General features: G+C 44.0%; 3 protein-coding genes and 1 pseudogene across 5 annotated transcripts; 2 read left to right on the top strand and 2 right to left on the bottom strand.

Annotated features, from left to right (window-relative positions):
- Positions 1–487: 487 nt before the first annotated feature.
- On the bottom strand, positions 488–10,783 carry BLOC1S2 (biogenesis of lysosomal organelles complex 1 subunit 2). Of its 3 annotated transcripts, none has more exons than XM_073793705.1 (5): positions 10,660–10,783; positions 6,870–6,986; positions 3,402–3,521; positions 2,622–2,726; positions 488–1,314 (listed from the first exon to the last, which is right to left on the bottom strand). In XM_073793705.1, exons 2-5 carry the CDS (start codon positions 6,910–6,912, stop codon positions 1,283–1,285), a joined length of 300 nt encoding a protein of 99 aa, XP_073649806.1. In that variant the 5' UTR covers positions 6,913–6,986; positions 10,660–10,783; the 3' UTR covers positions 488–1,282. The 3 variants fall into 3 exon arrangements, with proteins under 3 accessions (XP_073649806.1, XP_073649807.1, XP_004321005.2); XM_073793706.1 differs by lacking the exon at positions 10,660–10,783 and adding an exon at positions 7,524–7,546; XM_004320957.4 differs by lacking the exon at positions 10,660–10,783 and adding an exon at positions 7,351–7,502.
- On the bottom strand, positions 7,725–65,125 carry PKD2L1 (polycystin 2 like 1, transient receptor potential cation channel). The gene is given in 19 exon segments (XM_073793744.1): positions 7,725–9,988; positions 10,660–10,783; positions 11,037–11,155; positions 11,929–12,055; positions 13,208–13,329; positions 13,539–13,637; positions 14,494–14,614; positions 14,912–15,093; positions 15,276–15,443; positions 16,122–16,350; positions 16,519–16,739; positions 17,735–17,968; positions 18,430–18,557; positions 43,186–43,299; positions 43,712–49,824; positions 51,133–51,291; positions 52,285–52,388; positions 63,427–63,502; positions 64,384–65,125. Coding segments are annotated over 15 exon segments (2,367 nt in total). The 5' UTR covers positions 43,947–49,824; positions 51,133–51,291; positions 52,285–52,388; positions 63,427–63,502; positions 64,384–65,125; the 3' UTR covers positions 7,725–9,844.
- Positions 33,757–34,717, top strand: LOC101315502 (ras-related protein R-Ras2 pseudogene; annotated as a pseudogene).
- Positions 65,126–65,363: 238 nt separating the features above from the next.
- On the top strand, positions 65,364–80,634 carry SCD (stearoyl-CoA desaturase). The gene is made up of 6 exons (XM_004320958.4): positions 65,364–65,676; positions 66,200–66,482; positions 70,325–70,455; positions 71,428–71,633; positions 73,096–73,328; positions 76,662–80,634. Exons 1-6 carry the CDS (start codon positions 65,650–65,652, stop codon positions 76,859–76,861), a joined length of 1,080 nt encoding a protein of 359 aa, XP_004321006.1. The 5' UTR covers positions 65,364–65,649; the 3' UTR covers positions 76,862–80,634.
- The last annotated feature ends 41,262 nt before the right edge of the window (positions 80,635–121,896 follow it).

The following is a 121,896-nucleotide window of genomic DNA, read 5'->3' as shown; positions in this document are numbered from 1 at the left end:
AAGAGAATTACATTAGACTAGTTCACCCTCAGAAATACAAAATACGAAATACTTATTAAAAGTTTGGTTTCTAAGTTTAAAAAGTCTGGCTTTTTCAAAGAGGCCAGGAGAAGTCATGAAAGAAATCTAAGCAGGAGAAATGTGGCCAGTTTACATTTTAGAAAGATTGGTCTGCCAGCAGCCTGGACTGCAGGTTGGAGGGATATGTAAGGTAAGACCACAGCAATAGTCCAGAGAAGAAGGGGATAAATGATGGTGGACTAGAACTTAAATGGTGGGAAATGACAAAAACAGAATTAAGAACTCTTTTGGAGATGGAATTGGGGACCTCAGGCACCTTCCTAACCACTAACACCCAACTCTGGATTTGGTTGACTGTCTTCCAAACTAGACTGGTCAGTCAGTATCCTCCATCCACTGATGTCTTTAGTCTGAAAGGAAAACAGGTCCCTGCGAGCCCCCACTGACCCTGCAGACACAGTAGGAAGATATTTTATAAAAATGCTTTATTTAATGAGTAGCAGCCCGAGTGGCAGCCCTACCTCCCCACCTAACACGTACACACACGTACACATCCTGTCCTTATATTTCCAAAAGGGAGCACATGCCAAGATGATATCCATCCCCAGCCATCTGACTCATACACAGAACAGACAGGAGGGGCCCATCACATACACCAAACTATTGCAACAACACTCCTTTCACTGTTTCTCTTCAGTCTAGAAGACTTGGCCTGAAATTGTTTTAAGATTTTCTGTTATTTGCAATGTTATGGAAATGTAAATTACTGACATTCACAAGGTGACAAACTGTCAAGAACAAGACTGTTTTGTTTTCCTTTTTAAATTTAGAATCTTGTTAGCAATACATTACATCCTTAATAGAAAAAAACAACCAGTTACGCAGTAACTCAAAAACCAACCATTTGAGAAAATAATGTAGTAATCAACTGCTACCAGGGAAAACAGGCCTGCTCATTTGATTCTACTGGCAAGTCCAGGTTTATGCAAATTTGAGAGAGTCTCTGTCCTGAATGGATGATGAAGCATTCAAGTAAAAGGTAAGGAGTTATAAGCGTGAGTTTTTGAGGGATTCTGACTCAGAAGAAGTTCTTCCAGGAGTAGCCACAGTCCTTCAGTTTACTCCAATGTTGTGAAGTTTCTGGGACAACCAGCATAGCTGCCTTTTGAGGAGTTTTGACAATTCATCAGCCTCAAGATTCAGGTCTTATAAAACATTCTTCCCACATTAAAAAAGACTTTGTCCCACAGGAATAAGTTTTTCATCGCTTCTCCAGCTTCTTGTATTTGGCTTCTGTAGGGGGAAGAGGGAGAAGAAGTTATACCTTTTAAAATTGGCTCTTACAAAGATACTTTTCAGTTAGCATTTCTAGGTAAATTCAAAAACGTCTATTACATTAAAAAATATCTATTAACTCCAGTCCTCTTAGCTGTCCAAACTGTATCCAAATTATAGGCATACCTATATGGCAACTCTCATATTAGCTAAGGACAGATATTTGGATATCTGTCCAAATATAATCAATGTGCACAACTTAAGGAGTCAAATATACACACACAGAACTGAGCACCTAACATGAGTTCCCTAAGCTCTAACCCTATCAACAGTACCTGGTCAGATGCTCCACCAGGGTTAAGCAGACCTACTGGCACTTGAGCCACCAGAAGCCCTACAAAGCACAGGAAATGGCCTCTCCAGGCTCTGTCCCAGGCACCCTCTGAGAGCCAGACTGGGACTTTCAAGAAGTATGTTTCACCTTTTATTTTCTTATCCCTACCCCTCACTCTAGGAAAACAATTTTGAAAGATACAGAAATTTAAAAGACCATCAAATAAACCTCAATGTTATGGATTCCCTTTTTCTTTAAAACCTTGAAAGCATCTGGCACAAGGCCTTCTAAAGTTCACAGTCACCATTTAGTAAATTTAATTGTGGACAATGAAACTGCTAACCGCCACGCATGTCTCAGTCTGCTACAAACCAATCTTTTGAAGTAGTCAACTACTGTCAATGATAAAAATAAAATAATCTGTAAATTATATCTAGGCTAAAAACAACTGCATTATTTTTAATCATGGATATAAGAGCCAGAGTCAATTAACAAGGCATCAGTACTAGTGCCAGTTTCCTCCTTAAAGGAAAAGTAACCCTTCAAGAAAGCCTTGATTGACTACTCTGTTTCTTAAGACATGTATCTACGTTATTAAAGATGCTTCAGCCTTGAGCTTTGTAATCAATCAGACCTAGTTTGAAATACAGCTCTTCTATATACTAGCTTTGTGTCCTTAAGCAAGTTATAACCCCTTCAACCACAGTTTCCTCTTCAATAGAATGGGGATAAAAATCATGTACTTACCTCAGAGACTGAAGGATAAAAAACATAACAGACGCAAAATATTAAGAACAGTGCCTGATATATCATTAAGTACTCAGGAAATGTTATTTTATTATTGTCACTAATAAAACGTTACTTTCAAGAGGTTTTGTGAAGATTAAAATAGATCACGGTAGGCACACCATAAATGTTAACCATCTTATTATATAAGGTCATACTGGCAGGAGGGTACTCATCAAATCAAAACAGAAATAAAAATGGTTACCCAGTTTTTTTGAATACGCATCCAACTTGTAGGCTGCCTGCTCAAGAGCTGCTACCTGCTCCTCAATTACATTGATCTGATCCAGATAAGGCTGTAGCCCAGCATCTTTAAAAACAAAGACAGACCACAGGTTTATACAACATCAACAAGGAGTGCAGAAAAAAGTGGAAAGTAAGCATGCTAGTGTCTCTCCAGCTCTGCCTAAGACAGAGTGGGTGGAGTGACATGATTCTGATCACTAGCAGGCAGACGCCGTAGAAGACAGTAGCTAGCTGATCAGGTATGACGGTGACCTAAACAAAGTTAAGTCTCTCTCATCTACTGGTTTTCCTCTCTTAAATTCCTTGCTCCTCAAGCAATCTTTACGTTACTGATTCGGTTTCTTGGGTACTCCCAGACCAAGAAGGAGAGCCCTAAAGACAGGGAACACAAGTATAAGTCAATGGGGAAATATATTCTACCAGTCTAAAGTAGCATTTTCCAATTATAGATGTTCTGGTTTTCTGTTTATAAAGTAGTCCTTTATAGGTTTCACTGTTAAATTAATTCACTGTTTTTCCAGGAATAAACAGATCAAATCAAGATTCAGAAGCAGAAATAACCATACCACCAAAGCATGCTAATCCTCACAATGGAAGAAATTCACCTTAATTTTCTAATTCACTTTTAGAAAATGAGCTCCCTGAGGACAGGGGCCATGTTCCCTTCCCTTCTCCACTGCCCCAAGCACAAAAGAACATTAAATACAAACACGTTTAATTGTAAAAAATTATTACTTACACTTCTGGTTTAAGTCCTTTAAGTTTCTACTAATGTTTATAGCAATATCTTTCATTTCAAGATACTTCAGGCTGGTTAGTTTATTCATATTTTCCAGAAGCTTATAGTCTTCACTGGTGGCTTTAAAACAAACAGAAGAAAAAAAAAACAAAACAGAAGATGTGATGCCTTTAAGATCTTTTTAGATAACTAGAATGTGGAATTAACTACCAAATGGTAGTTCAAGGCAGGACCTAGGGATTGTCAAAGAAGCAGGCCACTTTTGATCTATGACATTTATACTCAGCCTATGTACTCTAAATGTCTAAGCAGAAATTCAGGCAACAATCAGCAAACTATTTAAACCAAATAAAATCCAGAAGCTTCAGGATCTTAGTTAGAAAGGAAAATGATAAACTCATGTACCAAGAAAAGGGAGGTGAAACAGTCTTGGTACTTCTACAACATGAAAACATATAATTTGGCAGACTGCAGCATAAATACATATATATATCAAAATATATATAAAGTCAACTAGGACCTCAACACTTCTTAGCAACTCATTTATTACTTGTGATTCTGTACTCCATTTTATACACTGGCTTCCAAACCATTTGCCTGCTTCTCACATCCTCAATTCCCTTCCCCATCCCTACTCAAAGCAAATGGCCTTTACTCCAACTTTCCCAAAAGCCAAGCCCACTTACATAAACTGCCTCAATCTTTCTGCCTCACTTCCAAACTTCTCTGTACCCCAGTGTCTTCTCAAGAGGCGGAAGCGTTCCTGTTCTCGCCACGACAGCTCCTCCTCCTGTGCGCCGATCCCAACCCTTCTACCTCTTCAGGGCCTCTCTTCAGTATCTCCTTTCCCTTGCCCTTCCAAACTCTCTCTCCATCCTGGCACCTTCCTCTCTATCTAGAAATATATTCCGGTTTCCTCCAGCCCAAAAGCACTCCCTCTATTGTACACCTACATCATTTGCTCAGTAAAGCAAAGGAGCTTCACTGCTAACCCTTCTGAAAGAGTAGCTTACACTCACTGCTTCCTACTCCTCACCATTCACTCATGTAAACCCTTCCAGTCTGGTCTCTGTCCCCACCACCCAGAAAAATGACAAGCTCCAAGGTCATCAGTGCTCTCTGAACCACCAAATCCATGGCCTTTTCTCAGTTATTATACTCCTGGGCCTCTCCATAACATCTGACACTACTGATCTCTCTCTCTTCATGAAACACTCATTTCCCTCGGCTGCTATAGCATTTTCTAACTGCTCTTTTTGAGTTTCTATACCAGATCTCTTCTCATCTAACCCCCTTAACTATCAGTTCTCAACTTTCCCTCAGCTGTGACACATGGCTGATGTTTACATGGGTGGCACATTTCCATGGGCATTCCCAGGGTTATGCTAGCTTCCTTTCAAACTCAAAAAAGTATCTGTATAGGTAAGAATGACAATCATAGGGAAATTACAATCCACTTAAAATTCATTTTGTAATAAATCATTTGGAAACTTAGGGACTTTAAGTACTGTTAATAAAAACAAATTAATTGCCCAGTACAGGCATTCCCTGAGATTTTAGTCCAGGTCCTCTTACCTACCTCTATGGTCTTCCCTGGCAGTCTCATTCTGCACAGCCTCAACTCACTCTGCTATGCAGGTGACTTCCAAATCTGTTTCTCCTGCTCTGACCACTGTCTGAGCTCTGGATTCACATGTTGAAGTCACCTGGATGTCTTGATAACAGTCACCTGAGTGTCCCAGTAATAACTAAAATCAGCCAAGTCAAAACTGAAAATATTATTTTCACACTAAACATGGTTCCTCTTTCCAACCTGCCTATTTTGGCTGATGACACCACCCAGGCTTAAAACTGCAGACACATCTTAAGCTGCTCCCATCCCTTAACACCCACTTCGACAAGTCCTATAAATTCCACTTCTATAATGTTCTTGCATCCATGCTCCCCTCCCCATTCCTTTTACCATCACTCTGTCAAAGACGGTTACTTTTCATCTGAAATATTGCTCTTCTGTGTCTCCTCCATATCCATACTCTCACTGCTATCAAATGAGTCTCTCTCAAACAAGGGTCACACACTCAAATACCCAGGAGCCAACAATATTATGTAAATGAGTGAAGCAAGCCAGGTGTTTGCATTTTAAATGCAAGATTACTCACTTCTACAAAGAAATACACTCTCCCACTTCTTGGAACCTATGATCCTCTTAGTCTTAGTCTATCATTTACTTTACCAATTTTGATAGACATTGGTACAGAAAACCATTTCTGTACCACTACTAAAAAAACAACAGTAAGAACAGTAATAAATGGCAACTGACACCAGGTCTCAGTTAAAGGGAGAAAACAGGGAGTAGTTGGGGACAAACTGCACAGCGCTGGTCCATTTAAAGGAGACAATGCCCAACTCTAGCCAATTAGAGCCTTGCAAGAATGGGGGACTACTACTGCCAAATCTTTGGAATTTTTAAAGAAAAGCCAAAAAAAAAAAAATCTAGATTTTGTTGCTTGGTTTCTTTTGCTCAGAAATAAACAAACAAATAAATAAATAGGCTGTTGGAGACTCAACCCCTCCTGTTCTGCACCAAGCATTTTCCCATACATTCTGGTTCATACATTTAGCTCACAGCAACTTCCTGGGGAAGTGAAACAACATAACAGCCTTTATGAAAAGCCACACTGGACCAGACTTCATTTTTTAGATCCTCCTCCACACATGGGTCATGTGTTCACCTGGAAATACACACTGGACCAAAAAATTAATCATGTCCCAAAGGGTGGGAGAGACGAACCTAATAGATCCTTAAATCTGCAGGTCACTCCCCATTTCCCGGTAACCTCGTAAATACACCTGCTTAGCCAACAAACTGCTTGCTTATACCACCTCACTCACCAGTCATTTCCCACTTTTTGGCCAATCAATCGCTTTACAGCCCTGTTCAAAATGCACCTCCCCCAAAGGAGCACTTCTTGATGAACTCTTTTTTGTTTTCTCAGCCTCAGTCTACACTACGGAGGCCTGCAGGGCTGTATTAAGTATTCTTATGTGTTTCTGTACCGAATTTTTTTAATTCAAGTACTGTTGATTTACAGTGTTGTGTTAATCACTGCTGTACAGCAAAGTGATTCAGCTATACGTATATATACATTCTTTTTTCTTTACATTCCTTTCCATTATGGTTTATCATAGGCTATTGAATATAGTTCTCTGTGCTATGCAGTAGGACCTCGTTGTTTATCCTGTGTTGCTGAAAGTAATTCGTGAATTTCTCCAGGGAACGGATGGACTTCTTTCCTACTCATTCTTGACCTCCTCAAACTTCCACCAGGCATGTTTCGAGGTGTGTGGGGTTAGGGAGGGAGCCGCAAACTGAGGCTGCTAAAGCACCTCACAGGCCTACCAGGGCCAAACCCCAGCTCCAGCGAGTGGCGCCTGGAACTAGCGGAATCAACCCGGACCCCGCCTCACCCGTCAGTTCCCCAGTCAGGTAAGTTGCCATCTTGGAGAACATGTCCCGGCAGAGTTCAGTGATGTCAGCCTCAGCGGGCTCCCTTGCTTCCTCAGCGGTCTCCACGGCGGCATCATCTGGATCAAAAGAGAACGAGTAAGTGTCCCGCCCTGCCCTGGTCCTAATCCAGCCACAGGCGCCTCTCCCGACATCCCTCCACCTGGCCTCATTGCATCAAATCGGCTCCATTCTCCATGTGCCGTAATTTCGAGTCCCTCACTTCGTCCCTGCCCCACCTGACACGCCAACTCTGCTCCCTTGCACCGGCCTCAGCTCACACTCTACCCCGCGGCCAAAGCTTCTCAGTCGCCCTGACAGGACAAACACGCGTACACACAGGCGCGCCCCTCCGACCTGCCCGCTCCCGCCAGGCACCTCGGGCCCGTAACCCAGAGCCCCAGGCCTCCCACTGGACACTTCGTCCCCATCCACTCCGCATACCCCGAACGGGCTCCTCGCGGTGGGTCTCTGGGACACCCTCGGCCGCCGCCGCCATGCCCGGCCCCGTGCTGCTTCTGGTTCTGGGATGCCTGCGCATGCGCGCCGGGCGTGCCCCGCCCTCCCCGCCCGGAGTTCATTGCCCTGTGATTCTGCGCTTCTGGGCTAAGCCATACCGCAAGGAATGAGTGATAGCCAAGCGTAGGCACCAAGCCGAATTTGAAGCTAAAATAAGCTTCGTGAGTCGATCAGATGCCAAGAGTCCGATGTCTGGAACAAAGGATGCGCTCAATTCTGCGGCCACTCCCTGGCGGAATCACTAGCCTAGTAAGACCTCTCTGGGATGGGTCGAGCCCAGTGCGGCCTGCTGACTAAAATGACCAGAGACAAGTTAGCCCCTCCCCAGAGAATCCTCACCCTGGCTGCTATTAGTCACTGAAAGACTGCTCAAGGAATCCTTGCTTTTGAAGATAGTCTCATCTAGGCTCTGGGAAACCTTCGGGCATTATCCCTGAGCCGAAATACTCTCCCTTCCTATGTCCTAGGTTAATATCGGCTCATTGGACCTTTTTTCCCAAACTTCAGTCTGGCACCTACATCTCTTGGGTTGATACAGCGTTTCTTTGTTTATTTACTTTTGGCTGTGTTGGGTCCTTGTTGCTGCGCATGGGCCTTTTCTAGTTGCAGCGAGTGGGGGCTACTCATCATTATGGTGCATGGGCTTCTCATGGCTGTGGCTTCTCTCCTTGCGGAGCATGAGCTCTAGGCTTGTGGGCTTCAGTAGTTGTGGCTCGCAGGCTCTAGAGTACAGGCTCGGTAGTTGTGGCGCACGGGCTTAGTTACTCCGTAGCATGTGGGATCTTCCAGACCAGGGCTCGAACCCGTGTCCCCTGCACTGGCAGGCGGATTCTTAACCACTGCTCCACCAGGGAAGTCCCGAAACAGCCTTTCTTGAAGAAAGCTTAGATCATAATTTTTTAGGACTGAGGATACACTCTGGTTATCTTAATTGCATTCAGCTGTTTCACAAGACTTCTGGGTGTATAGATTGTATTTGATGGGATGGGAGAATGCAGGTGGGCGAAGGGAATGGATGAAAAAAGAAACTGGAGAGCAATGGAAGGTGCAGAATGAGGGAGGGATAAAGGTCACAGGGGCAGAGAGAGGGGATAGATATCAGGTCTCAGGATGCAGGCCTATACATCCGGAATCTTGGTGTAGGAGTTGTTTGTCTTATTCCTACTTATCCTCCATCTGCACTCTCACTGCCCACACCCAACAGCGCACACATGCACACACAAACACACACACCATAATCTCTTCACTCTAAGGACCAGGCCTCCCTAGGTCACTGTCTCCACTCCCTCCAATGGTAGTGTCCACTATTTCAAACTATTCCTATGAGTCAGAAATTTTTCTTTCAGAACTCCTGGGGCAGCCAGCTTCTTCACATTGTCACTGCCTCAACTCTACACCTCCCAGCAGGGATGAGCTTTCTCCAGCCCAGGTACAAGGATGGTTCACAGTTCCGGACTCTCTTCTTTCCCCTGCAGTCCCCGAAGCAAGTGCAAAGTCCTGGTTTTCCTAAGGATTTTTATTGATAATCACCAGGCAAACCCACATTGTCCTATGGAAGAGAGTCAGAGTCCCCCACATTTTATCCAAATATCTCGGAATCCTGAGGTCATTTCTTTGCCAGCTTCTCCTCAGGCTCCATCTCTGTCCTGGTTTACAGCCCCCTCAGTGTTCAGTGACATGTCTGGAGGTAGGCTCTTCCACTGAGTCTTCCTGGACTTTTTTTTTTTTTTTTTTGCAGTACGCGGGCCTCTCACTGCTGTGGCCTCTCCCGTTGCGGAGCACAGGCTCCGGATGCGCAGGCTCAGCGGCCATGGCTCACGGGCCTAGCCGCTCCGCGGCATGTGGGATCTTCCCAGACTGGGGCACGAACCCATGTCCCCTGCATCGGCAGGCGGACTCTCAACCACTGCGCCACCAGGGAAGCCCATTTTCCTGGACTTTGCTGGGGAAGGCTAGGGGAGGTCACCACTCCAACTCCTCTGCAACATTGTACTCTCCCCACAAGAGAAAGTGTCCTCTCTGGCTTCCCCTTCTCTTTCACAGGGAAACCCTATAGGGAAGACATGAACCCCATGGGTACTGGCAGTAGATCTCTAGATGCACAGAGGAAAAGGTTCACTGGCAAGTAGGAAGACATCTAGATATTGCTGTTCTCTCAGCTTCTACTTTTTTCACAAATCATGGCTATCCAGATGCTTAGGAAAGTTATTACCCTCCTTTCCTTTATTATTTTTTATTGACTTTAAAAAAAGTCATCACAGCAGAGTTCAGAGCACAGGGAGTGAGAGGCCCAGCGGGAGGTATTTCACAGAGTTACACACAGAAACGTTGGCTCAGAAGGCCAGGCACAGGGCGGGACTCAGCAGCAGCAGTGGTGGGACCTGCTGCCCTAGAAGTGGAGGGCGTGTGCTGAGGGGGCTTATGGGGAGGTGGTGACAGAGCAGCCTGCTGTCTGATGCTTTAGGACCCCTCCCCCACCACTCTCCTGCCCGCCCTGGAGTCCCCAGGGGGCTGGAGTCACAGCTGGGGCTGCCTGCAGGTGCTCCCAAATGCCTTGTTCCCGCTGTTGGAAGAAAAAATGACAGGTCATTTGGAGGAGGAGTTTGTGTCCCACTTTTCCTTTTACCTGGATCTGTTTCTCCAACCCCAGACACTCTCCTAGAGGCTAAGGCTGCCCTCAAGGCCAGAGCAACCAACTTCAGGTCTTCCCTCCAACCCCCACCTCCATGATTCACTGACTACTAGGAACATGTTGCCCCAGGAGCCTGAAACATTGGTCTTTCAAAAATGTTTTGCCTCGGGCTTCCCTGGTGGCACAGTGGTTAAAAATCTGCCTGCCAATGCAGGGGACACCGGTTCGAGCCCTGGTCCGGGAAGATCTCACATGCCTTGAAGCAACTAAGCCCGTGCACCACAACTACTGAGCCTGTGCTCTAGAGCCTGCGAGCCACAACTACTGAGCCCACGTGTCACAACTACTGAAGCCTGTGCGCCTAGAGCCCGTGCTCCGCAACAAGAGAAGCCACTGCAATGAGAAACCCGTGCACCGGAACAAATAGTAGCCCCCGCTCGCCGCAACTAGAGAAAGCCCGCACACAGCAATGAAGACCCAACGCAGCCAAAAACAAATAAATGTATTTTTTTAAAAAAATGTTTTGCCTCTACCCACTGAGTGGAAAAGCTGGTAGAATTCAACTGTGGGAGCCGAGAGGATCCAGGTGAGAGATCACTCACCATGCTTGGAAAGGGAGCCAGCTGCCCTTTCTTCTCCAGCGTCAGCAGCTTTGAGCCCATGGCATCAATCTGGGTCATGACTCCTTCCAGGACAGTCTCCAGCTGCACAACTCTCCTTGTGAGCCTGTGCAAGATTTGAGAGAGACCAAGGGAGCAGAAATATGTGTGTGGAGGGCTGGGTGATTCCAGGCATAGGGGGTACAGAAGAGCGTGTGTCTGGATGGGAGCAAGGAAGGTAAGGCCCAGCCTTGTCAGGAGAATTAAAGGGGGAGAGGGGTTTTCCCTGGGGTAGTACAGGGAATTGGAAGGTTGTGGAAAGAAGCTCAAGGTAGGATGACATAAACACAGTCAGCCCCGGGCCCCCAGGCTGCACGTACATGTAGAATTCTTCTCCTGAAACCCAGCCACCTGCTTTGGCAGCCTCTGGACTCGACTCGCCTGGTGGGCTACTCACACTGGACCGGTGCAGGTTCTCAGTCTCAGCAGTGAGGGCCACCTGATCAGGAGGTCAGAGAGCAGGGAGAAGACGACTGGGAAGCCATCAGGTCCTGCTCCATCACCTGCTCTACCAGGCTCGCGGGACCGGGCTTCGGGCTCCAGTGCTTGCTATTCCCCTTCCCTCTCAGACTCTGGAGACAACAGAATCAGAATGGTCATGCTGAACACAAAGCTGGCCTAACCTCTGGGAGAGAATCACCTCCACAAGAAACGAAACACAAGCTCCTTGAAGCATTGATGAATGAGGCGCTCACTAGAAGCCAACTCCGTTTGGGAGAGCAGGGACAGTGTCCTGGCACTGTTCCTTTTACCCTTGGCTTTTTGGTCTATACTGGATAGGGATGAAGCAGGCATAGCAGGGGCAGCTAAGGATCAGAGTTGGAGAACCCCAAGGAGGAGGCAGCTGCTCAGAAGGAATTGTCAGGGATTCTCAGACAATTGGTCCTTTTCTCCCTAAGACGACGTTTTAGAGCAATGGTGATCAACCTTGGCTATGCACTGCAGTCACCTGGGGGGTTGTAAAAAGGACTGATGGCTGGGCCTCCCAACTCCCCCAGAGATTCTGGTCTAGGGTGTGTGGCCTGAGCATGAGGATTTTTTTAAAGCTCTCCAGGGCGTTCTAATATGCAGCAGTTTGAGAACCACTATTCTAGAGAGCTCTTTCCTGCCCATCTGTCAGAGGACTTCCAGTTTGGGCTTGTGTTCCAGGTGTGCTGGCAGGGAGGGTAGGGTGAGCAGTTTCCTTGTAGCCTGTCCACCAGCCAGGCTCACCCTTTCCTCCTCCAGGTCCTGCCGCATTTCTTCCTGCTCTTTCTCATCCAGGATGTGATTCCCATCTTAGTCAAACCTGGTGAAGGCAGCCGTGAGCTCAGTGATCTCATGCTCTATGTGCCCCAGCCTGAGGAGAACATGGTGGTGAAATGACTTCTGACCTGCCGTGGCTGGGAGCTTTCCGTTATGGACTCCCCACTCTTTTTTGCTAGACTCTGGCAAGAGCCTTGCTCTCTAGGGAAGAAGGCGGCCACACGAGAAAGCCAGGATATCCAAGATGTAGCGATTTGACCCCCCAAGAAATCACTTGACTCTATTTCTTCCTTCCCTGACTCCTGATGACTAGGTTCAGGCCCTCATGATCTCCTAAAGGAATTACTGCGAAATCTCTTTGCCTCCAGATAACCTGCCCTCTCCCCCACACCCCCTGCCCTATGGTCTTCCCTTCCCCTGAAATCCATCCTTCATAATGAAATTAGAGTAATTAACCTTTCTAAAGTACAAGACTAAATATACCCCTTCCCTGCTTAAAATCCCTCCTGGGCACCCTATTCTTTGAATAGAGTAGTGGTGTTCAAGGCTTTTCCCAGTGTGACCTTAGCCCATTTCTCTGGCCTCATCTGCTCTGCCCGACCTTTCATCTGATACCTTGCAATGCTCAGCTACTTATTACTCCTGTATATGTTGCTCAATTTCATACCTCTTTGCCTTTGTATATGCTTTTATTACCCCATGCTCCCTCTCTTCTAGTTACTTCTATTGTGGAACTTGTTCAGTGATTCTGTTTATTTGCTTACAGACTCTATGAACTCCTGGAGGACAAAGACTTTGTCTCATTCAACTGTGTGCCTGGCTCACAGCTGGTGCTCACAATATATTTGTTCAATGCTTGTTAATATGTTTAACTGGGAAGCAGGGAGAGGATGGCTAAGGAAATAGACCTGTGTTTGTGGGGGAGCATAGAAGTAAGATCAGAGTTTTATGCTGATCTTAGTTGGGAATGAGGGACGTATATGATGATTAGGGTATCATTATTACACTAGTCCTAAGAGTTGTTCAACAAGGTCCAGAATATCATAGAACATTGTCAGAGTCCTTTAAACCAAGGGCACAGTTCTGAAGGTCAGGATCAGAGACCTATAAACCAAGGTCAAAGGCCTGTAAGCCAAGGTCAAAGGCCCACTGTCCAAGGTCAGAGGCTTATAGGCAAAGGATGTATGCTTGAGGGTCAAGGACTTACAGACCAATGTCAGGGAAGGTTGGATCTCTGGGTGCTCACTCCTTCAAGGTGTTGGTGAAATCCTCAAACTGGATCTTCTGCTCCCCACCCTGCAGGACCTTCTGCACGTCTGAAACCTGCTCCTTCCTCAGATGCAGCCTCAGGAGGGCCTTGTTGTAGCCCTGGAAGGGGAAAGGAAACAGGCACCAGTTCCCACAGCCTCCTCTTCATCTCTTACTCCCACGCCCACCCACAGGGTGACAGGATCCCAGGGATAAGCTGAAGGCACACATGGGCACAGGCCCCTAACCAGTCAGGCACAGACCAGGACACAGAGCCTCGGACCTGGGCCCTGATGCACATGTGTGGCTCAAGGAGACCAAGTAGTCACCTGTTTCAGGAGGTCCGAAAGCTGTAGCTCATCCTTCTGTCCAGCCAACTCCTCTTTGACCTCTGAGTATGTGTCATTGATGATGGCCAGAAACATATTCTGGAGGATAAAACAGGGACTGGGGTCCTTACTCCCAGACCCATTAACAGCATCGAGCCCATTGACCCTATTAATGTCCCAGACACATGTTCTAAAAGGGCCAGTGCTTTCAGCCCAGCTCTGCAGCCCACTAATCCCCACATCTCTGGGTCCCCAGAGCCCAGCCTTTCAGCACAATTCTGTTACAGATGGGTCATGCTCCCTCATCAACCGGTGTCCTCACTCAACTGCTGCAGTAACGACCACAAAGATACCCCAACATATGCCACAGACCCCCTCCATGTAAGAGTCCACCAGTCACTGAAGCCAGAAACTTTCCACAGTGAGAGTAAAATTGTGCTCTCTTTACCATCCATCCCCAATCCATGTCTGTATCCCCATCCACTGATCAAATAAAGAAACACACTGGCTTTCCTGATAAAAATCAAACCCAGATCTTTCATGGTTGGCAGGGAGAGAGAGCAAATACAAAACAGTGGTAGTAGAAAAAGCCAGAGATCCCCAGAGGAAGGGGAGTCTTAGAGAATAGGCGGAGAAGCTTCTAGAGGCAGTCTCTTCTCCTCATGAGGCACTTTTCCTTCTCCTTCCATCCTTGGAGGATAGGGGTTTGATTTTAGTGAGGGAGCCTGCAGATTTCCTTATACTGTGCAAACTGCCTAACTGTGCTGACCACACATTAGCCAGCTCTCAGAAGATCCGGAAGCTCTTCCCTCCCCCACCTCTCCACCCTTGATTTGAGAAACCCATCATAATCATTAGTGCAGAACATGGAGGGGGGTCAAACCCCCACCCTGCAGGCCATCCACGTCTCCACCCCTCAGGTTCCCAAATCCCCACCCCTCAGAGGGACCCTCACGAGGAGCACAAAGAAGACGAAGAAGACATAGGTGAAAAAGTAGGCTGGTCCCAGGATGCGGTTGGCGTTGTTGATAGCATTGTAGTCAAAATCCCCAAGGATGATCCGGAACTGAGTGAAACTTAGAGACCGGGGTCTGGGACTCACCCAGAGCCTGACCACAACGCTGACCCCATCCCAATTTCCTTCCTACCGCTCTTCAGTGAACTCAGACCCGTCCCTGCACCTCCACCCAATCTGATGGAGACAGAACAGGGTGCAGAGACACTGAGCACACACACCAGGGCTTCTAGGAACTCACACAGATGCTTAAGCACAGACACGCCCACGTCCACATACCCAGCTGCCCCAAGGATACACACATCCACAGAGCTGGAGGGTGAGGGGCCAGGGAGGAGTGAAGGGGCAGAACACACACATGCACTTGATGAAAGTGTTGAAGCTTTCCACTTGGGTCCCAAAAAGCAGGTAGCCCAGCTGGGCGTAGGCAAAAAACACGATGAAGAACATGACGGCGAAGCCCAGGATGTCCTTGGCACAGCGGGCCAGCGTGGAGGAGAGCTGGGTCATGGTCTTACTGAAGCTGATGTACTTGAATATCTGGAAGGGCCACGTTGAACCAAGCAATTAGGGAAGAAAACAGAAAAGCCTGGAACGGTCCATCCCAGGGGCCTAAGGGGGCCACAGGAGTTGCCACACCAGACAAGGAAAATGAGACAAGTCCTGAGGAAGGGAGAACGCGTGCCCTGAGGTGTTGCTGGGGGTGAGGAATCCCAGGGTACCTTGATCCAGGCAAAGAAGAGGTTGACAGCGTTCATGTTGTATTGTGTCTGCCAGAAGGCGAGGAACTCAAAGTCAGCATACGTGTTTGGCTGCTGCAGAAGCTTCCCCATCAGCCGATTCACCGCGAGGGTTCGGAATATGTGGAAGCCCACATCCACGATGGAGAGCTGTTACAACAGGACCCGGGGGGTGTCAGAGAGTCAAGAGGATCTCAAGGGAAGTTCAACAGTGAGGTCCCAGGGGTGAGCTACGGTGCGTAAGACAGGTGGGGAGAAAAACCACATCCTTCCCTGCTGAGTTGTTGACTATCTCAGGTTCAAAAGGAACAGGATAGGATGATTGGGGAACGTCTTAAAGCCCAAGAGAAGGCTTTAGGGCCAGTGGTAAATATGTAGGTTGTAAAGGACCATGGAGAAATGGAGCCAAGCAATTTTATTTCCCCCACCACTTCCCAGCCTTGGTCAGAAATTAATGTGTCCTGTTAATAGGAAGGTGACGAAGATGAAGAGGCAGAAAATTTTAATAGGGGTGAAGAGAAAAGGCGGGGGGTGTCAAGGGAACAGGTCATGAAGGCAAGAGACAGAAGAGGAACTTAATATCAAGTACAAAAATAAAAGAGCAGGGCCTGGATCATAAGCCAGAGGGAGAGGGGATATAGAGACAGGATTTTTCCAGGGCTGAGCCAGGGGAACATCAGCCTTTGGTTTAGGGAGCTGTTACTCAGTGATTTGACCAGAAGTCACAAGGAGGACTTGGGACTCCAAAAGGAAGAACTTGGAGCCCCTATCAGGGTAGATTCCTTCCACCACCCCATATGTCCCAAGTCTAAGATATCTGTCTCTCACCAAGATGACCACCAGGTCCAGAATGTTCCAGATGCTGCTGAGGTAACGAAGCCAGTGGATGTGGAGCTCCAGGCTCTCCTCCACCACGTAGTAGAAGATGAAGATGCAGAAGATGATCTCACAGCCAATGATAAAGAAGTCCCACTTGCCGACACAGCGGATCAGCTTAACTGTGCAGATTTGCCAGGATGGGATGGTACCTCCTGTAGCTGGAAACTCCACCACCAGTCTGTGGGAGGAGGGGGAGATGTCTGGTAGGGCCTGGGCTGGAACAGTTCTACCCAACCCCTCCCCTCCCCACCCCCACCATAGGGTACAAGTTTAGGGAAGGGTCTCCAGCAGAGGAGAAGGGAATCAGGAGCCATGGATGGAGGGAAGGCAGGGAACGGGGACCCACCTCAGAACACAGAAAAGATTAATGTTGGCGTTGTAGACTGAGAAGTCAATGAAGACCACCCGACTGCCCCTGTCCGGCCACAGGCCCTCCTGAAGGTCCCTGAGTGCCTCTGCACTAGCCTGTCGAGATCCTGGAAGGTCCAGGTGGTAGCCACCTCCGCTGTAGCTTGTGAGCTGGCCCCAGTGAGAGGAGCCCCCCAGCTCATCCTGCTAGTGGTAGGTCTATCTGTCACAGAAGAAGCCATCTGAGCAGAGAGGTCTGAACCAGCCCCAGAAGCTGGTCTCCCAAGGCAACGGCAATACTTTATAATTGTCTTGGCTTTACAGTTTCATATATATATATATATATATATATATATATATATATATAAAATATATTTCACATATATTACCTTGTTTAATGTAACTATTTGAGGAGGGGAGGGTAAATATTATCTACATTTTACAAATGAGGAAACTAAGACTCAGATATCTGAGATAATCCAACTAGTTAGTGGCAGAACTGAAACTCAAATGTAAATCTCCTGATTTTCACGTTGTCACCAAGCCTACGGATGACAAACCCAAGCCCACTTTTGACTCCAGCCTGAGTAGTCCCCATAAGGGAAGCACCCGGCCCACATAAGCCAGAAAAGACCCCTTCTGCTCTTGTAGTTTTGCACCTGTCTACTTAACCCTATGATTTTCTGTTCTGTCCACAAACTTTCCTCCCTGGACCCTTATTTCCTTCCCCTTCTTCCTGTCCTATCCACACATCTCCCGTTTCTTCCCTAATTCCTCATCCATCCTTGGCCCCTTTCTGCCTTCCGCTATTAGTTCCAAGGGTCAGACTCTTCCAAGCATGACTCGTGTGGCAGCATCAATGTTTCATCCATTCTCCGTACCCCTGAGGGAATTCTGGGCAAGAAAGGATGCTTCCTCTGGCAGGACTGCCTCCAGAGTAGGGCAACTGTGACTGTGACCTGTGTGTGGAAACAAGTCCAGAGGCTATGGCTCTGTCTGCTAACACACCCTCTCTGTTCCTCAGTGACCCCAGACCAAGGTCTCCAAACAGTCACAGATGGGTCTCAGAGAGATGCCCCCCAGCTCCAAGTACCCCCAAGGCTCCTTAAGACTCAATGGAAGTGGTTCCCAAACCTGGGATGGTGTCAGGCTCAGAGGGGCAAGCCCTGTGACACTGGTGGGGGGACTCACTCACGCTATGCCACTGAGGAGACCAAAGGGGAGTGTTCTTCTTTGTCTGGGGAGTAGACGTCGTGGCAGCTCAGAATGTCCTCATGGAAGTCCTCGTGCACCACTCAGGAGTCATTGCGGACCCTCAGCTGCCACAGCCTCGGAGCCCCCAGCAGCAGGTTCTCATAGTAGATGAAGGAGTGAGAGCCACGTCCCAGGCTCTGGTTGTTGTACCATTTGGTCCAATACAAACTGTCCAGTAGTGGGCCCTGGGCAAACTAGACCGCGAACTGGGTTGAACCTGACCCAGCCTCATCCTGACCCTTACCCTTAGAATGACCTTTTCCCACACTCCCCTCCAGCTTGTCTCCAGTACGCTTCTGTTGGACTCTTCAGCTGAGTCATGAACCTTGGCCAGATCTTAGCCTGATGTGGCCTTATTCTTTATTTAAAATACAGTTTGAAATTCTGCCTTACCTCTGATTCTCAATACTAGTTGAAGTACTGACTTAAATCTCTGATTATCATCCTGATTTCTAACCTATCACTACCTGAACTCTGTCTAGTCTGACCCTTTAATTCATGCCTGATCCTTTGACTCGGCCTGATTCTGGAATGACCTGGTCTCTGGATATGGCCTTATCCACTGTCCACTGACATCCCTGAACCCTGGCCTGTGGCCTCAGGCTTTAGGCCATTGAGAAGAAGAGGGGAGGGACAGAGGAGATCTCATACTCACATCCCAGAAGTCGGCCATGCTGCTGATGTCCTGGAAGGAGACTCCAGTGTCTGATGGGGTATGTAAGAAGAGCTCAGACCTCACTTTGGTGTAGTAATAGGCGCTGGAGCTTGTCATTCCATAGGTCACTAGAAACCAACCCAAGAGGTTGTGTCTTGAACACTGTTCCCTTCTCCATTATCCAGAAGGGACAGGAAAGCCTCTGCCCTGAGGCCAAAGATGCCACCCGGATGGGACCTATCCCCTAGAGTTGGCTAAGGAGGCTGACGGTTGCATTGGGGAAACCAGGGAATATATTAGGGAAGAGTTGTGGTTATAAGCTCTCTTTCTCTCTTCCCAACTCACCTCAGAAAGACTGAAATCCACTCAGTAATTATCTCTTGACATCGTCATTCTGAATATTCACTTTTCTCTTCCGGAACCAGCTTAACTTCCTAGTTCTTACTCCCCAGAGCCAGGAAATTTCTACCTTCTGCATCAGGTAGTGCTTCCTTTTATTTGTCCTCTATTAATGCCCTTGGGAAAATGTCTCCAAATTCTAGCGTATGCCAAGGCCCTGGTCAAATATCGTACAATGGAGATGTGGTATCCTGGACCTTGGAGTCAGCGACTCCGCAGTCATGGGAGTAGGAGGTAGGCATGGCACCTCTGGCCCTGGTGCATCCTGATGGGCACAGCTGTCTCCTGAGAGAGGGACTCAGAGCATCCCCAGATCAAAATAAAACATGGCCTTTGCCCTGAAGAACTAGATCTCCCTTGACCACCCCAATACACACATCTGAAGTAGGGCTGTCAAGGGATGCTATAAGTTTTCTGGTTAAAGGCACAATTTGAAGAGTATAAGCCATTTACTCCATAGATTGCCCCTCAATTTAGATTTGTTTGATATTTCCTTGTGTTTAAATTCAGATTATACATTTTTGGCAAGGAATATCAAAGAAGGAGACTGTGTCCTTTTCAGGAGGCATAAATTGTGTAACCGTATTATTACTGGTGATATTAACTTTGATCCCTTGTTAAGGTGGTATCATCCAGCTTTCTTCAATATACAATTATTATTTTTCTCTTTGTAATGAATACATATTTTGTGGGGAAATACTTGGAAACTATGCAAATATCCTGTTATTCATCAATCTTTCACTTACCAGTTTTAGCATCCTTTGACAACTTTTGCCTAATTATTACTATTAAGGTTGTCAAGCTGTGATTTTCTCATTCCATCATTCCTTCTGCATTTATTAGTTGGCATTCTCTTCAGGAAGAGCTTTTCCTTCTTCCTCATTAATTTATTCATGTATATATATCAGTATGAACTCATGGATTCCTGTCTTTTCTTTAAAATTTTTATAATTCTATAAAACTTTTTATAATTTGTCAATATTTTGAATTGTTACTCAGTTTTTTAGCCAGGTCATGAAAAACAAAGAAATTGTCCTAAAATACTAAAGAACCATGAAAACTACATGCAATATGTGCATCCAGTTAGGATTATATCCTGGACCATAATTTTTTTCTTTTGCTCTAAAGGTTATTAGTGGAATAATTGGTGAAACTGTAATAAGGTCTGTTCATTAGATGACAGTACTGCATCATCGATAATTTCCTGACTTTGATCATTTCCTTGTTTTTACAAAATACACATTAAAGTATTTAGAAATAACAGGACATTATGTCTGCAGTTTACCCTCAAACAGTTCTGTGTGTATATGTGTGAAGAGAAAGAGGCGGGCAGAGAGATAGAATGATAAAGGAAAAGCAAGCATGGTAAAATATTCGTATTTGGGAGATCTGGGTGAAATATATGTAAGAACTCTTTGTATTACTCTTGTAACTTTTCAGTTCACTAATTAAACTTTAAATCAAAAAATTAAATCAAAAAATTTAAAGTAGGATTTGTCAGCCTCTTGTGAGCAATTCCCTTTAAGAATTTTATTTTCAAATCTTGGAACATATTTTATTCCCTTTCTGGAAAGGGAATGCTTTGGTGTGGACTGAAGTTCATCCACAGTCTTGGGGGAAAGAAAGGCCGGTGAGTGGTCCCAGATTAGGCACAAGCAACATCATATGTTTCCAGGAGGAAATCAGCAAAAAGAAAGCATTATTATTTCACATTTCCGCATTCCACTCTATTAATTCCAAGAAATGACTTGACTTCTCTCTAAATCAAATCTGTGATTCCCATCCTCAGTATCTGTAGGACTCAGACTCAACTCTTCTGGATCTGGAAAATGGATTGGAAATCAAACTTCTGTCTGCTGAGGGTCCGCCGCAGTTAGAACTGATGGTCAGTGAGCTGAACTTTTCCTAAAGACATTGCTGATTAAATTGTTATACCTCTAGATGGCCACTAGGTGGTAGTCACGGCTATATCTTTTCCTCCTCTCCAATTCTCCAAAGTTACCACGCAAAATCAGTATTGCTCTGAACAGATTGTCAACCCTTTACGGAGGCATAACATCACTGATTATTATCCAAGACAGTAAAGACTATGTATTCTGAGAAAAATGGTTTCACCTAGTCAAATGCCCATTGATACTCAGAACACCTAATATATGCCCTATGTTAAGTGCTTGACATGCTTATTTCACTTAATTCTACAACAACCTTATGTATTAGGTGCTATTATTTCCCAGTCTCAGAGGGCTGAAGTCACTTTCCCAAGGTAAACAACTAAGGGAGCCAGGATTCAAATGCAAATCTGTTTGCCTCCATAGTAAACTAATTCTGTTCTGCTTTAAGGACAGCACTATATCCAAAAGGTAGAAGTTACAGGAGGGAAAACTTAAGTTTCATAAAAGGCAGAGATTCCTAACCATTAGTGCTTCCTATTAAGAAAAGGACCACACTTCACAAACATCCATTTTGCCCCTGAGAGTGTCAGCAAAGGACCATCTGCTGAGGATCACGTGGAAGGGGTTCCTGCAATGGGCAGTGGCTGGCCTTCCTGGAGCCTTCCTTTAAGATCCAGTGAAGGAGTGGAGTTGCTCTGTGTGCTTCAAAAGGTAACACTAGGCCAGAGAAAGGACAGGAGCAGGGAGGAATCAGAATTTGTGTCAGTATATCAAATGTCAGTATGTCAGCACTTTAACACCTTTTAGGTGCAGTGAGGGCCTCATTCCAGGAAATTTTCAGACACTGGACAATGACTGCATGAGAATGCTGTGAAAGGGATTCAGAGACCAGGTGGCCACATCCACTACAGGGAATCTGATGTTTTTTCTCTTGGACAGAAACTAAATTCTCCTATACATTATATCATGCTTTTTACCCTTGGCTTCAGGTCAAATTCACAGTTGCTGAATAATAACAATAATCACTACTACTGACACTTATTATTCACCAGGCTTTGAATACATTTTCTCCCATAATCCTGAAAAAAAACCTCATAAAGTAGTAGGAACTATCTGTATTTTATGCAGATAACTGAAATCCAAAATGTTATTAAATAATTTGTCCAAAGATCAGATAGCAAAGAGGTAGACTTGAATTCAAACTCAGGTCTGATTCTCTCCAAAGACCCTGAATTTAGCCACTGCTCTACATTATACTAACATATCACTCCACTACTCAAAATCCTTCTGATTAGGGACCTGACTCTCCTTCCAAAGGTCAATCCAGATGGTTAGGATTGTGCACGTTTATAAGGTATCCTTATAAGAAAACTATTTGAAGAGTTCAATATCTGGGTCAGGAGGCAAATTATGAAAGCAGTTGGTAAACTCAAAAGATCAGCATCTTAAAAGAAGCTTCAGGGACTTCCCTGGTGGCTCCGTGGTTAAGAATCCGTCTGCTAATGCAGGGGACACGGATTCGATCCCTGTTCCAGGAAGATCCCACATGCCGCGGAGCAAAAATCCCACATGCCACGGAGCAGCTAAGCCCGTGCGCCACAACTACTGAGCCTGCATGCCACAACTACTGAAGCCTGTGCACCTAGAGCTCGTGCTCCACAACAAGAGAAGCCACTGCAATGAGAAGCCCGCACACCACTTGCTGCAACTAGAGAAAGCCTGCGCACAGCAACGAAGACCCAATGCACCCCAAAGATTAATAATAAATTAATTTTTTAAAAAAAGAAGCTTCAAATTTCTTCATTCTGGTATAAGTGAATAAATGTATATAAATCTGTATGAAGAATCATACTCTGACATAGATGAGTCTCGAAGGAAAAAAATCGCAGGCATAAAAATGTTACCTGGGTTATTTACAACATCAAAAAATTACAAGCAACCTAAATGTCCTACAGAGAGGCAATAAATTATAGATAATTATAAATAACTTATATCACTGAGCCACTTAATGGAGTATGATACAACCATTGAAATGGTAATAAAAGCAAAATGCAAAATTGTTTTGCTGCTATCATTACATTTAAATATTTTAAAAATAGTAAATATATAAAACCTTAAAGGAAAATTGGACTTTTTAATGAATAGTATAATAGGCAGATTTTATTTCTCTTCACTCCCATGGAGTTCAATTAATGCTATAATAATAGAACATAAAAATAATAAAATCATTTTTAAAATCTTTCTACCTATTTGTTTTCAAGTCACAGGATGAAATTTCCAGGTGCTGGATGCTATATTGGGCTTTGTGACTACTTCCTAAGACCGTCTCTTGGTTCATACCATGATTTTATTTGAGGTATCACACTAAGCATCTCACATATGTTGCCAGATGCTGAATCCACAGCTGGCTCTAGGACTTGGACAGGGAGCTCAGTGCTAAGCTAATCCACAAATACCCTTGGTACCATTATCAGTTCAGGGATAGGCATGTAATCCATTTGAGATCAAGGACTCATGAAGAGAGATTTCTGGAACATTTTGGGACCTACTGTCTCTTACTAGATATGAATAAGAAAGCCCCAGATGATCCAGACTTAGCATGAAACTGATTGTGCAGCTGAGAGAACTGAATAACAGAAACAGGTGAGTCTTTGATGATGTCCTTAAGCCACTGGATTGATCAGCCCTGAACCCTGTCCTCCTTTGGACTTTCATTACCTAGACAAAAAATTCCATTCAGGTTTAAGCCTGTTTTCACTGGATTTTATTTTATTGTGACATATTCCTTACTTATAGGAAAACCACGACATTTTCAAAAAGATTGCATTATTTCTGAGGAAAATGGAGCTAGAAAAGCTTCTGCTACTGTCTGAACGTCTCTAGAGGGCTGTGGATGACTTTAGCATATCTGTGACAAAGTCTACATTAATTAAAATACATTATTACCCTATATTGAAGAGGGTTTGCTGACTAGGTCAACTGAGGATGATATTCTAGGAATTCCATTCATTTCTCAAAGCTTTCTGAACTATATTTTTGGGTAAAGTCAGGTTTCTAGAATATCATGAAATTTATACACACAAACATATATATGTGTGTTTACAAATATCTAAATTGTACATATATGCACACATATATGTATGTATAGAGATACATAAATATATATATATATACGTATGTAAATATATATCCCTACTCCTAAAAATTGCCTTTATAGAGTAAGGATATTATACAGATTTTAAGGGAGGCAGATATAAAACACAGTCAAAAGAAAAGTAGCTCCAATCTTTAACATTGCTTTTATCCATTATGATATTCCATGTTTCTTACATAAAATCCAACAAAGCCAATTCTTCCCAGAGTTAGCATCTTCTTATTAACTGGTGTGCTCTTTCTTACTCACAATGAGAACTACTCAATCTATTTGTGTTTTCTTCTTTGCTTTGGTTTCCAGGAACCTCAGGCTTTGTTCTCACTTGCAGTGCATTTGTTTATCTTAAATTATCTTCCTCCCCTTCCTCCCCTATCTCTTCCCAGTCTTTTGTTAAGTCTTTTTATTACAATTCTAAAGGGTTATATTTTATTGTATCTGTGTTTTAAAAACATTTATTTATTTATTTAGTTAGTTAGTTAGTTAGTTATTTGGCTGCTCTGGGTCTTAGTTGCGGCACGCGGGATCTTTTTTTTTTTCAGTCATGGCATGAGGGATCTAGTTCCCTGACAAGGCCCTGCATTGGGAGCGAGGAGTCTTAACCACTGGGTCCCTGTATTTGTGCTTTTTAATGTAAGTGGCTCAGATTCCTTTTGGACATAGGTGGGGCATAAGTATATTGTAATTAACTAAGTGTGACTGTAATAATTATTATTAATCATCATCATCGTGAGCTTGAATAATAATTTGATTTTATCCATTCCCATATTTATAGTAGAGACCAAATATTCTTGTCCTCCTTTTTGAAGTGCTGGAAGACCTTCCCAGATCAGAGCAATAAGAAGTCAGCAGTTGCTTTGTGCCTCTCCTTTCCCGGGTGATTGCCATACAGGTTATCATCATGCTACTGAGCTCCTTCCCTGTCCCTAATTACTATTTAAGGGAACATAGCCATCCTTTTCTAACAGCGCTCTTTCTGAGCAGGAATGAGATCCCTTCTCTCAACTAATTGACAAAGAACCTTGAAGAGCTGGGGTGCTTCTGCCAGCAAGTGTATAATTCCTTTATGGGTCTACACTACTCCTCTGTTGGAAACTCTGTGCCTTCAAGTGTTTGACACGCAAAAGCCAACTGCTAACTGGCTAGCTCTGAGGAAAAGCATTGAGGATGCTTCTCTAGAAAAATGGAGGTCTCTTTCACCCCAATCCCAGCCCTGGCAGTCATTATGTGGATAGAACTTCCACTGTGATAACAGTCCTCCAACTGTTGAAGAGTTGGAAGTTCCTTGGGCTTTACCAATTCTATATATTTAACCAACAGCTCCTCTGATGGTCTTTTCCTGAGCCTCTCTTATCACCTGGCTTGCTGAGAAGCTCTCTGAAATATCTTTACCTATTTATTAGGACACTGGATCCTGTTTGGCTTTGGTCATGTAAATAATTTGGAGGGAAATAAGGTCTATGATTATCCCTACAGGGTGAGTCTACTATCTTGTGAAATAAAATACAGTGCCCTGAACTCACCCTTCTTAATGCCTCCCCAACAGCCTCTGATGATAGTTTCACAATAGCTTAGCTAAACACTTTAGTACTCATTCCTGATGGAAAAGAACCATATCTCATCAGCTTCCATTATGATTTATGTCAGGGAGGTTATAAGTTCCTTGATTTCTCCAGGTTCCGTTAGCTGTTACTGCTCCCATGCCAAACTATGGGCACGATTTACTCTTCCCCTACCTGGCACAAACTGCTAGTTATTCCCCAATAGCTTTCCTCTCCTTCTTGCATAATAATATAATTTTATCTAGGGGCACATGGCTGCCCAACTAAACATCACATTATCTAACTTCCCTTGCAGCTAGGTATAGTGACATTTGAATAAATTTTGGCCAATGGAATACAAGTGAAGTGACATGTTCCCATGTACATCTCTGACTTATGTCCTTAAAAGGAAGGAAAATGCTTTCCCTTTCTATTTTCCTACTTCCTGTTGGCTAGAGCATGGACATAAGAGCAGGAGCTGGAACATGAGACAGATGCCATATGTTGAGGATGGCAAAGCAATAAGGTAGAGTGAGCCTGGGCCCCACATGATTGTGGAGCCCCACATTAGTCCAGGGCTTCTTATACCTCAGATTGTTACATGACAGAGAAACAAGCTTCTATCTTATTTAAGCCACTGTTATTGCAGCCAACATCCCAACTGAAGCAATTCATATGAATACATCCATATCAGAAGGATACTTTGCAAAAGGAACTTTTCTAAGAAAATTAGGATAAGCATAGAGGGAAAAAGAGTTGAAGTCAACAAGCTGTTAGCACAAAATTCCTATCCTAAGAAAAGCCAAGTCTAATCTCAGACCTCTTGGTTAAAACCATTTACTGGATACACAGAACATTTTTCCTTTTCTTAGTACGATGTCCCCTATTAAGAAATTCTTTTGTTGTCAGGACTTCCCTGGTGGTCCAGTGGGTAAGACTCCGCGCTCCCGATGCAGGGGAGCCGGGTTTGATCCCTGATCAGAGAACTAGATCCCGCATGCATGCTGCAACGAAGATCCCACAACTAAAACCCAGTGCAGCCAAAATAAATAATAAATAAATAAATAAATAAACAAATAAATACAAAATGAAAACGTTTTTTAAAAAAATAAATTATTTTGTTGTTCTTCTTGGGCAATTCCTCCCTTCACTCTCTTCTTTGCTTGCCATTCCACTGACACATTCTGATTAATGCTATTGGATCATCCAAAGTTGGATTCCAAATACCTTATGGTTCTTAAGATGGAGAGCAGGCAGAAGAAAGTTGGGACCTGGAAATGAGGGAAGGGTTAAGTCCTCAGAGCGTTCACTGAAGGATTTCACATCAGTGTATCTAAGAGAATACAGCTGAGAAAACTCTATCACTCACAGCTGCCTTGGTAACTAAGCATTATCAAGCCTTTTAGGACTTACGTTGAGAGGATTAAAGTTGTAGAGAACCTATGACTACACATGGCCCGTTTCTTCTTAGGAAATCAGATTCACGGCCAAAGGGTTATGAGTTGCTTTTGAAGGAATCCAATCAGGCTGAAGGTGATCATTCTGAGAAGTGGAAAACGAATCCAAGAACTGACCAGTGATCCCCCTAAAATTTCTGATAGCTCTGAGATCTTATGACAGGGGTAAGAAAGACCTATAAATATGTGTCCATGCTGAATCAATTTCGTAACAGATTATCTCAGGGGATGAAATACTGAAATAAGATACCTACGTGATTGAAGATGGGACTAGGGAACAGGCCACAAGAATACACTGTGATCAGCTGCTGGAATTACTCTGTTCTGTTCAATTTCTTAGTGCAGATGCAAGAGCGAGCAAAAGCAATTGATTCTTATAGATTTAATATAACCTTAGCTGATGGATTGTAAACTGTTACATGGTTTCAGAACCACTTGAAAAGTTTATTAAGACAGCAGTTAAACCAGGAGGTCAAAGGCCCTGAGGAAGATGGATGGTCTTCTTCAGGGCCATCCTGGAAAGAAAAAATACTGCCCCCCAAATAGCATAGTTCTTGTCCAAAAACCTCAAGACATAGAATGAACTTCAGCAATATCAGGAGAGATATATGACATATATAGCTTTGGTCTTTAAGAAGGGCACACTGTTTCAAGAGAAGATGCCAACTGGGGTATAACATAAGAGACCTGCCTCAGTATGGGTTTTTTTACTAGCTGATGAGTCAGAAGTGGTTCTACACATATCCTCCTAGAAGGTTATAGAGTAAGATTGTGCTTGCTCTTATCTGTGTTTCCTTGAAAGATTTTGCCTGAGATCTCCCAGAGACTGATCATCTTGAAAAAAGCCAAGGCCATGGAGAGTACTATAGACCTGAGGTTTAAAGACTTTGCTGCCTAGGACTTCCCTGGTGGCACAGTGGTTAAGAATCCGCCTGCCAATGTAGGGGACACAGGTTCGATCCTTGGTCCGGGAAGATCCCACATGCCGCGGAGCAACTAAGCCCGTGCGCCACAACTACTGAGCCTGCGCTCAAGAGCCCGTGAGCCACAACTACTGATCCCACGTGCCACAACCACTGAGGCCCACGAGCCTAGAGCCCATGCCCTGCAACAAGAGAAGCCACTGCAATGAGGAGCACGTGCACTGCAACGAAGAGTAGCCCCCGCTTGCCACAACTAGAGAAAGCCCACGTGCAGCAACGAAGACCCCACCCAGCCAAAAATAAATAAATTAAATAAATTAAAAAAAAAAAGACTTTGCTGCCTATATCTACCTACACCAAAGCGATATTTAATACTAAAACTGAGGAAGCATTAAGAGAAGAGCCCGTGATGTTAAAGGGTGCCATGGCTAGAGTCCTTGAAAATGTGGACCCAGGAAAGCTGGGAAACCAGGCAAGACATACCTAAACCACATATATCGGGGTTACCCCAATTATGATGCCACCGTTTCACGCACTATCCTTATAAAAGATTACAGAAAGGTGACTAAGGTATAGTAGAATTGGTAATGAGTGATTTCACTACAGAGAAGCCATGGACTTCACCTGTAATTTTGCAATCCAAGCTGCATGCATCAATGATTCCGTGAAGACTGTAGGATAATCAATACCATGACCAAACCATACGTTCATCCAATGGCAAGAATTGATTCTCTCTGGAGTTACAGGGTCTGTTAAGGGTAGCCCATCATTGATTGGCTCATGTGATATTGCAAAATTAAAGCAGTCCAGGAGAAATGTATGAAGACAGCTTCAGACACGGCAGATAAATGCATCACCTCCTTTACCACAGGGCATGCTCACTCAGTACACAAAAGGAGGCTCTCAAATTGTTCTATAGAAAGGGAAGACATATTTAAGTAATTAATATATGGATTGATTTTTAAATCATTTAAATAGAGACCATGTCATTATCGCTTTGAAGGGCGTGAACTCCTTGAAACACATTATCAAACTTTTCCTATGTAAGTTGGTACAACTGAGGCAGGAGATAGATGGGCTCCAGGCTAGACATTTACAACTGGTCTCCTGTTCACACTTCCTGGGGTAAGAAGAAGATGGGCTCCAGGCCAGACATTCATTACTAGCTCCCTGTTTACATTTCCTGAAGCAAGAGACAAATGGGCCCCAGGACTACATATTTATGACTGGTCTCCTGTCTATATTTCGAGATCTGCACCTCATAAAAACCAGCAACAGAAATAAGGTAAATAACCAGACGTTGGACATTTTTATGGCAGGGACAGAGTGGGACTACACCCTGTTAAAAGATCAAGAGGTCATACATTTCCCATCCTTGGGGCAAGGGAAACATCGCACATGCGCAGAAAGGCTCCTTGGGGGTCAAAAAGGAGGGGGCACCACCCCGTAATACGTGATGCTAAGGCCATCCCATAGGCCTCTGGGCTGTAATCCATCTTGGAAGAAAGTTGCGCACGCATGTTGGGGAGGCTCCTAAGGCAGGTCAGGTGTGGAAAAAGCAACCAGATAATTGGCCAAAGGTAAACAAAGACCCAGAAGAACTGACCTATAGAAATGACTTAACCGCCTCTTTACTGCACTCCTCCTTATTAGGGAGGATGCCCCACCCTTTCTCTCCAGGTGTGCATCTCTGCCTTGCTTCTATCTTAACTAAACAAAGTGTTTCTCTGTGCACTCTCCCACTTGTTGCTGTGCTATGTCTCTAATAATAAACTTTGTACCTGTTTTTACAGGTTTGCCTCTGTGAGAAATGCATTTTTCACTGGGGGCAAGAGCCAGGGGGTCCGGTGGCCAGGATTCCTAGTTTTCGTCCAGGCTACCCAGGTTCAATTCCTGGGCAGGGAATTAAGATTTCGCTTCACAGCACCACTCATTGCTGCCTCGCCGAGATCACAACCACTATGGAAAACAGTATGGAGGTTCCTCAAAAAACTAAAAATAGAATTGTCATATGATACAGCAGTCCCACTCCTGGGCATATATCCAGACAAAACTCTAATCCAAAAAGATACATGCGTCCCTATGTTCACAGCAGCATTATTCACAATAGCCAAGACATGGAAGCAACCTCAACATTCACCAACAGATGAATGGATAAAGAAGATGTGGTATACATATACAAAAGAATATTACTCAGCCATAAAAAAAGAATGAAATAATGCCATTTGCAGCAATATGGATGGACCTAGAGATTATCGCTAAGTGAAGTAAGTCAGAAAGAGAAAGACAAATACCATATGATATCACTTATATGTGGAATCTAAAATATGACACAAATGAACCTATCTAGGAAACAGAAACAGACTCACAGACATAGAGAACAGACTGGTGGTTGCCAAGGCGGAGGGGGTTTGGTAAGGATGGAGTGGGAGATTGGGGTTAGCAGATGTAAGCTGTTATATATGGAATGGATAAACAACAAGGTCCTACTGTATAGCACAGACAACTATATTCAGTATCTTATGATAAACCATAATGAAAAAGAATTTTAAAAAAGAATGTATATATATATATATGCATAACTGAAATACTTTGCTGTACAGCAGAAATTAACACAACATTGTAAATCAACTTCAGTTAAAAAAACAAAACAAAACACACCTTCCCTGGGGCTCAAGAACCAAAAGTGAACAATGTTCCCCTGGAGTTCCCATCAGAAAGAGCCTTTCACAGAAATCTCAAGAAGCTGTGTCAGGGACAGGAGGACTATGGACAGTGGACCAGAGAAAAAAGTCAAAAGGAAAGAAGAGTCAAATACTGTGGGCAGAGGTAGGTGAGAAGAAAGCAAAGTGGACCAGAGCTGGGGAAAGAGACGAGAGAGAAGAAAGGAGATGCTGGGAGAGTCAGGCCAGGATACAGAAGTACCCAGCAAGAAGCACTGCCCCTGATTCCTGCCTTCACTGCAGGCTGGCAGTTCCTGGCAGATATATATATATATATTTTTTTTTGCGGTACGCGGGCCTCTCACTGTTGTGGCCTCTCCCGTTGCGGAGCAACAGGCTCCGGACGCGCAGGCTCAGCGTCCATGGCTCACGGGCCCAGCCGCTCCGCAGCATGTGGGATCTTCCCGGACCGGGACACGAACCTGTGTCCCCTGCATCGGCAGGCGGACTCTCAACCACTGCGCCATCAGGGAAGCCCCCTGGCAGATATTTTGAAGTGTGAGTTAGTTTCTACAAAGTACATCAAGAGATCCTCCTATACTGAGATTATTGCCATCAGCCATCAACACCTTGGGAAAGCCTCCTACACTTCCCACCTTCGGTGGACATTTCATCTCTGTTTACACAGACCGCCTTCTAGTATAAACCAACCAAGGCCTCTTATCTAAATTTATGTATATCTACATGTGCCTAGAAAATGGCTGAAATTATATACACCAAACTATTAATAGTGGTTAATAACAGTGGCCCTATTGGACTTTTTAAAACAAGGACTATGCATTAGTTAAAATTACATTTTCCTCTCATACTTGCCCTTCCAGACTCAGCAAAGCTCTTGCATTTCCATAGTCTGAGGTCTTAGCTGGCTCTTGCTGCCTCCTTCGACCCCTGCCTCCTCCAGGCTGAAAGCCAGAGATGTTAAAACAAACAAGCAAGCAAACGGCAATGACTTTAGGCTTCCCTGGCATTGACTCTGGGCCTCCTCGGATGTGAATGGTTGCCTGCCTCTGGGACCTGCAACAGTTCCCAGGTCTCTCTGACCATTCTGCCCCTCACATCTTGCCATGGTCCAGAGCACTCCTTCACTATTACATTCATCACACCACATGTCACTGTTGGTTTACATGTCCACCTCTTTTGCTCCTTGAAGGCAGAGGATGAGTCTCTCTATTTCAAACCCTTTTAACAGTTGGCCTAGGGCCTGACACATAGTCGGACTTCATAAATGTTTGAATGTATGAATACCCAAGCTCTCATTGTCTCAACTGTCCTTTTCCTTCATGCTGTGAAATAATCTGCTCACCTTTGAGAACCACTGCCCTATGCCTCATTTCTGTGACTAGCACCTCCACCCAGACCTGAGAATCTGCCTGAACTTAAAACCCTAGACGTCCTGCTGCCACCACTCCATAGTGTAAAGAGATCATTATCAATATTATTAAAATCCCTTACCTGTGTACCACATTGCGTAGTTTTCAAAGAGCTTTTCCATGCAATATCTTGCTATAGCCGGTCAGCCATGGCCTGATTGTTCCGCCTTACCCATGAGCGGTTTCCTATGAATCATGAAGTTCAGAGTTTATATGATTAACTCAGGGTCATTCAGCTGGCGAGAGGCAGAGTCAGCACTCAGACTCATGCCTTATGAATACGCGCTACGTGTCCTTTCTCGGGCCACTTACACTGGTGGTGCCCCAGATTTCATCAGCTAGTGCTGCCTGCACTTCCGTGCTTGACTGAAGCATAGCTCTTCTTAAAAATCCTTTCCCTGATCCTAAGATCTAGCACTTAAATGTACCACTGTACTTCTAGAGACCAATGACAGTCCCACATGGGGGAAACTAAATGACAAGTTGTCACTCAGCATTGGACAACAGGATATGTCCAGGCCCACCGGTCTTGTAATAGTGATCCATGCCCCGGAAATTCTGGGACACCAGGGAATTCTGCTATAGCAAATACAGGTCAAAGCCTGCTGGTACGGCCTAAATCCCTATCATTTAAGTTGAACTGACTCAGATCACCTCACCCTAGTACTAGAAGGACTTTGTAATTCTCTGGGTCTGGATAGGCCAAGGGTAACTGAGTGTGCTGAGGCATGAAATCATCATCCCATGGCCATTCTTAATCCTTGGCAACCCTTTCTAGAGGGCTAATCTTTCTTATCCTTGCTAAGCATTATCCTGGTGTTTTCAAACAGACCTTGGGCTTCCGGTGTGTTAAACTTTACATTTCAATATTTTCCAAATTTATGGAAATGATGTGGAATGACAACTGATATTTATTGAAAGCCCACTATATGCCAGGCACTGTACTAAGTACCTTATTTGTTTTCCACCAGTCTCACAAAGGCAGACATTATCCTCATTTGAAATACAAGGATAACACAACATTGCAAATTAACTATACCCCAATAAAATTTTTTTTAAAAAGGGGGACTTCCCTGGCAGTCCAGTGGTTAAGACTCCATGCTTCCACTGCAGGGGTCACGGGTTCGATCCCTGGTCAGGGAACTAAGATCCCACAAGCCGCGCAAAAAAGAAAAGAAAAGAAATACAAGGAAATCAAGGCCTCCAGAGATTTAAGTATCTTGAGCTACATCTTGTCAAAGGCACGTGTCTAGTAACTGGTTGTACCATCATTTGAAGCAAGTCATCTTATTCCAGGTCCCATGCTCTCTCCATCACCACTGTGCCTTTACTAATGTTATGATACTATGTGACCAATTATCTTCTGCCATCATTACAGCCACATGGGGGTTAGGGGCTCACCCACAGATATTTCCTGAACGTCCAATATCTTTCTGTTCCTTTCTTTGTGAATTCTAGGAACGCTCAGTCAAGAAAGACATCTTCTATGACGGTTTCTTAAAAAATTAAAAATAGGACTACCATATGATCCAGTAATTCTACTCTTAGGTATTTATTCAAAGGAAATGAAATCACTATCTCAAAAAGATATCTGCTGAGAGGGCCATTTGTAGCGGCGCTGGAGGCTGCGTTTGGCAGGCACTGCGAAGACGTGCACAGGAGTGAGGCCCCTGGCCGCTGTAGCCCGTCGCCGCTGCGGTCACCTCGCTTCTCCGCGTCTCGGTCGGGACCTGGTCAGCCCGGGTGCCGCGCTGCCGCCCGGACCGGCCCTCCAGCAGCTCTCGGCCCCCGGGACCCCCGCCCGGCCGCCCGCCCACAGCCCGCCGGCCGCACAGGTCCCCGGAGCCGGGCCGAGGGCGGGCGGCGTCCCCATGGCCACCGCCGGCTGGCGGGACGGCTCCGGCCAAGAGACGTACCGGCTAGTGGTGGTCGGCAGGGGTGGCGGGGGCAAGTCGGCGCTCACCATCCAGTTCATCCAGTCCTATTTTGTAATGGATTATGATCCAACCGTCGAGCATTCCTGCCCAAAGCAGTGTGGGATGGGTGACCGGGCAGCCCGGCTAGATATTCTGGATACAGCGGGACAAGAGGAGTTTGGAGCTATGAAAGAACAGTATGCGAGAACTGGCGAGGGTTTCCTGTTGGTCTTTTCAGTCACAGAGGCAGTTTTGACGAAATTTATAAGTTTCAAAGACAGATTCTCAGAGTAAAGGATCGTGATGAGTTTCCAATGATTTTAACTGGTAATAAAGCAGATCTGGATCATCAGAGACAGGTAATGCAGGAAGAAGGACAGCAGTTAGCACCGTAGCTTAAGGTAACATACATGGAGGCATCAGCAAAGATCAGGATGAATATAGATCAAGCTTTCCATGAACTTGTCCAAATTATAAGGAAATTTCAAGAGCAGGAATGTCCTCCTTCACCAGAACCAACGAAAGAAAAAGACAAGAAAGGCGGCCACTGTGTCATTTTCTAAGAATCCCTTGAATTTTAGCTACCAATTTCCAGGAAAAGCCCTCATCTTCTCCCTCTCTCCTTACAGTTTACATCACGCTGGTACCTTTCTAGCCTTCGATAAATGATCACCATGGTAGCCTTAGACCAAGAAGCTGGCTAATCCTTTCCATGAAGCTAATCCAATGGTCATACAAGACAGATTTAAAGGAAACACTAAGGCTGCTTCAAGGATTATCTGATTCCTTTAAAATGGATATCTATATACACAGACACATTCTTTTTTTAAGGACTTACTTTTAATAGGGATGAATCAGTTTTGGAACCTAAGCTGTTTGCCAAACTGAAGTCATAGGTTGTGAAATAATTTTTAACTTCTGGAATCATATTTCCTACTGTTACTCTAAATAGAAACACAGGGAGTTTTTTTAAAATGTGAATTTTTGCCTATCTCTAAAAATTTTGATGTCAACTTTAGTCAACCTTAAATACACTGAATTGAATCCACAAAAGTGAGACATCTCAGATCTTTACCGATGCTATAGCCTTTGTTTTCCAGTGGCCAAAATACCAAAATGCCTATTGTATTTATAGGTTAAAAACTGTGTGTAAAGCCTTTACTATTATTCCTAAAGATAATATTCTATGTGGCCAAATATTTGGACTTATTCTGGACTTAGTCATTTTAGTGTTCTTGGTTTTTTAATTTAACCCTTTTCACAGGCACGTTGAGAGTAAAAATAAATAATTCCTGTCTGTCTTCCTTTTCAAGTATTTCTATAAGGGATTCAAAAAAACTAAAACTGTTTTTGTTTGTAATATAAAATATGGAATTGATCTTTCCAGGGTCAGAGATGATTAATGTTTTGCTATATACTTTTATACATTATTTTCTCATCAAACCAGTTAACAAGTATTTTCATATGTTTGTAAGCAAATATGCTTTCACAGCATACCTTGTGTATATGTAAAGATAAGTATTTAATTCTCACTGTGCACTTTTAGCTGACAAAGGAAAAAAAGTCAAAACTACAGAAACTGTGGTAAAGCTTTACATGCTGTTCTGGTCCTGGCTGTACCCACCTTTGGCCAGTCACATAGCTACTCAAGAAACCTTCCCAATAGAGTACAACATGATGAGAATCTGAAATCACTTCCAATATCCCCTACTAGATATTGACTGTTATATCAAATAGTAAGTGGTAAAACGTTTAATTGACAATTAGTATAACTGTGGATAACTTCTGATTTTGTTTTTAATCCTGTGGATTGTGTTTAAACAATTCAAAAGTATGTTCCTGATTTTAAGATACTAAGTGGTATTGCACAGTTGTCACTTTATTGAATGTGTACAACAGTTCCATGAAGTTTTAAAGCATACCCTTGAATAGCTTCAGGTGCTAGAATTAAAATTGATCTGTTATCACACACACACAAAAAGATATCTGCACCCCTAAGTTTATTGCAGTATTATTTACAATAGCCAAGACATGGAACCCACCTGAGTGTCCACTGATGGATGAGTGGATAAGGAGAAGGTGATGTGTGTGTGTGTGTGTGTGTGTGTGTGTGTGTAGAGAGAGAGAGAGATTGTATGATCTCACTTATTTGTGGAATCTTAAAAAACAAAGAAAACCGAACAAACACACACACACAAAAAAAACCCAAACAAAACAAAAACAACCCCCCCCCCCCCAACTCATAGATACAGAGAACAGATTGGTGGTTATCAGATGCAGGAGATGGGCAAAATGGGTGAAGGTGGTCGAAACATAAAAATTTCCAGTTATAAGATCAATAAATCCTGGGGTACAGGACTGGTGACTATAGTTAATAATACTGTATTCTATATTTGAAAAGTTGCTAAGAGAGTAGATCTTAAAAGTTCTCATTACAAGAAAAAAAACTGTAACTATGTGTGGTGATGAATGTTAACTAAACTTATTGTGGTAATCCTTTCACAATATGTAAATATATCAGATCATCATGTTGTACACCTAAAACTAATACAGTGTTACATGTCAATTGTATCTCAATTTTAAAAAAGACATATTCTTCCTGATCTCCAAGCTTACTTCAGCCTCTCCTGTTAATGCAAGATTCCACCAATCTATGGACAGAACCTTAAAATTCTCTACAAGAAAGCAGTGAACAGAGGCAGGCATTTCCTTACAACCAGTAGCGGATAAAGAACATCCAGTTGATGTTAGTTGGTGTGTAGATACAAGTGACCAAAGGCCAAGGGTCTCTGCCCTCCTCCCCAGCTCCATGGTGACCAGACCCAGCCTTGTCTTGGCTCAGAGCCGCTCCTATGGGGGGGAGTGGGGGCAGTCCCAGGTGCACCTTTGAGATAACAATACTGTCTCCTAAAACAAACAGCCATTGTTTCCACACAAAGACCTTCAATGTTTCCTCCATCAACAAAAGGCTACAGCCATCCTGCCAAGAAGACAAAAGGCTGGAAGCCCTTTCAGAAACAGCATGACAGTGGGAGGGAAGGGGTGGAGGCAGGAAGATCATTCTCCAGCACTTTCTCTGCCCAGGAATAGGACTGACTCCATCCATCAGGGACCCTTCTGAATTACTGATCACTCCTGGACTATTCATAATGACAATAATAACAGCTTCCTAATCTGTGAAACGGAAGTAATAATATCTATCCCTTACAGGATTGCTGTCAGGATCAAATGAGATAATAGGTGTGAAAGCTCTTTGTAAGGTTTAAAGGGCTGCACGACTGATATGGTTATTATGAAAAGATCGATGGTTCACCCACAACGCCTGCATTAAAAAGATAGATCTATTTTAGCCAGATGAGACTCCAAATAGCCCTGGTGTCTAGACCCACCCGGTTCCTAGAATAAAGCGTAAGGGAGAAGAAATGTGCTCAGTATGGCTGACCACTATAGTTTACTGGGGCCCATCCCAGGCCAAACTGCTGTGCAGGTGATGCCTGACTTAGTTGACTGTTCTTTCCAGCCCCAGGAACCCACATCCTGGAAATAAGCCCTTTGATGGGTGGTCCCTCACCTAAGGTCTAATGTGCCAAACTTCACCCCCAATCTTCTTCTTTGCCTGTCTTCAAATATACTTCTTATGCAATTTACACAAAAGTAAATACACATAGTATATTAAAACATGAGAAAATAAGTTAAGGTAATTACCAATAAATTAAGGTAAATTGTACTATGTTATGCCTATTCAGTAATAAAAAATATAAATAAGAATATCCAATGTTAATGAAGTTGTGACAAAAATTGGTATGCTCTTACAGTGCTAGCAACATAATAAATTTATATGATTGCTTACAGAGGCAAAATGACAACACATAGCAAGTACCAAGAATACATTCCTGTCTTTGTAGTAATTTTCTCTCCCTGGAAATTCCGAGATAATTCAACAAAAGTGGTGAAAAAATGCAGCAAGCATAGATACATTTACCTACTCTAGGCAAATACTGAAATAACAAGAGAAATGCTTTCGCTAATTGTGGTGTGACTGTAGTCATTAAAATTAAAATATAAAAACAACTTACAAGCATGAGGAACTATGATATAATTGTAAGTGGAAGTGTACAATATGATACAACTAGGCAAAATATATAACTATATGGATAAAGTTTGGTAATTAGAAAATAACCTTTGGTACTGTGGTGGTGAATTGTATTTCAAAATGTTCCTTAAGTTTTTACATCATCTTTTAAATATGACAATAAAAAGAAAGAAAAGTAATCAGCTGGTAGAATTCTCTCAAGAGTCTGCTTCTTTTAGGGTAGGGCAGGGAGTTATCCTTGATAAGATGTTGATGGGTGTTAATAAATTAATGTGTAACAAATTTGCATGCAAAGAGACTGCTTAGAATGTGAGTAAGGCTGCTAGTCCCCAGTTGGATTCCTACTTCTGCCACTTATTTGCTGTGTGGCCTTAGGCAAGCTATTTGCCATATCTAAACTTTTCCCGATTTGTAAAATGGGAGTGATAACAGAACCAATTTCTTAGAGTTATTGGGAGTAGTCAATGAGATAATGTACCTGGCATTGTGCCAGGCACATTGAAAAATTATTCAATAAAGCTTTGTTGTTTATGCTGTTGATAATGACGATGATGATGGTGGTGGTGGTGGTAGTGATAAACTGGGGTCTTCTGGAGAAAATGCCTTAAAGTTTTAATGTCAGAAGTGGATGCTGCTCAAATGATACTATCCCTAAATGTGGAGCCAACTACAAATTTGAAATGTATTTTAAAATAGACATTCTAGGGACTCCCCTGGTGGTCCAGTGGTTAAGAATCCACCTTCCGATGCAGGAGATGTGGGTTCAATCCCTGGTCGGGGAACTAAGATCCTACACGCCACGGGGCAACTGAGTCCAAGCACCGCAACTAGAGAGCCTGCGTGCCACGACTAAGACCCAACATAGCCATAAATAAATAAATAAATTTTAAAATAGACTTTTTAAAAAGGACTTTAATTTTTAGAGCAGTTTTAGGTTCAAAGCAAAATTGAGTGGAAGGTGCAGAGATTTCCCATACACCCCTTACCTCCACATACACACAGCCAGAGTGGTACGTGTTACAACTGATGAACCTATGTTGACACATCACCATTACCCGAAGTCCATACTTTACATTAGGGTTCACTCTTGGTGTTGTACATTCTATGCATTTAGACAAATGTATAATGATGACATGTATCTACCATAATAATGTCATACAGAGTAGTTTCACTGCCCCCAAATCCTCTATGCTTTACCTACTCATTTCAGCTTCCCCCAAGACCCCGGCAGCCACCAGTCCTTTCACTATCTCCATAGTTTTGCCTTTTCCAGAATATCATGTAGTTAGAACCATACATTATATAGTCTTTTCAGATTTGCTTCTTTCTTGAAAGGTATTTTTTACAAACAGACTAAAAGATTAAGTATTTTGAAATTCCCCTAGATAACACAAAGATAAATACTATCAGTAATTGTGTTAGATTCTTTATATATGTTATGTCCATAAGATAAGTATTATTATCCCTGTTCTACCAACAAGGAAGTGCCTAACATCACAAAACCAATAAGCAGAAGAGCTGGTATCTGAATCCCGTTAGTCTGACTCCGATGTTCTATCTTTCCATTATGCCATAGTATTTATCTTAATGCCAATATGGGTCCTGGAGCATCTGAACCTAGTTTCAGGAATTGACAGGGAAAAGCAAACTGGTACAGTGCATATGCATATCATGGCAGCATATCACATGTCATGGCAGCTCTTAGAAGACAGCATCCTGATAGAACAACACAACAGCCACCCTGCTTTATACCAGATTCTATGGCCAGGACTTGCATCCCCGTCCTGAGGTAGGACATCTTAGTCAGCACACTGACTAGCAAAATTAGGTGGGTCTATTTTAGTGTTTCTTAACATTTTTTGTATTGTACCCTAACCCAGGAGCCTCTTTAGACATTGTCTTCCTAATCACCCTCCACCCTAATTAAATTTTAATACCACATATATTCTCTACATTTGCTTATGTACTATAGCCCTTTGGAGAGCCAAAAAGCTATAGAAATATCTAAGTAGGATTTTTTTTGCCCTGAAAGAAACTACTTCCACCCCTCTGGGGGCTATATCATCCCCACTGAGAATACATAGTCTAGTTGCAGGTGGCCAGAGCTCAGGGAGGCTGAGGAAGCGGAGATGCCAGACAGGTGAGGTCAGGACCCTGGAGAGCACCAAAGAAGCCCTACTGAGACCTTGTCCAAGGCTCAGTGTTGCCTGAAGATTAGCCTGAAGGAAGGAAGGGGCTGGGAGAGCATGGGGCCTAGGAAACTAGTTTTAGTGGTATTTTGTTATGTGTTGTAGGAACCATCAGAATGTGAAGGCCTCCAAATTCTCTTTCATAAGAATGTTCTTGAGGGGGCTGGCGTTTGTGCTTATAACTCTTCAGTGGCTCCCCACAGGGTCCTCAGGATAGCATCCCAATTCCATATCATACCTTATAAGACCCTTCATGACCCGCCCCTGCTTAAACGGCCAGCTTTGTCATCTTTTACTACTTTGCTCTTCAAACTCCCTGCTCCAGCCACACTGATGCACTCTCATTAGACCACGCCCTCTGTCACTTCTGGGACTTGGCACATGCTGTTCTTTCTCCCCAGAAACTTCCCTTGTCTTTACCTCTCTTTCAGGGAGCTAAATTCTCCTCATTTTTCAGATTTTAGTTTAGAAATTATTTCCTCTGCATGTCCTCATATATTCCACAAATCTGGATACAACTGAAGTAAAGGAATCACAGAACTCTGAACTGGTCAGACTGACTATGGAGTATTTTGTCCATTACTGGGCATCATATAGATCAGGCCTAGAGACAGGCAATCAGGATGGTGAGCATTATGGAATATTTTTTACTATATGCTAGGCACAGAGGTAATGACTTCATGGATATTGCCTCATGTACCTTATGTAATAATCTTATTGGATTGGGTAGGTACAGATGAGAAAACTGACACTCAGAGAAGTTAAGCAACTTACTCAAAGTCCCGCACCTGGTAAATGGTAGAACCTGGTGTTTGAACCCAAGTCTGTGTAAATTCAGAGCCCATGCCTTCAATCTCTGCATAATATCACTTCTGGAAACCATATTATAATGACTGGTTTAGTGAGAAACTAGAAGGTAACTAATCCAGAGAACATATTACCAAGGAGAAACACGATAGCCACATTCAGTCACAGTGGAAGGGTTGTCACTTCGGAGAGTAACAGGGAAGTAGACGGCTCAATAGAAGGAAGTTCTCAGAAGGAGAAGATGAGCCCCTGAAAGGCTCAAGGATCAGTCATCTCTGTATATCTCAGTCCAATGTCTGGCATAGAAAGGGGAGCTCTGTGGATGAAAGGAAATAGGGCTTCCCAACAGTAGAAGAGCTGCCCCATGAAAGAGTGAAACTCCCGTGGATGTTCCCCACGATGGGGCTGCTTGGTCACCTGACAGAGAACCACAGGAGGGATCTTGGAGAAAGGATTTCTGCATCCTTGAACTAGATGACCTCTAAAGCTCCTGGCCACTTCAGGATTCTGTAATTATTGGACTGAGTCCACGACTCAGACTTTGGCAAGTTACAGACCATCTAGTATTTGTCGGTGCATTGAGATCTCAAAAAGTAGAGAACACAAGTGGATAGAACTTAAGCTTCCCACCCTGAAGCCAGAATGGTTCAGTCTAACTCTGGGGAGCTAGAAACCTCCCAATCTTGCTCCAAAGGCTAACCTGGAAATGGAGATATTTGAGTCATTTATAGAGAAAGGCTCTGCCTGCAGGTTACAGCTGTTGTCACAGGATCTGAAAAAGGAGAGAAACACTCCTTCCTAGCAGATGGTTAAGACAAAAAGTCAGTATGTCAACAAACGAATTTCTGAGAGTCATTGCTGAAAGGAATCAAATGGGCCCCCAAAAATGTACACTGGGTTGACTGTTGTTCCCCATATGCTCTGCCTCCTTTCACTCCATGCTGATGGCCTGTGGTAAACATGTAGAATTGTCCCGTCTATCCCCACAGAGTGAGTCCCAACAGAGTACAACCAAAACAAGTGTTCAGCTTTCCTAGAGGGCTCATACACATGTGGATAGCTCACAAAGATGATGAAATTTTTAACCAAAACTTATATAATCAGACCTTCAGAGTCTACTTGCAAACGATTCATGCATCCTAAAAAGAACAGAGGCTTCTGTGGGGTATAAAGCCACCTAGTAATGGAGGCACCTTAGTTGTAAGGTCCAAGCTGCAGCTTCAATCAACACACGCATACACACACAACTCTATGAAACTAGCCAAAATTCACTTGTGCAAAAATTTAAAGAAGCAATTAATAGAAAAGCAAAGCATGTTTATCTGTAGGCCTTATAGCATCTGTTTGGTCCACCTTTATTATTATCTCTAATTCTTTGACTCTATTCTTCCATGGTTCACCGATCTATCTATTCACTTGCTTCTCTCAACTTAGAGACCAAACCTTCCCAGCTTATATCTATAGATAGATCTTCAGATAAGCTTCCCTCAAAGCCTGTGACATGGTGCTCTTTCACAGGGGAGAACCTTAGCTGCACTGACTACCACACCATTTGCATCTTTAATCCTTTTATTAGGGATCTGAGCTCTAAGGCCTGCTGAATCTTTTTCCTCCTGCCTCCAAAGAAATGTGGATCAGACCTAGTATAATAACTCTGTGAAACCCACCAAACTATTTTTTCTGAACAGAAAAGAGTGTCTTGGGACTTCCCTGGCGGCACAGTGGATAAGAGTCCGCACTTCCAATGCAGGGGGTCCGGGTTCGATCCCTGGTCAGGGAACTAGAGCCCACAAGCATGCCATGGCTAAGAGTTCACATGCCACAACTGAGGAGACTGGGAGCTGCAACTAAGGAGCCTGCCTGCCACAACTAAAACCTGGTGCAACCAAATAAATGAATAAATAAATAAATAAAAAGGAGTGTCTTCCACTCTTTACAGAAGGGTAAAAACTTCCACCTGCTAATAGAAAACAGTGGCTGTTAAGTAGATATCAGGAACTTGAACTTAAAAAGTGGATTCCTCTTATAACACTTGAAGAAGTAACCTGTATTAAAAGCTTTCCAATAGTCTGCCTTTTTCTCCTGAACTCAGTGACAACTTCTTTTTAATTAAAAAATCTTAAGCTGAAAAGGTATAAAATAGAATGTTATTATTGATATAAAGATCCCAGGGCACAGCCTGCTCGCACAGATGGAGGCTGTCCCCACAGATGTTGCCCACAGAGGTGTGTGCCCAGTTGTTGTACACATAGATGTTCTCACACACAGATGTGCACAGAGACAGATGTTACTCACAGAAACAAATGTCCACCGGGAACACCATGTACACCAAAAGCTCCCGCAGGGTGGTCTTGACATAAAGTTCCTGGTTCTCAGCTGTGTTCTCAGTCAAGGTTGTTCCCCAAAGTCCTAAGGGAGGGACATTGGAAAGACGCCCAGGATTCCCAACAGCAGGGCTCCTTCCAGTTACCCTACCTATCAGTCCCTGGACTTTATTCTCATTTCCACCCCAGCCCTTTTACCTGTCACCTTATCTCAGGTGGGGCAGTCTAAGGCATCATCACATCCGTGTCTTCCCTCAAACTAGCTCCCTCATACCCTTCTGGGTCCCCAAGAGATGACTGTGCCAGGCTCTCCCTCTGGGAGACCACTAAACTAGCCTCTGTACTCTGGGGCATTCAGCTCTAACGCAGACCATTCACAAACCTCAAAGACACACTGAGATTCCACCTCTTCTTCAGACTGTATTCCCTTCCAACAGCTTCTGTGGACCCCTTCTCCTGACTCCAGTATCTCAGGAGAACCCTCCCCCACCAGGTACCTCTGATGCCACGACAGATCTGAAGGCAGCAACTGGACACCAGGGTCTTGTGTGCCTTCTCCTGGGGTCCATCTTCAGGCTTCTTGGGTTGGGATGGAGGAGGCACCTCACTGGAGATGGTACAGATCCTTGGTGTCCCACGCGGGGAGGGGGCGCCAATGTAGGCGGGGTTGTCCCAGGCTCCGCTCCCCAGCTTTTGCAGCTCCTGCCCCGCGGGACATTGCACAGCATTCATGGGGAATGAGGCAGGAGACCTGGCACCTCAGGTACCCACTCTCACCTGGGAGGAAGACAGAACAAAGGCACAGCCCAGCCTAGCCAGCAGAGGGCAAAGGAAAGGGAGTGTGAGAGCAGCTGGTCTCACACAGCCTCTGTCTCCTGCCTTTTGTAGGAGGAAAGCAGGTGCCTGTTCAGGGGAATAGGAGGGTGTGGAGACTGGGGCTGGAAGGAAGGAGGGGTGAGAGAGGTGAATGTTGTGGGGAGAGGAGGGCTGCTTGCAGATGGGGCCTGGGAGGGATGGTCCTGAGTCAGACAAAAGAGGTGATGAAAGAGCAATGGGTGGGGCTGAGAGGAGAGGGAGGCTGGCCGACTCCACAGCAGGTCTGAGTTCATGTCCACTAAAAGCTCCTGAAAGGGCCGCCATGGATCGGGGTGGGGACCAAGGGCAGGCACAGGAGACTGAAAAGTGTTGCCTCCCTCCCAGGCTCAGCCAACAGTGTCTGAGGCTCTTTTACTGTCTCACCTGGAGCTGCCCCCTCTCCTACCTCATTCCACCCCCACAGCTGGGGGAGAAGGATAGTGGCAGGAGGACCCCCTGCTTCAGATACTTAAGGGACAGGCTTTCTGGCCACTGATGAGGAGGGGAAAAGCCTGCAGAGTTCCAGCTTAGCTGTATCCTTTTTTCCGAGGTCTGCCCTCTTGTAGCTTATGGGTGAGCTATACTGCTAGAAAGGTCTTCTTTGAAGGGGTAGGGCTCAGCCTAGGAAAAAGGCTAAGCACTGACTGGGAAGATGGATCAGAGAGCAAAGGGCAAGGACTGTGTGACCTGAGACTCCTTAAGCGGAAGGTATATCTGGACCCAGCTCAGCTGACAATCTTATCTTGTGGCTCTGCTTAGTACTGGACCTAGAACTGAACGCAGGAGCACAAAATGCTCATAGAAGAGGTATCCAGGCTGATCTGCTTTTTATCCAGTCTTGGTTTCTGAATCAAAACCCTGGCAAGGACCCTTGAGCACATCCTTGCCTGTGCCCGGATCCAGCCTCTGATCACATGCCCTGGCCCGTTCATCTACAGGCTCAGTACGGGGCTGGTCCCACAAGGGCAGGTGCTTACCTCCTCCCTGATGGCTGGAGTGGGAGCTGCCCTCTCTCCAGCTCCTGGTTCCCCATCTGGGCTACTCTACTGATGCGGTGGCCTGAAGCCCACCTTTGTGCTCAGTAAAACATCAGCCTGGTGGAAGTCACCGGTCTTCAGTGTCCCCATAAAGAGATCCTGATCCCAGACAACCCAGGGCTGGGCTCAGCTCCTTGATAAATAAATGTACCTCAGCATCTGAGATGGCGCCTGTCCTACCCCTGGGTCTGCTGCTTGGAGCTCCTGCCCCAGGCCCAGATATTATGAAGGGAATTAACTCTCTGTCTGGGCTGGAGCTAAGGCCACTCTGTGAGCTTTCCTAGATGGAGGAGTTCCCATCTTTCCGTTTTTTTGGTTAGTGGGACATACATTCCAAGGTGTTTGTTTTCTTTGGGAAGACAAAGGATCAGGAACTGGGCCTGTACTGCTCATTTTGTCTGAAATCATCTGATAGTGAAGGAAAGGGAGCTGGTATCTCTCACCCACATGCTTTTCAAACAATTGCAAAAGGACCCCCGGCTTGCAAAACTGAACTCTGGGACAGAGGTGATGAACAGGAAGCTAGCAGTAGAGTCCAGAGAAGTGGGGAAAGGAACTGGAGACGGTTTCTGGTTCCTTTGGGGTAATTTTGTATCCTCGGGGAGGCCTGTGAATAGCAGGGGTTTGGATGGACCCAAGGAGGTTCATCACGTGACAGGTCCCAGACCCCTGATGACGCTGAAAGCTCAGCTTCTCTGTACACTGGTGCCGAATCAAATCTTAGAGACAGAGTTTGGGGTGAAGTTGAAAAGGACAGCTTTATTGCTTTGCCAGGCAAAGGGGGACACAGTGTGCTCCTGCCCTTGAAAACTATGTGTCCCTCTTGGAGAGGATAGTGAGAAGTTTTACAGTAATGGTTCAAAGAGGCCGTGATCAGCTTGTGGACATTCTCCTGATGGGTTGGTGGTGAGGTAAGTAGGAGTCAGCATCATCAACCTTCAGGTTCCAACTGGTCTGAGGTCTACCTGCCTGTGGGCAGCATACCATCATTAATCATTAATTTCTCCCACCTGGAGGGGGTTTCAGTATCTGCAAAACAGCTCAAAGATATTGTTGTGTGTATCCTTGATGGGGAACCAGGACCTTGCCCCAAGGCTGCACTACTGTTTCTCTTGACGGTTTGTTTCTCCCTGGTCTCTCATCCCCTCCCTTCCCTAATTAGTAACTGCTTGAATCTGCCCATTGGAACTCGGGGAAGGTCAAGGAGGCTGAACGAAGACTATATCCTATAATCAAAGAAATGGGGGACACAGAAAGGCTTTGTACCCAGGAGCCCCACAGGGCACTGCTCGGTATCACTGGGAGCTTAAGGCCAGCAGTGTGTGACCTGTCACGATCACCTACCTGGCCAACATTGCTCTTCCCTGCTCCGTCTGGAGCACTCGCCAAGTAAGAATCAACCTATAATGCCCCCATGGGGCACAGGTTATGAAACAGAGCTTGAGAAATATTCTCAAAAGATGTTCTGTGTTCCTAAGAGGTTTAGTCTTACTCAAGAAGTTGTAAATGTGGTAATAAAGTGGGATCTCCTAATGATTTAATGGCCAGCAGTTCTCCATGCCCTCCAGCTTCTATTGGCACTTGACTTCACTCTGTTAAAAAGGGCAGCTCATTTCAGGGGAGTCCTGTAGCAAAACCCAAGACGCTTGAACTTGAAACCAGAACTCCTGGGTTTAACTTTTTGTTCAGCAACACACTGACCAGATGGTTCTGGACAAGTCCCTTTTGAGACTTTCTTTACCTATCTGCAAATTGTTGATAATAAGGCCAGCCCTGTTGACCTTAAGGACTATTTTAAAACTAAAATAGAATATAGAAGTCTTTATAAACTCTGTACACTATAAAGCACACAACAAATTTAATGATCATACCATTGCATCCATCCTGGTGCATTCCACTCACACACAGCAGTTCATGGTTAAGGTAGACACCTTCAGCCAGGACTCTGTTGTCATTGCCCCTGAAGGACAAGGGCCCCAGAACTCTCTGTGCCTACACCCATTTCATTTCAGATGACACCAACAGAATAGAATGGTAGCATTTCAGGTGGAGGGTATTATACAAGTAGCCTTTGAATGAAAGCACCTCTTAGAAGAGTTTTATAACCACAGGACAAGCCTTGTGAGTCATCTAAACCAAAAGTACCTCTTCGTTATGAAGGCTCTTAACCACTTGGTGAATTGGTCCCATTGCTTCAGTGGGATAAATTTTTTGGTCACATGCTCTCCTCATGCAGACATCAGGAAGAGAGTTATCCTCTTCCCACCACCAGTGTACTTCCTTTTCACAACATCCCCATCCCAGCCAGCTTCTCCAGTGCTACCTGGATCTGCTAGGCCTTGACAAAGAGTCCGGAGACATCAAAGTCTATAAGATGGAAACTTGTGGTCCATCTCCTTATAAGTTTTCCATAGAACTTCCTCTGGGATAGGACACTTTCCATACTTTAGAGAAAGGAACTCTGGGGAGATTGACAGTCCAGGTTCTACAGGGAGAAGCAAGCTGCAAACCACCTTCTGTATTTTACATAGTGACTCAACCTTTTTCACCCCAATAGACATAAACATAGGAAACACTTTATAAGTTACAATGGCTCACTATGGCAATGATTCTCAGTGGAAGACACTAGAAATCACTTATCTATAAGAAAGAACCCTGGGTATAAGAGCTTAACCTTCACCACCAGAGTCATCTGCATAGTAAAAATACCAAAATTCGGGCCTTCCCTGGTGGCGCAGTGGTTAAGAATCCACCTGCCAATGCAGGAGACATGGGTTTGAGCCCTGGCCCTGGAAGATCCCACATGCCGCGGAGCAACTAAGCCCCTGTGCCACAACTACTGAGCCTGCGCTCGAGAGCCCACGAGCCACAGCTACTGAAGCCCGCGTGCCTAGAGCCCATGATCCGCAACAAGAGAAGCCACCGCAATGAGAAACCCACGCACCACAACAGAGTAGCCCCCGCTCGCCGCAACTAGAGAAAGCTCGTAAGCAGCAACAAAGACCCAACACAGCCAAAAACAAACAAATAAATAAATAAATTTATTTAAAAAAATACTGAAATTTGAGTAGCACAAGACTTCAACAACAAACATCGTGGACCAAGCAAACAACCTGAGTAGGCTAAGCAGAAGGGACTCCTCCCCTGCCTGTTTTCATGTAACAGACACCACAGCACTGCACCAGGGGCCACCACAAGTCCCAGCTTCTCCATACACCACAATGAGCAAGCCAGATCTGTTGGAAGGTCCACGTATATGAAGTCCTGTTGCAGCTGTCCCAGCCCAGGACAGCAAGAAAAGAGCCTTTGTTCTATTTCACCAGGGACCTCACAGAGAGGCTGGAGGTGACCCATCTCCTCATCAAAAGGACCCACTTCAACCTTTTTCTCCCTTCCTTCCACCTCCCTGATTTCAAAGTCCTTCTGGAATACACTTTGTATCTTCCATCTCTCCAAAAAGAACCCTTTGAATGAGACCCTCAGCTTTCCTCCCATTTCTAGAGGACCCTCCTGGACATCAATGTCCATCTGTCCATACCTTCTACAGAAGATTGGACAGATGGAGGGAAGCAATCAAACCCAGGTGGTAGGAGACAGATGATATCACCAACAAAAATAGGAAAGTTAGTTGTCAGTTGACTAAGCCCTGGGAAATGGGTCTGAGGCCATGATTATGTCCTCTTGCTGAGTGTAGTCCCGTCATCCGGAGAGCTCACGTGTCCTGACATAATCCATCAGCATTATCCCTTCTAGGCAGAGCTCCCCCTGTGGCAGGCAGTGTTCTGTAGCTGGTGTGAAGTGTTAGGCCACCTGCTGGAGTGGGTGGAGTGGGGAAGGAAAGAGCTCCATGTGAGCTGGAGATACCAGCCTAGAAAGAAAGGCGAGGAGATACACCAGGAGAAAGAAAGGCATGAGAGGGAAAAGGGATGGAGGATAGAGAGGCTCAGGGAAGAGGACATGAGAGAACGCAATTCTTCTTCCCCTCGGAGCCACTCACCAAATTTCACAATGAGGCACTGTTGACTGAAAGTCCCAAGCCTGTGAGGAGGGGAGACTGGAGCACCAGGGCAGATTCCCCAGGGCTCGCTCTTCCAGCATCACCTCAGGGTTTCAGGGCAAGCACCCAAGACACCTCCTTGTCCCCGCCTCTGAGAGCCCCATTACGGAAGACACATATTCTTCCATCCTGAGTCCTCATTCCAATGGTAATTCATTCTGTAGGTGTTTACTGAGTGCCGAATATAGGTAGGGATTATGCTGCACTTTGGGGATGAAGCAGTAAGTGAGACCATCAGGGCCCCTGTCTCATGAAACTTACATTCTGGTGAAGAAGATAAACATTAAACAAATACACAAATAACTGATGATTTATAATCATAAAAAGTGCTGCAAGGGAGAAGCAAAAGTGCTGTGTGGCTATACGGCAGGAGACCTAACTTTCTGAGGCCAGTGAGGAATAGAATGATGATTTCTATCTCTCTTCCCCCATCTTGTCCCTGCAGCAAAGTATGCACAAGGAAACAGACTGAGTTAAAAGACCAAACAAGGAGAAAGTTACAACACTGCAAGAAATGTTAAAACGTACAGTGATCTTTATCCCTGCATGGTCACTGGAATGTGAGTTGAGCTAAGCTTGAATTACACAAGCCTCAGGGGTCTTTCCAAAGACACAGATCCAACCACTTTTTCACTCCTGAAATTGGTTATCTCTTCAAACTCTGAAAAACAGACAAATGAATAAAAGAGCTAGAGTAGCTGGTGAAACTACAAATTGATTAAAATTTCCTGAGGTGATGGTTTTAAAGGTGTATACTTATCGCCAAACTCACCAAGTTGTACACATTAAATAAGTACAGCTTTTTGTACGGCAATCATAACTCAATAAAGGTCAATTGTATTTCAAAATTAAAAAAAAAATTCCTGAACAAGAATTCAGAACCAAGAGCTTTCTTTTCTTTTATTCTACTGGCCCTGTAATCCCAAATCTAGAACTCTGTCTTGGTATTTCTATCAGCATGATTGATAACAGTTTAAAAAAAAAGAAAAAGCTAAAAAAGAGGAAGCCCAAATATCCAACAATAGAAAAAAAGAAAAGGTTAAATAAATTAAGACACATTCACATAATGGATTTTTGTGCGGAAATTAACGACATTTTTGAATAATAGTTAATGTCATAGAAAATGCTCAATATATGTTATATGAAAATTCTGGCATATACATCTATAGAATCCAAATTTCCTGTGTATATACTTAGAGAGATGCATCAGAAAAAAAGGAGTAATATTGAAGAATAAAAAATTTAGTAGCAGTAGCTCTGGATGGTGTGATTATAGATGTTTTTTATTTTGCTGATTTTTTTCTACAATGATTATGAGTATTTTCACATTTGGAAAAAATAATAATTTTTTAAAAGCCAGTAGTTATGTTCATAGAGACCTGAGGTTGTCAGTAGTTATGTTCATAGACACCTGAGGTTGTCAGTAGTTATGTTCATAGAGACCTGAGGTTCATTTTCATTTGAGACTCAGAGAACCTCTTGGCTGGTTGCCCTCACCACACTAGCTCTCCCCGTCAGCGAAATATCAGTACAGTTCATTTCTTGACATGGGAGTCATCATGCAATAGATTTGCTTATCACCGGCTTGCTCTAAGCCTAATTGCTACTTCCTTGGAGATTACAGTTGGGGAAGAATATGAGCGAAATGTGTGACAGGTATGAAAATAGCTACAATGATAAGTAATGTAATGAGAAGTCCAGCATCTAACAGAGGAAGGGAGGAGATTGGGTTTGGAAGCGGGAAGGTCAAGAAAGGAATTTTGAACGAAATGGCATTGAGGTGGAATTTGAAGAATGGATAATATTTTAAGAGACAGTAATAAAGTATAGTTACTATTTATTAACCACCCACATGCCAGACACTTTACTGTGTATTATCTCAGTTAATTCTCACACAATCCTATGGGATAGCTTTTCATTATCTCCATTTTATGGGTGGACGAAATTGAGGATCAGAGAGAGAACTTACGGTGGCATTAGGCTTCCGAATTGGGTCTGACTACAGTGATAATGACTTCCTGTGTGTCATCATGCAGGGGCAGCAGAGTGTACAAAGGGAGGCAGGTGGGAACTTGGAAGTAAGCCTCTTTTGGAAGAACAATCCCACATTGGGTGGAGAATAGGAAGCCTGGAAAGAGAGTTGGGAGTAAATATGGAAGGCCTCAGATACCAGACATTTAATTCATTAGGCAACAGAAAGACAAAAGAAGCATCTGAACAGAGTAATGAAATTAAAGCTATATTTTATGAAAAATAGTGTGACAACAGGATGGGTTGGTTTGGGGAGAAATTGGAAGCAAGAAAATCAGTTGGAAGGTTGCTGTGCTAGTTCAGGGACAGATAACGAAAGCCTGAATTTCCTTCGGTGAAATAAGAATAGAAAGGAATGGCAAGATATATGAGAAATCTCATAGGCAGAACCTGTTGGGATTATAACGCACCTGGTTGGATGTGGGGTGCAAGGGAGAGAAATCAAAAGTACATCTAAGGTCTCAAACCTGGACAACTGGAAGGGTGGTGATGCTATTAAAAGGGGGCTGAGGAGAAGGATCAAAAGGAGCGGGTTTCAGTAGGAAGGTGAGGAATTCAGCTTTAGGTACATTTGACTCTGAAGTGTTAAGATGATGAAAATCTGAGAGGCCATTGAACAATTTGGGTTAGAGTTTGAGAGGGTAATAAAGACTGGGGAGAGCGATGTGGGAATCGTGTGGCTCAAAGTGTTTATTGGACCCACAGGAACAGTCAAGATTGCCAAAGGATTGGATTGAACAAAGAGAGAAAAGGGCTTAAGGAGCTGGAGGAAGAGGGGCCAAAAGGGAGAGAGAGTCATTAGAGACAGAAGGAGGAACAGGGATTTTAAGGACACAAAAGCCAGAGGAGGAGTGTTTTAAGAAGAGGATGCTGATGGACAGTATCAAATGGTGCTAAAAGGTCATGGGTTCCGATAAAAGCTTTTGGATGTTTAGACTAGAATCTCTCAGGAGACCTTGAAAAGTGAGGAGGCTGGAGATGCCTGATTTGGAGGAGTCGGGGTGTAGAGGTTAAGGTGTGGGTGGTGAGGCAATGAAAGAAGCGGCTCCATTTAACCGCACACGTAATTTACTAAGTATTTATTGAGTACCTGCTGCGTGACCTTCTTGCATATCTGTTTGGGGATGTCCCAAGAAACCGAAACCCACCATCCTCATCTTCATGTTCGAAAAGCTTCAGTTCATACACCTGCAACTAATACAACATTGTAGATCAACTATACTCCAATATAAAATAAAATTAAAAAAATAAAAGTTTCAGTTCATTCCAACTCCTTTTATGGTGCTGAATTTTAAAAACAGCTTTATTGAGATATAATTCACAGACCATACAGTTCACCCATTTAAAGTGTACAGCCAATGATTTTTAGCATCTACACAGACATGAACAACTATGGTGATGATTTTAAAGGACAAACGTTTGAGTGCAAAGTTTGGAATTCAGTTCCTCTGATTTATGCTGTTAATGAGGGAGAGAGGACCCCAAACCCCAGAATAAATTCTCCACTCCCACCCTCTTGAGCAGAATCACAGAAGAGTGGAAAGGTGCAATGGTGCTTTGCCTAAAATTTCCACCAGGTGGCAGCAGGACCCTCACCCTGTCTCCTGTTAGTTTAAGTGCAGACAAAACCAGTTTGGAAGGCTATGCGCTCAGAGGGTCTCCAACCTAGGGACTGTTTCTCTCCCCTGCTCCTTCCTGTTACTTATTCTTCTCTTCTGGGTAATTCTAAAGGTTCTGGCCCTGCTAACCGGTCCTAACCCACAGGGATTTATCATTCTGGAGACACAGTAGCTTTCTGAGTTAACCTGGGTCTTTTGAGAAGCAGTAGCCATGACTGGATAAAGGTGCAAAGGTTTTTAGTGGGGGAAACACCTGTGAGTGAAGACAGGGAGTGAGCCTAGGAAGGCTGGGAGAGTTGTCAGACCAGACTGTAAGTCTGACCCTGAATGAAGGAGAGAGGGTAGGAAAGTTGGGTGGATTCCTGTAGTATAGTTAGTCTAAGAAAGGTTTGCCAGGACCTTCAAGGAGCCAAAATAAACCACCAGGAGAATTCTGTGTCTCCCAGGAAAGGGGCTGCCTTAATATCCCTTCTGAGCTCAATTATTGGCTGGGCTGCTCCTAGGAATTGGAAGTTCCCAGGCTGCACACCTAGAAGTGGCCCAGGTGGAGGCTCTTGGTCAACTACTCCACCAGTAGCGGAGGTCCGTAAGGCCTGTTCTCATGGCCTCCACACCTTCCTTTGGAGAAGGAGTAACCTCAGCCCTCAGGAGTCTCCACCAAGGGCCACCTGTGTTCCCCACCTCTCAGGGGGGCAATTCAATCCCCACCTCACACCTCTGTGCTGACTTTACTCCCCACCTTCCAACCCCACCCCCCAGAGACCCGAGAACAGGCTCCTCCCATTCCCTGCATCTGACTCTCTGCTCTCCTGGATGGATCCAGGCACCTGCACCCTCCCAAGAAAGCCCGACTTTTTCCAGGCCCTGCCTTTGCCGCCCTCTTGCTTATAAGCCCTGAAAAGTGAAGGAGGTAATGGGATTAGCTGGGTGTTGGCTTCAGCCCTGACTCACAGGCCCAGGTGCCAGCCTGCCCTGGCAGGAAGTGTTTGGCCAGCACCAGGCCCCATCCCTTTCCTGGGGTCCTGCTGTCTCGGGTGACCCTCCTCTGGCCCCAGAGTTGGCAGTATGGTTCTGGCCTTAGCCAAGGCCAAGTATATAACAGGGCAGCCATAGCTTTTTCACGTGGTCAAGAGGCCCAGGTAGCTCTTGGGGGTCAGGAAGAAGAAGTTGGCATTTGCCCATGGAAAGCAGAAGTTTGGTAAGAAGGGTGTTAGGAAAGAAGACTGCTGGGTGCTTGGCACGACAGGGACTGACTGAGTCAATAGCCACTGAAGGCGCCCTGAGTGCTCTTTGGGCCGAGGGGACCGCTGTGTGCGGAACTCTGTCTGGGTTTGGCGCCTCCATCCCCCTGGCTGGTCCTCAGCTGAGAGACAGGCCTGGCAGGGATGGGATGAATACAGCTGGCTCTCTGGGCTGCTGCCTGAAAGGAGCACATGGGGAAACCAAGGATTCTGCAAGAGCATGTCTGGGCCAGATGACATTGCAAACCCAGAGTCCCTTAGGGAAATAGAAGGAAATAACTCTGGGCTTTAAAAGGGCATCCAGCCAACCCCTGGCCTGGGAGCAGCAGAGAACTAGCCTGGAAATCCACCCTGATTACATTATTTACACCTAGACGTCAAAGGCAAAGCTGGGGGCAAGTGTAGGATTTTCCCTTTTCAGGTAGGGGTTGGGAAAAGCAGGACCAGCACCACTCATTCCCACTCTCTGCTTAGCACGATTGTTCTGTGCTTGGCAAAGCACTACTTACTAGACAAATCTACGAAGTATCTATCACACACCCAGCAGATGCAGGTGATACAGTCCCACCACATCATCCTCCACCCCGACAGCCCCAGACGGGCACAGCTTTTCTGAGCCTTGTAAAAGAAGGTTAAATACGTCAATAAATATTAGTAGTTTGTCAGAGCACCTAGCCCAGTGCACAGGAGTAGACACTTAAAAAAAATGCTAAATGTGTTTGTCTCAGGCCCATCCTCTTCTTCTAATCAATGCTAGGGGCACTTCGGTTAGGAAGGGCCCCTCTCCCTTTCCTGAACCCATACCCCACTTAATATGTATGGTATGTTTATACTCTGCCGTCGACAGATATGATCCCGCCTGGTTAGCTCTTGTGCTTTGTCCTGTTTCTCTTGGAAAGCTGTGAGCTCCCCAGGGGCAGGACCAGAACTCTGGCTCCATTCTCCACCCCTGTCCCCTTCAGAACAGAGAATTGGCCTTCCACTGGGCACTGTGAAGCCTCCGTCAACACTCAATCCCCAGGTGGATACACTGGCTCGGAGTATGGAACTGGCCCAGAGGGAGAGCAGCACTCTTGGCTGGGAAAGGCTGGGGGTAGGGGGCACGGAGGGAATCTTGGCTCTGCATACAGCCAGCTGCCCTCTGGACCTTGCAGCCCTGCTGTGCCCAGCTCAGCTGCTGTGTCAGTGCAAAGCAGGGTGACATCAGCTGTGGAAGAGGTTACTGTCAGGCAAAGGGAAGGGCAGGGGAGAGCAGGTTGTCTGTGCTGCCTGGGTGCATGAGGCTACAGGCTGCATCAGCTGGGGAAAGGGTGCCTTGTTGGGGGTGAGTACGGACAGGGACCTGCAGGGAGCAGCAAGGAGGGAGGGAGAGGGAGGAGAGAAGCCAAAGAGGGGGCGAAGGGCATGGAATGGCTAAGGCCCCAAACCTTCCACCTGTAGGAGAGAGGGCACACTGGTTCGGAATTCTGGAAGACAGTGAGACTCCCTTTCGGGCACTTAGCCACTGTACGAAGCAAATGGGGGTACACCTCTCTCTGACCACAAAAGCAAGTCTGGGGCAAACCCCTCTCCTCCCCATTCAGCTCAGAACAGAGTCAGGGCAAGAAAGACTTTCCTTTCAGCTCACGTATTTGTTATTGGAGGCCCTGGGCCTGTATGTGCCCGTCCTCTCTGCTGCCCACCATAGATGAAATGCTTAGGTGTGGCATGCCTTCCCGGGCTTGGGGAAGATCCCCTGCTGAAGGTCAGGTCACCACAGAAATCGCCAGGCCTGGCTCTGGTCCTGTGATCTCTGCCCCCAGGCCTCACCTACCCGGGTTGTCAGTGACCCTGCTCCTAAGACCTTGGTCCCCAGGTCTCGCCTGCCCAGATTGTCAGTCCCTGGGTCACACTCTGACCAGAGACATGAACTGTTCCCAGTAGCACTCACTCTGATCTGCAGACATAGCCCCAGTTTCCAGAGACAGGTAGTAATTACTTGGTAGAGGCCCCTCCTCCGGTACTCACAGCTGCACATGCAACTATGTGCGCATGAGCGTCCATGAACACGCGCGTGCGCGCGCGCGTGCGCGCGTGCGCGCGCGCGCGCACACACACACACACACACACACACACACACACACACACACACACTGCTGTTCTGTGCCTGACGGGCAGAATCTGGGGGAGAAGGGCTGCAGAGAGGTAGCTCAGAGCTCCAGGGATGGTATAGATACACAGACGTGTGGTTATACAGGGAGTTGGCTGGACAAGTGCACCAGCCTTTCCTCAACCAGGGTCACACAGCACAAGACCTCGCACCATCTCACTGGCCTGGGGCCCTGGAGGAGCATGTTCCAGGTCCTAGTTAGCAGAGTGTCAGTTTTGAGTCTCTCTCCCTCTTCTGAGCCTCTAAACTTGTCCTAGAACTGCCCTTCTCCACATCATCCATCCCAGTGGCCCCTTGAAGCTTAGCACTGCCATCTCCTCTAGGAAGTCTTCCCTGATTCTCCCATGCTGGTCTGGCGTGTGCCTCTCCTCTGGAGTCCATAGCACCCTGTGCTAAACTCCATCAGCCAGTTACAAGGATCTCCTCCACTATGGTGAACCGCCCAAGGGCAGGACCTCCTTATGACCTCAGCACTTACCACTGTGCCTGGGACCACGTGGTTTGGCGCTCCACATTCACTTAATGAGGGAACCAATATATTTATGGGGGTGTGGGGGCCCCATCCCTTGTTTCATTTGATCTCCCCCAGAAGCCAGTGGGTACCCAGAAGGCAGAGCAGCATGGTCCCCACTCCTCCAGGCAGGAGGAAGGGAGTCCACTGATTGCTAGCTCTCCTGGCTGTCTGCTGCCTGTGACTCAGCTTGGACCATGAGACAGGGAAGAGCCCACAGCCCAGGAGGCTCCTGCCCCTTCTCTCTGCACAGAGGACAGGTTGGGGCAAATCCCAGGCCACATGTGGGCATTGGCTTCCATCCTTCCTCCACATTCCCAGATCCCATGGGAAAGCCTGAGGTCACGGTTGTGAGGACAGTTTATACAGCTCTGGCCTCTTGCCCTGATGTCACAATGCCATGGGAAGTGTGGATGGCATTGTGGGGCTAGTTGGGTCATACCTTGTCTCAGTGTGCTTGTTTGTCCTGAGGTCCCCTCAGGATCTGAGGGGCTGAAGCAACAGTGGCTGGGAGAAAGCTTGGGTATTCGTTAGTCATGGGGGAAGAGATGGGCCAAGTTTCTGGCATCACTGAGTAGGACCTTAGGTGAAGGGAATGTATTATCTTTACTTATGTACATCCAAGGTTTGGCTTAGATCTACATAAAAGAGCGAGGAAGGAGGAAGTAAGGAAGGACAGACCAGGGGGGAGTTGGGGCAGGAGACAGGCCTGATGTCCCTGAGCACCTATGAGGCTCACAGCTGGTCCTTCTATAAGCCTGACCTCCCCAGGCTCAGACCTTACAGATGTTGCTGGCCTCTCCTTACAGGGACCCCAGAGGGCAAAAGGAAGGGACTGTCAAGTGGGCTGTCCAGGTTGCATGAAGATCTGTGAACATACTCCTCCTCCAGCCCCGTCTGACATCTGACTCGGGACAGTGACAGATCCTCAAGGGAGGTGTTACCCAAGCACGAGTCCCCACCACTAAGCTGCAACTCCATCTTCCTCTTTCCTTCTGCAGTCTAATGTGCCATGATCCCAGGCATGTGTCCCCAAGCTCCCTCTCCCTAAACAAGGAAAGGGAAAAGGGAGGCCCAAACTGTGTCCACTGCTGGGGCCTATCCATGTCATAAGCAGGTATTCATGAGCATCACGAGATTTCTTGGGATAAAGGTCACACATATGCAGAAAGCCTATCACAGGGGCCCTCATCCTTTCCCCAAACCCCTGGGAGACCAGAGCTGGATATTTATTGACCTCCCCCCTACGAGGGAAGTATATGATAATTTAAGTCTGCTTGTTCCCCTTTCACAGACAAGAAACTGAGGGACAGCATTAAAAGAGCAAGCCAGAGATGAAGCTGGGACTAGAGTTGGAAGAGAAAGGAACAGCCTCTGGAATCTTGCTATTTTCCATACTCCTAAGCTTATTTGCCCAGCAGAGTCGTCTACTGTGTCACCCCCTTGCCTACTGCGCACAGGGAAAGAAACTGAAACCTACAAGGGTATGATGTGGTTGGCCTCAAAGCAATGCAGTATCATAATGCCTGGGCTGCCAGGGTCTTCAGAACATGGACTCTGGAGGCTTCAGCCTGAGTCCAGGAAGCAGACAGACACTAGTAAACTGTCAGAATGACCAGCATGCAGAGTGTGCCCCTACATTTCTAAACCCTTGCCCTGGCCATGTCAGAGTCAACAGAGGGACTGTCCTGACAGACATGGCAGCTGACGTTGTAGCCAACAACCACGTGAGGTGAAAAAGGGAGAAGTAACCTTGCCTCACAAGTCTGCTTCTTCCTGAAAGCCCGGGAGAGCTCCAGGAGTGGGCCACCCTCCCTACCCACACACCTGGAGGACTCCTCTTCCAGGCAGATCATGGCTTCCCAGGGAAGCCTACCGCACCTTCGCTGGGCTGCTTAGAGTGGGACACCCAAAGCCATGCTTGGAGCGGCAAGGTCACACAACCTCCCCATTGCCCCCTCCAAGCCTTAGGCAACCACTAACCTACTTTCTGTTTCTATAGATTTTGCTATTCTGGACAGTTAATGTAAGTGGGGTCATACATATATGGTTCTTTGTTGAGTGGTTTCTTTCACTTAGCATGATATTGTCAAGGTTCATTCATGTCGTGGTATGTACCAGTACTGCATTCTTTTCTACTGCTGTAAAAACATTCTACATCTAATTTATCCATTAGTCAGTTCATGGACATTTTAGGTTGCTTCCACTTTGGGGCTGTTATGAATAAAGCTGCTATGAATATTTGTGTACCAGTTTTTGTGCGGACATATGTTTTCATTTCTCTTGGGGATATACCTGGGAGTGAAATTGCTGGATCAGATGGCAGCTCCATGTTTAACCTTGTGAGGAGCTGCCAAACTGTTTTCAAAAGAGGCTGCACCATTTTCCATTCCCAGCAGCAGGATTTCAATTTCTCCAAATCCACACCAATACTTTTTATTTGTCGTATTGAATATAGCCATCCTAATGGGTATGAAGTATCTCATTTTGGTTTTGACTTGCATTTCCCTGATGGCTAACAATGTTGAGCGTATTTTCATGTGCTTATAGGTCATTTGTGAATCTTCTTTGAAGAAATATCTATTCAATTTTTAATGGGGTTAGTTGTCTTTTTATTATCGAGTTGTAAGAGTTATTTGTATGTTCTAGATATGAGTTCCGTATCCAATATATGATATGCAAACATTTTCTCCCATTCTGTGAGTTGTCTTTTCACTTTCTTGATAATATCCTCTGAAGCACAAAAGGTTTAATTTTGATGAAGTCCCACTTATCTATTTTTTCCTTGGTTGCCTATGCTTTGGGTGTCATATCTAAGACTAGTGCTGTTCAGTAATTTTTCATGTGCTTATTGGCCATTTTTATGCCTTCTTTTGTGAAACGTTATGCTTAAATCTTTTGCCATTTTTGAGTTGTTTATCTTTTTATGTACTGTAGTATATGTTCCCATTCCCTGCCTATTTGTTTTCTTTCTTTTTTTTTTTAAATAAATTTATTTTATTTATTTATTTTTGGCTGCGTTGGGTCTTCGTTGCGGTGCGGGGGCTTCTCATTGCGGTGGCTTCTCTTGTTGTGGAGCACGGGCTCTAGGCATGCGGGCTTCAGTAGTTGTGGTGCACGGGCTTAGTTGCTCCGCGGCATGTGGGATCTTCCCAGACCAGGGCTCGAACCCGTGTCCCCTGCATTGGCATGCGGATTGTTAACCATTGCACCACCAGGGGAGCCCGGGGAGCCCTCTATTTGTTTTCTTAATAGTTCCTTTTGGTATCAGAAAATGTTAACTTTCCTTTTTAAATTTTATTTATTTATTTATTTATTTTGGCTGTGCCGGGTCTTAGTTGCGGCATGCGAACTCTTAGTTGCATGAAAATGTTAAATTTCATGAGTCTAATTTATCCATTTTCCCCTCTATGGTTACTGCTTTTTGTGTCCTGTCCAAACAACCTCTGCCTACCTCAAGGTCACAAAGATATTTTCCTCTGTCTTATATATTGGGTTGGCCAAAGAGTTCGTTTGTTTTTTTCTGTAAGATGGCTCTAGTAGCACTTAGTTGCCTTTAACATCATTTGAAACAATTTTGTTAGATTGTATTGTGACAGCTGTCATATCAGCGTGCATTTAAAAAAACACTTATCAAAATTGGTGAATTTTTGTGTAGCCACTTTAATATTGAAGATGGAAGAAAAAAAGCAACATTTTTGGCATATTATGCTTTCTTATTTCAAGAAAGGTTAAAACGCAACTGAAACACACACAAAAAAGATTTGTGCAGTATATGGAGAAGGTGCTGTGACTGATCGAACATCTCAAAGTGGTTTGTGAAGTTTCATGCTGGAGATTTCTTTCTGGACAATGCTCCACGGTCAGGTAGACCAGTTGATAGTGATCAAATTGAGACATTAATTGAGAGCAATCAATATTATACCACGCAGGAGCTAGCCGACAAACTCAAAATATCCAAATCAAGCGTTGAAAATCATTTGCACCAGCTTGGTTATGTTAATAGCTTTGATGTTTAGGTTCCACATAAATTAAGCAGAAAAAAACCTTCTTGACCGTATTTCTGCATGCGATTCTCTACCGAAACATAATGAAAATGTTCCGTTTTTAAAACAAATTGTGACAGGCAATGAAAAGTGGATACTGTACAATAATATGGAAAGGAAGATATCATGGGGCAAGCGAAATGAACCACCACCAACCACACCAAAGGCCAGTCTTCATCCAAAGAAGGTGATGTTGTGTATATGGTGGGATTGGAAGGGAGTCCTCTATTATGATCTCCTCCCGGAAAACCAAATGATTAATTCCAACAAGTACTGCTCCCAATTAGACCAACTGAAAGTGGCCCTCGATGAAAAGCGTCCAGAGTTAGTCAAGAGAAAACACATAATCTTCCATCAGGATAATGCAAGAAGACCACATGTTTCTTTGATGACCAGGCAAAAACTGTTACAGCTTGGCTGGGAAGTTCTGATTCATCTGCATTATTCACCAGACATTGCAGCTTTGGATTTCCATTTATTTCAGTCTTTACAAAATTCTCTTAATGGAAAAAATTTCAATTCCCTTCAAGACTAAAAGGCACCTGGAACAGTTCTTTGCTCAAAAGGACAAAAAGTTTTAGGAAGATGGAATTATGAAGTTGCCTGGAAAATGGCAGAAGGTAGTGGAACAAAATGGTGAATACGTTGTTCGATAAAGTTCTTGGTGAAAATGAAAAATATGTCTTTTATTTTTACTTAAAAGCCGCAGGAACTCTCTGGCCAACCCAATAGAAACTTTATGGTTGTGGGTTTTACATTTAGCTCTATGACCCCTCTCAAATTAATTTTTATGTGTGGAGTGAGCTAGAGGTTGAGGTTCGTTTATTTTATATGGATATCCAGTTGTCCCAGCAATACTTGTTAAAGAGACTTTCCCCTCCACACTGTATTGACCTGGGACTGTTGTAAAAAGTCAGTTAACCATACATGTTGGTGGATTTCAAAATTTCTAATTTATTTCATTGATCTATTTGTCTCTACTTTTTCTAACTCCACACTCCCTTGAATACTCTAGCCTTATAGTAAGTCCTAATTAAAATAGTTTAATTCCTCCAACTTAATTCCTCCAAGATTGTTTTTGGCTACTCTAGACCCTTTCTGCATTTCCACTTAAATTTTAGAATCAGCTTGTCTACTTCCTCAAAGAAATCTGTTGGATTTTTATAGGGATTAAATTAATCTATAGATCAACATTGAGTCTAACCATCTATGAACACAGTATATCTCAATTTCTATTTTGTCTCCATTTCTTTAAGAATTTTTAAGTTTCTCTCAGCAACGTTTTGTCATTTTCAGTGTAGCTATCCCGCAAATATTTACTTAGATTTATCCTTTGTATGTGATATTTTTGATGCTATTGTAAACAGTATATTTCAATTTTCATTCTCCAATTGTTTTTAAATAGTATATAGGATGGAATAATTTTTTATATTGACTTTCTATCCTTGACCTTTCTAAAGTCACTTACCGATTTGGGCCTTTTGTGTGTGTGTATTCCGTACATTTTTCATACACAAGTTATGTCTTCTGCAAATAATAACAGTTTTACTTTTTTTTCCCTATCTTTATGCCTTTTATTTCTTTTTCTTGCCCATTATGCTAGCTAGAATTTCTAGTACAATGTTGAATAGAAGTGGTAAGAGATTATATGCTTGCCTGTTCCCCTATTTTAGGGGAAAATTTTTTAAATATTTCACCATTAAGTATAATATTAGCTGCAGCCCTTTTGTAGATGTTCTTGGCTTATAAGACCAGATCCAGGAACACTTGAGAAGGGCTGAAGAAGAGAGAGACTGTTATCTGTGACTTCTTGCTAATGACATCTTATTTACCTAAGAGAGCTAAACAGGGTCTGTTTCTTCTTCATCTCCTGAGTTGAAGAATCAAAACAAAGTTTCAGAAACTGCCATGGTACCCTGTGCCCCTTTTCGTAGAGCAAGATTTATAGGTCCAATTTCCATCTCCCAAGCATACTTTATACTTTCCTATTATATGCTAAAGTATCTATCATATTAATCAATGTATAAATGCAACTGGATATGGATATTAATCACATACTTATTTATAACTTCTAATTTGCCATTGACCTAATACTTCTTGATATCAAAGGCATGCTGGGACTTCCCTGGTGGTCCAGTGGTTAAGACTCTGAGTTTCCAGTGCAGGGGGTGCGGGTTCAATCCCTGGTCAAGGAACTAGGATCCCACATGCCATGTGGCACGGCCAAAAAATGTAAAATAAAAAAGTTAAAGCTCATGCTTTCCCCATAATATTACTCCTACCACACAGCCATGTTTCATGGGCTGCGGCAAGCTACTGAGGGTTTTAAAGTAATGGGTGACACACTCATAGCCATGTGATATGCCCCAGATGAACTTCAGGGAGGAAGCCCAAGCTAGGGAACCATTCACCTTTCTATCATAGTTATCAAGAGTGAGATGGGCTCTCCCAAACTCTCTCCTTATCCGGACCTTCCCTAGGCTCCCAAAGGTTCCCCTCTTTGGGACAAGGGTAGCATCTTGTCTTCAGAGAGGAATAAAATATTCCTGTTCTCCATTTTTGTCTTGGCAGACCTCCCCTTCCTTTCTCTGGCAGAAAAATGAATGACCTACCACCTGGCTTACATAATAATACCAGCATTAAGTGATAACAGCAGTAATACCTACCTGAGTCTAAGTGAGGAGGAGGGCAGTTTCCAGGGAACTCTGATTTTTCAGCTTGTTCTCTGCTGAAGTCCAGGGTCTGGAGGAAACAGGCAGTTAAAGAGAAAGAAAGCTGGTCTCAATAGTAGAGCCACCTTTGGCCACAATCGAGGGTACACCCCCAAAGAAACCCTGAATCTTCTCCCTTGAAGAATAACCCTGTAGACGGCAGAGGAATAAAGCAAACTAGACATTGCAGGGAGAGCCTGGAGAGGAGCAGCATGTGCATAGACTTCTCTCCCACACACCTGCTGAGGGCTTCGGAGCCGTGATGAGATAGCTGTCCATAACTGAACACATCTAATCTCATTCAAAACTTTTGTACTAGACAGGGAGCCAGGAGTGGAATAGAGGTGGATGGTGACGGGCCAGGGAGCTGGCCTGACCCCAAGACCAGTGGCCCACTAGGGAGCTCCTTAGCCCTCCTCCCAGGCACCTGGGTGCCTCTCTTCCTGAGAAGTTAGTGGTTGGCACAAAACTCCTCACTTTCTCCTCTTCCCAGAGGAAGGATCCTGGGATAGTATTTGGGGAGGCAGGGGTGTGGCAGAGGCTGCGAGAATGCACTGCCTACCTGGTTCCCAGCTTACTCGCATGGTAAGGCTCCCACAGGCCCAGAAAAGACAGGGCCATGAGGGACAAATGAAGTCAGAACATCTCAGGGACCAAGGATTTTAAGCAGGGATTACGACCTTGGGCTCCATCATTACATTTCTGGGCTCAACTCCTAGCTCCATCACTTACTGGCTGCTGTGACCATAGACAAGTTATTTAATCTCTCCATAGCTCAGTTTTCTCATCTTTAAAAGGGAATAAAGGACTACCCCCCTCACAGGGTCACAAGTAAGGATTAAATGAAATGATTCTTGTGGGCTGTCTTGCAGTAATAATTCACTACACGTTAGCTATTCTTGTTCCACTTACAAGTACTTTCTCTTGCTTCTGAGTGAAAGCACATGTCTGGTGCTTCCTGCCTTTCCCCATGAAGGCAATTCCAAAACTACAACCCGACAATCTGAAGAATCTCCAAAACATCCCGCACACGTTCTGGAGGCGTGGGCACAGGGATGGGACAGCTCACTGGTGCCTGGCGGTGAACGTCCCCTGCTGGGCGTGCCCAGTGGCTCAACATCGTGCGCACGTGCAGGTTTACACATCAGTGCATCTATGCGTGCGCGAGGCTGGTGACCCGCGAGTTCAGCAGTCCGGGGTTAGCGCCGCGCCGCTGGTAGGCGGGGCAGAACCATTGTTCCGCCGTGGACCGACCCCCCCACCCCACCGCCTGCGCGCTCGCCACGGAGAGAGGCGGGGCTTCGCTGGGCCCGTGGCCCGCGACCCCGGGCTTGAAAGCAAGTCTCCCCTCCTACACGTCTCGGCGAGCGGGAAGGCGGGGGTGCAGCTGTGTGTAGTGGTCGCCCGTGTGGCTTCCCCACTCCTCCCCGGGAAACTTCCCCAGTGCCCATCCATTCGCGAAGTGCCCGGGGCCAGTCCTGGGCTGGCACCCACCCCCCGTTCCCCAGTTCCCCGATCGGGTCCTCTCCCTCTTCCAGAGAGGACCCTTCTGAGCGCCTCCTAGGCGGCGGGGTGCCGGGCAGAGGCCCAGCGGCCGGTGGAAGAGAAGCCTAGAAGGAGAAAGGGAGGGGAGGGGGAGTGAGGAGCTCGCGGCAGAGGAAACAGCAGATTGCGCCGAGCCAATGGCAACGGCAGGACGAGGTGGCACCAAATTCCCTTCGGCCAATGACGCGCCAGAGTCTACAGAAGCCCATTAGAATTTCCCCAGGGGCAGGGCCAGAGGCAGGGGCTGCGGCGGCCAAGCCGCGGTGTGTCTGCAGCATCCAATTTTTGCGTCTCCTCCCCTCTCCCGCCCATGCGGATCTCCCACGGTGAGACAACTCTGCTTACTTTGCCCCTTGTTGGCAACGAATAAAAGGGTCTGAGGAAATACGGGACCCGGTCACCCACTGCCAGCTTTAGCCTTTAAATCACCAGCCTGGGGAGATCCACGCACAGCAGGTCGGGTCCGGACACCGATCCAACGCGCACCGTGCAGCAAAGGGTTCCGAGCGCAGCGCCGCGGATCGCCGCGCCAAAAGCGGCCTCGGGAACTAACCTACCCTCAGTTCGGGCTGCCCCGAACTCCGCTCCGCAGTCTCAGCCCTGGGAAAGTGATCCCAGCGTCCGAGAGCTCAGATGCCGGCCCACTTGCTGCAGGAGGAGGTGAGCTTCCAAGTAATGGCCCCCAGACCGCGGGTTCGCCGGCGCTGGTCGGGCTTCTAAGTGACTCGGTGGGGGAAGAGAGTTGAGATCTCTGCACACAGCCATCTTTTGCGAGTTGTACTGCCTTCAGTTTGTTGGGAATGGGGATTGTAATTTGGGAACTTAGGTCCCCAACTTTTGTTTTTTAAGCTTAAGGAAAAATCTGGTCGTGCCGGTACTCTCACGTATGTAGGCATGCGGGTTTGTCTTTGTGTGTTCGTTGGGGTGCGAGTGTTTTACTCCTCTTTCCTATTTCCCTTTCACCTTGAGGTTTCACCCCCCTCCCCAATCTCTCTGCACGGTTCCTAGGGACTTCCCTCTCTTCCATCTGGGATAGACCTTGCCCTCAGGTAACGTGGGTGTTGGGGCCAGGTCTGTGCCTATACCCCGCCCTTCTCCCAGCTTGATTAGCGAGTGAAGTGGCCCCTACTACGTCCACGTGTCCTCTCCTCTCTCCTGACCCTCCACTTCCTTTCCCTTCCAGATCTCTAGCTCCTACACAACCACCACCACCATCACAGCGCCTCCCTCCAGGCTCCTGCAGAATGGAGGGGGGAAGCTGGAGAAGGCTCCCCTATACTTGGAAGAAGACATCCGCCCTGAAATAAGAGATGACATCTATGACCCAAGCTACCAGGATAAGGAGGGCCCAAATCCCAAGCTTGAGTATGTCTGGAGAAACATCATCCTCATGTCTGTGCTACACTTGGGAGCCCTGTATGGGATCACATGGATCCCCACCTGCAAAATGTACACCTTGCTCTGGGGTAAGAGTTCCCCCTGTCCTCCTGACCCAGTACCCCAGGTTCTCTCCCCTCTTAATAAAGTAGGATCTTACATAGAGCAGAAACTCCAGCCCTTCCAGGCTGAGGTTTTCCCAGCCATTTCTCTTTGGTGTCTTGAGAGGCTGGGTGGGCTGGGAACAGAGCCTAGGGGGTTTGGGATGCAGGAGTGTCAGTTCTGGGTGTCCTTTAATTTGGGTGTTGGGGAGGGACCTCTGAGACCATGGGCCGCAGGTTCTGAAGGAAGCAGAACAGTGCCAGAGAGTCAGCTTTCCCGGAAAGAGGTTTTCTGCTTCAAGTCTTTAGTTGACTGCTTGTCCCAGCCCTGCCAGCCACGAAGGAATCAAGGTCCCTACCTGGGAGGCATGGGGACATGGGACTAGACTAGTGGCCTTAGAAGGTATATGCTGAGCACAGTCATGGGATAGCGAGAGAAACTACTCAGGAAGAGTTAGTAGAAGAGGGAGGAACAGAGCGTGGTCATCCACAAAATTATTTTGCCCTGACCCTTGGCCCTGTCAGGCGCCTTAGTCACATAGACGGGTGAAGAAGTCTCCTGAGTAACCCAAGTTACACAGATTTGCTGCTCTGTGACTCCATGTAGGTCTCCAGGGGACTGCACGTGCCACTCAACAAAATGTTCTTAGAATGAGATAAGGTTAAAGAAGTGTTTCATGTCCCATTCCCCACTCATCCTGCTCCAGCCCCCTGAGCCTGGGCAGCCCTGGCCTTCAGGCTGCTGCAGTGAGGGAGACAGTCCCCAGTGCATCCCTGCCCTGCCCTTAGCTCAGCTCTTTCAGGAATCCATGGGCTTGGGCACACAGCAGGGCCCTGCCCCCTGCACACACACATGCGCTCTGAGGGCATTTCCACCTCTGCCACCGTAAGTCTGACTTCGGAAGGGGAGAGCAGGGAAGCCTAAAGACCCAGGGGACCCACATTGCCGCTCTCTGAGGGGAGTGGGCCAGAACTCCTTCTCCAGGAAGCAACTGTAGGATTTCCAGAGCAGTCCGGGGTGTGCGGCGCTTGCAGACAGCTGCACTCTTGGAGGGGAGTTATGTAGGGCCAGTGGGCAGGTCTCAGCCGAGTCCTCCAGGACCTCTTTAGTCTAAAGGTGCTTTTAGACTAAAGAGGTCCGCGGAGCTTTGTCTTGGGGAATCCTCTTGGTGCCACAGACAGAGAAATGCAACTGGGTAGATCCCCTCTCTCAGTTTTTCCAGATACACACTGGGGACAACAGTACTTTTTTTGAGATTAGAAAGGTAGTGCTCCTTAAGTTACACGTGTGTCATTGCTGGGGCCAGCCACATGCAGATGAAATCTGTTCATCTGCAGACCAGGAAGGGCTCTTATATTTGTGAGGGGAGGGGGACGTCTGTTCTCTAGCCCTTCTGAGAACCCAGCAGAACTTTAGTTCAGAGTGAGGAATCAAGAGCAGGGACAAGGATTCCCCAGGGAGACTGTGGACCCCTCTTTCTACCCCTTCACCAGGAGTCTTCACCAGGTGTTTAGTCACCTGCAAGCCCCTTCCAGCCTCAGGTCTCCCTGTAAGCCTCTCGTAAAGTCCAGAGTTTGGCCAGACCGCTGCTGCTCACTCGTCTTCCTCAGCTGCTAGTGCAGTGCAGAATGCTCTCCCCAAACCAGGGCTGTGCCTGCTACCTTTTTGGTGCCCTGCCCGTGGGTGTGTGCTGTGCCTTTGGACAGAGAAGTGTGTCACACGAAGACTGGATAAGTTGTGACGTTTTTACTCCTGTCCCTGGGCCCTGTGGTGGATGGCTTAGCTGACGGAATGACCGATTTGGTAGGGGGATATCAGAACTCTTAAGGAATAAAAGGGGGTTGGGGGGAGGGTCAGAGGGTCCTTCTGAGTTCAGGAGCTTGGCTTCACCTTTTCTTGTTTTATCCCTAAGTACAGTGTTAAATTAGCAGATGGTTGTGATTCCAGCATTTCTCATGACTGAGCAATTTTGAGTGTGTCTCAGAAGAGCCCTGAGGGAAGGGCTGAAGAGATATCTCTGGCTACACTGAGAGGCCATGGGGCAAAACTTCTCCAGTCTCTTTCTTAGGACTAAAGCTATGAGGTTTTGCTTAACCATCAATTTGGACTTTAATAGAGAATGAATTTCCAACTGGCGCAAGGCCTTCTATTAGATAAGCCTTAGAGAAAAAGGCACCAGAGGGCTTGGGTGCTTTTCCCAATTCCTTTGTTAATGCAAGGATCTTATGTGCTTTCTGAGTCAACTTGCCAGGGTCTTCGGTGGCATGAAACAACCCCAGTAACTTCCTTGCTTCTGAGCTGAGTGCTTCTTTTGTGCCCAAAGACATTTTTCTTCACCCTTAGTGATTGGCGGGCTGTGGCTCAACTGTCATTTATCCAGGTGCAGGTGCAGGCAAGATACTGCATCTGGGAGGATATTACCACGTGGCCGGAGACCAGCAAATCATAGGGGGCCTTAATTTAGCCCAGAGGGACTGTGGGTAGAACTCTCACTGGGACAGACTCTAGCTCCATGGCTCTCCTCCCCGTCCTGTCGGAGGAATACGATAGGGTAGAGGAAGATGGGTGGGGTGGGAGGAGCTTGTTTAGGAAACTGGTATCTATGGCTGAAGAAGAACACAGGACAATTTGTTACAATGTGTGGTGTCTCCAACTGCAACTAAGTTCAGTGGCCACTGAGGATCCATTGTTTCTAGCTGCTTCCCTAGGAATGAAACATTGTCAACAGTCACTGCTCTACCAAGGCCTCAGCCCCTGCCTCCTAGAGTTACTGAACAGAGGAAGGTAGGTATGCCAAGAAACCCGCCTCCCAGTTAGAGACTCTGTCTGGCACCCCCGGAGCCTGCAGGCCTCCAGGAAGGTGAGGCAGGACAGCATTGGGGTGCTCCACCCACAGCTTTGAGTCCGTGCCGCTATTATCTAGAATTAGCCTTGCCAGAGGGAGTGTGGGCTGGCAGAAGGACACGGCAAAGGCGAGACACAGGAACCTTGTGCCTATCTTGGGGAGGTGGATGGTACACATCCTTGTGCCAGACTTCCGAACATAAACTGCTTATTGACAGAAAATCTAGTTTCAAATCTTGGCTCCATTTCTTACTTGCCATGTGACGATAGATAAACACTTAACTTCTCTGAGCTTCTATTTCTTCAACTGCAAAGTGAGGATATTAAACCCCATTCAGGGTATCCAGTGAATTGGAGAATATAAAATCCTTGGCGAAGCTTAAGACGCTGTGCAGCTATGACTTACATGCAGGGCGAATTTTCCCCTTCTATGGCCACACCACCTGCAAAAAGATTGCAATGCTTTCGTACCAGCTGGTAAATAGCCCTAGTTCTGAGCCCCCTTAATGTCCCCTAGAACCCAGGGACCCTTGAATTGGTCAGTGCCCAGACCATACTGTCTGTTAAATAATTTAATACTATCCTTGCTTATATGTCTTAAGCGCTGCAGGAGTAGTCTGCGGTCCTTCCTTCAAACCTTGGAGAAGGTTAGCAGAAGGTCAGAGGAGATGCGATCTGGGAGACTGTCCTTCACGAGGGAGAATGCCAAGTGGCTGGGGGGTGAGAGCCCTCTTCTCTGTCCTGCCTTTCTGAAGTTCCTGGGACTCCTAAGCTTATTCCAGCTCCTAGGTTGAGAGGATGAGAGGTGATGGTATTTTTCAAGTGATAAAATCAAAGGAGCCTAAGAGATCAAGGTATCCCTGGAGTTCAGGAAAAAGCAGATCCTCACTGGGAGGCTAAAGAACACACAGACTCTGACCTGACGAGAACATCATGTGAATGCTTTTCCAGATTAATGACTCCCTGCCCTGTCTTCTCCTGGCAGCGTTTTTCTACTATCTGATTAGTGCCCTGGGCGTCACAGCAGGAGCCCATCGCCTGTGGAGTCACCGAAGTTACAAAGCTCGGCTGCCCCTGCGCCTCTTCCTGATCATCGCCAACACGATGGCATTCCAGGTGAGAAGCCAACTGTGCTCAGCATTTTTTTCCTCACTCTTTATTGACGATCTGGGGGCAGAATGGAGGCGATCAGTGCCTGGAGAGGAGCAGCACCTGGACAGCCACTTCACTTTCTCCTTATAGTCAAGTTTGAGTTCAGTCCTGAAGTCCATAAAACATAAGTTTACTTCTGAGTGACTGGAAAAGGGAAGTAGGAGATAAAAAGGAAATACTCTCAGTGTATAGGGTCATTTTTGATCCTCTGTTATCACAAAGTCTGGCCATTGTGGTCCTTCATAAGTGCATAAGGCAGGAACTGAAGGCAGGAACTGACCCTGGTTTCCCTGGCAGACATTGAACAAGACATTCACTACTTTAATGTCTTAGGATTCCACCACAATGAGGCTGAAGTTAATGTTTCACAGATTCATGAACTCTGTTGTTTTCAGGTAAGAAGATGATACACTTTTATAGAGCTAATGATATGCCTGGCACTATTCTAAGCACTTGTCATAGATTACCTCATTAAACCCTCACAACGATCTTAGGCGGTAGCTGCTATTGTTATCCCCATTTCACAGATGGGGAAATTGTGTCACGGAGGGTTTAGGTCCAACACTATGGTCCTATGTTGGGCTACCAGGCTGCCTAAGTCAAGTATTGAGGTTTGTTTAAGCAGGAAGTTTATAGCAGAGATAGAATGAAGGGAATTGGAGAAAGGGAACTCATAGTTATTAAGCAGTAGCAGTGGGTAAAGGATAGCATGTAGTGCAAGGCTTAGCTTGGAGTAAGAGGAAGAAACAAGGAAACCCAATTAATCCCCTTCTCCATGGCAATATCCCACGGTTACATAATCATCTCTGTCATAACACTTAATGCCTTGAAGCCTCCCCACGTCGTCCCGTTGGGGCAAAAGACTCCCCAGCCATTGGAACTCCCCTGAGAGGGTGTCTCTCCTCAGGCCTTCATTCCTCTTCTCTGTTCCTCCAGAATGACGTTTACGAATGGGCCCGAGATCACCGTGCCCACCACAAGTTTTCGGAAACACATGCTGATCCCCACAATTCCCGACGTGGCTTTTTCTTCTCTCACGTGGGTTGGCTGCTTGTGCGCAAACACCCAGAAGTCAAAGAGAAGGGTGGTTTGCTAAACTTATCTGACCTAAAAGCTGAGAAGCTGTTGGTGTTCCAGAGGAGGTGAGTGACATGATGATGGAGCTGGGGACCTGGCACTTGGTGACCCACTTTTTTCTCCTAGGACTTGTCAACATGAACTGAGAAATTTACTGGGTTTCCATATCCCAAATTATAATTTAAAACCCTAATTGTTAATAGCCCACAGGCCCATAGCCATAGACTGTTGTTGTTTCTTTCTCTCTGAGCTATCTAAACCAATTAAATTCAACAAATGTTTGTTGACCTAGGATGGTCATGGATACAAAGCTGAATGTGTCATGGTCCTTACCTTCAAGGAGTTCATAGCTTATTGGGGAGTGGAGGGATAAGCCAAGTGTCCAAATACCTATGATACATGGCAAAATATTTTCCATACCCAGGAGAGGCACAAAGGGGAGGGAGGTTGCAGAGTGGGGAACATCAGGGAAGGGCTTATGAAGAAAGTAGCTTTGGAATCCACTGACGGATAGAGATTTTCACAGGTGGGGAGGGGGGGGACAGTGCAAACAGAAAGAATGAGCTGAAGTGTGTTCCAGCAACAGAGTCCTTTGAAGTGCAGGGTGTGGTAGGAAATAAGGCTAGAAAGGGAAACCGATGCCATTCTTGTGGAGTATTAAAAGCAGATGAGGTTTACTTTAACCCAGGCAATAGGAAACCATGAAAAGTCTTTTGAGCCGGAATGTGGCATGGTTGGAGGTGTGCTTTAGAAAGGTCACTCTGGGGATAGGTGAAAGAAGGCCTTGAGCTAAAGAGGTGGGAAGCAGGGCCACAGGTGGGGAGGTAGTGGGGATCCGTGCAGGGAAGTGGTGGTAGGAGTGGAGAGGAGTTGGAAGCAGGGGTTATTAATGATACAAGAGGATCAGACTTGACTGCTGAAGGGGTGTAGGAAACCCTTGGAATGTCAATGCCCTGCTGTACATTTGGGAGAATGAAGAATGGGACAGGGCCTCCAGAGGGACAGACCTGCAGGCATCTAGGACATTTGGAGTGCCTCTCTGAGGGAAAAGAGGAAGGATGAGAAGGATTCCTGGCTAGCAGGAGATGGAGGCAAGATACTAAACATAGATTCTGCCAAGAGCACTGATAAAGAGAAAGGAAGCCCAAAGGCAGAATGGAAAAACCCGGGAAGGAGAACTCAGTCTGTAACTCGGACCCCACCTGTTTTACCAAAGTGGTATTATGCTGTAGCGAGAGAGCAATGGATTTAGAGTGAGGAGACAAAGCATTCCAATCCTTGCTCCACCAGTTCCTGGTGGTGTGACCCTAGAAAAGTCATTTAACCCCTCATTACCTCATCTAAGAAGTATGATAATAACACAACATTCTCAGAAGATTTCCCACCCCACTCCCTCTTGCTCTGTTTCCTGCCACATTGTGCTCACAATGTAGAAAGAAAGAGACAGCCCAACCGTGTGAGAATAGAAAATCAGGTAGGTCTCAGAGTCCTCTCTCCACTGACCGGGCGTGTCATCTCTCAATGTAGGTACTACAAACCCGCTGTCCTGTTGATGTGCTTCATCCTGCCCACACTCGTGCCCTGGTACTGCTGGGGTGAAACTTTTCCACACAGCCTGTTAGTCGCCACCTTCTTGCGTTATGCCGTTGTGCTCAATGCCACCTGGCTGGTGAACAGTGCTGCCCACCTGTATGGATACCGCCCTTATGACAAGACCATTAACCCCCGAGAGAATCTCCTGGTTTCACTGGGAGCTGTAGGTAAGTCACATCTAGTGGTCTGCAGCTTACAGTATTAGGCTAGGAGCCAGAAAAACCAGATTCACCTGTTTTATGACCCCTCTCTGTCTTTACACTATAAAACTAAGGGGCAATATTAAAAATCCTTGAGAATTAAGCAGCAAGTCCTATGTAAAGAGAACAGGGTGAGGGACTTCCCTGGTGGCGCAGTAGTTAAGAACTCGCCTGCCAATGCAGAGGACACGGGTTAGAGCCCTGGTCGGGGAAGATCCCACATGCCACGGAGCAACTAAGCACGTGTGCCACAACTACTGAGCCCGCGCACCTAGAGGCCGTGCTCCGCAACAAGAGAAGCCACTGCAATGAGAAGCCTGTGCGCTGCAACAAAGAGTAGCCCCCTGCTCGCCGCAACTAGAGAAAGCCCACACACAGCAACGAAGACCCAACACAGCCAAAACTAAATAAATAAATGAGAAAAGGGTGAAAAATAACAATGCCTTTGATTCCAGGTTCCAGCACAATCCCCAAATGCTATGCATGATGATCCCCTTTGGGCTGCCCTGGTTCCAGTCATCTCTGATCTGGGTGGCTGTAAGCCTAGTGTTTTATATTTAGACGTGCTATACAACATGTAGAACAAATAGTTATCATTTAATTCAATAAGCTTCTCTTCTGTCACCTTGCTATTTTCAGAGAGGCCATACTTGAAGTGTATTTCATGCCTTATTGCTTGGTGATGCCAGTATGAAGGACATCAAAGCAACTGTTGGTGGCCCTTTATCACCACCTACCATTCTCATCTCTTGTCCTTTATTTTTCTCTCTTCTGCTCCTCTTCTGTGCTGGGAACACTCCCTCCCCTCAACGTGGCTTAGGGAACTCCCAGTAAAGCAGTTAGTTTGATCACAAGTACCTGCTCACTGATCTAATGCTGACTATTCAAGAATTTATTTATACCATTCCAGTTCCAATAGCCAGAGTCTAAGACAACAGGGTTCTACAATCTGTCTCCATTGTTTTTTTTTTTTGTCCGTCACTCTTTTCAACTAAATATAGACCTTGACTAAGGCCTGGAATTAGATTTCCTTAGGCAGACCCCATGGCCTCTTCCACACCAGTCATCAGTGCTGTTGGTCACTCAGCATATCGAGGCAACCTCCCTGCTCCACACATTTACGTACGCCACGGCCTAGCCCTCGTTTTGTTCTCTTTAAAACCTTCCTTTATATTCTCAACCCTGACCATCTTTTTTTACTATCTGCACTAAAGACATTTTTTCATCTCTTTTTAACTTTCATGCACCTTCCCCCTCCTTTCGGACACCTTGTACTGTTGTCCATGTTCTCACTCTGAACCATGTTTGAAATCAATCATACGGGCTATTTTCATAGAAAATTAATGAACGTTATGGAAGTTTCTGGAATGAGATCGGTCCTGTCCTGCAAACAGATCTGTCTTCCCCAGCCCCAGCCTCTATGACCACCCATTCAAAGTGGCTGCCAGTAGCTTACTTTGTCTCTTATCATTCCTCCATACCTGCTCTCCCCGCTTATCACCTCACCCTTTGTTCTCCAGTAGCCTGCTGCCCTGCCGTTCTAATCTTTTTCTTCTTGAATTACCTCCCCCGCAGTCACATGCTCATCTTCTCTCTGCTAAAGCTGGCCTCACCCCTTGAGCCTCTCTCCGGCTGTATCTTGCTGCCCCAGTTGCAAAGTCTCGTCCTTTTTTCGCCCACTGACCTTCCTCCTCTTTTTTTCCTCCCTTGGCAACGTGCGTGTGTCTGATTCAGTTTAAATCTGATGTGTGGGCCTGGCTAGTGCTTATACAGAGCCTAGCTGCAAAGTCGTTTATGGAAATTAGTAATCCTCCATCAGTACCTTTAGCCTTGGGGTTTTCCTACCCTCCTACTCACTTCACACTGGATAAACTGATGATCCGCACTGTGGATAGTCAGAGAAAGGACGTACCTTGAGGTGATGCCCTGGATGGTGTCTTTCCCATCGCAGGACTTCCTTCCTTTTTGGTTATTAATGCCATTATTACCCTACTGGGGCTCTTTCATCTTCAAAGGGCTCAGCACACTATTTTACTAGCTATTCTTTTTTTTTTTTTAATTTATTTTTGGCTGTGTTGGGTCTTCGTCGCTGCGCGCGGGCTTTCTCTAGTTGCGGCGAGCGGGGGCTACTCTTCGTTGCAGTGCGTGGGCTTCTCATTGTGGTGGCTTCTCTTGTTGCGGAGGAGCGCGGGCTCTAGGTGCCTGGGCTTCAGTAGTTGTGGCACGCGGGCTTCAGTGGTTGTGGCTCAGGGGCTCTAGAGCGCAGGCTCAGTAGTTGTGATGCACGGGCTTAGTTGCTCCGTGGCATGTGGGATCTTCCCCGACCAGGGCTTGAACCCGTGTCCCCTGCATTGGCAGGCGGATTCTTAACCACTGCGCCACCAGGGAAGTCCCTATTAGCTCTTCTTTACCCAGCTTTACCCCAGCCTCATAAGGGTCGGTATTGTTATTGTTGAATGAGGTTCAGAAAGAAGATCCTGCCGTGGATTAGAGAACTCTCTGTCTGTGGAGTTTCCACAGCTTGATGCATTACAGAAATTATCCTGAATCCAGAATCTCTTTGATTTTCCTCTATCCAGCAAAGTGAACTGCTCATCTCAGTATCTTAGAGGGACTACCTAAGCCTTTTGATTCTTATTTCCTCAGAGAGCTTCTGTTTTATCAGCTTCACCCACACACCAGGGTCAAAGCTCAAAGAATTAGAAGCCAGAGCAGTCTACTCTGAACCAGTGGAGGCTGAGGAACTTGGGCCCATGGGCTGGGCCTTCTTTCTTCTGACTTGATTGTTGCTGCCCAATTCTGTTGGTACCTTCCACCCTTGGAGAGAGTACCCATGCAGTGGGGAAAGGTGTACTCCTTTGCTCACCTTTGTAAGAAACACAGCAAAGGTTCTTCATTCTGGACTCTCTCCTCTCCCCACCCTAACACATGCACATACACACAGAGCCTTTAGGGTCTCATACCAATATTTAGTGAAGCTCTGGAATTTTCCAGTCTAAAATCCACTCCCAGTGATAGAAGTTTCTCTCAAATCATCTTATCCTCTCAGAAACTGCCCGTCCTCCTCCCACAAAGGCTCCCAGAGAGCCATGGTGACCAGGGTCTCCCCAGTCATTTCTTAAGATGCCTCTGAGGGAATCTGTTGGGTTCAGAGTTTAAAAGACTGGATTCGTCCATTCATTCATTCAACAGCGGCAGGTTTCTACTACGTTTGAGGTACTCCGCCAGGGAACCAGAGTGCCAAGATCAAGAAGCCAGCAATCCAGTGTAGCCCCATAACTCTTCTCTGCTTTGTTCCAGGTGAGGGCTTCCACAACTACCACCACTCCTTTCCCTATGACTACTCTGCCAGTGAATACCGCTGGCACATCAACTTTACCACGTTCTTCATCGATTGCATGGCTGCCATCGGTCTGGCTTATGACCGAAAGAAAGTATCCAAGGCTGCCGTCTTGGCCAGGATTAAAAGAACTGGAGATGAAAGCTACAAGAGTGGCTGAATTTGGGGTCCCTCGGTTTCCTTTTCCAAAAGCCAGCTGGGCAGAGGTTTAATGTTCTGTTTATTAACTACTGAATAATGCTACCAGGATGCTAAAGATGATGACGTTAACCCATTCCAGTACAGTATTCTTTTAAATTTTCTTTTAAAATTGAAAGCCAACAACTCTGCCTTTATGATGCTAAGCTCATGTTCTTATTTCTTTTCTTTTCTTCTTTCTCTTCTAGTCCCATTATCCTTCCCTTTGTTTTGTTCCTATCACCTTCCTTTCTCTTCCCCCTCAATGCCCCCCAGGCAAGCAGCTGGTCAGTCATTGGTGGGTTTCCAGCTTCCAAAGCCTAGACAACCTTTCTAGGGTCCAAAACTAGTGGTCTTTGCCCCAGATAACCCTTTCCTTGAGCTGTCCTGAGCTTTAAGGTGGGTGGCTCAAGCTAGAGAGATGACAAAATCTTCTGGGAAGGCCCCCAGTTAGCTTCAGCTTAGGCTTTTGCTATATGAAATGGAAAAATAACTTTATTGGCACAAAGCTTTGAAAGCAGGTAAATTGTCAGAGGAGAGAGTTAGCATGCATGATATGATTGATAAGTAAGGATGAGTTGAAGTGGGAAACAAGGCAGGAAGCTCCTGCTGTGATCTGACACCCAGCTGCCTGCCCACCACCCAGCATGCTTCCTTTCTCTCCTGACTGACTGGGGAATGGCCGTGGAGCTCGGCAATGCTAGAACTCAAAGGCAAATCTCAATGTCCCAATCTACTTTAGGCTGAGGATAAAGAAGCAGCATTTAGTTTATGGTAAAAGTGGTCTCTGCCGGGGAAGGATTTTTTTTCTTTCTTTCAGGACAGGAAGATTTCTTATTCCAGATAACAAGAAATCTTGAGGGTTGGTTGTTTCCAGAATTGGTGATTCCAGCAGCTCATGGAATCGTCAAAATTCTTTCACCTTTCTGCTGTGCCATCTTTGGTATATTGGTCAGCTCCCCTCATAGTAATAAGGTGGCTTCAGCATTTTGAGACATCCAAGAGATGTGTTGGTGGTACAGTGGTGAGCATAGCTGCCTCCCAAAAAAGAAAGGATTTTCGGAGGTGGAGTTGGGTCAAACATAGAGCTGTATGTCCATGGGTGCTTTGCTTGGAATATTAAAATAATCCTTTTAGAGTATCTCCCTCTGAAGGAGAGTGGGGCTTGAAGAAGAGGAAGAATTAGGCGGGTTGTCTCCTTTCCTCTCGCTGCTGGACAGGAGATGGAGAGGTTGAGGGGCAGGGTCTGTAGGCAGTTCCTAAGAGGGAACATTACAAAAGAAGGGCTCTGAGAACACATTGCTGGGGGATTTGGAAGGTTACTGAGTAAGTTATTGGGTGTCCTAATATGGAAGCTGGTTATACAAACAAGTTAGATGTTGGGTTCATTTCATTAATTTCAATTTCTCCTTGGACTGAGAAAGAACTAGAAGGCTTCTCCCCACAGCGTTGAACCCTTTCACTCTTCCTTCTCTGTTAACTTCTAGCCTAAAGTATAGGACTGCTTGGGGGGTGGGGTAGGAATCTCTTAACTACCCTGACTATGGATTCCTGGCTCTGCCCTGTCTGTCCATTTTCTCCTGCCAGTTCTATCTCCTCCCCAATGTTTTCTTCTTTCTCTGGATAGGCAAGCCTCCTTTGTGTGTATTCAGAGGCAGTGATGGCTACTGTGGTCCAGGCAGCTCCCTCTCCTACAGACAGTATGCTCAGGGTAGCTGAACCACTGTTTCTCTTTATAAAGTTGAACGAGCTGCCACTTTCACTTGGCCTCCAGAGTCTCCACCTACACCCTTGTGCTTCCCCACCACACTGATGACTCAAGACAAGGCTAGCAAACCCCGCTGGAGACATCCTGGGCACAGGCATTCTCTCTCATGAGGCACAGCCAAGCCACATGCTCATGTTGTGCCAGTGAGCCAGCCATGGAGCAAAAGAGCGTTTGTGTTTAGTCTCCAGTGTCTGGTCAGAACCAGAGAGGATGCTGGATGCCTCCTGCTTACTCAGTAAGCCTGCCCAGCCTGAGTCAGTGCTCCCAGCTGACAGTGCAAGGCTTGCAGAAGTAGGAGGAGCCAAGTCTTCACTGGGCAGCACAAGAAGCAAAGGCAAGTTCCAAAGTGCCTCACTCCAAAGGAGGCCCCGGCCCCTGGAGCCAGGGTATACAGCAAAGCTTTGGCCGAGACTTGGGATGTGAGACGCCATGAACTTTGTTGAACAGTGTCTCTGTTCAGCAAACTAACCAGCATTCCCTACAACGCAGCCTAGGGCAGACAATAGTATAGAGGAGTTCTGAAGAAACATCAGTGTCTGAGAACCTTGGGCCACTCCTGTCCCTGTAACCTCAGTCGTCAATGCAGAAGCCTGGCTTTACTCTGTTAAGATTGGAAATGTACAGTACCAAATGCTCTGTCCACTGTTGAGCCCCAAGGATGGAAGGGAGGAGAGCATTTCTTTCTGTATTAATTGAATAGATGGAGGCCACAGGGGTTGGGCTGGACTAAAGGCATCCTTGTCTTTTGAGCTGTTCCTCTCAGTAGAAAAAAAATCTAATGGAAGATCACTGTAGTTTAGATCCACTGACCCAAGTACCTACCCCTTGGAAATGCCTGTGGGGTAGTTTTAATTCCACAGGTCATCAGAGGCCTGCTTTACACCTGATGATCAAAACCAACTTTTATCTTTCTATTCTAATTGTGTTCGATGGACCTGATCTATACCATGACCCTACACAGGCTGGATGGGGTCCAGTTTCTAACAGGCCTTGCTTTGTGGGCGTGCTGACAACTTATCTGGGTGCCTTACATCTTTTTTAATCAGTGTTGCATCTGAGCCTGCTCTGCTTCCTCCCTGCTCCCTCTGTGGAGTTCTTTTGCACCTGAGAGCCTGCAGAAGTGGCTAGTAGAAAAGGGGGCCTGGCTGGAGAATTATCAGTATAGCTGTTTGCAGGATTCCCTTCTGGACTTTGTTTTGGAAACTTTCCTTAGGGCTGTTTTTATTAATTGCCCACATATGATGGAGGGTGGAAGGAATCTGAATGTATTTGACTTATAATTTTTTTTAATATTAAAAGATGGTTGTAGCATTTAAAATGGAAACTTTTTCTCCTAGTTAGCTAGTATCCTGAGTGTATTCTCTGTAAGTGTAGCTCAAATGGGTCAGCGTGAAAAGTTAAAGAAAGCACGATGTCAAGGTTACACGGGTGGTTAAGGCCAGGGCCTCTCCTACCACTGTGCCACAGACTTGCTGTGTGACCCTGGGCAAGTCATTTAACTACAATGTGCCTCGGTTTTCCTTCTGTTAAAATGAGATAATAATACTGACCTACCTCAAAGGGCAGTTTTGAGGCGTGACTAATGCTTTTTATAAAGCATTTTGGGATCCTTCAGCAAAGGAATTCTCTTAAGTCCTGAGTATTTTTATAGTAGCAGTATCCACCGTGAACTGTGTCCACCATGAACCACGTGTCCTGGATGCTATCATGGATCTATATGGTTCTCTCTGAGAGATTGAATAAACCCATTAGATAAGTGGTGGATAACTAGCCAGACAAAAATCTGAGAATGCATAAACTCGTTGCCATGGAAACATACACAGGATACCTTTTCCTTGATTGGGTGGGATTTTTCCCTTTTTATGTGGGATAGTAGTTATTTGTGACCTAAGAATAATTTTGGAATAATTTCTATTAATATCAACTCTGAAGCTAGTTGTACTGATCTGAGATTGTGTTTGTTCCTAATAAAAGTGAAGTGAATCTGATTGCCCTGTGTTTGAGAGTTTTTTTGGCTGTGATTCAGTCTCTTGGGATTTATTCACCACCCTATTTATGTCCTGTTCCTACATCTTTAAGAGTAAAAAAGAAGCCACAATGGTTGACTCATATCCCAGTAACTCGCCCTGCCCTCCTGCCCTCCCTAGGGGTAACTTTAGGTTAAACTCAGCCTTAGCAACAGGAAGCCAGTAGTCTGCTGCCATGAGATCTAACACATTAACACCAGCTGGCACTTTGGGCCTGGGGAAATGTCAGGACTCCTGTGTGTCCCATGGTCACATGGACCCAAAACAGAGATGCTAAGAGAGGAAGGGAGCAGCAGGAGGCACTCTGGAAAGCAGTCCTGTGCCTGGCAACCCAGGCTGGGCCATCCAGGTCATTCCTCTGAAATGTAGTCCCTCCCGCTAATAGAGTAGCTTCCTGAAAATGCTGATTAACAACAGCAGGAAGACAGGAAAAACAATCCCAGGGAAGCCTTGTAAATTCCTGGGGTAGAGAGGGCTTCATGATCATTAAGTGGAAAAGGCTTTAGCTTTTACTACCTTATCTGAGAATCTTCAGGTGGAAAAGAGAAGGACTTTTTACAGTTTGAAGAAGTTCCGTTTTTCAACAGAAGCCACCTGGACAATGCCTGGGCTTCTAAGCATTCCACAGAACCAGCCCCCCTCACTTTCTAATGTGAGGTTACCCTCACCTTGGACAAGCAGCAAGACTCTCTCAGAGTGATTCTGAGCATCCAACACCAAGTCTATATTCATTGAGGCCTTGCCAGACCTTAATAGGTTGACGGTGGCACGTGCTTAATATCTGGCCTTCCACCACTTTCCCTCTATTTTGTTTAAAATGTTCAGGTTGGACCATTTTTTCTGTTGTTCTATAATTGCACTGTTCCTTCCAAGTCTCTCCTTTGTCTTTGGAGACAAAGACACCAGCCACATGAGAAAGGACAGCTGCTGTAAACCATAGCAAGTCTACATGATACACTTGCGATACCAGATTGCTTGGGAAAATCCATATATGTACCGTGTTCTACATTAGATAGAGGGATTGAGGCCAGGCATCAACAGAATCCCCACAACCTTCTGATGCAGGAAATCCAACTTCTGAGTCCACCAGACCCGTGGACGCAGTGATAACATTCACAATAGCCAGGCGCTGTGGTGAGTGCTGCACAGTGCATTATCTCACTGTATGGAAAGCAGATGCTATTATTACCCCAGTTTTACTGATGAGGGAACTGAATTCACTGGGAGAGAAAATACACTGTGAGGGAGTGAGCCACGATGCTGTGATCCAGCTCCAGAACTTTGCTCATTAACTGCTCTCCGTATGGGTGTGAAGTAGATGACAAATTAGATAAACCCGGAGTGCATAAGTCTCCTATATGCAAGTAGATGCCCAGTGATATTCACTTATACTCAGAGGCAAAGCCTGGCTGCAACGGCAGGGAGCTTAATTTATTCAGTCAAATTGCAGACACATCCTCTGATCCAGAAGAACCCACTCACTCCCCTCGTGACCTGTTGTAACATTCAACCACCCATGAGTTTTAAGCTCTCAGACCATAGAAGCATAGCTGACATTTCCTCTATACTGACGCAAACCATACTCCACCGTACTGTCACGTTGTTTTGAAATCCTTAAGGGCATCTTCTCTTAGAAATGTCTCCTGCACCTGAACAATCAGTGCTTGATAAAATTATTGAAAGATCTCATGTCTTGTGAATTCTGTCTCTGCGACAAACTGTGTGAAGTGTCACAGGGAGTGGGGTTGCATTCTGTGACCTATAGTAACTTACTAAGCCGCGGGCACGGTGCTGATTCTTGCATGCTCACTCTGGGGCAAATGCCACAGGCCTTAATTGCAGGTTCCAAGCAGCTGAGATTCTATACTGGGGTTGCTAGAGGCACAGCCTTCCCCTTTTTGGGACCCGGGCCTGCCCCTCCCCCGCCCGGGCCTGCCCTGCCTGCTGCACCCAGGCCACAGAGAGCTCACAAAGCCCAAGTGTCTGCTGTGCTGACTCACGCGGCGCTTCTGCTTCCAAGCTAGGATTGTCTCGAGGGGCCCGAGGGGCCCTCTCCTGCTGGCCCTCTCCCGTAGGAGCAGGGAGCAGCCAGGGTCAGGCCAGGCTTTAGAACTTTGTGACCAACCAGAGGAAAGGGAAAGTGAAAGGGCAGATTGCTCCTCACCACAGTCGGGATCCTCAGAGAATTCTGAACAGCAGTAAGGACTCACCCTTCGGTCTTTGTATTTGTTTGTTTCATATACATATGTTTTAAGTAAAATTCACATACCATAAAATTAGCCATTTTAAAGTGAACAATCTGGTGACATTTTAGTCCATTTACAACGTTGTGCAATCGCCACCTCTATCCAGTTCCGAAAACTTTCTATCACCCCAAAAGAAGACTTTGTACTTGTTCCACAGCCACTCGCCAACTCCCCGCTCCCGCCAGGCCCTGGCAACCACCAGTCCGCTTTCTGTCTCTACGGATCTACCTATTCAGGATATTTCATATAAATGGAATCCTGCAATACGTGACCTTCTGTGTCTGGCTTCCTCCTCGCAGCATAATGCTTTCAAGGGTCATCCACCCTGTAGCATGTATCACTACATCATTTCTTTTTATTGCCAAATAATATACCATTGCATAAATATATCACAACTGGTTTCTCTCTATTCATCGTTGATGAATATTTGAGTTGCTTCCACCTTTTGACTATTGGAATAGTGTTGCTATGAACACTTGTGTATTAAGTAGTTGAGTACCTGTTTTCAATTCATTTGGGTTTATACCTAAGAGTGGAATTGCTAGGTTATACGGCAATTCCACATTTAACTATTTGTGGAACCACCAAACTGTTTTCCACAGTGGCTGCAGCATTCCCCACCAGCAATGTGTGAGGGTCACCCTTTATTCTTTTTCTAAAAAATTTTTTAAAATAAATTTATTTATTATATTATTTTGGCCGCGTTGGGTCTTCGTTGCTGCGCGCGGGCTTTCTTTAATTGCAGTGAGCGGGGGCTACTCTTCGTTGCGGTGGGTGGGCTTCTCATTGCAGTGGCATGGGCTCTAGGCACTCGGGCTTCAGTAGTTGTGGCACGCAGCTCAGTAGTTGTGGCTCACGGGTTCTAGAGCGCAGGCTCAGTAGCTGTGGCGCACAGGCTTAGTTGCTCTGCGGCGTGTAGGATCTTCCCAGACCAGGTCTCGAACCCGTGTCCCCTGCATTGGCAGGAGGATTCTTAACCACGACGCCACCAAGGCAGTCCTCACCCTTTATTCTTAACATGTACACATTTGTTCCTTTCCTTCTCCCTACTTCCAAGAAAGCCTGTCCCAACAGACTTCCCTTTCCTCTGGAGTAGAGGGGAGGAGAAGCTGCACCTCTAGTAGAAAGATGATCAACGCACAAACCTGGGCAGCAGGATCCCCTCTGGCCTTATGCTCTGCCTCTGCTCTTGCCTTTTCAACAAACAGGATTCTGTGACCAGGAAACAGAGGAGGGCAGGCTTCCATCTCCCTGTGGCACACCACCACAGCCATTTATGTTACCCCATAAAACAACCCTCCTAGCGCCCTCCAACACCTCCGTCCCCACACAGAACATTCCATTAACCTGTCTTAAACAGTCAAAGCTGAGAGCAGAAAGGAAGCAGCTCTGTGTGGAAGCTGCCAGCCCTGGCTCAGACCTGCAGGCGAGTGTTTTAACTCTCAGCTCAAGCTTAAGATCTCCGAAGATACAAGCCCTAGCCTTGTCCTGCCCAGCCCCCCTGCTAAAGGGCCTGCCTGTCTGGGCCTGTCAGGGCGCAGACGTGAATGGAGAGGAAGAGCCTCCCTCTCCACCCGCTCTCATCGGGGTTACTGCCGGTCACAGAGCTATTTACATTTACAACAGCCCAACAGCGCCTGATCAACCCGGAGCCAATCAGCAGCCCCCAAGCTTGTCTGACTCAGTCTGCGCCAATCAGGACGTGCTATCCTTATAGCCTCTCTCTCTTTGAATCACAGGACGACTGCCGCCCTTTTTGGGGAGGGGAGCCTGACTCAGAGCTCAGCCTCTGCTAGCCCTCAGTTTGCCATTCACTGAAATGGGGAAAATACTGAAATACCATTCACCTGGGAAGACATCTGCACTATAGAATTCTAGGAGAGTTTTACATAGGAATGGAGAACACTGTGCTTTCCTTCCCAACACAGAATCCAGTGCTTCTCTGCTGCGAAAAAATGTAGAGAGACTTTCTCCTCCCTCACTGCCAGCCCCTCCCTAACTCAGGATTATCAATATGGGCTCTTAATCCATGATTGACTTTGAGGCAGTGCGAGACCTTGCTGACCACGACAGGCCAGTAGGCAGACCTAATTTTTATTCTCATCTGCAATAGAGCAAACACCTGTCATGTAAGAGGAAGCGAGCAAAGAATCAGCAAAACAGACTAAAGACTGGATAGTCACAGGGTAGAGCAGAAGCAGGAATGTGTTCAGAGCGGTCAGGGCTGAGGTAACAGGAGCCTGCAGGAGGAGTGGGTGAGTGCGAGCGCAACGTGGAGAGAAGCCTTGAAAGCCTGCCTGGAGAGTTCAGACTTGCTTTTGTGATCGCTAGGGAGCCGTCAGTTATTTTGAAGCGGGAGAGGAAAATAATCTCCGTCTTTCAGAAAAGTTAACTCTGATGTTTCAGAACGTTGACATAAGGAGCAGATCAAAGAAGGACGAGGTTATGGCTGGAAGATCAGTTAGGAGGTCATGAGACCAGAAAACTAGGATAGTAACCGTCAAATGGAAAGGAAGGGCACGGGTTGAGAGGTATTTTGGAGTCAAATCACTAGCACTTACTTGATTGGATATGTGAGATGAGCGGGGAGAGGAGTCAGAAATGACTTTGAGGTTTCACTCCTGTGTGACTAGAAGGGAAGCACCTGCACTAACTGAAATAGTTTTTTAAAAATAGAAGCAGGGCTTCCCTGGTGGCGCAGTGGTTAAGAGTCCGCCTGCCGATGCAGGGGACACGGGTTCGTGCCCCGGTGCGGGAAGATCCCACATGCCACGGAGGGGCTGGGCCCGTGAGCCATGGCCGCTGAGCCTGCGCGTCCGGAGCTCCGCAACGGGACAGGCCACAACGGTGAGAGGCCCGCATACCGCAAAAAAAAAAAAAAAAAAAAAAGAATCTTGGTGTTTAGAAGAGAGATAAAGATGAGATCCAAAAGGTTTATAGTGAAACTGAAACAGGAGGGAAGGGAGCAGGGCACAACCTTTGAAAGAATAACATACCCCCGAGGATATGACATAAATTGATTAAAACCAAATTGGTCCAAGATGTTGGACAAGTCGACTTCCACTAAACCTTGAGCCTCAGTATACACTCACTGTAACACATCAGCAAGCTAAATGACACACCCACAGGCGCCCTGACAGTTCCAAAGATCCATAAGGATCAAAAAGTGGGCAGTGGCGCAATTTCTGGAAATCCCCGTCCCTTCCCCCCCAAATAGTTGGAACACTCCTCTCACTCATTAGGCTATGAAATTACCCACCCCTATAAAAACTGACAACCCCAGTACCCTGGTGCCTTTCTCACCTTCTGAGATGGCCCACACTCTGTGGAGTGTGCTTCTCTCTAAATAAATCCACTTCTTACCTATCACTTTGTCTCTCACTGAATTCTTTCTGTGATGAGATATCAAGAACCTGAGCTTCCTTTAGTCCTGAAACCAGGTGTGTGATCTCAGTCGGAAGATTGTGGGCTTTGGCTGGGTTTGAGTCCCGGAACATGGGTTCAAGTCCCAATATGAGGTGCACGGTTTCAAAATTAGGGAGAAAATTGATCACCTGGGAAAGGATTACAGAGTAAGAAGATTCAGCAACAGAATCTTGGGATGTACCAACACTTAACTGTGTCCTCCTTAAAGAGGACACAGAGTTAGCAAATCTAGCAAAACCTAGACTAAGTATGAGATATGAAAAAAACAAGCAAACTAGACTAATATAAGACAAGTAACAAGTTAATTTCCAGGAAGAGGGAGCAGGATGTTGTAAAAAATAGATATCTGAAAAAAGGACATTGGTTAAATAAATTATGAAACATTCATTTAATGGACTGCTGTGCAGACATTAAGATTATCTTGTAAAACTATATTAATTACCATCAAAAGATGTTTAATACATCTTGTTAAGAGAAACATTCAGATTAAAAAATAGTATGTACAAAATTATTTTTAAAAATTACATATGTGACTGCAAAAGGGCACGAGGGAAAATGTAGTGTGAGGGAACTGTTCTATAACACTATTGGGGTGGTAGTTACACAGCTGTATACGATTACCAAAAATCCTCAACCCATAATGCCTTAAAAAAGGAGGGGTGGCTGTTGATGGTATCTACTTCATAGGGTTATTCTGAGAATTAAATGTCATAGTGCCTGGGACACAAGAAGGGCTCCATCAGTGGAGAAAGAAAGAGTAATGCTGAGGAAGGAAAAACTTTTTCCTCTTCCCTTTCTAGGTTCTTCTGTTTGTCTAAGAATTAAATTGACATGAGACATATTAACAGGAGAAAATCAAATTTAATTGCATATGTATGGGGACCCCATAAGAAAAATGAGACACAGGGACAGCTGTTACAAGGTCTTGAGAGGGGTAAGCCACTCCTCACCATTCATCCAACCTCTGGAGATGCTGTGAGGAGGGTCCTGTATGGGGCATGGTAATGGATGAGATTACCTCTTAGGTTCCACCTAGTTTTAAGACTCTACGATTTTGAGTACATGAAAGCCCTTTCCAATGGTGACAGAGGTTAAATTTTGTAATTTTCAGTCTGTGGAATGGATGTCCACCTTGTCTCTTTGATGACTGTCTAGCTATATCCCATCTCTTCATGGTTTTGAGCACATCTATTTAAGCTATTTTTATGACCTGGACTAGATGAGCTTAAAATGATCATATCTGGTTGTTAACCACTAATTGCATTTCTAACTAGGGCTCTGGTAGAAATTTATGATGATGGTGATGATGTTCTATTGAAGTATGGTTGATTTACAATATTACATTAGTTTCAGAGGTACAGCATAGTGAGTCAGTATTTTTACAGATTATACTCCATTGAAAGTAATTATAGGGCTTCCTGGTGGCTCAGTGGTTGAGAGTCCACCTGCCAATGCAGGGGACACAGGTTCAAGCCCTGGTCCGGGAAGATCCCTCATGCCACAGAGCAACTAAGCCCATGTGCCACAACTACTGAAGCCTGCACGCCTACAGCCCATGCTCCACAACAAAAGAAGACACCTCAATGAGAAGCCTGCGCACCACAATGAAGAGTAGCCCCTGCTCGCTGCAACTAGAAAAAGCCTGTGTGGAGCAGCGAAGTCCCAACACAGCCAAAAATAAATAAAAATAAAATAAATCAATTTATTTAAAAAATTATTATAAGATAATGGCTGTAATTCCCTGTGCTACACAATATATCCTTGTTGTTTATCTATTTTATACACAGTAGTTGGTGTCTCTTAACCCCATACCTAATTTTCCACTCTCCTCTTCCCTTTCCCCTTTGCTAACCACTAGTCTGTTTTCTATACCTGTGAGTCTGTTTCTAATAATTCACTAGTATTATTTTTTAGATTACACATAAGTGATATCATACAGTGTTTGTATTTCTCTGTCTGACTTATTTCACTAAGCATAATATTCTCTAGGTCCATCCATGTTACTGCAAATGGCAGAATTTCATTCTTTTTTATGTCTGAGTAATATTCCTTTGTATATATATGCTATATCTTCTTTGTCCATTATCCGTTGATGGGCATTTTGATTGCTTCCATATCTTGGCTATTGTAAATAGTGCTGCTACAAACATTCGGTGCATGTATTTAATTATTTGGTTTTAATATGAGTGCACATTATACTTTATATCTGTATCACTCATTCTGGCATTCTGTGATATAATGGAGAAACTATTAGATGGGGAGTCAACAGGCCCTAGTTTCAAGAAGTGGTCCACTCCTTACTAGATGCATGACTTTGGGAGAGGCATTAAATGAGAGGTTTTCAACATGTGATCCATAAACCCCTGAAGATCCCCCAAGCTTTCAAGGTAACTTTGAGACCAAAATGAGTTTCATAATAATATTAAGCCTTTGTTTGCCTTTTTTCACCATCATGTTGACATTTGTACCGAAGTAATGGTGGGTAAACTCTTTGCACCTTGACAGAAAACAAGGCAGTAGTACCAAACTGTACTAGTGGTCATTTGTATTTGTATTTCTCACTGCCGTACACTTGGAGGGAGTTCAGTTTCACTTAAAAGTGTTCTTGATTAGGAAATAAAAATTATTAATTATATTAAAAGCTTGACCATTGAGAACACATCTTTTAAAAATGCTGTGTCAAAAATAGGAAGTATGCGTAAAGCACTTCTGTTGCATATCACAAAATGATGAATGTCTTAAAAACAGAAAGTTAGACAAAATGAGATGGCAGAGAAACATGTTCCAGACAAAGGAACAAGATAAAACCCCAGGAAAACAACTACATGAAGTGGAGATAGGCAACCTTCTAGAAAGAGAGTTCAGAATAATGATAGTGAAGATTATCCAGGACCTTGGAAAAAGAATTGAGGCAAAGATTGAGAAGATGCAAGAAGTGTTTAACAAAGACCTAGAAGAATTAAAGAACAAACATCTAGAAGAATTAAAGAACAAACAAACAGAGATGAACAACAGAATAACTGAAATGAAAAATACACTAGAAGGAATCAATAGCAGAATAACTGAGGCAGAAGAATGGATAAGTAACCTGGAAGACAGAATGGTGGAACTCACTGCCACAGAACAGAATGAAGAAAAAAGAATGAAAAGAAATGAAGATAGCCTAAGAGACCTCTGGGACAACATTAAACACAACAACATTCGTATTATAGGGGTCCCAGAAGGAGAAGAGAGAGAGAAAGGACCCGAGAAAACATTTGAAGAGATTATAGTTGAAAACCTCCCTAACATGGGAAAGGAAACAGTCACCCAAGTACAGGAAGCAAAAAGAGTCCCAGCCAGGATAAACCCAAGGAGAAACAGGCCAAAACACATAGTAATCAAATTGCAAAAATTAAAGACAAAGAAAAATTATTAAAAGCAACAAGGGAAAAATGACAAATAACATACAAGGGAGCTCCCATAAGGTTAACAGCTGATTTCTCAGCAGAAACTCTACAAGACAGAAGGGAGTGGCATGATATATTTAAAGTGATGAAAGGGAAGAACCTACAACCAAGATTACTCGGCAAGGATCTCATTCAGATTCAACGGAGAAATCAAAAGCTTTACAGACAAACAAAAGCTAAAAGAATTCAGCACCACCAAACCAGCTCTACCACAAATGCTAAAGGAACTTCTCTAAGTGGGAAACACAAGAGAAGAAAAGGATCTACAAAAACAAACCCATAACAATTAAGAAAATGGTAATAGGAACATACATATTGATAATTACCTTAAATGTGAATGGATTAAATGCTCTAGCCAAAAGACACAGGCTTGCTGAATGGATACAAAAACAAGACCCATGTATATGCTGTCTACAAGAGACCCACTTCAGACCTAGGACACATACAGACTGAAAGTGAGGAGATGGAAAAAGATATTCCATGCAAATGGAAATCAAAAGAAAGCTGGAGTAGCAATACACATATCAGATAAAGTAGACTTTAAAAATAAAGAATGTTACAAGAGATAAGGAAGGACACTAAATAATGATTAAGGGATCAATCCAAGAAGAAGTTTTAACAATTATAAATATATATGCATCCAACACAGGAGCACCTCAATACATAAGGCAAATGCTAACAGCTATAAAAGAGGAAATTGGACCGCAGGCAAGGGCTGGGGGCTGCTGGGGTAAGGAGGAGGGAAGGAGGTAACCAACCAACCAACCAAGTCGCCTCCACCCCCCACCCCCACCCACCCCTGACCTGGTTTACGGCTCCACCCTCAGGCTCCAGTGCAGCTGCTGATTGGCTGCTGAAGGCTTGGTCCCATCCCAGTGACCCCAAAGTGCTGGAGGGAGGGTGCAGGGGTGGTCCAGTGCAAAGTGCATCCCAAAAGCCCCCTGCCTGGATTCCCCGCGGCTGGCACATCAGACCGTGAATGACCCAGGACCTTGCTGCACCAAGACCTCCCATGTCCCCCTGTATCTGGGAGACTCCAGCCCGGAACGCAGCAGCCCCCTGCTCCCAAGCCCTCAGACGGGACTGCCCCCCAACCCGAGCCCAGACTTCCTCCCTGCACCCCTGCCCTGAGGCTGCCCGTAAGCCAGGACTGCCACCTCCAGTCTGCTCAGCAGTCTGGATGCTCGCAGGGCTGGGGCCGTGAGGCATCATGAAGGATCAAGGACACCTGTGTCCGGCCCTGCCTGGGCTGTTTCTTCAATCGAGAAGTTGGTGAGTGTGGAGGAGGAGGCTGAAAGAAGTAAGAGACGCAGCAGCTGAGAAGACAGGTTTGAGGTGGCTAGGGGAAGCAAGAGAGCAGAAACGGGGCTACCCACCCACCAGAGAAGCAGCAGAGAGCCTCTGACCAGTATACATAAAGAGAATCTGTTAGATTGAAGTTTAAGCATCTAATTCATGTGATGACATTTCTGCTGCTGTATTTTGTTGCTGCCTCTGAAAATGCACTAAAGGTTAAGAAAGAGCTCACTGACACCGGAATCTGGACACTCCTACTGGAGTTCAAGGCTGAGGTCGACCAGCTCAATGATAAAGGTACAAGGCCACTTCAGCTCACCATTAGCCAAGAGATGTCAAGCTGTGTGAAAATACTCCTGGACCACAATGCCAACATCAACATTCAGAAGGGTTTCCTGTTGCGATATGCTGTGATAAAAAGCAATCACTCTTATTGCCGTATGTTCCTTCAGAGAGGAGCAGACACAAACTTGGGTTGCTTAGAAGATGGACAGACTCCTTTACGTTTGTCTGCCCTTAGGGATGATGTGCTTTGTGCATGGATGTTATATAATTATGGAGCAGACACAAACACAAGGAACTATGAAGGACAGACCCCACTGGCTGTTTCAATAAGCATTTCTGGAAGTAATCAACCGTGTTTGCATTTCTTACAAGAAGTCACAGGTACGTAATTTAATTATTACTATTATTACATTAAAAACAATGTTTGCATCTTCAAAAAAACAAAAAATAACAAACAACAAAAAGGAGGAAATCAACAGTAACACAGTAATAGTGGGGGACTTACACCTCACTTACACCAACGGACAGATCATCCAGACAGAAAATTAATAAGGAAAACACAAGCTTTAAATGATACAATAGACCAGATAGATTTAATTGATATTTATAGGACATTCCATCCAAAAACAGCAGATTACACTTTCTTTTCAAGTGCACGTGGAATATTCTCCAGGATAGAAAACATCTTGGGTCACAAATCAAGCCTCGGAAAATTTAAGAAAAATTGAAATCATATCAAGCATATTTTCTGACAACAACACTATGAGATTAGCAATAAATTACAGGGAAAAAAATGTAAAAAACACAAACACATGGAGGCTAAACAATAAATTACTAAATAACCAAGAGATCACTGGAGAAATCAAAGAGGAAATCAGGGCTTCCCTGGTGGTGCAGTGGTTGAGAGTACGCCTCCTGATGCAGGGGACACGGGTTTGTGCCCCGGTCCGGGAAAATCCCACATGCTGCGGAGCAGCTGGGCCTGTGAGCCATGGCCGCTGAGCCTGCGTGTCCGGAGCCTGGGCTCCGCAACGGGAGAGGCCACAACAGTGAGAGGCCCACATACCGCAAAAAAAAAAAAAAAAAAAAAAGAGGAAATCAAAAAATACCTAGAGACAAATGACAATGAAACCATGATGATCCAAAACCTATGGGATGCAGCAAAAGCAGTTCTAAGAGGGAAGTTTATAACAATAGCATCCTACCTCGAGAAACAAGAAACAATAAACAATCTAAATTTATACCTAAAGGAACTAGAGAAAGAAAAACAAACAAAACTCAAAGTTAGTAGAAGGAAAGAAATCATAAAGACGAGAGCAGAAATAAATGAAATAGAAACAAAGGAAACAATAGCAAAGATCAATAAAACTAAAAGCTGATTCTCTAAGAAGAAAAACAAAATTGATAAAACTTTAGCCAGACTCATCAAGAAAAAGAGGGAGAGAACTCAAATCAATAAAATTAGAAATGAAAAAGGAGAAGTTACAATGGACACTGCAGAAATACAAAGCATCACAAGAGACTACTAAAAGCAACTCTATGCCAATAAAATGGACAACCTGGAAGAAAGGGACAAATTCTTAGCTATAACCTTCCAAGATTGAACCAGGAAGAAATAGAAAATATGAACAGACCAATCACAAGTAATGAAATTGAAACTGTGATTAAAAATCTTCCAACAAACAAAAGTCCAGGACCAGATGGCTTCACAGGTGAATTCTATCAAATATTTAGAGAAGAGCTAACACCCATCCTTCTCAAACTCTTCCAAAAAATTGTGGAGGAAGGAACACTCCCAAATTCATTCTATGAGGCCACCATCACCCTGATACCAAAACCTGACAAAGATACTCCAAAAAAAGAAAATTACAGACCAATATCACTGATGAATATAGATGCAAAAATCCTCATCAAAATACTAGCAAACAGAATCCAACAACACATTAAAAGGAGCATACACCATGATCAAGTGGGATTCATCCCAGGGATGCAAGGATTCTTCAATATATGCAAGTCAATCAATGTGATACACCATATTAACAAATCGAAGAATAAAAACCATATGATCATCGCAATAGATGCAGAAAAAGCTTTTGACAAAATTCAACACCCATTTATGATAAAAACTCTCCAGAAAGTGGGCAGAGAGGCAACCTACCTCAACATAATAAAGGCCATATATGACAAACCCACAGCAAACATCATTCTCAATGGTGAAAACTTGAAAGCATTTCCTCTAAGATCAGGAACAAGACAAGGATGTCCACTCTCACCGCTATTATTCAGCATAGTTTTGGAAGTCCTAGCCTTGGCAATCAGAGAAGAAAAAGAAATAAAAGGAATACAAATTGGAAAAGAAGAAGTAAAACTGTCACTGTTTGCAGATCACATGATACTATACATAGAGAATCCTAAAGATGCCACCAGAAAACTACTAGAGCTAATCAATGAATTTGGTAAAGTTGCAGGATACAAAATTAATGCACAGAAAGCTCTTGCATTCCTATACACTAATGATGAAAAATCTGAACGAGAAATTAAGGAAACACTCCCATTTACCATTGCAACCAAAAGAATACAATACCTAGGAATAAACCTACCTAAGGAGACAAAAGACCTGTATATAGAAAACTATAAGACACTGATGAAAGAAATTAAAGATGATACCAACAGATGGAGAGATATACCATGTCTTGGATTGGAAGAATCAACATTATGAAAAGGACTATACCACCCAAAGCAATCTACAGATTCAATGCAATCCCTATCAAATTACCAATGGCATTTTTTATAGAACTAGTACAAATAACCTTAAAATTTGTATGGAAATACAAAGGACCCCGAATAGCCAAAGCAATCTTAAGGGGAAAAAATGGAACTGGAGGAATCAGACTCCCTGACTTCAGACTATAATACAAAGCTACAGTAACCAAGACAATATGGTACTGGCACAAAGACAGAAATACAGATCAATGGAAGAGGATAGAAAGCCCAGAGATAAACCCATGCACCTATGGTCAACTAATCTATGACAAAGGAGGCAAGGATATACACTGGAGAAGAGACAGTCTCTTCAATAAGTGGTGCTGGGAAAACTGGACAGGTACATGTAAAAGAATGAACTTAGAACACTCCCTAACACCATACACAAAAATAAACTCAAAATGTATTAAAGACCTAAATGTAAGGCCAGACACTATAAAACTCTTAAAGGAAAACATAGGAAGAACACTCTTTGACATAAATCATAGCAAGATCTTTTTTGACCCACCTCCTAGAGTAATGGAAATAAAAACAAAAATAAACAAATGGGACCTAATGAAACTTAAAAACTTTTGCACAGCAAAGGAAACTATATACAAGACGAAAAGACAACCCTCAGAATGGGAGAAAATACTTGCAAACAGATCAACGGACAAAGGATTAATCTCCAAAATATAAAAACAGCTCATGCAGCTCAATATTAAAAAAAAAAAAACGAAATAAAAAATGGGCAGAAGACCTAAATAGACATTTCTCCAAAGAAGACATACAGATGGCCAAGAAGCACATGAAAAGCTGCTCAACGTCACTCATTATTAGAGAAATGCAAATCAAAACTACAATGAGGGGCTTCCCTGGTGGCGCAGTGGTTGAGAGTCCACCTGCCATTGCAGAGGACATGGGTTCGTGCCCCGGTCCGGGAAGATCCCACATGCCGCGGAGTGGCTGGGCCCGTGAGCCATGGCTGCTGGGCCTGCGCGTCCGGAGCCTGTGCTCCGCAACGGGAGAGGCCACAACAGTGAGAGGCCTGCGTACCACAAAAAAAAACCCCCAAAAAAACCCAAAAAAACAAAACTACAATGAGGTATCACCTCACACTGGTTAGAATGGGCATCATCAGAAAATCTACAAACAACAAATGCTGGAGAGGGTGTGGTGAAAAGGGAACCCTCGTGCACTGTTGGTGGGAATGTAAATTGATATAGCCAGTATGGAGAACAGTATGAAGGTTCCTTAAAAAACTAAAAATAGAATTACCATATGAACCAGCAATCCCACTACTGGGCATACACCCCAAGAAAACCATAATTCAAAAAGAGTCATGTACCACAATGTTCACTGCAGCACTATTTACAAAGTGTCTATCAACAGATGAATGGATAAAGAAGATGTGGTACATATATACAATGGAATATTACTCAGCCATATAATGAAATGAAATTGAGTTATCTGTAGTGAGGTGGATGGACCTAGAGTCTGTCATACAGAGTGAAGTAAGTCAGAAAGAGAAAAACAAAACTGTATGCTAACACATATATATGGAATCTTAAAAAAAAATGGTTCTCATGAATTAGGGGCAGGACAGGAATAAAGATGCAGACGTAGAGAATGGACCTGAGGACACGGAGAGGGGGAAGGGTAAGCTGGGATGATGTGAGAGAGTAGCACTGACATATATACACTAACAAATGTAAAATAGATAGCTAGTGGGAAGCAGCTGCATAGCACAGGGAGATCAGTTCAGTGCTTTGTGACCACCTAGAGGGGTGGGATAGGGAGGGTGGGAGGGAGGCACAAGAGGGAGGGGGTATGGGGAAGTATGTATACATATAGCTGATTCACTTGTTTTTAAAAATATTTTTAAAATAAATTTATTTTATTTATTTCTTTTTGGTTGTGTTTGGTCTTCTTGCTGCGTTCAGGCTTTCTCTAGTTGTGGCGAGTGGGGGCTACTCTTCCTTGTGGTGCGCGGGCTCCTCATTGCAGTGGCTTCTCTTGTTGCAGAGCACGGGCTCTAGGTGCGCAGGCTCAGTAGTTGTGGCACGTGGGCTCAGTAGTTGTAGCTTGCGAGCTCTAGAGCGCAGGCTCAGTAGTTGTGGCACATGGGCTTAGTTGCTCTGTGGCATGTGGGATCTTCCCGGACCAGGGCTCAAACCTGTGTCCCCTGCATTGGCAAGCGGATTCATAACCACTGTGCCACCATGGAAGCCTAAGCTGATTCACTTTGTTATACAGCAGAAACTAACACAATATTGTAAAGCAATTATACTCCAATAAAAATGTTAAAAAAAAATGAATGTCAACATATGAAAAATCCTAAAACAAAAAATGAGAAAAAGACACATGCACCCCAGTGTTCATTGCAGCACTATTTACAATAGCCAGGTAATGGAAGCAACCTAAATGCCATTGACAGACGAATGGATAAAGAAGAGGTGATACATATATACATATATACATGGAATATTACTCAGCCATAAAAAGGATCGGTCATTTGCAGAGATGTGGATGGACCTAGAGACTGTCATACAGAGTGAAGTAAGTCAGAAAGAGAAAAGCAAATGTCGTATATAAACACATATATGTGGAATCTAGAAAAATGGTACAGATGAATTGGTTTGCAAGGCAGAAATAGAGACACAGTTGTAGGGAACAAACGTATGGACACCTAGGGGGAAAAGAGGGGGGAGTGGTGGTGGTGGTATGATGAATTGAGAGATTGGAACTGACATATATACACTAAAATGTATAAAACAGATAACTCATAAGAACCTGCTGTATAAAAAAAATTAAATTAAATTTTAAAAAGGCTATTAAAATACTTTACTTTTTTCCAACTATATCTGTATGAGATTAGAACTTTCTTCATATACCTCAGCCAAACAACCAATATGAGAATCCAGCTATCGTCTATTAAGTCAGACATTAAAGAGATTGATAAAAATGTAAAACAATAACTCTGCTCTCACTAGGTATTTTCTTTGTTTTGGAAAATTTTCTTTTTTTTTTTTGGCTGCGTTGGGTCTTCGTTGCTGCCCATGGTCTATCTCTACTTGCGGCGAGAGGGGGCTACTCTTCATTGTGGTGCGCTGGCTTCTCATTGCGGTGGCTTCTCTTGTTGCGGAGCACGGACTCAAGGTGTGCGGGCTTCAGCAGCTGTGGCACATGGGCTCTAGAGCGCAGGCTCAGTAGTTGTGATGCACGGGCTTAGTTGCTCCGTGGCATGTGGGATCTTCCCAGACCCGGGCTTGAACCTGTGTCCCCTGCATTGGCAGGCAGATTCTTAACCACTGCATCACCAGGGAAGTCTGGAAAATTGTTATTTTTTTCATAAAAATTTGTTATGTTATTTGTTTATGTTAACATGTAATAGGTTACTATATTATAGGTTATTAATAGGTTATGTGGATTTACTATGTAAAATCCAAATAAACAAATACTCTTCTGGGTCCTCAATTTTTTTAATAAAAGCTTTATTGAGGTATAATTCACATATCATAATATTCACCCATTTAAAGTACATAGTTCAATGGTTTTTAGTATATTCACATAGTTGTGCAACCATCATCACAATCAATTTTCGAAAATTTGCATTGCCCCAAAAAGAACCCCCTACCTGCTAAGAGGTACAAACTACTATGTATAAAATGAATAAGCTACAAGAATATACTGTACAACACAGGGAATATAGACAATATGTCATAATAACAACAAATGGAGCGAAATCTACAAAAGTTTTGAAGCACTATGTTGTGCTAATATAATATTGAAAATCAACTATACCTCAAAAAAAAAGTGACTACTCACTAGTAGTCATTCCTCATATCCCCCCGTGACCAGCACCCCTCCACCCACCCAACACTAGTCCTAGGCAACCACTCTCTATTTTACTTTCTATCTCTAGAGATTTTCCTATTTTGGATATTTCATATAAACAGAATCATACAATATGCAGTCGTTTGTGACAGGCTTCTTTCATTTGACATAATGTTTTCAAGGTTCATTCATGTTGTAGCATATATCAGTACTTCAATTTTTTATTGCTGAATAATATTCTATTAGATAGATATATCACATTTTTGTTTATCCATTCATCAGTTGATGGATATTTGGGTTGTTTCTAGTTTTTCAGTTATCATGAATAACACTGCTATGAATATTCATGTATAAGTTTCTATGTGCACATATGTTTCCAATTCTCTTGGATGTATATCTAGGAGAATTGTCGGGTCACATGGTAAATCTACGTTTAATCTTCAAGAAACTGCCAAACAGTTTTGCAAAGCAGCAGCACCGTTCTACATTCCCAGCAGCAGTGTACGAGGGTTCCGATTTCTCTGCATCCAGCACTTTGTTATCTGCCTCTTTCATTAGAGCAATTCTAGTGAGCGTGAAGTATCTCAGTATGATTTTGATTAGCATTTTCCTAATCTAATGATGCTGAGTATCTTTTCATGTGCTTATTGGCCATTTGCACATCTCCTTCAGAGAAATGTCTATTTAAATCCTTTGCCCATTTAAAAATTGGATTATTATTACTTTTAATTGTTGAATTATAACAGTTCTTTATATATTCTGGATAGTAGTCCCTCATCAGATATATAATTTGCAAATATAGTAATCCCTCAGTAACTGCAGGTTTCATATCTGCAGGTTCTGCATCTGTGGATTCAACCAACTGACTGTGGTTGGCCGACTACATATTTATTGAGAAAAAAAAAAATCCGTGTAAAAGTGGACCCATGCAATTCAAACCTATGTTGTTCAGGGGTCAACTGTATTTCTCTCATTCTGTGGGTTGTCTTTTCACTTTCTTGAGAGTATCTTTAAAATTTTAATGAAATCCAATTAATTTTTTTCTTTTGTTGCTTCTGCTTTTGATGTCATATCTAAGAAATCATTGCCTGATCCAAGGTCACAAAGATTTACACTGTTTTCTTTTAAGAGTTTTACAGTTCTCTTACATTTAGGTCTTTGATCCATTTTGGTTTAATCTCTGAATATGCTCTGAAGTATTGGGTTGGCCAAAAAGGTCGTTCGGGTTTTTCATTAACATCTCACACCAAAACTCGAACGACATTTTGGCCAACCCAATACCTTGATAATTTTAAAAGTGTAAAGGGGTCCTGAGAGCAAAATGTTTGAGCATCAGCGATTTACTTCATTGAGCCTCAATTTCTTATCTTTAAAATGGTGACTGTATTTGACTTACCACCTCATAGGGCAGCCATAAGTCAAAAAATGATTGAACATGATAAATTAAAGCATTATTCAAATGTAAGTTATCATTACTGCTATAATTTCCTAAGTATATGTTGTCTGTCAACCTGCTGAAAGATTGTTACTTTCTTCCTCTCGTTCTCTATCACAGCACCTTCCTCATACTAGACACCTAGTAGATCCTCAATAAATATTTATTGGTGAATTGACTAATATAACATAAACAATCCTGCCTATGCTCTCAGGGAGGTAGAAAGAGAAACAGTTACTTTTTTGGCAGTCACCCCCAGCCGCTTTCTGCTGTCAACTCGCTAAACTTGTTATTAGTCAAGACTCGTAGCATTTTTCACATGAACTGTTAAGCTAAATCTTGCACATGCTGTTTGTGAACTTAATATTTTGAACATAAGCATGGTAAATTTCATTTATTTATTAATCTTAACTTTGCAACCTATTGAGAGTTTTCTGAATCCCCAATTCATTCTTCATCTCTTCTAGCTTTGTTTAATTGAAAACAGGATAAGTATGCCTTCTCTATCATGGATAAGAGGGTTGTCTAGGTCAGAGCCAAGGACAGCATGAAATGTTTTGTTTTGTTTTGTTTTGAACTAATCTAAAATGAGACATTCGTCTCCCCGGAGTACCACGCAATGAACAGATTAGCTCACCTGATCTACCAGGGTCACTTAACTGTGTCCTCCAAACAGTTCTGTTATTTGTGTCACAGACCAGCCTTAGAATCAGAGCCAGTAGAATAGCCAGTGAAAAAGAAAGAAAAAATATTCTAGAATTTGGTAAGTTAAGGGTAATGTTCTCTACAAAAAGTAACCATAGCTAATAGTATACCTCTGCCCTTTATCACTGGTGAAGGCAACACAATGAGGTGAAAGGGTAGCAGAAATAGTCTGTTACACAAGTGTTAATGACTGGGCAAGTGTGAGTATCTACCAAAAGCAGATGGACCCTGAGGCCATCCCTGTCTCTAAAGAAGGAGAATCTAAAGAAAGAAGGAGTAGAAGGTGCATTTAGAATCGAGGGTTTTGGAATCAAGATAGTCAGTGAAACGTAAGGAAGAGGAAAACATTAGGAGAGGCCATCTGAGTTTTGATATTTGTAACTTCACTTCGGTAGAAAGCCTTTAAACTGTCTAGGGAGAAGTTATCTGATAATGGACTAAAGATGTCCCAGGGCTCCTGACAAGATTCTGGCAGGGCAGATCCCAGACTCAACCAGTGTCTGCCTTTCCTCTCTTAGTACCTGGTTTGTTGAGGCGGTGGTGGTGTTGGGGAGAGGCTGGCGAGATATGAGATAAGACAGTGCTGTGGTAATAGATTGGAGGGGTGGGGAATGTCCCAATGGGCTCTTTTCAGTTGAAAAGTCTCTTGCAGTTTCTTTGAATTTTGTTTTTATTTTATACCTAAGTTATACATGTACATAGTTTAAAGAGTCAAATAGTTTTATAAGGCCTGTTTTGAAAATAACAGTAGGCCATCCACCTCTCACCATTTTCTGCTCCTCAGAGGTAACCATTTTCAACTCTTTATAGCGACTCTTTTGGCATTTACCTCTGTATCTCTAAATGACATGCTTATGTGGCTACCTGTTGATTTTTAGATTTCGTATTCGTTATTTATTGACTTCCCTCCATGGAAGATGAGAATCTCACTTTCTTGATCATCACCACCACCACCACGTTCTAACTTATTCACATAGGTGTGAGTAGGTTTCACTTTCCCTGTCCTCCCCAAACAGCTGTGTTGTAATTTTTGGTTATTTCAATATTCAGAGTTTATATTGCTATGACTACGTAAATATTGCTCACACATTAGCCATGTCATATATCCATGATTTCCTTCTTACACAACTTTTTGTTTTCTCTGGACCTAATGATTATCTTTTTTTCATTTAGTTTTCTATGTATTTAATCATTAATTCAACCTAACCCCCCCACCAATTGTCTATATCTCTTCTCAATGCATTTGGTCATATTAGGTATTTTATCAATTTCTTCTTCTTGAAGAAATCTCCCCTGGAGCCACTTGCTCCACTTGCTCTCACTTGCTCCAACCTGGACTGGCTGCTCTCTAAGTTGCTGCAGAGCTCTTGTCCTGGGAATTCTCTTCAGCATTGTTCTAGAAATTCCCTTTTCTTCTCTCCTAGGTTTGACTCCCTGCTCCTGGATCCTCTGTGTTCCTCTTCCTTAGCTTCTCCTTATTCTGAAGAACTCCATTCTCTGTCAGTCTCATGAAAAAGAGTGTTCTTAAGATAGTCTCTTTGTCCTCACCAAGGGGGGAAGTGGTGGGGGGGGGGTGGTGGTGTGATGAATTGGGAGATTGGGATTGACATATATACACTAATATGTATGAAACAGATAACTAATAAGAACTTGCTGTATAAAAAAATAAAATTCAAAAATTAAAAAAAAAAAAGATAGTCTCTTTGTCCTCAGTTTTCCAAAATTTCATGATATGAAATTGGTATGGATCTGTTTTCATCCAGCATTAAGGACATTTGGTGGACTCTTTCAATCTAGAAATGTCATTCCATTCTGACAAACTTTTTTGGATTAATTATTCCTCCCCATCCATTTTCTTTATTCTTTCTCTCACTATAGAATCTCCAGAATTGATCCTCTATTTAAAAAAAATTTCTCTTTTATTTTACATGTCTTTTTCTTTTGCTTGATTTTCTAGGAGTTTTCTTCAACTGCACCCTACAACCTTCTATTGGTTTTTTTTTTTTTTTTTTAAGGTACACGGGCCTCTCACTGTTGTGGCCTCTCCCGTTGCAGAGCACAGGCTCCGGACGCACAGGCTCAGCGGCCATGGCTCACGGGCCCAGCCGCTCCGCGGCATGTGGGATCTTCCCGGACCGGGGCACGAACCCGTGTCCCCTGCATCGGCAGGTGGACTCTCAACCACTGCGCCACCAGGGAAGCCCCGATTGTTTTTAAGATCTGCTATCATACTTTAATTTCCAAAAGTTCTTTTGGAATTTTCCTTTTTATTGCCTCTTGTCAATGAGGATGCAATATTTTCTCTTATTCCTTTGAGAATATTGATAGTTTGAGGAAATATTTTCCTTCTCCTTGAACAGTCTCTTGTCCTCCAAGTTTTTTCTTTTTCCTGTTATTTGTTAGGGCAGATATGTTTCCACAGATAACTGATGATCCTTAGCTATCTGTTTATGTATGGTAGTAGGGCACCAAAAAGCCAATCAGAGTCTCTAAGCATGCGTTGAGCACATTCAATGATGCAAGCAGATCTCTGTGTTCCCGAATGGATTATTTCTTTGAGTCATTCGCAATATCATAGGTTTTTCCTTTTAGGCTGTCAGCGTCTGCAAAGAAGCTTCCTTCAATCTCCTGCCTGAATAGTTCAGCCTGGCTGCCAGCGTTTAGAAGCTGAAAGAGGAAAGGGACTGAGGAGTCTGACCTTCAGTATGTAAATATTCTACTGAGCTCCCATTTTTTGGTATAATACTGTGTAGTTTCTGTCTCCTGGATGGACCCAGACTGACATAATAACTCTGCCTTTATCTGAATCTGGTGTTTCCCAGTCAAGAGACCCCTGATTTTACCCTGTCCAATGAATGAACCTCCAGTGTTATGTCTCGAGTTGGGGGGATCTCCTCACAACAGAACAACTATCCTGTTCTCAGCCATAATTTCACCCCTCCACCACACACACACACACACACACACACACACACACACACACACTTGCAGAGGAAGCTGGTACCAGCAAATCTGGAACCTTTGTGGCTTCTCTTCAGTGTAAATCACATTGCTTCTTGGCTATCCCCACTGCCGGCTTAAGCTTTAGCTTTCCAGGTTCTACTAAGACAATCAGCATTCATTCATCTGTTTTCCAGCTTCCAAAGTCTTATTGTTGTCTCGTCCCCCATTCTTTTTGTCCTTGTGGGATTATGCCTCTTTAAAAAAAATCTCTTTACCATTCGTTTACTAGGGTTTAGGGAGAGAGCAAATGCATGTGTTCAAAATGTCTTCCTTATCTTGAAACTTTCCTGTAGTCTCTCAGAACCTGTTTATCCCACACACATTCATGGAGTGCCTCATATGTGTTAGGTACCCTTTAAGCACTTGGGATACATCAGTGAACAGAATATCCTTGCACTTACGGAATTTACATTTGTGTGTGTGTGTGTTTGTGTGTGTCCATAGGGAGAGATAATAAAAAATAAACCTAAATACATAGATTATATAATAGGTATTATATAGGTAAGGTAGAAAGTATGGCAGGAGGGGAGGGTATACAGGAACGGGAACCCTCCTACACTGTTGGTGGGAATGTAAACTGGTACAGCCACTATGGAAAACAGTATGGAGGGTCCTTAAGAAACTAAAAATAGAGTTACTATATGATCCAGCAATCCCTGGGTATATATCCGGAAAAGACAAAAACTCTAATTCAAAAAGATACATGCTCCCCAATGTTCATAAGAGCACTATTTGCAGTAGCCAAGACATGGAAGCAACCTAAGTGTCCACTGACAGATGAATGGATAAAGAAGATGTGGTATATACACACAATGGACTATTACTCAGCCATAAAAAAGAATGAAATAATGCCATTTGCAGCAACATGGATGGCACTAGAGATTATCATACTTAGGTGAAGTAAGTCAGGCAGAGAAAGACAAATATATGGTATAACATATATAGGAATCTAAAAAAATGATACAAATGAACTTATTTACAAAGCAAAAGCAGACTCACAGACATAGAAAACAAACTTATGGTTACCAAAGGGGAAATGGGAAGAGATAAATTAGGAGAATGGGATTAACAGATACACACTACTATATATAAAATAGATAAACAACCAGGACCTACTGTATAGCACAGGGAACTATATTCAACATCTTGTAATAACCTATAATGGAAAAAAATTTGAAAAAGAGGATATATATAATATATCCTCTTTTTCAAATATATATATATATCTGAATCACTTTGCTGTACACCGGAACTAACACAATATTGTAAATCAACTATACTTCAATTTAAAAGAAAGTGCAGCAGGAAATGGAGAATCAGAAGTAATGGGCAGGGGGGTAGACTGCAGTATTTAATAGAATGACCAAGGTAGGTGTTATTGAGAAAGTAAAATTTGAGCAAAGACTTGAAGGAATTGGAATCATAAATATATATATTCCTCATAGGATGGGTTTCTACATATTTTCCACAAGTTTTAGCTTCTATTTATCCTTAGCTTGAAGGGAGACCAATGTCTTCTCTTTATTTTGCACCCTCACTTCACCTGGCATTTAACTCTACAGAGAACCTGACCTCACTAGCTGCCTATATGTCTGGAGAGATATTTGAACTTAGGGGCTGACCTGTCATATTCTTTTGGGTAAGACACAATTCCCGAATTTCAATTTCTCCATTTGTATGTGGGAATAATGGTAAATCGCTGGACCTCATTTTCTTCCTGGAAGTTAGTACCCATAAGCTTCTAAGGTTAGTAAAATAAAAGTACAGTAAAAATCATGTGATGATCATGATATCTTTGATGATAAAAGAATGACACAGCCCACATTTTCTTGGCAGGGAGAAAATATTGAACTTACGTTGGACTTCAGATTTACTCTGGAGTATATTGAGGTAAGCTGGTTTGACCCTACCATTCCCACTCACCCACCCACTCAAGGCCCAACCCACATTTTTGCAGGCTGGCTTCATGATCAATTGACCAAGCAATATTCTTTTAGCAAGGGTCACAATCAAAAGTACTAACTTTAAGTGAGCACTTATGTGCCCAGCACTATGCTGGTGCTTCACCTGTTGATACTCACAACAGCCTGATGAGACATAAGTTTCTAGCCCTAATTTCAAATAAGGAACCTGAATTGAAGGGTTTTTGAAATGTGAGCAAATTAAGAAGAAAATAAAAACCCATTTTATTTAGTAGGTATACTAGTATGTGTTCTCCAGAGAAAGAACCAACAGGATCTTTATCTACCCATCTACTGACCTATTGACTGATCAACAGATGGCTAGGTTTACTATAAGGAATTGCTTCACATGATGATGGAGGCTGAGAAGCCAAAATCTGCAGAAGTCAGTATGTATGCAAGCTAGACACCCAGAAGTGCGGGTGGTAGAGCTCCAGTGTTTCATAAAACATTCTTAACTGTAACTCCAGGAGGTTGTCTCCTCAGGCTGTTATGAGTATCAACAGGTGAAACACCAGCATGGTATTCACCCATGTTGATATATCTGTAGTTATTTATTATTATACATCAGCTATGACTCATATGAATATATATAATGTAGATATAATTATTATAGCTATTCATTACTCATTATTGATAAATCTGTAGTTATTCATCCATTCTCCTGCTGATGGACACTGAGTTTGTTTCCAACTTTTTGCTATGGATATTCTACATCTGTCTCCTTGTAAACATGAGCAAGACTTACTCTAGAATTGGAATTTCTGGGTCACAAGATATGAGCATCTTTGACTTTATTAGATGTTAATAAACTCTTCCCCCAAATGGTTGTACCAATTTACAGTCTCACCAGCGGCATAGAAGAGTTTCCACTGTTCCATTTACCACCAACACTTGATAGTTTCAGACCTACTTTCCAACCTACACTTAGAGCTTTAATTCTCACTGTTCTCCTTCATGAATCTTTGATTCCAGCCAAATTCCAGCACACGCTGATCCCTGAATGTATTGTGTAATGTATTTCCTTTCTCCCTCAATATTTATTGAGTAGATACACTGTCAGTAGATACACTATACCCTGCTATATGTTAGGAAAACAAACATGAAGAGACATGGTTCCTGTCCTAAAGGACTTTATAATTTCCTGGAGGGACAACACTTGCAAACAGCAATTAGAATATAATTGTTACAATGAAAGTCTATATAAATTACAGTATGCAATAAGGCAGAAGTAGCACACAAATCTACCTCCATTTGGGGCAGGGAAGGGAAGGAGAGTGGGGAGAGGGTCAGCAAAACCTTCACAGAGGAGGTATTCTGACCGTGTTTTCACTCTGGAAGATCTTGTCCTACTCATGACCAGCTCCAAGGCCAACTCACCACAAAATGTCCCAATCACCCCAGGAAAGTACTTTGCCTGCATTGCATTGTCTTATGCTGGATATTTGTGTATGTATACCTTACCTCCTCTACTAAATTATAAATTCATTTGTGGAAGGTGTTCCCCTCTTAGACATCTTTCTATCTCCCACCCAGTCTGGAAGAGTGCTGACATACACTGTAAATTCAGTAAATGTTGCTGAATGAAAGATTAAAACAAAGCAGTGGGGACTACATCATTTGGCTCTCAGATGCCTGAATTTTCAAACAGTTTAAGTAATTGCTAAATCAAACTGGTTTTTGTTATTATCAAAGTAAAAGGAAGAGTTTAAAAAATCCTTTTTAAAGTCAGCTGCCCTATTCCTTTGGTGCAAAAAACATGTTATGTAACATTATAAAATCTGGCCAATCAAAAGGGCTTTCTCTAGTCTTGTTTCTTGCTTCTTTAATAAACTTTATATTCTCATTTCAAAAGATCTTGCCAACATTAGTTCATTATCACTGTGCCCATCAGCAGAATGAAAAATATTTGCATATTTCTTTGGTATAGCAATGGGGAAATGAGGTCGAGGCAATTCAGGACTTGGAAGCTAGTGGCTTTTATACTCTCTGTATAATGTCTTCCTCTTTCTTTTCCAATCTGAGCTCCCAACCCATATTGAAAATGGGAGTTTGATTCTGTTCCAGGATTTTGTGAGAAACACATACTAGCTATTAACAAACAGACCTATATGAAAAAATTTTCATAGCTTTTTGTACATACCTATTTAATGACACAATCTATATAGAAGAAATCAGAAAGTTTCATAAACTTAGGTGAGAATATTTCCATATTGGCTTGTAAATCCTTTGTGTTAAAAACTAACCTGCAACCCTCCCAGATTTTAGGTTGGCAAAGAGATAGAGCAGATACCAAAGATATCCCATAGATTCTTTGCTGCCATCTCAGCTACACTGGTCACTTGGACATATCAATAGAAGCTGGGTTTGGAGTCAAAATCTACCAACAACAGGTTACCTTAGGGGCCCTTACAAAGAACTGCAATGGGAAATGATGATCTTTCATTAAGGAAGACAAGAGGTAAGTAAGTACTCGCATATCATAGTGAGAATCCTTAGCTTTCCTTCATGAAGGAAATTCCATTTGCATCTAGCCTTAGGACCAACGTGGGAGATTCTAAGAAAAAAGATTCTTTTCATGAAGACATTTGCAATAACAACTGTAATATTTTTATCTTCTTTAAACATTTCACAGAAAAAGCTATTTTGGCAGTGATTTAGTTACCACAGGAATCAGGAGGAAACACACAGGAATTCACTCATCTCACTCTGGTGATGGAGGACCAGTACACAAGATCTACAATACAGTAAGTTCCCTACATACAAACCTTCAAGTTGCAAACTTTCAAAGATGTGAACGTGGTGCCCCTGTATGCCAGCTGTTGTACTGTACTACTGTACTTTTCAAGGTACTGTACTGTAAGATTTAAAATGTTTTTGTGTTTGTTTTTTATGTATTATTTGTGTGAAAAGTATTATAAACCTATTACAGTACAGTACTATATAACCGATTGTGTTAGTTGGGTAGCTAGGCTAAATTTGCTGGACGTATGAACAAATGGGACTTAATAAATGCGCTCTCGGAAGGAACCTGTTCATATGTGGGGGACTTACTGTATGTTTCTAAACTTCAAAGTGAGTATGAAACTTCCATCAGTTACTAGCTTTGTTTGAATAAAGTGGACCTCTTCACAACATTTTACTCAATAAGCGGCTTTATAAGGATGGTGAGTATCTCCAGCCAGTTGTAGGCTCTAACATTCAGTGATGCCGGCCAAGGGCAGAATGATGGCTTAGGGCAGGAATGAACAGGAGCTGCCCCTGCTTCTTCTGTCAGTAGTTCTTCCTTTCCATTTTGTGAGACATGCACTTCTCTGTCCCTGTCTAATATATTCATCCCACTCCACCCTGTGTCTGGGAAGAAATAGACTCCAGACCCTTCACAGCCCTGTTCTTGGTCTACCACTGAAGGGCTTACCTTCAATTATTCTTGGATTTGGAAATCTATACTCCTTTCCCATCAGTCTGGTAATTTAGTGAGTGATTCAATAAAAGGAAAAGGTGTTGGTCAAGCTTTTTTGGATGCCAGTAAAAGGTGTACGTTCCTATCTTTTGGATTCATCCAGCAAAGCTAATAAAATTTTTGAAATCCTGTATTTCTAATCCTGCGAGGTCAACTGACCTAATCCCAGATTAAGATAAATTCAACCTCAGACAGACCAGGCGATGCCAGAATTTTGACACTAACACTGAAAAGTGGAGTAGTTCTATTCAGCTGAACATTCCTACTCTCAAACAATTTAAAATTCTAGAATTTTAGAACTGGAAGGAACCTTTGTCCTTGTGACTACCCCTTAGTCTTGCTATCCATGAGTCTTGCCTCCAAAAATGTCCCTTTTATGTGAAGTGGGACTCTGGTGCAGCCAGAATTTTCTTCTGTTACCTCTTTGTAATCAGAGAAAACACAACTGGCTGAGATTGTTGTCAGTACGTGGGTGTGGCTGGAAAAAAAATACCCTCTGTGACCAATAGTTCTTTCATCACTGTACCCTGCTTTCATACTGTTTCTCATGAATAAAACATATTCACATGACATTTTGTACTTTTCTGTCCTTATTCAGTTTATGCAGATAGCCACTTCCTTTGGGCAGTAGGACAGAAGCCTCAGCTCTGTGTAGCTAGAGATGAAGAAAAAGAGGCATGAAGAAGCTACAGTATTTGCTGAAGAGCACATGATGGGACCCTCTTAGAAATGGGATGAGAAGTCCTGGACTCTGGGTCCATAAGCTGGTCTGCTTTCTTCCCAATGAAAAGCTTATTTACTTACGGGACAAAAGAAATTCACAATAACTTTCTTTTTGGGGGAACAAATGTCTATGTGCCGTGTCTTCAAGAAGGAAGGAAGGAAAGGAGAGAGAGAATCAGAGTAGTTTCAAATTCAAATTTTTTACAAAACTACAAACTTGGGCCAGTTTGAAAATATGAATGTTCAGTAAAGTGAACACGATGTCTTTGCTTGGGTAACAAGAACGAGGTAAACCATATGGAAGGTCACATACATAAAGCGCAGCTGGGTTCAATCTGAACGGAGTTAAGACAGGAACACGCTCATCCTGAGATGCTGGAGGGAGCTGGGGCTGGCCTGACAGGGTCGTGTCATCTCCTGTCACTGACCTTCGGGATCTCTAAAGTGGCTGCCTGGCACATGCTGGGTTTCCCATAGCTGAGTTACATCTGTGGCAACGTAGCTTATGAAACATTTACAAGCAGTTTTAAATATTATGTGGAAAGGCACAGGCATGTCCGGAGGGCTTTAGAACCACACTTTCCTAATTTCTTTTTTTTTAATAGATATATTTATTTATTTTTGGCTGTGTTGGGTTTTCGTTGCTGCGCACGGGCTCTCTCTAGTTGCGGAGAGCAGGGGCTACTCTTCGTTGCGGTGCACGGGCTTCTCATTGCAGTGGCTTCTCTTGTGGAGCACGGGCTCTAGGCGCGCGGGCCTCAGTAGTTGTGGCATGTTGGCTCAATAGTTGTGGCTCACGGGCTCCAGAGCGCAGGCTCAGTAGTTGTGGTGCACAGGCCCAGTTGCTCCGCGGCATGTGGGATCTTCCCGGACCAGGGCTTAAACCTGTGTCCCCTGCACTGGCAGGCGGATTCTTAACCACTGCGCCACCAGGGAAGCCTAACACTTTCCTAATTTCTTTCTTTTCTTTTCTTTTCTTTGTAGTAGTAAGGGAGAAACAAAGGTTATCAGGAGGATTTTCAACAGGTTTGCCCCTAACATTTGCAGAGCTATGGCAAGAGAACAAAGGCCCACATACCGCGCTCAAATATTTAGAATTTATAAATGAAGCCAACAAACTGTTAAGTAAAAGAGGATAAAGAGGTCGTCTTTCCTTTTGCCTTGACACATATGCCTTCATGTTCTAGAAGGCTGGATTTGGAGTTAGAATTCCCAAATGCCACAGAGTTCCACACCAAGAAGAGCCGGCTCCCAGCCCCCAGCCTCTACACACTTCCCCACACTTCCCCCGCTCTGGGAGGGTCCTCGCCCTCTTCCAGGATAACTCTCTAACTCCCACATTTCAGTTCCAGTCACACACCCTTCAAACAGCCACCCCTGGGGTCTGGCGACGTGTGCACAGGTGGTGCAGTCCACCCTTGGAGAGTAGACCCAGGGAAGAGGCCCACATGGGCTCCGGAAGTGGACTTGAGGCCACATGGGCAAGAACTACTGGGGTTCCAAGTCCCCAGAGCCTAGTCTAGAAGGAGGTGAACACAGATTCAGGGTGGACACAGCCCTTTGGTCTCATGGATGCCTCCACCTATTGAAAGAAGATCAAAGGGGCCCCTAAAACCTGGGGCTTAGGATACAAGCTCCTCTCGCCTTGGTCCAAGTATACTAACTTTCAATATTTTTTCTTTTTTTTTACAGAGAACTATTGCCTTTATTTTTTTCCTTCCAGTTATATTGAGATGTAATTGACACATAGCACTGTGTACGTTTAAGGTGCACAGCATAATGATCTGACTTACATACATCACGAAATGATTACCACGATAAGTCTGGTGAACATCCATCATCTCATATAGATAAAAATTAAAGAAAAAGAAAAAATTTTTTCCTTGTGATGAGAATTCTTAGGATTTACTCTTAAAGACTTTCATATGTAACAAACAGCAATGTTAATTATATCAATCATGTTGTATACTATATCCCTAGTACTTATTTACCTTATTACTGGAAGTTTGTACCTTTTGACCACCTTCATCCAGTTCCCTCTCTCCTCCCCACCCCACCTCTGGTAACTACAAATCTGATCTCTTTTCCTATGAGTTTGTTTGTTTTTGAAGTATAACTGACCTATAACACTATATTAGTTCCTGGTGCACAACACAGTGATTTGATATTTCTATACATTACAACATGGTCACCACTTATTTATTTTTATTAAAGTAACACATGTACATAAAGCAGATGAAATGGTACAGACGAGTTTATAATGGGAAGTCAAATCTCCCTCCCTCTCTGAACCACTTGCAGCATTTTGCTCAATAACCCCAGATTATGTTTTCACCTCTATTAACTTATCAACTTTATTATCTTTTTTATATAAACAATCTTATTCCACTGAAGGGTTTTAAACAGGGAAGTGACATGCCGATGTGCATTTGTACGAGATCACTATGGATATAGAGTGGTGAATAGACCACAGGCACAAGGGTAGACACAGGAAACCTGTTAGAAAGCTATTTCAGTTCAAGGGAGAGCTATCGATGGCAGCACACTAGAGAAAAGGGGACAAACTGAAGAGATACTTAGGAGTTAGAACTGATAGGATAGAAAGATTGATAGGTGTAGGAAGGAGAAAGAGTCAAAGATGATTCCTTATCTTTTCCTTGGTAGTGCTTGTAACAGTTATGATGAATTAGGTATCTGTGCAATTATTTATTTAATGTTTGCCTTCCCTACTGGATTATAAGCAACTCAAGGACAGGGACCAATCTTATCCAACACCTTATCCCTGTGTACATGTTCTAGCATAGTATGTGACACATAACAGTGTTTAAAAACTATATGTTTGTTAAATTATATTTTGGGTGGGCTTCCCTGGTGGCACAGTGGTTGAGAGTCCACCTGCCGAAGCAGGGGACACGGGTTCATGCCCCGGACCGGGAAGATCCCACATGCTGCGGAGCAGCTGGGCCCGTGAGCCATGGCCATAGCCGCTGAACCTGTGTGTCCGGAGCCTGTGCTCCTCGACGGGAGAGGCCACAACAGTGAGAGGCCCGCGTACCGCAAAAAAAATTTTTTTAAATTATATTTTGGGTTATAAGCAAATGGGTTTATGGTGGCATCATTCACTGAGCTAGGGACACGGAGGAGGAAGAAGAAATGTGGAGACTGAATTTTGACCATGTTGAGTTGCAGGTCCCTGTGCAACATCCCAGGGGAAGTGTTCTGGAAGCAATTGGAAATACACATCTAAAGCTCAGGAGAGAGAGAGGGGCTGGACAGACGTGGGATTCATGAGCATAGAAAAGATGGTCAAAGTCATGGAGTATTTGAGACAGCCAAACTAGAAGCTTAGAATAAGAAAAGAGACCCTAGGAGAGCACTCTGAAGAAGTAATATTTAAGGATCGTGCAGAGGAGTAGCAGTCGACAAAGGAGACTGAGGAATGGCCAGACTGTTCTACGTAGGAGGAAAACCAGCAGAAATTGCAGTCTGAAGTTTAAGAGAAGAATTTTAAGAAAGAAGGAGGGGTCAACATGTCCAATGCATCTAGGAACTCAAACAATGAAGGTAACTGATAACCAGCTTCAATTCAGTGGTGGGCAAAAGAGCCAGAGTGAATTAAGGTGAAAGTGGAAAGAGAAAATGGATTTAGCAAATGGAAGCAGCTCATTCATTCATTTATCAGATTAATTCATTGTCATCTTTAAAATCAGTTTAGATTTCAGAGAGGATAAAAATGAAGAACTTGAATTTCGAAAAAAAAGGGAGGAGCAATACAGTCTGACTGTCATCAGGTCCTGATGAAGAGATAACAGGGAGGGTGGAGCTGAGAAGGAAACTTTAGGGTACTGCCTATAAGTGGGAGGAGAGAAAGGTAGATAACTTTGATTATTTCATCATTTTGCCTTAGGTCAGCCCTAATCCTCACCTTCAAAAAGGTCAAAGGATTTACTGTCAGAGTTTAACTGATGGAACTCCACCTCTCATAGAGAGATTTTGTTAAGGTCCTCACTCAAATAGCAAGAAGATAAAGCTCTGTTGAGATATTTCAGGACATTTCTCTAAGCTTCTCAGCTTCTCCTCTGCAAAGAAGCTCACCAGTGAAGAGAGCAAAGACCGTTTAAAAACAACAGCAAAACCTCCCTTTGCTGAGAAGTTGGGATTAAGAGTCAGCTAATCTCTTTTTGTGGTTCAGGAATTTGATTTGTTGTGTAGCATTATTTGTGCTCCTTATCTAGTTATAAGGATGTTGGGAAGAACTAATAAAAACATTTGTGTGAAATGTTTAAACCCTTAAAGTCAATGATAAAAATACAAGGGGACACTTCCTTTTCTAAGGTTAATAAATTAAGCATTAACCGAAGGTGCCATTTACTACTGGAGGTTTACACATTCAGCCCAATCTCTGACTAGAAAAATGGAAAGATAAAGTACAGATTCCGTCCCTGATCTTGACATTTCTAGAATTATAAGATTAGGAAAAGTTGGCATGAACAATGACTTTCCAAGCCTTAAGTACAGAAAACCAGACCCTCTCAACAGCCCTGACCCCTGAGGTCTCAGGCTGACCCCCACGGATGCTGGGTCCTAACAGCACTTCTCTGAGGAGGAAGCACATTCCATCGACTTTGCCTGGGTAGCCAGTTCTCAGTTTTTTTGCTTCCAAAAGGCTGCACATTCCTAGTTTAAGGGTCAGAAAGAGTCTCCTCTTCCCTGCATTCCCTATGCCCAATCATTTTCACCACCTTGTAATCTCTTCTACCATATAACTTCTTGTTCCAGAGAGGTTAAAGTTGATTTGAAAAGAAATCTGAGTGCAGAGAGTATAGAAAGTCAAATTTCTACCCAGAAAGCAGTACCTCTATGGCACGTGTAAGATTCTTTATTAATAGGCATGGTAGTTCAGAAATTAGGCAAAATTAGAAATAAGGAAGTTATAGGAAAGCTGTCCTTTCAATGTACTTGCGTAACAGCAAAGATGTTTTTGTGTGTATGTGTTTCTCACAAAGCTCTCGAAATGGATATTCGTGATAATGAGGATTAAGGGGCTTAGAGGCAAGCTCAGAAATACTCAAGATCCGTCTGAAAAGACAAGTCTGCGTTTCCCTTAATCTTTACCCATCTCTTTACCCTGGTTAAATGCTCCTGGATACCATAAACATTTTCCTATTAACGTTTCCATATATCCTTATAATTTACAAGAGGCCCCTTAACTCTGTCCCTAAAATTCATTCATTCAACAAATACTTAATTTCCTTTTATTTTCCACCACTGTGCCAAGCACTGCAGATACAAATGGGAATTAGACATGATTGTCCACTTCGAGGAACTTATGGTTTAGCGGTGATTCAAGAAAAAAAAAAATTCAAAGAATTCTGGAGACCTAAAAGCATTTTCAGGAATATAAAGTGATAACATCTGGATCTCGTTTTGTAGATAAGTACCCTCTTCTGATTTTGTATTATTGAAACCATGACTCCAAGTCTAAATCTACCTGTGAATGCATGTAACCTTAAATGTTTACACTGTTAAATTTTAAACTAGTCCTTAAATAGAGGGGTTTTGCAATTCATTCATTCTTGAGTTTGTTTCTGAGGTATTTCTTAATACTGAAGCACTTATCGGATGATTTAAACATACCCACAAATTTTGAGAGTCAAAGGGCATATCTGATAATAAGCACAGGGTACAGTGTCCAAGAATTTTGTGTTCTCCCTAGTTTTGATGGCTCTGTTTGCCTTGTTTGAAGAGATGTTTAAATATTAAACAGAATTAGAATTCATATTTAACAAACAGCTTGGCAAAGCTGAGTTGTGACATCTTCTCTTTTGTTGATCCTCTTGACCATCTGAAGAGGGTTTTTACAGTTTAACATCTGGGCTCCTCACTTCAAACACGTGGGGTTTGAAACTGAGATACCCAGTCGAAGTGAGACAAAAGTTCATGATGTTTCACCACAGTTATTTCATATTTATCCATTTACTTTCCTTTTCTAATTATGAACCCAAAGTTCATATGAACTCCAATGATTGTAACCTGTAATCTGTATACTGTCAGTCTTAATAAATGCTGAGTAGATTAACACAGAGCTAGAGGTAGCCTATGAGCTTGAGATCAAGTTATCTTGTATAGAACACATATTCCACTTTCATTTCATTCTTTCATTCAAAAAACATTTATATAGGGCCTTCCAAGGGGCAGGCACTGTTCTAGGTGTTGAAGAGACGTCAGTGAACAAAACAGGCTCCCCTAGGGAGCTTACATTTTAGTGGAGCTTATATTCATTTGACCAAAACCCCCAAATAGCCAGTTTTGAGAATGGACTCCACTTTTTATGGGGGAAGGGAGACAAATGACAAAAATCCCAAGCCATTTGAAAGTCGCAGCATGGTAGAGTCAAAGGGCCTCTGGATTTGCAATCAGGAGACATCGTTCGTTGTCTCGCTATACTAATCCTCGTTATTTTCTGGGTCTTAGTTTTCTCATCTATTAAATAATGGCATTGAATTTCATAATCTCAAAAGTCTCTTCTGGAGCGAATAGTCTATTATTCTACAATATGTAACAGGCATTTACTTAATTAAGGTAAATTTACATACAGTGAAATGCACAGATCACAGAGACTTATTTTTCAAAGGCGCAGAAATGTCCAGGGCCATTTTAAACTCCTAAACCTTCTGTTACTACAGTATGGTATAGAATTATATATTATGTTCAGAGTAATGATCCTGAGGCATTGCAGGAGGCTGAATCAGAAAGAGAAGATTTAATTATGTTCATTAGACTACTTATTAAAGCAGGAAAAGGCACCAAGTCAATTTAGAGAGATTTCAAACAAGTGTCTTCTCATTAACCCATAGTTAATCAGAAACCCAATTAACCAGTATGCGCTATTCCAACAGTTTACAGTTTGCAGACTTATTTATTCTTCTTTACAACCATGACCAAATCACTGATCCAGATCCCAACCATTTCACATTTATATCACTAAAATCAATGGATTATTTCTCCTTCAAGTAATATGAGATGCTACCACTGAAACAATCACTTCAGAGACAGAAAAAACAATTATTTAAATAAGAAACAGACAAGAGTGAAGTGATAAAATTCTGGGGTTTTTTTTTTTGTTTGTTTTTTTAAATTAAGGGGCCAAGGCCCAGGATAGGTTAGACACTTAAAGGACAGGTGCCCAAGATAGAGCAGACAGCTCAGCAGACAGAAGACATTTAAAGTGGTAGGTGCTCAGGAGAGCAGGGCAACTTTTTAAAATTTAATTTAATTTATTTATTTTATACAGCAGGTTCTTATTAGTTATCTGTTTTATACATATTAGTGTATACATGTCAATCCCAATCTCCCAATTCATTCCCCACCCCCCGCCACTTTCCCCCCTTGGTGTCCATATATTTGAGAGCAGGGCATTTTAAGGAGACTAGAAGCAAGCCTAGAAGACACTTAAAGAGGCAGAGGCTGGGGTTTGAGAACATGTTTATTAAAGAGGCAGGAATAAGGGAGTCTCTTGTCAATGGCCTGGGTAGGAGGAAAGAATATGTACTCCTGCTCTCCTCCACTATAAAAAAAAAAAAAGAGCGCTCACGTGCACAAAAGAGAGAGAGAGAGAGAGAGAGAGAGAGAGAGAGAAATAGATATGAGTGAAGTGATAAAATTCCGAATTTGCTTTACAACACTCCAGATGTATTCTGTCAGGTATATGTGCAACTATAAAGCAAGTAAAAATAAGAAAAAAAATCTATTTTCCAAGTATGCTTTGTTTTGTTTTTTGGGGTTTTTCTGCGGTACGTGGGCCTCTTACTGCTATGGCCTCTCCCGTTGCGGAGCACAGGCTCCGGACGCGCAGGCTCAGTGGCCATGGCTCACTGGCCCAGCCGCTCCGCAGCATGTGGGATCCTCCCGGACCGGGGCACGAACCCATGTCCCCTGCATCGGCAGGCAGACTCTCAACCACTGTGCCACCAGGGAAGCCCCCAAGTATGTTTTTATTTCAGTAAATCTTAATCCTTTCTAAATTCTAAATCTCTCTAAGCATTAAAATATGCTAAATAAGGGTCTCTGGAACACGCACCTCACTGATGAGACTGAGCGTCAGAAAGGCTAGGCTGTCCTCCTCAATTCACTGTATCTAAGGAGCTAACGCGAAACCAGAACTCTCTGAAATCTTAGTGGACACTTAAACTGGCTCAATTCTACAGAAGAATAAAGCCAGATTTTAAAATGGTTTTGGGGACTTCCCTGGTGGTCCAGTGGTTAAGACTTTGCCTTCCCGTGCAGGGGAGGAGGGTTTGGTCGGGGAGCTAAGATCCCACATGCCTCACGGCCAAAAAACCAAAACATGAAACAGAAGCAATATTGTAACAAATTCAAAAAAGACTTTAAAAATGGTCCACATCCAAAAAATAAATAAATAAATAATAAAAAATAATAAAATAAAATAAAATAATAAAAAATGGTTTTGTTCTTCAATATTTGATTGTAACATTCAGGAAGAATTTGAAGCTTGGTCTATTGTTTTAAATCTGTAGACTCATGCACCAACTGGGACTCATTCCAAAAATATAACTTTCTTTCACAGGATACCTTTTGTACCATTCATTTTGGTTTTCAGTCAGTGAAGAAATCTTATTTCTTCCTGTATGGACCATGAATATCTCCTCAGAAGTTATTACTGTCCACAATAGCATTTCCACTTTTTGAAAAAACTACACTCTAATTTCCTCCCTTCATGTTGCCTTTGATTAGACCTTCTCTGCCGTGCTTTTCCTCTTCTTAACTGTACTTCCTTCCACTGGAAGAAACAGTATTATTTCTCTCTTTCTCTTTCCTGGCTCTCCTTTACACTTTACACTTTACACTTCACTCTTTTAAAACACCTTTCCTCATTATTCAGTCAGCCCTAACATTTGTATTGAGCAGGTAGTGCACATCCAACATTGTGAGTGTCTGAGGGATAAAAGAGATCTAGGCTTGGAGCCTGCAGCCAAAGGGCTTACAGTCTAGTTAGGGAGACAGCAAACATATCAGAGCAAGTAAAACCACGAGGAAACCAGGACACTAAACCTTGTGATCCGGCTAACAGTGTAACTCTAAAGTTCAGAAAACCAAGCAGTTCGATGTCTCAAAGCAGAGAAACAAAGCCATGCCATCACCTGCCAGGAAATCTTACATAAATTTGCAGGGACGTGGGTCCTTCCCAGTTCTACCTCCCAACTTTGGAGCCTACATGCAGCTATTAGAAAACAAGAAGAGAATGTAATCAGGTAGACTATGGATTTATGTAAACTTTCATACATCTTCTTTCCAGCTGTATTAAGTTAGCTGGATCACTAAAGATGATTAGGCCATTGAAAAATGTGTGCAGGGACAAATACCAGAAAAATGGGAGTGCATGTGTGAGAGAGAGACAGAGAGACAGAGACAGAGAGAGACTTCACCAGGTAGGATTCGATCAAAAGATGCATAATTCGAACAACACTATGGTACCCCAACCTGCTCCACCAAAATAAACCAATGTGTCCTTGGGGAGAAATATCACTATATAAGAGGTGATCTATTAATTAATGCCTGACTTATGTGTACCATATAAAATATAAATCTTTCCAAGACATATCTTACACCAGGTACACACGAGATAGACATTTTTAAAATAAAGTCACATATTTACTGGGGAATGGGGACCACCCATAGTCTCACCCTGACCAAGACTGTCACAGAGACTGGCATTTAACTTAGCAGAAGGCTTTGTGCATGCCTACGTACTTAGTCATCCCAGTTTATTCTAGTTTCACAGCGGGGAGGTTTTTGGTTTCTGATCTAGCACGATGTTCCACCCCGTGCCTTGTTATAGGGGATGTTTACTGAGATCACCCACGTGGGTAAGGAAAAGAAACTTCCTCAGCTAAGAAAACGTAAGGAAGTTGTGCCCTCTGCAGGACAAAATGGCAACTGCAGCCCCAGTAATCTATGAGGACTGCGTCCTGTGCTTTTTGTAGCACTATACTGTTTCTCTCCACAATGCGGCGCTGCTGTTCTAAACTCGTTTTTCAGCCAGCTTCGGGTGGGAAAGACAGGGTGACAGCGGGGAGAAGGTATAGGGTGGGAAGTACAAGGGAATTACGAGGAGTTAGAGGCTAAGGAAGAAAGCTGGCTCTTTCTGCCAGAGAGGGCTTGCCTGGCAACTCAAATCAGACCCATTTCAATTAGGAAACGTATCCCCTAGCCCAAGTAATTCATTTTGGAAAATTTAATCCAATAGTTCCCAAACCTGCCTGACCAACAGAATCACCAGGGAAGCTTTCTTAAAGGTGTAGATCCCAGATTCTAGCCCAAGAAACTCTGATTTATAACTTTGGGGAGGGGCCCAGTCACCTGTCTTTTAATTTATTTATCTATTTATTTATTTAATTTTTGGTTGCACTGGGTCTTGTGCGCAGGCTTCTCAATGCAGTGGCTTATCTTGTTGCGCAGCAGGGCTCTAGGCCACGCTAGCTTCATGGCTCTAGAGCACAGGCTCAGTAGTTGTGGTGCACGGATTTAGTTGCTCCGCAGCATGTGGGATCTTCCCGGACCAGGGCTCGAACTTGTGTCCCCTGCATTGGCAGGTGGATTCTTAACCACCTCACCACCAGGGAAGTCCCCACCTGCCTTTTTTAAAAGCTCTCCCAAAGATCATTTATGCAAGACTTGGAAAGTAAAACAATATTTTAAGAGGAATCAGTCCTTGCAGCAAGCACAGCTTTCATTTCTCAGTTCAATAACAATGAACGTGGGGACTTCCCTGGTGGCGCAGTGGCTAAGAATCTGCCTGCCAATGCAGGGGACATGGGTTCAAGCCCTGGTCCAGGAAGATCCTACATGCCGCGGAGCAACTAAGCCTGTGCGCCACAACTACTGAGCCCACAAGCCACAACTACTGAAGCCCGCGTGCTTAGAGCCCATGCTCCACAACAAAAGAAGCCAACGCAATGAGAAGCCAGCACACCACAACGAAGAGTAGCCCCCCTGGATGCAGCTAGAGAAAGCTGGCATGGAGCAATGAAGACCCAATGCAGCCAAAAACAAACAAACAAACAAAAGAACAATGAATGTATTGAGAATCTATTCTGTGGCAGTGAGTTCTCTAGGAAATAAGAGCACAACTGACTGACTAAGCCCACCTATCTCCTTGAGGAGCTTACTAAACAGACCTCTATTCGGTGTTTCCTCCCGCCCAGTATGGGCAAAGACTTGATGACCCAACAGATTTGTAATTCCGTAGTACGAGACTGCATTGTCTCCCTTCCATGTACTTACTGATCATCCCAGTTAGGGAAGAGGGGTGATCTGTCTAACTTTGGTATCATGCAGAACTGAGTTCGAATCTAAGCAACAACTCATCAATTATGGGACATTAAAAAAATTACCTAACCTTTCTGAACCTTTATTTATAACAGGAGATAGTCATACCTGCCTCTGAAGGCTATAGAAGACTCAAATGAGGTGATTTGGTGTCCTTACACCCTGCCTGGCACATGATGATTAATAAATGGTATCTATTAATAGTAGTACTAGTAGCCCACTACCTTGATCTCTAGAGCACCTGCGTAATCTAAGGACTCTCTATATGGTTTTTTTCATGTCCTAATGCCCTGTTTTGAGGAAAACTGCTCATCCTTGCCTCCAATAACCAGTTAAAAAAGTAAATACGGAAAGTGTCCTTCCTGCCTCTGAATCATAGCAGGTAGATAAAATAAATATATTTAGCAGTCCTTAATCCCCCCATCATTAGTGTTAGAATGATACAGTTGGAACTTACCTTAACAGGAGTTTTCAAGTTTGGTAAGCGAGTGAATCCTCCGGAGCACATATTAAAAGCACAGTTTCCTAGGCTACTTCTCGCGATTCTGATTAAGTAAACCTGGTGTGGAGCCCAGGCATTTTCACTTTAATCCTTAGCTCACACTTTGAAAAACATGGCCTTAGAAATAACTTAGTCCCAGGTGATGAATATTAACTAAACTTACTGTGGTAATCCTTTTGCAATATATACGTGTATCAAATCATCATGTTGTACACCTTAAACGTATACAATGTTATATGTCAATTATACCTCAATAAAACTGGGGGAACAATTACCCAGTCCCAGGGTATCAAACTCAAAAGCTTTCAGAAGCCAAGCAGATCATGCACATATAAGAAGGGACAGGGTGTCGGATAAAAACGGTGTGATGCTTACAAAATGGAACTGGAAAGTGCATGCCCTACCTATCTTCTTTTCTTTTTTATAATTAAGTTCCAAAGCATTTGGAACCAATTTGCTAGGCAAATGAAATTTGTCTGAGAATTCTCTGAGCACAGAAAGGTGAAATGACTTGCTCATTATCGCTGGAGTAGTGGTGGAGCTGGGCCCAGAGCCTCACTTTGTGAACATCCTTTTTACTGTGCCATGATACAGTCTCATGAGTGGAACTCAACAGTCTCCTTCTTCTTTGCCTGAGACTAAATCTCATACCCAGTTGGAGAAAAGGAAAAACAGTATTGAGAGAGCCCAGCTCAGAGGGTGACTCTAGCCTAGACTATTCCCTCGAAGAGAATTTTCTTAGAGCAAAGTGGCCTAGAGTTCACGGAGGAGGTCTTCACCCAGTGGTCCTGAGTGCCAAGA

This window comes from Tursiops truncatus, chromosome 16 (genome assembly GCF_011762595.2).
Source record: "Tursiops truncatus isolate mTurTru1 chromosome 16, mTurTru1.mat.Y, whole genome shotgun sequence".
Classification (NCBI taxonomy): Eukaryota; Metazoa; Chordata; class Mammalia; order Artiodactyla; family Delphinidae; genus Tursiops; species Tursiops truncatus.
Note: the sequence above shows the minus strand (reverse complement) of the source record. Positions and strands in the feature narration are given on the sequence as shown.

Coding starts and splice junctions, on each gene's coding strand:
- BLOC1S2 (XM_004320957.4), bottom strand. CDS start 7,447: ATGCGCAGGCATCCCAGAACCAGAAGCAGCACGGGGCCGGGCATGGCG. Junction 3,522..6,869: donor CCTGACTGGGGAACTGACGG/GTGAGGCGGGGT, acceptor TTTGTTTTAAAG/CCACCAGTGAAGACTATAAG. Junction 1,315..2,621: donor TGCGTATTCAAAAAAACTGG/GTAACCATTTTT, acceptor TTCCCCCTACAG/AAGCCAAATACAAGAAGCTG.
- SCD (XM_004320958.4), top strand. CDS start 65,650: ATGCCGGCCCACTTGCTGCAGGAGGAG. Junction 70,456..71,427: donor CCAACACGATGGCATTCCAG/GTGAGAAGCCAA, acceptor CTGTTCCTCCAG/AATGACGTTTACGAATGGGC. Junction 73,329..76,661: donor GGTTTCACTGGGAGCTGTAG/GTAAGTCACATC, acceptor GCTTTGTTCCAG/GTGAGGGCTTCCACAACTAC.